Source organism: Pleurodeles waltl, chromosome 2_1 (genome assembly GCF_031143425.1).
Source record: "Pleurodeles waltl isolate 20211129_DDA chromosome 2_1, aPleWal1.hap1.20221129, whole genome shotgun sequence".
Taxonomy (NCBI): domain Eukaryota; kingdom Metazoa; phylum Chordata; class Amphibia; order Caudata; family Salamandridae; genus Pleurodeles; species Pleurodeles waltl.
This window is the reverse complement of record NC_090438.1, coordinates 339,529,562-339,673,740: the sequence shown is the minus strand read 5'-3', so window position 1 is coordinate 339,673,740 and position 144,179 is coordinate 339,529,562. Positions and strand designations below refer to the sequence as shown.

At 42.4% G+C, this 144,179-nt stretch overlaps 1 protein-coding gene across 2 annotated transcripts; it reads right to left on the bottom strand.

The window, feature by feature from the left end:
• Nucleotides 1-26,748: 26,748 nt before the first annotated feature.
• LPAR4 (lysophosphatidic acid receptor 4) lies at nucleotides 26,749-120,620 on the bottom strand. Of its 2 annotated transcripts, none has more exons than XM_069212567.1 (2): nucleotides 120,200-120,620; nucleotides 26,749-37,266 (listed from the first exon to the last, which is right to left on the bottom strand). In XM_069212567.1, exon 2 carries the CDS (start codon nucleotides 37,098-37,100, stop codon nucleotides 36,051-36,053), a length of 1,050 nt encoding a protein of 349 aa, XP_069068668.1. In that variant the 5' UTR covers nucleotides 37,101-37,266; nucleotides 120,200-120,620; the 3' UTR covers nucleotides 26,749-36,050. The 2 variants fall into 2 exon arrangements, with proteins under 2 accessions (XP_069068668.1, XP_069068669.1); XM_069212568.1 differs by lacking the exon at nucleotides 120,200-120,620 and adding an exon at nucleotides 118,961-119,113.
• Nucleotides 120,621-144,179: the final 23,559 nt, after the last annotated feature.

Here is a 144,179-nt window from a genome sequence, read left to right as displayed (position 1 = left end):
TTACACCACCCTCAAGAGTCACTGTATAAACCTGCCTACAGATCTTCCATTCCATCTCTGAAATGTAATGTGCAATAATCGCGATCACATATTACCTGTCTTGACATGTTTATAAAACCTATTTTTGACATTAGCTAAGTCACCTAAAGCAGTGCCCTGAAGCATGCCTAGTATTTAATGTACCAGGTGCCTGCAGTAAAAGATTTCTGATTTTAATTTTGTTTGCTACTTACATATTTAACGTGTATTACTCTAAGGTAAAGCCTGTCGGATTGTGCTATTGCTACCAAATGTAAAGCTAAGTCCTTTTTTTAGTCAACTATACTTTTCGTAGCAAGGAGGTTTGTGTGATTCTATACTTGGTTTTCACATTAGTTACTAACTCACAATCTGGATTTTAACTTGTTTGTTGAGAGGAGCGATGTACCACTGAGTATCTGGCCAATCACTGTGCATTTTATGTATAAAGAGGGGTGATTTGGCCTTCTCATATGGGACTACTAAGCATGAAAGTGCCCTTGCACCCTGTACAGCTCTACCTGCCCACTGTCTAAATGCCCCAAACCGGTGCACTTTACAGGGCAGCTATCTACCCTGACATTCACTGTTAATTGTCTTCTCATCCACCATTTAGCACTCCAGGATATGGAGTAGAAAAATGTTGATGAGTAGGCTGCACCATACTGCATTCCCTATACAGGAAACCCAGTTGCAAGAAGTGTCTGTTAAGAGACACAACATTTAAGGTAACCATAAGCCATAGGGTTGACTAGGTTCTGCGCCACGTCAGAGGAAGGTGTGGTATTACATAGTCAAGAAAAATCTGAAATATCTGCCCACTTATAGACTGAAATTTCTTGATTTTGTCTATGCATGTAAGCATAATAATGTTCCATTTACAAAGTATCCCTGTTGAGCCCTTCACTCTGAAGTCACAGCCCCATTCCATTTTAAACTCCTGCATTGAAACTGACAAGAGTGCTACAATCCTGTAATATAAGAAAGCCCCTGGAGTCATAGGCTTTATTTAAGGGCATGAAACCATTCTGGCATTCACACCAGGTCCATAGTATCATGGTGTCTTCTGTGAGGCCAGATGGTATGACTCCAAACCATCATGATTTTGGGTTTAGCAGTCTGTTCCCCTAAACACACAAGTGTTGAATGCACAGACTCCTCAATACAATGTATTATTAGTTGAGACTGAAACCCTTATTTGTCCTGCTATTATTTCGTCTGCGTACCGCCACCAAAATGGCTTCTTGAATGTTGGAGGAGCTTAAAGCTGTTTTTTTAAAAGCGGTATGGTCAGCCCAACATACTGTCTGTTCTGTGCAGGTAATGCACTGATTCCTCCAACTCAAAAAATAGCATCTTTACTGTGCAGTCGGTCCAGGAATGATTGTCAAGGATTTACTTAATATTTCAGCTATTGGTGCCCTCCCTGCACACTAAAAAGTCAATTTCTATATCATTCTGTAGTCCTCTAAGACCACTGCTAGGTGACTATCTAGTTAGTAGTGCTAGCTTAATTGACCTTGGTGAGTGCTGACCCTGGATTTGATTTCCCCTAGTGTAATGTTATCAAGGTTTAGCTTGAAACCCCATAAATGTAGTCATCTCTCGGAAAATTCTCCTCAACCCTTTCTCAATCTGATGACCCAAGTATTTGACAGACTTCTGACAGTATTGCAATTTTGCAGATGAGACCTTGTGGGAAGTCCCCCAGATGATTAAGTAGGACAATCAAATCATGTTTACACTCTTCCCTCATTCTGGAGGCAATCAAAAAGTCTTCAATGTACTGCACAAGAGTCGATTGGCAAGGTAATTCCAAGGACTCCAAATTCTTTTTCAAAATCTGGTTAAACAAGGACGGTGACTCCGTGTATCCTTGTGGAAGCCTACACCAGCTGTAGACTTTATCTAGGAATTTTAAACTGAAAAGAAACTGACTATCCCCATGAAGTGGTACTGAAAAGAAAGCCTGTGACAGATCGACTACTGTGAACCACTCTGCCTCACATGGAATCTGAAACAGTATCACTGCTGGATTGGGTACAATCGGACAACACTTAACCACCATGTCATTCACCCTTCGCAAATCCTGCACAATTCGCACTTTCCCACAGGGCTTTTTCAATCCCATTATCAGTGAATCCCAAACCTTCCCTTTCACTGTTCCCTGTAAATCTGTATGTAATTCCTTCAAAGTAAACATTGGAAAAATCTCAATCAAAGGGTACTCCTCAAATGCGTCATTAAGAACCATAGCTGATGCCTGCTGTTCCTCATCGTCACTATTTGTCTGAACTTCTATTCCTGCATCTGTACAATTTATGGAGCATTTGGTCTTGCACAATAAGTCTCTGCCTAACAAAGATACAGGACTTGAGTTGCATACCACAAATCTATGCAGTCCGGTATAATTTCCAATTTCAATCTGTACTGGTTCTGTAATAGGATTTGTTAATTTCCTATTCTCCACTCCCACAACCTGCACTGTCCTTCCAGAAAGAGGTAAATCTGGTACTTCTATACTCCTTACTGTAGAGCGTGTAGCTCCTGTGTCGACCAAGAATGACACTTTGGGGTTCATTCCGACCCTGGCGGTCATGGACCGCCAGGGCCGGGGACGGAGGAAGCACCGCCAACAGGCTGGCGGTGCTTCAGGGGCAATTCTGACCGCGGCGGTAAAGCCGCGGTCAGAAAAGGGAAACCAGCGGTTTCCCGCCGGTTTTCCCCTGCCCCAGGGAATCCTCCACAGCGGTGCTGCAAGCAGCGCCGCCATGGGGATTCCGACCCCCTTCCGGCCAGCCTGTTCCTGGCGGTTTACACCGCCAGGAAGAGGCTGGTGGGAACGGGTGTCGTGGGGCCCCTGGGGGCCCCTGCAGTGCCCATGCCACTGGCATGGGCACTGCAGGGGCCCCCTAACAGGGCCCCATTAAGATTTTCAGTGTCTGCAAAGCAGACACTGAAAATCGCGACGGGTGCCACTGCACCCGTCGCACACCAGCAACTCCACCGGCTCCATTCGGAGCCGGCTTCATCATTGCTGGGGCTTTCCCGCTGGGCGGGCGGGCGGCCTTTTGGCGGTCGCCCGCCCGCCCAGCGTGAAAGTCAAAATGACCGCCGCGGTCATTTGACCGTGGTACGGTCTTTTGGCGGTCTCCGCCCGGCGGGCAGTGCCCGCCGCCCGCCGGGGTCGGAATTACCCCGTTTATGTCCCATTAATTTTCCCTTCACAAATGGCCCTCTCTGATCTAACCTCCAGAGATGCAGCAAGTATGCAGGCTCCTTCATCCGAACTGTCACTCATCCATTCATTGTTTATTTCATCCTCACTGTGAAATGGGAATTGGTGTACAGTATTGTTACAATTATCTGATCTCTGACCATTGACCTGCTGAGTAAGCATAACTCATGGCTGCTCCATCGGGGCTTGAGGTATGTGCATTTGCTGTCTAGGTACCATGGAAATCTCCTGCTGTACCGGTGCTAAAGGAGTAAATTGTGCTTGTGGCACCTGCATCTGTTGAACTGGTAAAAGGTTTTGACCTCAGGTTTGAACATTCGAGACTTGGCTCCTCACTCTGGGGACTCTCACTGTTTGTACTGTACTGACATCACCATGCTGAATCATTCCTTCCTGCACCATTAACGGCCACTCCCGCTTCCAGTGTCCCACGTTTCCGCACAGGTGACATGGCAACATTCTTTTCATCCCCTGCATGTCATTCTGAACAACCACTGAATTCAGATCCGGAGCACACATCACTTCCATACATCGTCCTCAACCCCTTGCTTGAGGCTGAAACCTGATAACTCTCTGTTGCGGCGGCATCAGCGGCACTAAAGCTCCTTGCAATCCTGATTGTGCTACCTTAATTTGCATCACCATTGCCTTTTCCTTCAACTTCTTTTACTTTAATTCAATCTCATTACTACAATATTTGGCATACTGCAACACCTCATCGATTGGCTTTGCCTGCCAACAAATCAAATGATTCTTAATCATCTGTCCTACTTCAGGTCTCAACCCTTCAACAAATCTGAACACAAAATGCAACATGTCTTTTGGTTCGACTGCTTCTTTACCACTGTACTCCTTGAAAGCCTTTAGTAATCTTTCATAATAGGTATGTATTGACTCTTTGGTTTCCTGAACCGTTCTGTCAATTCTCTGCCAATCAATGTTTTTTGGGGAAATCCTAGTTTTGAAAAACTCAATCACCTTATAGTAATTTTTCATTACCTCAGGTGAGGATGTGCCTGTAATCTTATGCCTCTCAGGTTCACTTGTACGCCAGTCTACTGCTCTTTTACATTCGACCCATAAATCGACTGGCAACACTATCTGAAACAAGGTATTCAAGTCTTCCCACAAACATCTGGAAAGTTTCACGAACCTCTCTGTCTGTTGGTACCATTCAACGGGCTTTTCTCTCAATTTAGGATAATCATTGGTGAAGGACAATATATCACTTCGATGCCAAGGAACATGAACAAATTGCCCCCGTGGAATTTCCATCATTGGTAGCATTTTAACCGCTTCTCCTTTCTCTACTCCTTCTGTTTCCCCTTCTGAGTCTCGTTTCCGTTTATCTTTCCTTTTCGCCCATCTGCCTTCCCACTTCTCTAGTGCTCCCCGAATCTGCGCACTCTGCAGTAAGTCTCTTAGATGTACTTTCATTCCTGCCGATCTCATGTGTTTGAAATCTTTTGCCTCAAAATCTAATCTGTGGCTTTGTCTCAAATGTTTTGTTGCCTTAAGATGAATGTCATGTTTTTCTGCTACTTCTGCTAATTTCTGGTGTATTTTCCCCACCTCCTTTGTAATCCTTGGACACAAATACCTCAGCTCTTCTTCAGTATATGATTCTAACCTGTTCAATTCCATTGTTCCTTCGACCAATTAATTTGCCTCATTATTTAGTCCTACCCGATTCAGTTGCTCTTCCCCCCTTGAGGCACCTTGCAACGAGTTTAGATAATCCAGCCAACTAGTTAACTGCTGTGCTGTTAACCCTTGTAATGAAATGTTACTCGCATTAGTCGCTGGCAGCTGTTGCATCCCTGACCCTACGGTTTGTGGTGTCAAAAGTCTCATACTCTAATTTGCATCTGGTAATGCCACAAGAGGACTAAATCCCACAGGAGACTTAAGCTCACCCAGACAAGTACTTGATGATGTTGTCGACTGTACTAAGTCTCCCGTTCCTCGTCTTACCAGACTCTGTGACATCTCTGTTTGTCCCCCTGCTTCTGATTTCTTCTGAGCATATAAGGGTACCGCTGGACCAACAGTAATTGGTAGCGATATTGCGTCTGGAGCTACACTGGAACCTGCACTTTGTGTAAGTGGTACTCCCATTGCCTGATTCATAACTGGTGCGTGATCAATTGATGTCTCCGTTAACTGATTAGGTCTCAGCATAGTCTGTGTCTGTGCTGAAGGCAGTAACATTGGAGTTGAGTCAGTCTGAACTAGTATTGGTTGCAGATGCACCTGCTCCCTCAGCACCAAAATATTTGAAACAGTCTCAAGAGTGGGTACATATGGGTAAATTCCTGGTGCACAAGGTGTAGGCACCTGCACTTGAGCTTCCGCTCTGGTTCCTGCAACTGGTGTACTCTGTACTACCCCTTGTATCTGTCCTCCTTCTGTTTGTACAGCACCCACGGCTCCCTGGGAGGTCCAAGAAGTAGCAGGAGGGTCTGTAGCAATATTCCCTGGACTCCCTGCATAAGTCGTCATAGGTGGAGGTCTATCTCTCAGCAACTGCATAATGTAATCTTCTACATCAGAATCATCATCGTCTACATAAGACATTTTCCCTTTTCTTTTCTCCTCCCTCTCCCTCTCCTTGTTGTCGTCTCCCTTGTCTGAATCATCTCCTTCTGTGATTGCAGGGAACATCTTAATCTCCTTCATGGTTGCCATTCTCCATCTTTTTTGTTCCCAATCCCACCTAGCTTCGGCTAGTGATTTCTCTATCTTCTTTATCCTTCTATTGGTCTTTAGCTCATGCTGCTGTCTGGCCACTAGCTCCCAAACTGCTAAAGCCTCAAACTGTGCTGGTCTCGGTAACGGTCTCATGTCATACAATGATAATCGCAACTGGTCTAGAACCTTTAGATTAAACGTTCCATGCTCTGGAAATGCTAGGGTTCCTTTATTCTTTGTCAATGCGCTCCATTGCTTTAACCAAAGGCAAGAAGCTGTGCCTTTTTCTGTCATCACGAGATTTGCTGAACTATCCTCCGGGGGGGGTTGGTTCCCCCACTGAAGCCTCAATGTAAGATTCACCCTTCATTGCACTCCTAAAAGCCTTGAAAAACTTCATTTTGCCTGTTTTATGTATTACAATTCAATAAGTGAAATGACTTTTACTCCCAAGATTCCCTTCACCCGTTTGCTCCACCAATTGCGTCTCGCGGATGGCTGCCAATCCGGTCGCGGCTCTTCTCAGTAACCGACCTATCCCAGCGCGGCACACACTGATGTCACACTAATACACAGCAGCTGACAAAGTCTTGCGGCTTCGCCTCCTTCTGCTCAATTTCATTCAACTAATGCAATTATTGCGAGCGTCTTCATCAAATAATAACTAAAACAAATCCGATGGTTTACTACAGGAAGGGACACAATCGCTTCAGGGACCTTACATATTTTCACTAGAAGGAGCACTCTGGGACCCTGGCTATTCCTCTTTCTCAGTCCCCCAGGTCCGCAAGTAAAATTTGACCCGCAAATCTTACTCTCGACTGGCCTTTGAGTCTGTCCTGTTGCACATAGGACTCACTAAATTTCAGTTGAAGCTTCTTTTATTCAACGTATATTCATTCAGACTTGTTGACCATGCCCGATCAACCTACTAAACCAAGCAGATTACAACATATACCCAAGTGTCTCCTACACTTGTCAATATACTTCTGAGTCTTAGACCACGCAGGGTCCGTAAATCTCCAATAACCACGTTGACAATTTTTGAGCACAAAGCGCCACACACATGTGAAGTTCGACGACTTCCCTATTCGCACATCATTTAGGAGTGCGCACACTCCTACTACTCTACACTGGAGTACGCAAACTCCCTACCATTTACCTCACATACATCACAATTCACCTGCGATCTGCTTAAGCTTAGGAAAGTGCAATTCTACCACTCATACTATCTCAAATACGCCAGGAACATACCCAACCTTACTCACAGGATCCAGGATCTTGGAAAGTCATTTCTGGGCTTAAGGGAACATCATCTTTGCTACCATTGTCAGTTCAGAAAAACAAAATTCAAACCTCATGAAATCAAAACAACTCTATTAAAATTTAAACTACCACCATAACCTTTTACTCATTAGTTAACTAGTTCCCTAAGGAAACTAACCATCAAGCTGCTACCAAAAACTGCAAGCGCGCCTTGTCCTTAGTAAGTAAACTTACAAGGGGACGCGTATAGGTCGATTAATCTTTTGGATCGCATAGGGTATCCTAGTCAAGTATGGCCAGTAAAGAAAACTTCAACAATATTAATTTAATCAACTTAAAAACCATGAACTAATCTAATCAGAAAAACCACCATGACTCATATGAAAGTTAGTTCTGTTTATTCCCTATTAGTTACAACTCTAATCATAAACCTTTCTTAAGCATGTCATGATTTCCAAATCTTTATTAGCAACATAAGCAAGGAATTCTCGTTTATTAATATGCAATCAACGTTACACAAAGCGATAGCAATCCATGAGCATATCGAATGATTCAGCAATATAAGTCAGTCAGTCTAAGTCACCCTAAGTCACCCTTGTCAGCCTCTCCAAGTTAGCATCAGCATGTGGGTCTTCATGCTAAAACAATTTAGTCAAAATCATCAATTTGGAAAATCTATCTAGAAAAGAAAAACATTTGAAACAGTGCAGTTGGTACCTAGAAAGAAAAGCATTCATTAATCTGTCAGGTTATAGCTACCTATCCAAGATAGATCGTCAATGAGTTAGACTTTGTCCCCAGGTCATCAGTCTTCAATAAGACTCGGGCTCACAGGAAGCACGCCCAAGTTTCAGCACTTTGGACAGCGTCTCCTGACGTCATAAACTTTTGCTCCTCCGTTCTGACCCTCCATTCTTGTCATGACTTTTTATTAGGGCTTCTCAGTCCGTCCCACAATTTGCCCATTGGTCAACCCTATCAGGTGTTATGACTCTAACCTATAATTTTTGTTTACCACTTGTCTAAGTTATTTTGAGAGTCAAGTTCCATTAACATGATTGGTTCTTCTGTCGATGAGAACATCATCCGGTTCTTCAGGTAACAAAATTGTTGCTCCCAGCTCTTAGTCTGTAGCTACATTGTTCAAATCCTGGGAAATTACATTTAGCCTACTCTACACATAATTGTATCAATTTGATCGTCTCCTGTCCACTGGTGAGTTTGCATTTTTCTCTTACCACAACTCGTCATTGAACTCTGTACAGTTCAAGGTTCTTCTCTCCAGTTCCAGTCTGTGGCAGCTCATCGCGTCTCCATGTTAAGCAGGCAAGGCCCAGAGCTGACTAGGCCTTTGGCTAAACTAAGAATGTATGGCTTTACAAAGCTATTGGTGTCCTCCCTGCATATTAAAAAGTCAATTTGTAGTACCCTATGACCACTGCTAGGTGACGATCTACTTAGTAGTGCTAGCTTTATTGACCCTGGTTAGTCCTGACCTGGATTTGATTTCCCCTAGTGTAATGTTATCAGGGTTTAGCTTGAAACCCCATAAATGGAGTCATTGGACTGTGAATTGAGTCCCACATCATTCAGTTTTTGGGTAGGAGGTTGTTTGTCTTGCAATGGTATTCTTGTGGTAACATATGTTTCACCAAAAATTATGTTTTCTAGGGGCAGTGCGTGATTCATAAAGGACATGGTTATTGGGCTGGGCATGGCCAGAAGTGGTGACACCACGTGTTATCATGAACTAGAACCTCAACGGTCAGTGGAGGTTGGACATCTGTCAGGGGTGAGATCACCTACCACGACTGTGTGTGATAGTATGTATGCATCCTTCTATTGCTGGATAGTTATGTGTGTTTGCCCAGTTACTGTTTTAAAAAACTGTGTGCACATTTTGTGGTATCCAATGGAGGGCCCCGTGGAAAGCAGATGCAGTCGATTCTCTCCACAGGAGTCTTTGGGAAGGAAGTAGGACAGTAGGGCTATGATTGGTGGGGAGATACGTGGGGTGGGATAAAAGGGTAAGTATAAATATAGGTTTAGGGGAGGGATCGGCCTCTTCCTTGCTGACCCCTTCGTGCAGTAGGAGGTTTTGGCCACCCACCTGTCCTACAGTATATTGAATGAAGAAGGGGTATGGAGTGATGTGTGTGGTACAAGTGAGGGTTAAGGGTATGCCAGTTAGGGCAGGTTGCTATGAGGGGTCAGGACACAGTAGTTGGGAGAGGTTGGAGAGTCAGATGCAGGCCTGTCCACCCTTCCAGGGGGTAAAAGAAGTAGGTCAAGGATGGCAGTGTGAGGGATGCCTGAAGCAGGATGAGGACGAAAGGAAAAGGAGGATGTGTGGGGTTATGGAAGTGGAAGATATGTGAACGAAAGAAAAGTGATGGAAAAAGGAATGAAAAGAAGATTGGGGAAATGTTTCAGAGGATGGGTTTAAATTTTGAATCTTGATATGTTCATGTTAAAATGTTATGTGGCTAAATGGCAATCCTGTCGTAAATAAACGTCCTTTTACACTGACTGTGCCCTGAATAGACCATTGGCCATACCACCTAGCCTCTCTGTCCGCTACACCACAAGAATGCCGGTTTCTTAGACTCAAGCCAGCCAGGGTGACTGCAGCATCACTGAAAATCTACCTCAGCTACAAAAAATGTTAAAGTAGGAGGACTCTCGAAGATAAGCCATTTGAAAGCACAAATGAAGAACAGCACAGCTGCAGTGATTGTTGAGCTTAAATCCACCCCACTCCATTTTGGATTTTACAGTGTTTGCACATACATCTGACTTCTATAAAGGGATTTTCTTGGCTCCTTAGCTATTAAAATCAACAAATCCTAGCACTTGTACTTTAGGACAAGTGAGAATATTTATTCATTTTCTTTATTTATATGACGACTTTTGAAAGAATATTTTTCAATTTTATTTTCTGCTATAAATTGCGCACTGATAGAAACCACAATACTACCTCGAATCATATTTGATTAATTCTCCAATCGCATATGGACTCGGATTAAATAACACATGCAAGTTCCACTATTCAGATGTGCGATAATCAGAAAATATAAACTGAACAATTGTTACCAAGCATGTAATGCTAGAAAAACGCTGCTTTACTCACAACAGCAGATAACACACAATCATAATCATTAATTTTGGCATCATGCAATTCACTGCTAAAAATTGTGCCACATCAATTTACTGTTTGTGAGATCGCTAAAATCGCGTCAGTCCCGGCCTGGTTTGCACATATGACTGGCTATTTATCGACATTTATACTGACCGACTGGAACAAAAATGTATTTTCTCCAACACTCGGTCAGCCCAAATGTATTTTCAAACTCGCTCAGCACTGGGGAAAAATCAAGTACATTGTGCAGTATTGCATAGAAACAGTGCAAATTACATCTGATTCTAGTGGGGTCAGCAAAAGGGCAGTCAAAGAAATGTATTCGGAAGTTTAATCCATTAGCAATCCGCATTCATCTTATTGCAGTTTACAGTTCATCATCACCTATTGTACAAATATATTGGAAACTTTACATAATTGCCCAATATAAGATAGATACTGCAAAGGGAAAGGCAATTTTTAAGTTCTCCTTATAAATTCGATTTTGGGATGTGAAAGAAATCCCTTTTAACGGGCTTCCTGTTGACTGAGCATAGCTTTCTGATCATGTGAGTAAGGCTTTGTGAATCAACATTTCAGAAGCTCTCTAGTGAATTAGAACATCAAAGAATGAGTGGAGTGATCTCGTTTTAGCACTTAAAAACAGCTTTATCTTCTAAAACGTATATTTGAAGAGCGGAACTAAAGCCAGTCACCTAATTACTTTCTAAATGGACACACAGTGTGTATTTTACTCCTGCGAGCTGGTTGGTGATATGTGATTTAATCTCCAATTACATTGGAGTTTAAAATGAGCATTAGAAAAAAACAAAATCCCAGTTCAATTGTCTTTTAGATACATCTAAATTAGGACATAAATAAAGAAATCAGAAGCACCAACATAAACTGCTTTTATTGAAAAAGACAGACGTACACAATTTCATCTACCGGTTCAGAAGTGTACAGCATTTTTATTAACAGTACAAAACTAAGGGTTCCCGCACATTCTACTTAATCGAAAAAAATAGGTAACTTTATGTCGTTCATATCTTCAGTCGTTTACCTATATGAAAAAAATACAAAAAACAGTCCTTGATGTAACATTTAGGGAAACGAGAAGACTTTTCTTACGAGAAGACTTTTCTCACAAGATCTACTTATCACCACACAGTAGCTAACAACAGAAACTTCGTAAGCACGTAGAAGAACTTTGGACCAGATTTGCAAGAAAGTGGATCATTGGTCGCGATGCGCCACTTTTCTTGCGTTGCCCCTGCTCCACCTAACGATACCATGGCTGCACCGTATTTACAATAAGGCGCACCATGGAAGTCGTTTCCACAATGTGTCATATTTTATGATGCTGTTGCAGTGCTTTGCTTGATTAGCCACACACTAGGGAGGTGCATAGGTTGCTATGGGCCCCTCACTTTACCACCTGTCCAGATCAGGAGTTAAAAATAATGGAAAAAATATTGCAGTGAAATATTGGAGTTTTCACTGTGACATTTTTTGTGGCCTCCCTGTGTGGGAACGCCTTCCTTGCATACATTATGCCTGGCGCAGGCATAATGTGGCACACGGGGTTACTTTGTAAATATGGCCTGAGGAAATGGCCTCCTAAACGTCACATTAGCATATAAAAATTACGCTAGTATAGTACAAGGAGGGGCACGGGCCTTGTAAATCTGGCCCTTTGTGACGTAAACAAGTCTGCTAAACCCACTCACCGAGTCGAACACTATGTGGCACAGTGATGGCAAATGGAGTCCTTCGAATGTAATGAACTAGCTACTTCAAGGAAAGTTTATTGCTCCAGTGTTTCTTGATGGATTCACAAGATCGGTAAAGTAAGTTTGGGACATTTGAAGGTGATATGAATATATGACATTGAGAGGCAGATGGAGAGGAACAAAAATAATCACAATTTTAATTTTAAAAAGTGCTTTTAAATTAACTAGGGCCCAGAAGCAATGCATAAAGACACAGTAAGAGGAACAACAAGAACAACAGATTGAAGCTGGGTATTAAAAACACCCAGCCGAAGAAGTCCTTAGAATAGAAAAACTGGAGAAGGATGCAACGTATGACTACCTACCTGTGACCTATGATAGCCATTCGTCATCTTCTTTGTCCCTTTCTTCATTCAGTGAGTTGAACCAGAGCCCTGAAAAGGTACCTTGATAATTCTAAAATTACCACGTTTGAGTAGAGAATCATAATTCCATGGGGCGAGAATAAGGGATATAATATAGCCTTATATCCCAACATGGCAGGCTATACCAGCCATTAAAGGCCCACTCCAGCGTTAAAGGCCTGAGCCAAAGGCGAGAGTCTTTAAGAAGGGAGCGGCCCTTTAATGGCCAGTATAACCCAGCTGTGGTGGGCTAAAGGCTAGGGTTAAAATGCCCTTGGCCCGGCCTTTGTTTACAGCAACAGCTGTGAAAGGGAGCTATTGGAATATTGATGCTCCGGGCTTCTACCAGCCATTAGAAGCCCATAACACTCTATTGTCTTCAATGGAGCGCTCAACATTCCAATGCTCTAATCAATGTAAAAACTACCATGGCCTGAGTAGTACCGTATACTGACACATAATGAGACCATTATAATGTGGGCCTGTTTCCTTTTTCCCTATCTTAATAAATAAAGACCTTTCTAGGCCATAAAACTCCACTGGAAAATCATAAAAAATAGATATACTACATGAAAAATGCCGAACAGAAATAATATAATCAGGTCTAAAAGGGCTCAAGCATTTCCAAACAAGATAAGAATAGGACACTATCTTGGTGCCATATTCAAACTATTGCCCTCACCACTTTTAATCAGCATTAAGTCAAAGGTAGATGGAACTACCTGAATAGCTGCTCTGAAAATTTCAACAATTGATAGCTCCTGCACGTATTCCCCTAAGAAGTTATTTCCCAGTAGACTCCCCCTGGGTGAAGATGGGATTGCCAACCCTCCCAAAGCATGGGAAGTTCAAATCAACTGTCTCACACCTCTCTGTTGAAGAAAGATGGTGGCCCAAAATAAATGAAAAGCTAATTACATTAAAAAAAGACTCCCATCTGATGAAGGTGGATGCTAATAGCCTTGTGCATCTATGCTACGAATAGAAAACTGTCGAAATAAGATAAAAGAATGATTTGCTATTATAGGTTGAAACCAGAGGTTAACTGAAGGTTCAAAGTAAGGAGCAATAAGTCCAGGGAAATCCTTACATAAGTGGGAGCACAAAGAAGGATCTGAGATCAATGAGGAAACAACACTGCAGAAAAGAAATGCTGTGGTGGCCATATTATTTTTGAGTTAAAACCAGAAGCTACTATTCTGGAGTTGACCTGGCATTGAATCCCTAATTATACTTGAGCCAAGAAGGTAAATTGAGTGTAAGGATGGTGGATATTGGAGACCAGATGGGCTCATAACTAATAAAAACCGTTTCCTCTACTGTTGGCAACTGCTAGAATTGTGGAAACTGTGATATGTTTGGCTGAGTGCTATCAACTATTTAACTGTTAGAAAACATTTGCAGACTAGTGGCCTTGAAAGAAATGAAAATAAGAGCTCTAGAGGCTAATGACACATCTGTCCCCCTGGCAGAGGTTTGACATAGGAAGCCCAGACTTGATCCACATTGTTGAAAATATTTTGCTATTTTGGGAGGGTGTGGGGGTGTCAACAAAAGTCCAGTTACAAGGCAAAACTGTAATCAAGATAATCAGTCATGCATTGACCTGTACATGGGGATGAACATCAAAATGAGCAAGGACATTTTGGGCCAGATGTATCAATGCTTTTTGCATTCGCAAACGGGCATTTGCACCGTTTGCAAATGTAAAAAGCTAGTATAAAAAATAGTGATTCCTTTAAATTGCGACCCTGTTTAGAGAGTCCCAAATTGCGACTCTCTAAATAAGACTTGCAAATAAGGAATCCTTATTTGCAATTTCTAAAGCACATGTATGAAGCAATTCCTTAATGCAATTTGGGCATTAAGGAATCGCTATTACCACCAAGTTGAACTTGGTGGTAACCATGTGCAAATTTTAAAAATGCATTTTTAAAATTTACATGTAAAGCACACATGCCCTTTTGGCATGTGTTCACCTTACATGTTGTTAAACATTTTTTTGGGGTGCAGCAGAGGGGCCCTTGGGCCCCCAGCTCCCTGGACTTTGCATTTCCCAAAATTCCGAATTCCAGTGAGCAATTTGCAATTTGGGACATGAAAAATATTCGCAAATATGGGCCAACAGGCCCATAGATGCGAATGGGGGCTGTATCGCAATTTGTGATTCGGTAATAGCATTTGCGATTTTTAAAAAATCGCTATTACCGAATCGCAAATATGATACATTGCATACTGCGAATCAGAAATAGCGATTTCTTAAAAATTGCTATTTCCGATTCGCAAAAGGCCCTTTTCATACATCTGGCCCTTTATTCTGTCGATTGTCCTAAATATGTGACTAAGATTTGGCTTCACTCTGGCATACATTTTCTGCCTTTATTAAAACTGCTGATCCACGAGGCGAAGTTGAAATTCCAATGGTGCTTGCTTATCTGCTGTTCGTTTTTATATAGTTTGATGTCTTCCATGTCTCCACCGGCTCCTGAGATCATTGGCATGAAGTGATTTGAAGGTTGCATCCATCCTTGGTTACTTGTGTCTTCTGTTGTCACAATTAGTGGAAATAAGGAACGTCCCAGTTACCACTTGTCTATCATGCGGTTGGGACCTGTTAGGCTGATAGTAAAAGTTGACCAAAAATCACCTTTCTTACAGTAAGCGTCAGAGTTTATACATTCAAGTTCCCTGCTTGTGAAATATATTGTGAGGTTAGGAGGCTGGTTACAGGGAGTTGCCAAAGACCATACAATGCTCCCAACCCCATGGTGCCCGCCAAAGTCTGTGCACAGGGGTTCTGTGGTAAAATTGTACTGGCATGAGGCGTGGGCTAATGAACTTTGGATTTGTATAGCCAGTTCTGGGTGAAAGACTTGGATTCTGCTAGGCGTTGTGTTCACTGCCCCTTCCCTAATTGCCAAATGGGGGTAGCCTTTGTTTATTCTCAGGCAACCCTGGGCACAAAACTATGACTTTCAACCAGACTCTGTGCTCTGAACCTCCACCCAACATTTACTGGGCATGGTGGTTTGTCAAACCAAGCATCGCCTGGGCGCAGTGTCTGTCCTTCAGCGGTGCCTTGTTTTCTGAACACCTTTTGTTGGGCCCTCTGGGCAGGAGTGATGACTATGCTCCGCACTCAGCACCACCACAAAAAGAATTAATTGGACATAGCCTTCAACCATACTCGGTACCCTGTGGTAACAATACCTGACTTTAGGCTAACCCATTACTCATCAACCTTTCCACCAGAGCCCATTGCACTCACATTTCAACTACGACTAGAACATTATGGGGCAGATTTATGGAAAGTGGCGCTGCACTAAGTGCAGTGACACTTTCCCTGCGTCCCTTAGCACCCCCTACCGCCATGGTGCAGGGTATGGGGCAATAGCATAATTTTTTATGACACTATTGATGTACTCTGCAGGAGTAGTGCCAAAATATTGGCGCTACTCCTGCAGAGTACATAGGGCCTATTCTAAAGAATGGAAGCCCCCCTTTTAACGCCTGCTCTTGAGCAGACGTTAAAAGTGCCGTACAAAATGGTGCATAGATTTCCTCAACCCATTTTTCTGTCTCCCCTAACGGGGGAACGGCTCCTTTTCATAGATTATGCCTGGCGCAGGCATAATGTAGCACAAAGGGTTACAGAGTGGCGTAATGCATGCATTGCACCACCCTGTAAATAAGGCACGGGATTTTGACCTTGTTGGGTCACATTAACGTAAACAATAATGACGTTAATGTACCGCAAGGTGGCGCTAGGGCATTGTAAATATGCGCCTATGTTTTCAGAGTCTGGTCAAGAGGATCTCAGTGCAACCCCTGGGAGATGAAGGCATACCTAGAGGGAAACCATTGGCTACCATTTTGAATTTCTATAATGTGCTTAGAATTATTGTGAATAGTAGAGGTAAGTCAGCAGTCACTGAACATTTACTGATCATGATCAAATCAAAATGGCTCCTCTTCAAGGACAAACTCCATTTTAATTTAACCCAATCACTTTAAAATGATGGAAGTGCCTGAATTTTGCTTCATGGTTTGAAAAACAAAAAAAGTCACCTTCACTCAAAACAAGGCACCTGTGTCCAATTGTTGGCAAAGGTCCCACCATGCACTCAGATCCCAGTGTGTAGAGAAAAAGAATGTATACAACAGTTTCTTAGGTCAAGGGGTTTGGGCAGAGGACATAGGATGTAGTCGTGACATGACATGCGCTGTGGATTATAAAGCCAGACTGAGAGGTGTGGTGTTTGTCCATATGAAAGAGTCCATAGCCAGGCCTACGACACACAGTTAAAAGATATATGTAGTTGACTCTACGAAGGGAATGGACACAAAGGGTTCTGGCATCATGGGGTCTGGTTATTAGGCCAGGGCGAAATTTCAATTATGCCTGCATAATCTTGTGAACGTCATGTTACGCTTGTTAGGCAAAATCCTGAAAATGATGCCATCTCAAAATATTTTAAGGGTGGAGCATGGGAACACCACAAGCGACGACAGCGCAAAGGAGTGTTGTTTGCCACATTTGTGTTTTTTGCAATATATATTTTAGTGTAAAATCCATCCTTGCATCCAGCGTAAACCTGCGAATGCATTTCATGCTAAACTACAGTGCTAAATTCCATTTTAACTAATTTCTTGTAATGTTTGCAGCATTTTGCATAACTTTGTTACTGGATACAGTAACCCCTACTGGATATAAGGATGCCAATAGTGTACAGCAGTTATGCAACAGGTGCAACCTTTCCCTATCTGAAGGCACAAAACATATCCTTCAAATATGTCCTTTGCCAGAACCATTGCACAAACAGGCAGTTGAGCATTGCCTTCAGCAAAACCAAAAAGTGTATTGCCGCTTGTCCTGCCTTTGGGCCAGGCCTTGTTCAGGACTGCTCCCTCCAGAGTCAAATAGCCACACCCATTCAATATGCCCATCATAATCTGGGTGCAGGGCCTAACATTCAGCCATGTCCTACATGCAGTTCTACACCCCAAGAATCGTCTTAATATTAAACTCAGCTTTTCTGTATCTACAGTCAGGCTCTGCTCTCATGACCCACCCCTCTCAGCACACTCCACTCCTACTTCCCCACTTTGGCTGTGCTCAGCCAGCAGATGGTGGGAGGATGAAGCACCTTGTATTTGGTCAGGCCTTGTAATTTGTATTCCCATTCTTTGCCTTCAGCCTTTCAACACTGAAACATGAAAAATGTGTAAAAGTGTAATAATGTGTGGCTTCAGTGATGTCATTGTTGGTGTGCTATTTGATGAATGTGATGTCATTGATAAGGAGTCTTTTGCCACGTCTGAAATACTATTGTGAATATATTATCAGTGCTTTTTGAGTAGATACAGCTGAACAGCTCAGCTTAACATTTTAGAATTTGGATCTTATTCATAATGTCCTTTCTACTGTTTTTATATTTAACTTAACTTTTTAATTTCAGTTCATTTTTTTCTTTTCCTATAAAGGAGTGGCTTGGGGGGCTTTTTTGTGGGTGGGTGCTGGGGTGCGGGCGGGGGCTAGTGGGCATGGGGGGGCGGAGGGGCATATGAGAAAATCAATTTAAAAAGAAAAATTAAATCACTTGCCTGCTTTGCTCCCACTCTGAGAGGAATGCAGAGTGCACTCCCCTCAGCTCATCACCCCCAATGATCCACGGCCAGGAAACACCACTATATACCAGGGATGTTATCTGGGGGGGTCAGCCATTGTGGTAATAAGCCCCCCCAGGGTAAAGTTTTTTACAGTATCCATCCTACCATCAAATTCACCAGCAGCAATACTAAACAGAAGAGTCACCTCCATTTTCTGGATGTGTTACTCACCATTCATGAACAAAAAAGTATAACTGATCTGTACCACAAGCCTACAGATGCTCATTTGTTTCTAAACTATACTTCATGTCACCCGCGCCACACTAAACTCATAATCATCTACAGTCAAGCTCTCAGAATAAGACACATCTGCAGCAGTGAAGACACCAGTAAAGACCATCTACCGGAGCTTGTTACATTATTTAAAAAGTGAGGCTATCCTCTGCATATCATTCTGCTTCAAATTGACAAGTCTTTGCAGTTACCCAGGGAAGCACCAACAGAAGAAACAAAAATGACAGAATCCCGATTGTGGTTGACTATCATCAACCAGCTCTCAACTGCAAAATATAATGCAAACAACTTTTTCCTTGCTATCCACTTGTGAAAAATTGAAAAAGCTTTTTCCAAAACTGCCAGTCATTGCTTACTGCAAAGCTCCCAATTTGCGATCCCTTCTTGTGAGAGCTGAACTTAAGCAAGCTGTAACAAATGCAGGAATTTATTGCTGTGATTCTAAAAGGTACATTACATGTGAATACCCCTTACAAACATCAACAGTAACTAGCTCTGTTACAAGAAGGTCCTTTGGAATAAGACATCTTACATGTCGCTCAACATGCATTATATATGTGACTTAGAGCCAACACCAAAGCTGTAAGAAACAATATGTAGGCCAAACAGTGAATGACCTCCATACACGATTCAGGAACCACAAAACCTTGTGGGCCATTTACTATCAGATTTGAAAATTTTCCCTGTGGAACATGTCTTAATGGAAGAACTATTGGACATCAGAGAAAACTTCTGAATGTCACGGTTAAAATCACTGCATCCAGATGGACTGAACATCACTGACAATGCCCCTTGATTTCTGCATATCTGAAGAGTTCCCAAGACTGCATTGATTCCACATTCCAATTGGAATCTTCACTCATGATGCTTTTTGAAAATCCAACAGTGTCAGCTGTGCAGCCACTGAGCAAACCATATTGTACTACCTGTACTATGTATATATATAAATATATATATATATATAGTTATGTATATGTATGTATATATATATATATGTATAGATATGTATATAGATATGTATAGAGAGAGAGAGAGAGAGAGAGAGAGAGAGAGAGACTCTATAGAGGGGGAGTAATCAAATATATATACAGTATATATATATATATATATATATATATATATATATATATATATATAATAGAATTCTGGGTTCTTTGCTGGGATTCTTGCATTGAGTTACAGAATATGCTCCCGCTCGTTTTATCGTACATATATCATAGTAGAATTGTGAAAAAATCTAAGTCTGGAAGGTCACTGTTGGATGTTAGTATATGTGGGGTATTGCCATCATATGTTTGTGGAGGTTATCAATATAATGTTGTTTTTTGTTTCCTTTTTCCTTCTCTTATGTGTTTCCTTACTTCTTGATATTTCTACTACATAAACGTCTGTTTTGTATTTCTTTTACATTTAAACTATATATTTTCCCTCTGTGGTTGTTTTGTTACCCTTATATATCCATGCACATTTATGGAAGATTGGACAGACTGCTGTGAATTGACTAATTCTGAAATCTGAAATTCATCGCAAAAAGGAGGATATTATCTTCAGGAATTATGTTTTTCATGTAGAAGAGTACATATTATTATGTTGATTTGCTATTTATAATAGGAAATGTGAGTCTGCAGCAGTGCTTTTGAGTATGTGGGACTATATAATAAATATGATTGACAAAGCTGTGACAGCATTATGAATTAGCCCACTGAGACTGGATTTTCAGAAATATATAAGAGAAATATATATGGCAAATAACTTAATATGGTCCACTTGGGTGATATACAGTAGGTATTTTCATGAAATTTAAACTTGTGACAGTAACATTGAACAGTAAATTAAAAACAAGATTAGATAACAAACAGTGAGGATTAAAATGGATATAATTGGTGAAATTTTGTGAAAAGAGAGAAAAATATGCGCATATATATTGAAAAATAACATATTTCAAGATGGCCCCCACGTTTTCGTGTTTTTTGATGGTCCTTGGTGGTGATCTTTTGTTTATTTCATTAATTGAGTGTGGGTTTAAAATTGGCAAGCAATATTGAGAAAGAGTAACCTGTGAACAAGGCATAGGATGCAAAAATGCTTCAGGTTGTTTCTTGGTACCAACCTGTGACTATGGAGATTAAATAAAAAACACAGTGCTACACGCTGCTGAGTTTATGCAATTCTTCAAGTATTTGGAAGAGTTTCTGTGTATAATTATAATTACGGGAGCCTGACCCAGACACAAACCACTATTGTGCGAACTTTTCAGAATCAGAAAACAGAGTGAATTTATATATATATATATATATATATATATATATATATATATATATATATATATATATATATAAATACACACACAGGGGTTGCTTTACTCATTCCAGGTTGGCTTGGATGGTATTTGACCAGTCCAAAGCTGTAATACTGTACCTGGAGTGATAAATGGCTTTTGTCATTTTACAGCTCAGCGAGGATGACACTGTGTCAATCCTATGCTTAAAGATTTTGCTGTACAAATGCCAAAAGACTTTGGGGGTGATTCTGACCGCGGCGGTCGGCGGTCGCCGCCCGCCAAGCGGTTCCCGCCGAAAGACCGCTCCGCGGTCAAAAGACCGCGGCGGTCATTCTGGCTTTCCCGCGGGGCCGGCGGGCGACCGCCAGAAGACCGCCGGCCAGCCCAGCGGGAAAGCCCCGTCAACAAGGAAGCCGGCTCAGAATTGAGCCGGCGGAGTTGAAGGGGTGCGACGGGTGCAGTGGCACCCTTCGCGATTTTCACTGTCTGCACAGCAGACAGTGAAAATCGTTGTGGGGCCCTCTTACGGGGGCCCCTGCAATGCCCATGCCATTGGCATGGGCACTGCAGGGGCCCCCAGGGGCCCCTCGACACCCCATACCGCCATCCTGTTCCTGGTGGGCGAACCGCCAGGAACAGGATGGCGGTATGGGGTGTCAGAATCCCCATGGCGGCGCAGCAAGCTGCGCCGCCATGGCGGATTCCCATGGGCAGCGGAAAGTCGGAGGTACACCGCCGGCTTTCCGCTTCTGGCCGCGGCTGTACCGCCGCGGTCAGAATGCCCGGCGGAGCACCGCCAGCCTGTTGGCAGTGCTACCGCCAACCTCCGCCCTGGCGGTATTTACCGCCAGGGTCAGAATGACCCCCTTTGTCCCTATCTAGCTCGGCATGGATAGCACTGTGCTGATCCTAAGCTTAAAAACTTTGCTAGATAAGCAGATATTTGAGATATTTGAGGTGTTGCAGGGTCATCCTTACTGGAGCTGCTCTCCACCTAAATTTGGGAACTTCCCAGAGTTCTCTCTTGTTTTTTGCATAATTTATGTGTCACTCTAACCCTATATATATATTACCTAGTGGCAGTTGCCACTAGTTAGTTATGGTTAGGACCTAATTTCTATATAAAAAGCATTTCCTTACTTGGCTATATATTTGGCGCAGCTTGATGAATCTTCACAAAACTTTACAAAAAAAAGATTATCAGTCATGTCAGCTGCTGTCTGGAAAATTTTGGGGTGCTCTGTCAGGGAGGGAGGAGGTGGGGGGCAAGAAAAAGAGGGGTTCCCAAAACACTTTTTCCATATTCATTTTTCCATAGGGATTGTGATCATTGATAGCCCCAAAACTACTGGATGGAATTACACCAAATTTGACAGAAAGGTAGGTCCTGGTCCAGAAAGCGACCTTTTTATTGTTTTGCTGAAAAAATTTCAATAGTTTTTGAGATATTAAGGGGAAAACAAATATGTATGTATTGGGATGAGAAGGATTTGCAACCCCTCCCGATCTCATGCTGAGATCTGATTGACTGCAAAACTTCAACAAGGAAGCTGTTGAAGTGTTGTCAGCTATCTTGGGACTCAGCTTCAGCCCACTCCCAGAAAAATTTAAAAAATAAAGAAAAGGGGCAGGGAACGAACACCCTGACCCTTTTGCTCTGGTGCTGAAGTCCCAAAGGGACCCAAAGGGGCTAAAAAGCATTTTTCTAAATGTTTGCAGTGGAGTCACAAATCCGCTGTAAACATTTTTTTTAAAATGAAGTGTGAACACCAGCGCTTTGTTATTTTAGAGCCCCCGGGTGGGCCAAGTCCCGGGGACATTTGCAGAATAATGCGGGGGCCCTTCCCACTGCACCAGGGACCGCCACCTCCCTGGAGCTTATAAATACTATGTAGGGGGTCGCGAGCCCCCCGCGGAAGACCACCTCGTCGGGGCTATAAATAATATGTGGGTGGGGCAAGTTCCTCACGCCTGCCCGTGGACCACCACCGCCCCGGGGATCTTAATACTTATGTGGGGTGCATGCTCCCTGCTGCTCCAGGCACCACCTCCTCCCCAGGGCTATTAATAACTATAATGCAGGGCTGCGTGTCCCCCACTGCCCCGGAGATCACCCCCTCTCTGGGGCAACTAGTTACAAAAAGAAAGGGGGCCCCATTGGGACGCCCAAGCCCTCGTGTTCGCCACCTCCCTGTGGCCTCTAACGCATTGGAGGAGAGCTGCGTGGCCCCCCTCGTGGAGCCACAGATGGCCTTGGGAACTGCCAACCTGCCGGCTCCTGCTATGTCCTGATGTGCCCACCACCAGGACATAGCTGTTTGCTGTGTTTTGAAGCTGCGGAAAAGCCACAACAAACAGTGCGGTTTTTGAAAGCAGGACCTGTCAAACAGGTCCCGTTGTCAAAAAACAGACTTTTCGTCTGTTCCCTGCAAGCAGGGATGTGTGCAGAGAACAGAGATGACAGGTTTGCTTCAGCAACCACAGAGCTGATCCCTGAAGCAGCTCTATTGTTGCTGAAGTAATGGAACTGCAGGGGAAGCCTTAAGGTTGGTCCTCAGGTCCCAAATAGCCCATAAAAGGCTTGTTATAAAACACAATTAAATGTATAGTTAGGGACCGCTGAGGAGGCCTTGAGACTTCACCCATGGTCCCAGGTAGTCTGTAAAGGGCTTGTTATACAATAAAATAAAGAACATGCAGAGACCGCAAGGGAGCCTTAGAAGGATCCCCCGTGGTCCCATATAGCTCATGACGGACTAAACAATGGGCTAAACAAATGACCAAACAAAATTGAATAACTGAGTGTGAAAGTCACAAACCTTCACACTGAGCATTCAGGGTTTGAGTCCAGGTGGACTTGCTTTCCTATTTTTTTTTTCTTAAGTCAAAATGTTTAAGGCTTATGCTGAAATGTGATCTTACTCTTTTTAAATAACAAATACATTTTTATTTTTAATTTTGTGCAGAAATATTTCATTCTTAGTATATCATACATCAAAGCCTAAAAAACTTGCTATCTCTCTCCCTTTCACTTTCTCTCTCGTACAATCTATTTCTCCCACTCACAGACCCATCCAGAGCCTTGTGCACCCACTCACAGCCCCAGTCAGACCCTCACGTATCCACTCACAGCTCCACTCAGAGAGTTACGCCCCCATTCACAGACCCACTCAGACTCTCACACACCCATTCACAGACCCACTGACAGCCTCATGGACCCACTCACAAACCTGCGCACACACTGACGCACCCACTAAAACACTGATGTACGCACTCTCACAACCAGACAGACACTCTCACGGCCACTCTCACCCCAGATACATCCTCTCACATCTATTCTGACACCCAGAGAGGCTGCGTCCAACTTCCGCAACGCAAGGCCAAAGGGCTGTGCACAGCATGGGATTGGGTGGTAAGGGTGTCTAGCTGCAGGCCAGATCTTGCTGGGTAACCTCCACTCCCCATGGGCGAAGGTGGTGTATGGTGCAAGGTTGGGTGCTTATAAGAGGTTGGCCTCAAGGCCTGGCCGCAGGTTGTGCATGGTGGTGTTGAATAATGATGAAAGAATTCACTGAAAAATCAATGAGTACAGGGATGTTATAGTTAGGCTCACATTTCAAACATACGAAACTATAGAAATTCCTACCACCTAGCGTTTCCCCACTTGTCCTGATAAAAACGCAACCTCACTTGTGTGCCTGTGCCTACTTCCTGTGTCAGAAAAGGATCACCCCGGGGTCAACAGTAGCCCACATGTAAGAACTACCATTGACCACTGTGTGATCCATCGGGACACGTTGGGGAACGCTGGGTGGTAAGCAGTTTGTGGATCCCTGCATATTCCTTTAGTTAACGTCACAGAAATGGAAGGAAAAATAGTGCATTTATTCAATATTTTATCTTTGGAGGGCCTTCTGGAGAAAAAAACTTTGGGGAATCCTCACAAGCAATACCTCCCTGGACTCCCTTGATGTCTACTTTTCAGAAATGTCTGGGTTTGATAGGTTGATGTCTACTTTTCAGAAATGTCTGGGTTTAATAGGTTTCCCTAGATGTTTCCAGATCCCAGGACTAATTAGTGCACTCACCGTAGTTATCTTTATCGCCACGATAAGTTTAGGGACCTTCCCTGTCGCGTGCACTGGGCCTACCCACACAAGTGAGGTAACATTTTATCAGGGAGTCTGGGGAAATGCTGGATGGAAGTAAATTTGTGGCTCCCCTCAGATTACAGAACTTTCAACCACAGGATTGTGCGGAAAAAGTGTTTTTTTAGCCACATTTTGAGATTTGCAAACGATTCTGGGTGACAGAACATGGTGAGAGCCCCATAAGTCACCCCATTCTGGATTTCCCTAGTTTTTAAAAATGTACAGGATTGCTAGATTTCCCTAGGTGCCGGCTGAGCTAGAGCTCAAAATCCACAGTTAGGCTTTTTCAATGGGGAAATGTGATGTGTCCACATTGGGTTTTGGGTAGTTTCCTATTGAGGGCAGTAGGTCTACCCCCACAAGTGAGGTACCATTTTCATCGGAAGACTTGGGGGAACACAGAATAGCAGAACAAGCGATATTACCAATTGTCCTCTGCATTTTCACCTTCCATGTGTAAGACGGTGTGTGTAAGAAAGAAGACATTTTGAGAAAGGCCCTCTAATATACATGCTAGTAATGGGACCCCCAAATTCAGAGATGTGCAAATAACCACTGCTTCTAAACTCCATATCTTTTGCCTATTTTGGAATGTAGAGGTTTCCTTGATACCTATTTTTCACTCTTTATATTTTACCAAATTATTTGCTGTATACCCCTTACACAATGAAAACCCATTGATAGCTGCAGTTCTTTGTGAACCTAGAAGCCCTATTTATCTCCACAGCCAAAAGTATTCAGCAGGTTTGAAGGTATATTTCTGTTGAAAATATGCCATAGCTGGAAAAAGTTACAGATGAAAACTTTGACAGAAGTGGCCGTATTTTTCAACTCAATTTCAATTTTCTTTTAATTTCAACAGTTACTTTCTGTAGGAAAACCTTGAAGGATCTAGGCAAATGACCACTTGCTGAATTTAGAATTGTATCTACTTTTTAGAAATGTTTAGCTGTCCTGGATCCCTAATGGGTTTCACACTCATTTCTGTCACTAACTGGAAGGAGGGTGAAAGCACACAAAATTGTAGAAATGGAGTATGTTCCTGTAAAATGCCATAACTGTGTTGGAAAATTTGGTTTTCTGATTCAAGTCTGCCTGTTCCTGAAAGCTGGGAAGATGGTGATTTCAGTATCACAAACCCTTTGTTGATGCCATTTGCAGGGAAAAAAACAGATGATTTCTTCTGCAGCACTTTCCCCCCCCCAAAAAAACTAATTTTAGCTGCATTTTACCTAATTTCTTGGTCCCCACCATGGGATTCCATAAATCCTGGGTATCTTTAGAATCCCCACGATGTTTGGGAAACAGGGCGCAAATTTGGTTTGGATAGCTTATGTGGAAAAAAGTTATGGAGCCTTAAGTGCGAACTATCCCAAATAGCCAAAAAAGGGTTCAGCACAGGGGGGTGAAAGGCCCATCAGCTAAGGGGTTAAGTTTTAGTACTGAGAGAGTTCATGAGCAGAAATGTTTTGTCAAGAAGAAATGAATAAAAAATCGACTTAATGTGTCATATCCACAGGCCTGAACTTTAGCATTAACTGTACTAGAAAAATTACAGGTAATTCATAAACCTCTTGGCAATTTTGACTGCATTTAGTTTAATGTTGGAAAAACAGCCAACTGTTTCTCGTCAAATATAACTGTTATTAGAAAAGTAGAAACACTGGCAGGCAGTTCACACAGTAAAAGGCAGTCATTATACTCACATCATAGTAGGTTTGTGTCCCCGTATACTGGATGTTATCCAATCACTTACAGTGCTCTCTGCCTTTTTAATATTTGCTGGTGAAGGCTAGACAGTGGTCAGTGCTTCCTGTTTAAAATATTTATTATGCTAATTGCAAACCACAAGTTCTTCCAACCACGGTCACAATCGACTGAATTATTGCAAAATGATTATAGTTTACCCTATGAATGTTTAACTTTTACAAATAAAGACAACAATTAAGTGTTTAGTGGTGCTATTTATTAATGCAATATTAATATAAAAATAAAATTAAATCATTTTGCATACATAAAAAAGGCAGTAGTTTAGAAATTATTTTTTTATCTTCTGTTCCTCAGTTTCATAACTTAAGTTTGCCAGTAGCAATGGATTCATTGTATATATAGAACATATAAGAAGCCATAGGGAAGAAAACTGTATGCATTAAGATATAGAACATATAATAAGCCATAGGGAAGAAAACTGTATGCATTAGAACCCCAAAAGAATCAGTGTGTGATGCTGTGATGCTTATATTGTGCAATTCTGTACAAGGGCCCAGTCAACTGACAAAATCTGCTTTTGGAGGGTGACTTCCTCTATGGTTTTTACATGTTTTGCTTACAAAAGCCCTCATTTGGGCTCTGCATGTGCTTGAAGGACTTAACACACTTTAGTGCTCCACACAGGAGCCTTTCCAATGTGTAAGGAATTCAAGCTGTCTTTTGTGTCTTGTTGCATCATGTGAGCACTTGTGCAAAACTTTAGTAAACAAAGACCATAATGCTCTTGCAGCAATGTTTTGTAAGTCAAATAATGGAGGAATTTTGGGCCCGATTATAAGTTTGTCGGACGGAATATCCATCTGTCAAACTCCTGATGAGGGGGTTGCCACCATGCTGGCTACCTCCTCGCCGGCCCCATTAAGACTTTCCTTCTTGGCTGACCGGTGGAAATCAAGGTTTTCGCTGGTGAGCCCAGCAGGAAAGTGGCAGCACCATTGTCGATTAGGAGCTGGTGGGGAGGCACCAGCACCCTTGTAATGTGCACTGCCTGCACAGAGAAAAAAGTGCATATTACGAGTGAGCTGCGGAGGGGGACCCCTGCACTGTCCATGCCACAAGCTTGGGCGGTGGAGGGGCCCCCTGTGACCTCCTGCACCTGTTCTCTGCCAGCCTTTTCATGGTGGTGAAACCACCATGAAAAGGTTGGCAGAGAACTAGATGGTAATCAGCAGGCCAACACTGAGTTCAGCACTGCCCTGGCTGATTCCAACCTGCACCGCCATCATCCTGTTGGGATCTCCAAACTTGGCGGAGATGGCAGTAGTTTAGTGGGGCTGCCCACCAACCTCGTAATGTGGCAGTCGGACCACCACAACCGCAGCGGTCCAACCGCCAAATAGAGTGTGATGGTCTGAGGACCACCACACTCGTAATTAGGCCCTTTGTTTGGACATCTACCATGACATGGGTTTTAACAGTGGATGGGTTGGCCTAGTGTAGCGCTATGGTTCTTCCTCCCCCATTTAACCAATGTCAAAGGGAAGTATCCATACCTCCATCTGCTGCACAATGTTCTTTTTATTAGACTACTCATCAACTTTCTGCTTGTGAGTTGTCAATACAAGTTCTTACTTAGCACCAAAGAACACATGAAGACAGCCATCAATTGCCTGAAGGAACTTTGGCAGACCTATAACCTATTTGTCTCAGCTGACAAAGAAGCCAACCATAACCATTTCTTTGCTCTGTAGGTAGTGATTGCTACATACAATTTATAGAACTGTTTTCATCCAAAAGAAAGGCTTGCCTTTTTTCTGCATTTGCATAATGTTCCCTTTTTCCAAATAACCAAATTTTAGATTATTCATTAATTTTTACAAACCTTTTAATTTTTTAACTGCTTTGCATATTTAATGAAGTAGTAATTATCGTAAACTGAACCTGAAAAAATGTTTGTATCTTTGGCAAAAGTCAAACATTTCCTGGAAAATACAGAAGCATATTTTGGGGGAAATTTGCTCACCAAATAAATTCGGTTGAGGGCTAATGCCAGCAAAATATGTCAGTCTGTACTTTCTGTAGAAAGAGAAGATAAAAAAGGAAATTCTGCAAGCACGTGTCATCTACTGAGTTTCACAGACCATAACCCTTGCTTTAATGCCCTCTCCCACGCTTACATGGATGTCATACACGTTTATTTTACATTAAACTATCCCAACCCCAGCAAAAGGTGGCTGAAATATGTATGGTAGCCCATTCTTCTTGGAGAATGATCACTCCACTCCATTGGAGTATTAACAGTTAGGTAATGTTGTGCAAGTGATTAAGTGTCTGTCTTTAAAGTAGGTTTCATGAGGGGAGAACTTTGACTCAGACAAGGACTTAAAATAGGAATAGTTCCCAATGTTAATTGTAAATAGTGTTTCTAAGTCATGATCAGGGCTACTCTCCTTATAGTCTGTGTCAAAATCAAGCTTCTCCAAGTAGCTCATGAGCTACTAGTAGATCAGCAGCTTACTGTAAATAGCTCTCCTGTGAGTAGCCCTGCCTCCTGAACTGGAAGTTATTGTTAATTGAATTAATATATATATATAACAAATTGAAAAACCTGGATTCCAGATTCAAGATTATTACCCATTTACATGCATTTCAAATTGATAAAATGTTTTTTTACCTGACTCATCCAGTGGTAATCTTGCATTCGGTGGCCACTGGTACCCTATCTGACAAATTCCCTATTACAACTCTAATAATATTAGTAGTTCTGGATGATTTTCATTGAACAAAGATAGTTCTCATTATAGAAAAGGTTGGAGACCCATGGTCTAAATCTCCTGGACTTCTATCACAAGTGTATTTCTACAGTGCTAAGTCAGTAGGTGTGCTGCCTTCCAGCGAATGAATATAAGGACATACGAAAAATATCATAAGGCTTTTGCTTCCCTCTGTGTTCATTCTATTAAATGGGCACTAAATACAGTAATATAACGGGGCACTTCACAAATATTTGCAAATGAGATGGAAAATACCCATTTCTGCATCTTACTTCACAAAATGCAGGACTACAAACCATACAATGAACGACCTAAATGTGCATGCAGAGCACTGTACCTGTATTTTGCACAGAGTGATGTCCTTTTCAAAGTTTAGCACTATCAATTGTGTGAATGTCCTCTTAAAGGGCAATTCTTCTACCCTAATAAAGCCTGATTCCCTGAAATGCTACAATTATTCCCTTGCCATGTGCAACATTGTTCAGAAAAAATGGCACATTGTGCAAAGCATGGTTTTGGTGTTACTGCGGTAGGAGCAGCATTTGAACACAGAATGTTTTACGGTAACAAAGTGCAGCGTGGGTAAAATGTTTCGCCAACCAAATGCACTGGACGTTTTCACTGCAGAAGACACTTGCAAGGGCAGATGCCTGGTCTCATACGGTTCAGGGATGGCGCTGGGGATGAAACAAGACAGCTGATGGCAGCCCAGGTCAAAGAACTTCACTTTTTCCTTCTCTGCCAGTGCACTTAGCACTGACTGATGCCTGAAGCATTTTCCACAGCTGTTGAGCCCTTTAACATACTGAAGCAGCTGGAGCGAGCCGTGCATCTTATCACATTCTTTCATGCTCTGAAATCCAGTCTTTTATGACCCTGAAATCCAGCTTGTTGTAAGTCAGCTCTTGTACTGGTCTCACACTGACGTGAAACATAAACAACATGCAACAATTCGCACAACACAAACATTCACATTCAGCGCGGATTAAAGGACAGTAACGGTTTTGGTTCCTCATTATATTAGAGAAAACAATAATACACTCCTTGTGCTAGCTGGCGATTTAAAGTGCAGGATATAAGACCTTTTCATGCAGAACACAACTGTTTTTGAGAAGTCTATCGCAGACGACTGGTGCTGTGCAGAGGCTACATAATGTTATGTAAATATAAATCAGGAGAGGACTCACTAAAACCAGTGTAAGATGTCTCTCGTTCGCGATCTACACTAGAGATTTCCCCTTTTTGTTGACAGGACAGTCACTCACTGGAAGCTCCAGTGGCATGCTTCATACTTGAGTCCTCACCCAGATACAGGCAGCATCTGGGTGGGCTCAACCTTGAATCACAGGGGATCTCTTTTGTGAAGGGGAGAGTGGATTGCAAAATAAAATGACCCACAAGGACACTTGGCGGAACTATTTATGTTGGTGTCTTGTGGCAAGATTAAAAAACAAAAAAATAAGCCCTAGAAGTAATCAATAGGACACTGCCATTTGTAAAGGCTACATTTTCAGCCGTATTCTAGTGCCAAACAAGGTCAAATGACTTTCATCAGGACGTTGACCCTAAACTCCCAATAACAAGTTGTTGATTGTGCGATGATGATACCACTGCACACTTTTATGCTAAGGAGGTGGCTAGCATGTGCAAATGTCCTAAGAGGGCATGCAATTCACACAACCCCATATGAGGCACTTCCTCATATCAAGCGAACTGTGGGTTAAAAAAGAGAGAACAGTTTAGGACATCCTAATTTGTGTCTACAGCACTGCTAAATGCAAAACTGGCATTTCATATGATGTAACATTTGGGAGCACTACACACAGGAGCGTTTGCAAGCTGTAATGCCATGTTCATGGTTCTTTTGCTGAACCTTCTTTGTGTGCACATTCATGATTCAATGTACCTATTGTGCTTAAGCACAGTGTTAAATGGTAAGGAGGGGACTAATAATGCATCTTGTGACAGCATGATATACACCTTCACATCATGGCAAACAGTGCTCCGCTCTTGCGCGGTCTGCGACTGACAGTTTGTAGTTGCATGCAGGTCAATAATAACTTACAACCATGTTTACATACAGAATGCAGTAAACCAACTATCTGGAGTAATGATGATTACCATTAGGAATGATGGCAGGTAATTTAGCTGCTGTTTCTAATAATGGGAGCCTCTGTCGCCAACCCTTTCTTCTTGCTGGTCTTAACCACTCACTGATCCTTTTTGTCGATATGCATATGTTAGTAACTATTTGTCTCTCATTAGTGGTCACTTAGCTCCATCTCCTTATTTTCACTAGGAACAAATAGGTAAAATTAAGGGACAAAAAGAGGAATAACCTGGTTAGTCAAACCTGGAATTGCTGACTCCCCCAATAATTTCCCCTTTTTTAGTGGACCCTTATAAGAGACCAGTACCCATACCCATAACTCCAGGGGTGGGGAAATCCCAGAATATTTGGCCATTTGTTCTACATGCAGAGAGTTGATTTGTGGTCTCACTACTGTTCCCACGGTAAAGTACTGCAGTAATATTGCACCCACAAAGCTACTGTTCCTGCAGGGCTCCCCATGGATCAGGAGCCCTTTTGCCGCATCTTTTCAAGTTCTGCACCTTAGCATGGGAGACAACGCTCGGGTTCACCTTTTCCTCGTGTATACGTGCAAGATCATGCAGTTTTTTTACCCCATGATTGCATCAGGGTTGACCTAGTGAGTTTTAGCAGGTTACAACCAGCGATTGCAGCTATTACCACACAACTCCGATTAGGGTGCAATTGGGATTCCTGGAGGAGTTGTAATAAGTTGCTTGGACTTTAGTTTTAGACTTCTAGCGCCAGTGCCCTTGTTAGTATTATTTGTGATTCACACCATTGATATTCTGCATCCACCTTTTGTTCCCACACTTCCTAATTCACTAGCTAGCTCACGCACATGCCACATGTGCAGACTGCATTTGTCGTAATGTTTTTTCATGCTCCTGGAGAAGAGCCCAGATGCATTATAAAATACTGTTTTTGAATTCACACTGAAGGAATATTCATCAAACGCTACCAGGAATGTGAGGGCCATGACCTTAAAGTATAGCGTATCCCTCCCCTTTCTCCCCTCCACTGCCCTGGGTTCTAGCACTAGGCGGCCTTCCACCTCTGCCCTCCCGCAGTGACTCAGGGATTCCAGTTACACATTCTGTCACTTAAGCCTAAACCTTCAGCAGCTGGCTGCACCATTCATGAGGGAGCGAAGGCTTTGGTCGTGTTCTTTTTCATTTGAGATCAAGCAGATGTTGTTGCGAGTTATAGAGATTTTGTCAAATAATAGTGAATTTCCATCCCTACATTGTGTACCTAATAGCACATTCTATTGTAGGTCACTGGTCAAGGAGAATGTAATGGATGTTAAAGCGGTAGAGTCGTGAATATATTGTTGGCAATAACTATCAAGCACTAGAAGGCCGCAGTGGGCGTTGTCTACTGCAGTTCCCAAGTTCACACGCTTTCCATTAGGCGGCTGTCACGTCGTCTGGCTTGTTTGCGGTGAGACGAGGTACCTCGGCCCGTATTTATATTTTTTTTTAGCGCCGCATTTGCGCCGCTTTTTGACGAAAAACGGCGCACACCTACAAAATACAATGGCATTTTGCAAGTTTGCGCCGTTTTTGCGTCAAAAAACGACGCAAATGCGGCGCAAAAAAAGTATAAATACGGACCCTCGTCTTTAAATAACCAATTTTAAAAATGGTGCTGTCCATAAATATGTAAGGTACTAAATGTAAGGTAAGGCGATATGTAATGGACCCTTTAATAGGACAGACACTGGAATCAAATAGTCGCCAACCGCAATGCTGCTTATAGCTTCAATATTACTACCACAAAATAAAAATATACAACTATGCCTCATTTCTTTGGGAATTGGGTTACTGCATTCTGCCAGGTATATACATTAGTGGACAACAATGAATAAAGAAGAGATTAATAAACAAATCCAATGCCAGCTAAAACATTAGTAAATACAATTATACATTTAATGTGATTAACTTAAATCGGACTTTGTTATGTTTTCTGTGTGAATAAAATACTTCTTCTCAATTATTTTTGTTTGTATTGTTGTGCTGCATGTCTTTAACTTTCCATTCTATCTCTCTCCTTTTTGTTCTGTACTCCACATTTCAAGACCATTTATTTTCTTTGCACCTTTCACATGAGATGTTGCATCTCTTATGATGCTATATTTGTCAAAACGGATCTGTCGTGGCACAGAGCTCTATCCATCCCTTTGGTCCCTTGTATTTCTTGATAGCCTTTAGCTTTCACTTTTATTCCAATATTCCAATGTTACTTGGTTTCCATACTTTCCCTTCAACGTTTCTTTAACTTACTCAGCCGCACCATATGTCTCCATCTTGCCCTCTTAGGGATTTGCATCTTTCCCATTTCACATGTTTTGAATGGTCTTTCTATTTACCCTTCTCCTTCTTTTCTCCTGATGGCTCACTCCCTCCTACATCTCACACCTCCTCCCCATTCTACAATTCTCATGTAGAATTCCTTTCTTCTACATGTGCCTTCCAGATACGTTCTGGTTTCTCTAGCATAATCATACTGGCCTCTCTGATCTCATCACCCGTTATTTCTTCTTTCCTCGTTCCTCTTAAATGCTCTTCCTTGATCTTTGTTTCATGTTTATTCATGTATATCTTCCATAGAATACCAGACTGAAAATGGAGAAATTCATTGGAGCACTTTCTGTAGACCAATGTTTGCAATGTGTTTGCAATTGTAAATCTCTTTGACATAATGAAACGTTGCTATATTCTACACAACAAATCCAGTATACTATAGATTGAGAATTTGCTCTTTATATCGAGTCAGAGACTCCGACAGAAAAGATGGTTCTTATCTGCAATCAAATCTTACATTTTATTATGAAGAATCTGTGTTATTTGTAAACACGCTTCGCATGATAAACTTCCGGTTATTTCCATAACAAATGTGGATCCTAAAATCCCACTTTGTAATCAAGAAAAGAATAGCTCACTGGTCTGGGGTTAGAATCACAATGATAATACACTCTGATTTTCCTTGCTGATTGGAATCAGTTTTATGACTAAATAGAGGTCAAACCTGTTGTGTCTGCATTTTTTAAACAAGTAGAAAAATATGAGAAGGCGCAGTGCCATCTTCTCTTGCTTATAAAAAACCCAAGAGTTTCTCCTTTTCACTTATACAGCCCACATGGGGATTGCAATCTGACCTACTGTCTTTAAAGAAGAGACATTGTTGATACTAGCAATATTTTAACATCTCAAAGAATTGAAGTGGTTCTGACAAACTCAAGGGCCTACTCTACATTGTCCTAGACTTTCCAATAAACAATTGTTCACTTTATTAATGTTGTAATTCCTACTATGATTTCTTATTGTATCCAACCTAGTTGATTACCTTTAGATAAAGGCTGTTAGCCCAGTGACAATGGCTACCGGATGCTCTCTTGTGTTGCCCACCAAAAAGATCTACATGACCTTAAAAAAAAATGAAAATACGCACCACACAATCGAAAACTATATTGCATGTGCCCTACCTCTACAGTGCAAATGCTTATTGCTGGAATGATGCAAGATATGCAAAATTTATATGGATCACAATCAAAACTGAACAAATGGACACAATAATCAGCTTATCATGTCCCTTTCTACATAGACAGCTACATAGGCAATACTGTGTCTAGGAACATCAAACCCTAGTGATCTGAAGGGAAGAAAGGTGCATAAACCTCTGGAGTTTGTCTTCTCTGACATACAAAGAGTGGCACTGGTGTATGCACACATTACGAGACATTTAATAAAGTGTCAGTAAGGCTGCACTCGAAAAAATGTAGTTTTCTGTTCTTTGAAGCTTCGACTATTAATTTCGAGAAGTGAAAAATGTCAAAAGCAAGCCCTTAAAATAAAATATTACTGCACAAATTGGCAAATGTTGTGTATGGTGTCCTATAAATTAAACCATGTTTCGGGATAAGCTAAGATTTACCAGTGTTTCCTTCTATTTCCCAAAATCCTAGAAGCAGTATCAAATTGTTCCCTGTTGTTGGGAATATGTGAGTATGCATCTTACATATGCCACAGTGGAGCAAGGAACTTCTATACTTTCATCAAGAATCTGTTGTTTGTCAGAGGCTGAAACCATGTGTCGATTTCCAGTTATTACATTTAGTTGTAAATGATACATCATTTTATATTAACGGCTGACATGCATTCCCAGGTCCAATTTCCTTGATGCCTGTGTAATTGCTGTACGTTTTCCTTCCCGGACCAACTCATCTGCCTCAATTATGCCTTAATCTTAGAATGTATACACTCAACAACCCTAGGAATTGGAGAAAGGCTTCAGGCGTCACTGTTGTAGCTAGTAAACACAGAGAACATTATCATGAAACAAGCCAAGGTGAGCAGTGCTCTTCAACACAAGCAATTTAAAGTTAGCACACAAAGGGAACAAGTGTGATGATGGCAATACTGTGTCAACTATATCTTTTAAAGAATATAAACACAATTGAAAACCATACAGAAAGCGTGCCCCGTGTTGCAGTCAGACAGCAGATGTTTTACATTTGATGCATTACTCATGTCATGAACTGCTAAAAAGCATTCAATTAGCTTGCTTGTTCCCCATTGCTCAAAAGTGATATCATTGTTTACTTGCTAGATACACCCCCTTCTAGCCCGCAGCATTTAGAGAAAGAATGTAGTAGTCAAAGGACAGTGTTAGAAATTGGACTCTGCCATAAGTTCTCCCCCATTTGTGATGGTGTGCTCACTTAGCTCCTCCTGTATAGTTGGTATTATATTCTTGACTGTTAGGGGGGCATCGGTCTTGAAAAGAGAGTCAAGTTTTATCGGATTGTTCACCTTGAAAGACTTTTGAAACGTTTCTGAGGTGAAATAATAGACAAAAGGATCAAAACAGCAGTTCAGAGTTGCAATGCACAGGGTGATAGGGTATAGGGTCCTAGCAAATCGCTCCACTGAACAGTTAGCAATAGCCTGAGAGCGAACAAGCGCATACAAGAACAATACGGAGTTGTATGGCACAAAACACACAATAAATATGGCCACATGCACAATGATCATTTTCAACACTTTTTCCTTGTTGGTTCCAATCTGGCAGAGTGTGGCAGGTTTCCGCAGAGTTCGGAGAACCAATGAAGAACAAGTTAAGTTCAGTAGTAGAGGAATTAGAAAGCCAACTATCTCAATAAATATTGTGATCTTAGATAGGTATGTCTTCCAAATGGTCTTAGAAAAGCCTTCAAAGCAGGTTGTGCTTGTATCGGAAACATTTGTTGTGGAGAACAAAGCAGCTGAAATGCCACCACTCAGCACCAGCACCCAAACGCCTGCACAGACAATGGCTGAATTCTTTCGGGTCCTGATGGTGCGGGATCTGAAGGGATAGACAATCGCCAGGAAGCGATCAACGCTGATGCATGTGAGGAAGAGCATGCTGCCATAGATGTTCGTCAGGAATGCTGTGCCTGAAAATTTACAAAGCCCATCTCCAAAGGGCCAATGTCTGTTAAAGTTGTAGAAAATTTTGAAAGGTAGTGTGAAAACAAAGAGCAAATCCGATATGGCAAGATTGGTCATGAAAATTGCAGTTTCATTACGCATTTTCATCCGGCGGCAGAAGACGAACAGGGAGGCACAGTTTGTGATCAGACCCAGGATGAAGACCACACTGTACACAGCCCCGTAGAGGTTGTACTTGAAGGAATCATCGATGACACAGGATTCGTTGTTGCTGTGGTTTCCCATTCCAGGTCTGTGCTACAGGAGTGGGGCAGCGCATTTAAACCGGAGATCTGAAGTACCCAAAAGAGAACGGCTTGTGTGTTCTGGCTTTTACAAGGAACATGTTCCAGTGACGTAACGTGCAGCAGCATTGCCAGTTCTCCCGTTCTCCATAACAGATGTCTTTATCCTAATAGGAGGCAAAATAAACAGTCAGCTTGGCTAATAATTGTCCTCAGTACATCAACAAGCCGCACCCAGGGCCACTGGTATTATGCACTTGTGCAGATGATTCATTTTTCGTTTAATTATAAATTTGCCACATTTGCCATATAGTCCATCACCTGCTCCATAATCAGCAGATTTTTTAAAATAATTTGTTCCTAGCGCAAATGTTTCAAAAGTTTCTAAAAATGTAGCAACATGTGTGGCGGCGCAATGGAAGGTCCTATGGAAAGGTTGACTGGTCACCTTTTCATGGCTTATTCCTATATTAGGGTTTTAAATTGGTAATAGCACAATAGATCACCAGACAGTGTTAACAGGTGTAAAAATGACAAAATAATGAAGTAATACTAACAACAAATGATTTGCATTATGTCAAAAAAGTTATATTTTCTTGCCACAAAATTCAGTCTACCATGCTGCATATTTTGGCTGTCCATTGCCGCATAATTCCAGTGGTCCCAGTCACACCTCATTTCTTGTACAGTCCTTGCGCTTGCTTGTTAGGAAACAACAGAATATCAGACTTTGTAACTCAATTAGTGTATACTTAGGACAGGAGACAAAATTGTATGTGTAAGTAGATGGTACTACTGAAAATTGACACCAATAATATTGTGGCATAATAAGATTGATCACAGAATTTTGTTGGACAAAATATGGAAAGTTAATGCATATAGGGAATACAGTTTACTATTCCTAACTATACATGTCCATTCCCTGAAGTTATATGTACAGTGTAGGTGCATATATATTGAGTTAGGTTAAGAAAAGATAGACTTGCCAGTCGATATTTTATTTTCAATTTTCTGTTCGCCATATTTTGTCCTATTGATATTGTTGATTCGATATCTAGAGGTAATACCATGGAAGTATGTTTCAAAACATTTCTAAAATATCAGTAAGGCTGTAACCTTCAAACTTATTTGACCTGCAAATACTAAATTTGAATCCATTATCTGGTATTTAAGGTACCTACCCTGTCATGAGAAAATGGATATATGTACAAAGTCAAATGGGCCTAAACTTTGCATCGCAACAAATATTTTTGCTCTAAAAGTACAATTTCTATGCAGACAGACTTAGCCTTGAGACGTTTTTTATACATAACCTCCATCACCATAGTCAGGTGCAAAATCACGAGCATCTTGATGTGTTTCTATTTGCTTTATATTTCCAATGCGTGTAAACTGCACAGTGGCTCTCCCTGTAGCACCGGTGCTCTTTACAATCTAGGACCATGGCTGTGGGAGAATTACCTTTGGAAGGAGAAATGTGTATCTCTTTTGTGGCAGAACTTAAGCACGTGAAACTGATGCGGTCGGAAATATTGTCATTCCACTTCTGGCTAGTCATCACGTATGCCAGGCCTCTATAGTAAATAAACAGCAGTGGGAGCGTCTGCAGTAGCTCGCTGCATGGTGCACCCGCAGGAAGGGAAGCCGACAAGGCTCTTAACACACACACAGGCACCCACTCACTGCAGCAAATATCATGTGAAACGATTGATCTAAAGCAGCCGTCGCTTGAATAGATTAAGAAAATAGGATTTATTTTAATTGGTGAAGATAAAGAGGTGTTTTAGTTCACTGCAGTAGTCCCAGTTTTATCCCTCCAGGAAACATGAGAACTATTTGGCATATTTGAAACATTCGATGTTTGCCGCTTGAGCTGCTATTTTCCAGACCTAAAACACAGACGCATGACCTAGCCCGACCCCGGTCTATATTTATTTATGTACCTACATATTTTCTATTGCGAGAACTGCCTGGTTTTTACTCTCATGAATAAACAGCTGTACACGTTTATCACGAAAAGAGGTGTGCGCGCGCAAGGCGCAGAGGCCCGCATTTTTTAAATTTAATTACATTTTCTGAAACGCAACCACGTAATTGGAAATTTATCCGAATTAGGAAATGTACTCGATACCTCATAGTTCTGAAACAGACGTTTCTCGGCCGAATGAGACTGATGCATGCAGGAGTGCTCGTCACAGATTCCTGCGGCAGATCTTTGAGTAGCCCTACAGTCAGGGCTACTGGAATTTTGTGATTCGCTGCGCCTGTGGCTTTTTTTTTTGCATAATTATAGATTTGCCACATTTGCCACATAATCTATCTGTAGCATAATATGCAGTTTTAAAAAAAAATGTTTAGCTCAAAATGATCAAATCTTACTAAAAATACAGCAACGAGTTCGCAAGCAGTGGAAGGCCCTCCACAGGGGTTAACTAGTCATCTTTTATTTGCTTATTTCTGTATTTAGTTGTTAAACTGATCCTATTGATGTGAAATCGTTGCTCAGACAGTGTTACCATGTGTAAAAAACGCAAAATAATGAATCAGTACTATCAAAAAATGTGCTGCATCATGCTGTATAATTTGCCTACTCTTGCCGCATAATTTAATCAACACTGCTGCATAATTTGGTGTTCCCCAACCGCATAATTCCAGTGGCCCTGCCTAGAGCGTGGTTCGTAAACTGGGTCACAGAACTGTGCTGTAGAATCGAGTGGTTTATTAAGTTTTTCTGTTTTTCTCGCACACAATTCTTATCACACAGATATTGCTTAGAAACAAAACAGTTCATCATAAAATAAACCATTAAGGCGCACTGGGAATTATAGGGCTTGCCAAAGCCATGATTCTGTTTCCTTTTTCTGCTCTACAGCTGACATTCCACCAGGGTCGAAACATAAGTTATGTATTTTATTTCTCTTATGCAAACTATTAAAATTCTTGCTCTCTGTACACACATTCACATACTTTTGTGGGTCACAAAGTTCCGTAAAACTAATTTTTTAAGGCTGGCTGCGTTTTTTATTTTATTTCACCATAATACTTCGTCCAGTAAGTTCTAAAGTGGAAAATTTATAACAGACACACACGAATTTTAAGGCACAAATGCAAACCGCAGTAGCACACAAATAAACAGCACTTAACTTTCATGGGTGTGTGTCTGCATTAACACCTCATGGCATTGTAGTAGAAGAATTTCAGTATCTTTCATTAAACTTCGCAATCCTTATTTAGCAGTAAAATATTGTAAATCTTTCACTTGGGTAGTCTCATTGTTCATTTAAACAGGATGAGGCCCATTCAACAGCTGCATTTTGTAGTACGTTTTGTAATACTTACATAGTACTACTAAAGTAATACGAAATGCTATTCACAAACCTACAAGTGTAAATCTCTACCTCCACATATCCTATCTTTCCTACAAGGAGACCCTCACACGTTTTACTTCTATGTAGTAAACGTGGGAGAGACCATGGGGAGTCACTGGAAGAAGTACCATACTTAATACTAAATGGGAAGGGATTAGGAAGGAGTAAGGAGGTGGGTTATGGAGAGTTGTTTTAGGACGGGACATGACCCCGCTCACAAAAGAGAAAAAAATAAAAATGAAATATATTTATTATTTGATCATAAAATATGTTTAAAAAATGTATAAACTTAAAAATTATTGTAATATTAAATTGTAATAAAATATTATTTAACTACACATGATTAATTCTATAAATCACTTTTGATAATTATTGATGCACAATATTTTTTTCACTTTAGGTGGGCCTTGTTTTTTTATGTAAACTTTAGAAAAAATATTTTAGTTTAATGTATGTGTTTAAATTAATTAAAGATTTAATTCGAAATGATGTTGATAGTGTTGCGGCATTTGTTCTTAATTTCTACATTTAAAATAAATGTATAAAATGAAGTTACAATAATATGTAACATACAATTTTTTGTATTTAATTTGTGTCATGTTCAAAACACTATTTTACATTTCCCTATTCTTTACTACAGAGAGACTGCACAGTCAGGCAGGAGATCTCTGTATGGCAAAGTATAGGAAAAACTGAAAAACGTAATTAAACTTGAAAAAAGTTAGCAAACATAATTTAGGTTAAATATTAATTATAAATTGGTTGTACACATTTACTTCAAATGCAGAATAATAAAAAATGCTAGAGCACTATTAACTTAATTTTGAATCATATTTCATGTATTATGCATTAATAATTATTAAAAGTCATGTATACAATAACTAAAAGTAATTTAATTATATTTTCATTAAAAAGTAATATTTCATTCACATTAAATTAAAATGGTTCTTAATATTTTATATATAAATAAATGTTTTTATTTAGTGTTTTGAAACATTCAATTATATTCATTTAGATTTTTAACTATGTTAAATAGTGTGATTTAATTTAACAATATTTCCTATGGGAATTTACTTTAATTCATTACCTTTATTATTTTCTATGGGAGGATGTTGCAGTGCCAGCAGTTGGCCATGTTGCAGACTTACTGCTGTTTCTTTTTTGGCTTACTAGTGTAAGTTTTGCTCCACCACCTTTTCAGGGGTACTCTACACTTTTGAGTAACTTTACAGTTTGTGAATAGCCAAAAACAGTACAGTTACTCAAAAGTGTATGAGTAAATTACACATGCAAATTACACACAATTGTACGTTACTTTTCTAAATAACACCATTAAGATCCTAATTTATGGCGTTGACATCCATTATGCAGGCTCAGAGAATAGTATTGCTTTAATATTGCTATTTTTAAAGTGCCCAAGAAAACTAAGTTGTTTTGGAGCATGGGAAGGGGTGATAGCCATTTTAATGCCTCCCTGGGGTGTCTGCATCAAGGTCTAATCTCAATGTTTAAGTGCCCACTGAGCCTGCTCATTACTAAAAAGTATGGTGACAAACCATAAGCTATGCAGAGCATAGAGGCATTTTGCACTGATGACTTTTGGACTTTACAGGCAAGGCCATCATTTCAGTGGCATTTCCCACTACAAATAAAACAGAAAACCCACTGGCTGCACCATTAAGAAACTCATGAAAATTGGGCCACCATGGGTAGCCTTGGTGGGATTCCCAGAGATTGTCTTAGTCTTCCGTTCCCAATAATGGTGCAGAAGAAAGGGATATATGGTGATACTGTTTTACTACATTTACCAGACAAAGGAAATGGTCAGGTGACTATCTCCTTCTTTCTCACAGGATGTGGAAAGGGTAGTAGAAAACTAAACTTGTAATGAGCGTTAAGCCAGGAAAGAAGTGAAGGGATTTTTTAATGCAGAGATTACTGTAAGTGTAATTGTAATTGTATTTATATGGCACTTACTACCACTGATTAGGCGTGGAAGTGCTTTTCTGAGAAAGCACGCTACTTTGGAACTAAAAAAGATTGTGGTGGATTAGTATAGGGAAATATGAGTACAATATTAGTATAGGGAGGTATAATTTAAGTTGAGCAGAGGACATGTGAGTCAGTTGGATTGAATAGAATAATGGAGGGATAGAGGATGGAAGAATCCAGATGTATTAATTGGGAGATCATAGTAGTAGGATGAGGTTTGGGATGAGTAAAGGTGAGATGGAGGAGGGAAGAGTCTGTTGAAAGGGCTTAGGGAGATCATAGTAGTAAAAATGGGTTTTGGATGAGTCAAAGGAGAGATAAATGAGGGAGAATTTAGTAGGGTTGCTTGGGAGATCATAATAGAAAACTTAGGTTTGGGGTGAGCCAGGAGGGGTAAAGGAGGGGAGTGTCTAGGCTAGGAAGGGTTATTTTGGAGATCATAGTAATAGAATGGATTTGGAAAGAGTCAGACTGGAGATAGAAGACAGATTGATAGAGATATAGGGTGATGGTGACACAGAGTAAAGCTTCCAAGAGAGTAATGAGAGTAGCTTCTTTGTCATAAAATTAACCCTCTATAATAAAGGAACAATGTGGATGACCCCTATTTAAGAAACATATTTTTTAAGAACAAAACGTTGACTGCATTTTAAAAGTCAAAGCATATCCTGGAACTCGGGTGTCATGTGCATTGTGAACACACGTAGGAACGTTTATATTGATAAATTGGTGTGAACTGTTAAGGTTTAGATGACCATTTCTCAGACATGTTGACCTGATATCCATCTGTTGAAAAGAGGACCGTCAGGTCCTAACTTAGGAGAACAAGCTCAATACCACAGGATTGTTGTTCATTAATCTTTCAATGGAAAGTTGGTTACTCGCTGCTTAGGTTTCAAACATATGTCAGATAATCTGCAAGTTGGCAAGGGAAGGAATTGCTTTTATATATCAGACCTTTATGTAAGTTATCAGACTATTTAAAAAACATAACTCTCCATCAAAAGAGTGTCACACTGTTGTCACCCAAGGAGGTATGTTGTAAATGGAGGCACCCTCTTATGTATCCTGAGCCAAAAACGTTCAGGTGCTGTAATGGCCCAGGTTTGGGTGCAGTCTGTGTTGCTGGCACAATGCGTGTCCTAAGTAACATGTTCAGATATACACACACACACACGCATGAGAGCACATATGCACACACAAGGAATGTCTTGCACACTTAGCTCCTGAGCCAATTTTGAACTATGACTAAACCTCATACGACACGAGTGGGAGGTTGACACTATGTTAGCATAACCTAAATAGGAATTTGGATGATCCTATGTTGTGTTTTGTCACTGTGAGTTTGATTTTACAAACATGGATGTTGCTTAATAGCTGATCATCCAGGGTCATCATCAGGATTTCTATCAGTGTTTAAAGTTAATTGATTTGGGGTGAATGTTAAGATGGTAACCAGCTCAAGTGCGTGAGATGAACACGTGGCTTGTTAAATAGGAAAATATCAACAGTTCATAGGAGCAAGAACAATATGAAGAAGGTGACAACCTCTGAAGCATATAGGTGGTGTGTGGGTCAATGTGGTTGGTTGTTATTGTTATGAGAACGTTTTTCGACAATGTTGCTTTAGTTTGCTATGTAGTGCTAGGTGGCATGTATACTGAGGGGTACAGGATTTGGTTTATAAGGTATATAACAAAATAAATCAGCATTTTGCACACACGTAGAACATGACTTGTTGAATGGAAGGAGAACAGGACATCTCTAATGGAGTGTTCAATAAACAGGAGAGGATAAGCACTTGTCTTGTACTATTTATAAAGGTGGCTGTCTTGTTTCTGTCAATTTCGATATCTTTCAAGTATTCATTACCATAGAAGGAAGCAGCTCACTTGACAGCAGTATACTCGGTCACAGGAACACAGTGTAATTCCAACAGAAAGGAGAGCACGGAGGTAAGAACATAACGAATGCTCTTTTGAGGAATTGGAAATCATACTAATTGTGTGTGTATAACAATATGACTAAACACTGCAAGTTAAGTATACTTATACTGGCTACAGATATTTCATTCAAAGACGCAAGAACACCGCTAAAATGGAATAGACACACAAATGCTGATGAGGACATCTCACACAAAACACTTAGATAGAGAGAACATTGCATAAGGCTCTCTGCAAGCTGCAAGTTTAGCTTTTGATATGTGTTACATACAGTGTTCATATGTAAAAGAATAAGAGCCAGTGGCAAATGTTTTGCTTAGAAGCCCGTGGTCGACACTAATCGAATGTTAGGAGTGCCAAATGCCAAGGCTGTCTAGTTTTGATTCGGCCTCATGCCTCTTTCAGCAACCACCAGGCACTCCCTCCCCATTTAACTCACTCTTGCACATTATTGTTCATCTCTGTTTTCTCTTTATGCCACTGTTTTTCTGTCATCCTCCTCCTTATGTGTTTCTCTGTCTCTGCTATGGGTCCAAGTCTGTTGAGGCAAAATAAGTACCAGTCCCCAAAAAGGAGAGCCGCGGGCCCCACCTGCAACCCTGGTTCAAATTAGGCACTAATTACATACTTTATTATTGTGAGATACTCCTGGGTGTAATTGAAAAAAGCACACATGTTAATCTTGCATGGTATAGTTGTCAAATTGGTTATGAACAATTCGGTGAGTTTTCATGGCATTTAGAACAAACTAGAAATAGAGGACGCTTGCTCTTTTTCTATCCAATCAGTACAGAATGGTAGATAGGATTAGGAACTAGACTGGGTCTTTTTCCATGTGACACCAGAGGCCATATTATGTTCAATTTTTCTGGCTTTCAAGTAGCAGAGCCTTGAAGCAATGAGCAATGCTTGTTTCTCTATTTCTGAGCTATGATGCCTGAAAATAAAGTAGTAACTTCAGCTCAACCCTTGCAGGCCAAGGATTGGTGGAGGAATCAGCACACTGGCGGGTGACAGGTCCTAGCTTAATCATATCTGAGGCACGTGATCCCTGGTGAGCTCTTATAAAGCACTATTCTTTTCCTTCACTCAAACTTTGTAGGAGTGTGCCGCTTTGCCTGACCTTTTGTTTCTGGAGTTTCTGATGCATGATCTATTGCCAGGGACACTAAAAATATGTGATTGTGTGGCTACAGCTTTTTTCACATAATTATTGATTTGCCACATAATCCATCATCTGCTGGATAATCTGAAGATTTCAACAAAAATTGTTCTTACCTCAAGTGGTTCAAATGTTACTGAAAACACAGTGAGATGTTGCCTCGCATTGAAAGGTTCTTTGGAAAGTCTGACTGGGCATCTTTCGGTTGCTTATTGCTATATTTGGGTGCCAAACTGATACTAATGAGGTGCAACCAGTGCCCAGACAGTGTGACAAGCATTTGCAATACAATAGATCTTGCATTTGGGAGAGTTAGAGCTATTGGCATTGTAAATGACAAAGGCCCTCATTATGACATTGGCGGTAAATCCCGCTTACCCCCACGATGACGCCAACATACAGCTGCGATGGTGAATATCCGTTCTACATATCATGACACACACACACCAATCTGACAGAATACAGCCAGATACACAAATCCGCTACCCCAAAGATCAGTGCTAAAGTGGCGGTACCAACACCCATACCATTACGCCAACAAAACAATGCCCACCACATCATGACCCATGAATCAACACAGCGGACAATCAATGGCGATAAACCATTGGCGGTACACACCGCCATGCTCAGAATGGACACCCACAAACAAAACAACACTACATTGGGCAATATTAAAAACACACACCTGACACTTGTACACACACCACACCCACCCACCACAGCACCATAAAACACCCACCCACATTACCCACAAATCTTTACGAACAACAATTACTGCCAGGAGATTGACACAAACAGCACAGAGACAACTAGACACACACACCACATACACCCATACATCCCTCACCCTCCCTCCCATCACACACCTCACCACATTATTTAACACACTCTCACCAACACACACCACACTACACCCATGTCCCTACTAAGGCACCCCCGTTTCACTGATGAGGAGTTAAGGGTCATGGTGGAGGAAATAGTCGGGGTAGGGCCACAGCTGTTTGGAGCACAGGTACAGCAAATATCTATTGCCAGGAAGATAGAGCTATGGCGGAGAATCGTGGATAGGGTGAACGCCGTGGACAACATCCAAGAACAAGGGATGACATCAGGAAGAGGTGGAACAACCTACGGGGGAAGGTACGTTCCGTGGCAGCAAGGCACCAGCTCACCATACAGAGGACTGGCAGTGAACCCACACCTCCTCCCCAACAGCTCACAGCATGGGAGGAGCAAGTCTTAGCATTACTGCATCCTGAAGGACTCGCTGGAGTAGCCAGAGGGCTGGACACTGGTAAGTCAATATTTACTACTTATCACCCTCATACCTGCATGCCATCACACCCCTCACCCTCCCTCCCATCACTCCACTCCATCCCACACACTGCACCTACACATATGACTAACCCCAATGCCAAATCCTGCATTCCATACTAATGCATGGACAGCCCTCCCAGCCCTGCATGGACAGCAATCAGTAAAGCATGCACAGCATAGGGAGATTAACAATCACATAATACATCACCATACACAAACAAAGGTGGCAGGGCAACAGCAACGATAGAGGGGAAGCCAGGGATGCACAATACATCACAGACATGAAACATAACACATCACTTACATACCCACAGGTGCCCCAGCCAGTCCCAGCGGAGAAGAGGTGCCATGACTATCCAGTCCCCCAACAGAAGATACCCCCAGTGATGACAGTAACTCTGGATTTCAGGATCTGGACCAAAAACCTGGCCCATCAGGGACCACTGGACAGTCGGTCACCCAAGCCCACTCACAGTCCATCACAGAGCCTCCCCTATCAGGATACAACACAACAGCACCCACCCAGCGTACCCACACCTTTGTCCCCAGGACACATCAATCAGCAGTGTGCCATGTGTACAGGGACCCCAGTCCATACCTCATCCCCAAGACAATCAGGGACCTGCGGTCAGTGGCAGTGGGCACACCGTTCAGGAGACAGAGGCACAAGGCAACAGGGACACTGGGAGGACCGCTGTGCACCAAGGGAAGGACAGGCCCAGGGAACCGACTGTCCAGGAGGCACTCACTGAGATCCTGGGAGCCTACCAACAGTCCCAGGACACGATGGGCCAGATCCTTGAGAACGTGCAGGAGAACAGGCGGCTGCAGGAGGAACAGTATGAGGCCATCAACACCAGTTTGATCTCCATAGCAGGGGTGCTGGCAGACATGGCCAACATCATGAGGGAAGCAACAGCACACCAATGGGCCCCTACCACTAGCCAGTCCACTGACCAGTCCTTCACTTCTGCTGCAGCTAGTGGTCAGGAGGCCCTGCCACAGGACCTACAGGTCACAAGCACCCCTGCCCGTGCAGAAGGTGAACCACCCCGTAAATGTTCCCTGCAACCCAGACAGAAGCCAGAGACACTTGCCAAGACCACGGCCACGAAATTAGCCTCTCCTGATTGTCCCACACTGTCACTTTGAGCTGCCTTTACTCCCCTTCCTATGGCCCCTTGGACACTGGACCTGTGCTACAAACAGATTGGAACAATACCCTGGGCCTTCCTCCACCATCACCCCATTCCATTGCACTTTTCCCTCAATTTTATAGCACTACAATAAACACCCTTGAACACAACTTGACCACTAGTATTTTATGTGTTGAAAATGTGCATTTATGGAAACAGTCACATCTAGTGCAAATGATCTGGACACTGTGAGAGCATAGAAATGATGACCTGTAGCTGTCTGTAGTCATCACATCAGTACACAGTTGTTATCTCACCAACATCTGTAAAATGACAAGCCATAGGTGACAGTAAGTTGAGATGTAATGGAAGTTAATGCCATCATCAATAGTCAGAGGAATGGTCAGTTGCACTGTCTCACCTGTATGTCATTGGAAGTATTGACGTATAACTGATGTTCGGCTGTCCTCATCCTCACTGTCCACAGGGTCGACTGCTACCACAGTCTCCTCCTCCTGCAGAAAAGGTACATGCCGTCTGAAAGCCAGGTTGTGCAACATTCAGCATGCCACTACTATCTGGCAAACCTTCCCGGGTGAGTAGCGCAGGGCTCCACCTGTCAGATGGAGGCACCTGAACCTGGCCTTCCGGAGCCCGAAGGTCTTCTCGATTATCCTTCTGGTTCGGCCATGTGCCTCATTATAACATTCCTCAGCCCCTGTCCTGGCATTCCTCACAGGGGTCAGCAGCCACGATAGGTTTGGGTAGCCAGGGTCACCTGCAAGTATTGAGGGACAACATTTAGCCTCACCCAATGCTATGGGGATGACATCTGAAGGCATACACTAACATACAATGGGTGGGGACCATGGCTCACCTGTTAGCCACACCCTGTGACTCTGTAGTTGGGCCATCACATTTGGGATGCTGCTATTCCTCAGGAAAAAGGCGCACCATTTGCACATTCAGTGAGTGGAAACTCTTCTGATTCCTGAACACACATGTTCATTCTGGCAGGGGGGACGAAAACAATGTGTGTCCTGTCAATTGCTCCAACAATATTGGGGATTTGTCCCATTCCATAGAATCCGGCCTTCACAGTGGCCAAATCTTCCCCCTGGGGTAAAGCTGTGTAGCTGCACATGTATTTCACTAGGGCAGACAAAACTCTTGCCAGCACGATTGAGAACATTGGCTGTTACATTCCTGCTGCCAAGCCCACTGTAACTTGGAAAGAACCAATTGCCAGGAAATTGAGCACTGATAGCACTTGCACAAGAGGGGTGATCCCAGTGGGACCACGGATAGCAGATATCAGGTCAGGCTCCAATTGGGCACACAGCTCTGTGATTGTTGTAATGTCCAATCTATAGATGAGTATAATGTGCCAGTCCTCCAGTGTAGCCAAGTCCGCAATGGGGTCTGTACACGGGGTTTGTCTCCTCCTCCTATTCATCTGCAGCGGTAGGTATCAAATGGACACAAGAGTGAGTAGGCTGTCACAATTTGAACAATGGAACCACAACCTGCGTGTACATAGTGCATTTTTGTGATGGGACAGTGGGAATGGCAAGGGATGTGCTTATCTAGGCTGTGACGCAGTTAAAGTTGATATGATCGTTGTCCACCACCATGAAATGGCGACCACATGTCCTGAATGTAGGGACAGGTGAAAGTAAGGTAACACAGCCGATGTTGGGTGTCATGGCGGAAGGCAGTCTTGCACTGCTGTGCAATTCCTCATTGGATCATATAGGGCTCTATGGAGTACAGTGGCCAATGGGGATCAGCGCTTGTTTACTGACCTTCAACAGGAGAACACCTACACTGCATGTGTTGCTGTGAACTGTGTCTGGGATCTACCATGGCCCGTGTGACCGGGGAAAGGGCCCCTGCCTTCACTGCGGAGTAGTTGGAGCGATTGGTGGATGGGGTCCTACACCAGTACGGACTGCTGTATGGGCCTCCAGACCAATAGGTAAGTACACCTTGGACACAATGCATTTGGAAAGGATACATGGATATGTGTGTTGAAGCATCGTGTCATCGGGGGCGATGTCTTGTGGGGGTGTACATGGTGTGCGCTGGGGGATGTGTGTGCCAATAGATTTGGAAACAGGACTGGTGGGCCATTTGTGTGACAGGTTGGATTGTATGTGTAATGGTGTCCTCCTGTTTGCATTACCTCTGTAGGTCAGCGCCCATCAAAAGAAGTGATTATGGCGTGCCATCGCCAGGGGCGTATGGACCCTGGGGGTCTATGGCAGGCAGAACACCTACTGTTGGAAACGGTGGGAGGACCTGAGAAGCTGGGCATGGAAGACCGCAGAGGCTCAGCTGGGGATGGCCTCCCAACGAGGAAGGGGTGCATGTCAGAATCTGACCCCGCTCATTGTCTCCATACTGGAGGTGGCCGTCCCAGAGCTGGATAGGCACTTGAGGGCATCACAGCAGCCACAAGGGGGTAAGTACAGTGAGCATCACTGAAATAATTGGTAGGTGGCTTGGGATCCGGGTGGTGGGTGTGAGTTAATGGGTGCCCCTTAATGCCAGGTCAGACATTGCAGCGTGATCCAGCTCCAGGGTAATGGGAGAATGGCAAATGCAGGTAACCTAGCTTATTAGCATTCCATGTCAGTCAGGGATTTGTGGGTAACCAAAGGGATGCAGCTGGCGGTGTGTGGCACTCATCTTGCCGTGGCATCTAGCTAAATCACTGGCAGTGCAATGTATATTGCTCAATCCTGATCCATGTGTGTGACAGTGCTGTGTATGCCACCTGTGGTGTTGGTGCAGTAATTGACCCAGTGTTTCCTTTCTCTCTCTCCCCCCCCGTTTTTTTCTGTCATCCTGTCCATGTGTGCATTAGCATCATCTGGAGGAGGCACAGGGGCACCGGTGATAGAGGGAGCTGCATCCCACAGGACCCTGGAGGCAGAGTCCACTGACGTCGAGGGAACCAGTGGGTCGGAGGGCAAGGGGAGCACCACAGCGGAGACAGGAGGCAACAACACAGACTCAGATACCTCCTCCGATGGAAGCTCCCTGGTGTGGCGGACACCTCTGTGACCATCTCAGCTGCAGGTACAGCCACCAGCCCCCATACCAGCATCACCCTGCCAGTAGCCCCTCAATGAGTTGCCCATGCCCGCTCACCCAGGAGGGTGGGCATCTCCTTTGCCTCAGGCACCTCAGGCCCTGCCCCAGTGAGCCCTGATGCCCTGAGTGAGGAGGCTATTGACCTCCTGAGATCCATCTCTGTAGCGCAGTCAACCATTGTGAATGCCATCCAGGGGCTGGCATCCCAGATGCAGCAATGTAATGCATTCCTGGAGGGCATCCATGGTGGACTGGCAACCCAACAGAGATCGAGTCAGGCTCTGGCCTCCTCTCTGATGGCAGCCATTGTCCCAGTTCCTTCCATCCCCCTCCAACTACCACTTCCCAGTCCCAGTATCCTCAAACCAAACCCATCCCATGCACACATACAGACGAGCATGCACACAAGACAACATACAAGGGTGGCACAGTGAAACACAGGCACCACACTTCATCCCACAAGCACTCATGCAAACACCAGACAGTTGCAGACACAACCACATCCACTGCCTCCATTGTCTCCCCCTCCTCCTCCATCTCTCTCACAGTCACATCGACACTCACACCTGCATGCACTGCATCAACATCCATTACCAGCATCACCACAGCACACACACCTCACTAGCAGACACCTCCACAACATCCTTGCATGCATCCTCTGTGTCCTCTCCCACCCTGTCTGTCCCCCCTCCTAAAGGACACAAATGCAAGCACTCACACACCCAACAGCCATCCACCTCACATCAGCACACTGCCCATGCACCTGCACCCAGGTCCAGCAGACATACACCTCCAACAACCACTCCCTCAACCTTCACTGCCATCCCTCACCCTGCCCAACCATCCCTAAGAAGCTTTTCCTTGCCCAACTTGACCTCTTCCCTCCCCCGATCCTGCCCATAAGAGCAGGGTCCCAATGACCCAGCCCAGCACCTCAGCCAAACAGATTACGCAAACAGTGGTGGCACCACCTAGTCGTGGTGGTAAGTCAGTGAAGGATCCCACTCCACCAGCCAGGAAAGTTAAGGATCCCACACCTCCTGCCATGAAGGGGAAGAAGCCCTTGACTTCTGCCAAGAAGGCTAAGGAGCCCGCATATCCTGCCATGAAGAGGAAGAAGCCATCCACCCCTGCCAGGAAGGGTAAGGATCCAACACCTCCTGCAATGAAGGGGAAGAAGCCCTTGACTCCAGCGGAGGCTGTCAGGGTGACACCACCACCACCAGTGGTCACGGGGCCCTCACCGCCACCTGAGGAAGTGCAGCCTACTCGTCCTGCAGAGGCTGCTCAAGAGGCACCTTCACCTGCTGAAACAGTGCAGATCTCACCTCCTGCAGAGGCTGCTCAAGAGGCACCTTCACCTGCTGACACAGTGCAGCCCTCACCTCCAGATGACAAAGTGCAGCCCTCACCACCGGCAGAAGCCATGTAGGCCACACTCCAGGGACTGTTGTACAAGGGGCCCCCTCCAGAGGCAGTGGGAATGTTCCACACCTGAGATACTGTGACCCTGCACTCCCCAGCACAGAGAAATGGGCATGGAGCCCCCTCCAGAACCAGTGGGAAAGTCACCCACTCCAGAGACTTTGGCCTTGCACTCCCCAGCACAGAGAAATGGGCATGGAGCCCCCTCCAGAACCAGTGGGAAAGTCGTCTACTCCAGAGACTGTGGCCTTGCACTCCCCAGCACAGAGTAATGGGCATGGAGCCCCCTCCAGAACCAGTGGGAAAGTCACCTACTCCAGAGACTGTGGCCTTGCATTCCATAGCACAGAGAAATGGGCTTATTTCCATATTTTGCTGAGGTACCCCCCGGCCCCCACACTCTCCACTGAGGTGTCTGCCCACTTTTAAACTAATGCCCCTGCAGAGTTCTATCTAGATGAAGTAAGGACTCTAGTCGGGCCTTGGACTGTGCCCTGTGGCCGTGTGGGCTCTTAGTACTTTGGACTGGGCTTTAGCCCTTTGAGTACATTTGTACCCATCTGTTTTTCATACAATTGGTTCATTTGGTAGCTGTTCACAATCAATACATTCTCGTTACTGCATTCTTGTTGTCCTTGCATTCTTTATACCGTGTGTCGTGTGCCATTGTTTTTCATCTGCAGCTGGTTATGTGTATGGTGTGTGTGTTTCAGGTGTGTGTCATGCATGTGTGTGTCACTCTCATTCTCCTCCCTCCCTCCCTTGTGTGCTAGGCAGCTGTACTCATCATCGTGATCTTCGGTGTTAGTGTTCCAGGTGGAGCATGGCGTAGATGAGCATCGGGAAGACATGAAGTTCCGGTTCCATGGCGGCGTTGTTCTTCCCTGTATGTCTGATGGTGAGTCTTGGGTCTTCTGTGTTCTGTTTCAGCCAGCCTTTTGATGGCGTTGGTACCGCCCCGGAAATTGTGGCGGTTTTCTGGGTCATGATGTATTGGGCAGAACTTTTTCTTCTGCCTGGCTGTTGACAGCTACCCCCGTGGTGAGTGGTGCTAACACCCTGGCGGTTGGTGTGGTACATTGGCTGTCTATGGGAGTTTTCATAGCCATGGTCATAATTTGGCAGTAATTACCACCAGCCTGTTGGCAGTATTTCCACCACTTTATCACTCTCCACCAATGTCATAAAGAGGGCCAAAGTCTTTTACCTATATGTTTTGGTTTGGAGTTTATTGGATGTATTTGTTGTGTAGTGGACTTATGTAGGTTGTATTGGAATTGTTAGTTGTGGAATCATGTGGGGTGGAATTATGTGCTGTGAAGTGTATTTGTGTGGTGGAATTATGTGGCATGGTGAATAGATAGGGATGAGAGTTACACAAAATAGATAGAAAGGAAGATAAAGAGGGAAAGGTGATTTGTGCAGGAAGTGGTGAATGAACTTGAGACAGAGGAACAGAAAGAGTGTGTGAAAAAGAGAGAAAGAAGGGGAGAGCAGGCCACAGATGCACAAAGAGGGAGGACCTGTGTACAAAGAAGACACCCTAAGGGGAGGAGGAGAATGTGGACTTGAGGGACAGAATCTTTGAAAAGGCACGGAAAGGAAACTGTGCTTAGTATTTATGAGAAGGCAGTATATAAATGAGATAGGGAGTTTAAGGGAAGAATGAGGGGGGCAGTGGGATTGCGATATGAGGCGGTAGTGTCAGTGTGAGGGAGAGATGAAAGGGGCAGTGGGTGTGTGTGGGGAGAGTTAACAGGGTTGATGGAAGCACAAGGGAGAGATGTGTTAGATTGGAACTGTGTGTTATCAAATTGTGTGGTGTGGAATTGTGTGGTGGGGTTTGAAGTCGTGTAGTGGAAATATGTAGTATTTCAGTGACATACCTTTGAATGTTGTTTCCTTAAATGACTAATCAGCCATGCTCAAAATGGTGACCATGTGTTTGCTACTGCTACTTATTATTGTCCTTTCACTATTAACCAAATTCTCCCGTTGATAAGTGAATGACTTTTTAGGGTAAAGCTTTGCTCACTTTTTGGATGCATTTCCACTTACTTTTTGATAACCACTCCTAAGACATTCATCTAAAGAAGATTGAACAAGAGACCTATGTTGAGATCAGTGGCTTCAGGTGAACTTGAATGTGGATCAAGTGAAAATAAAGGAGTTTAAAGAACGAGTATTTCAATTCTAGTGATCCCATGTTTAAATCCTAGCTTGGCTATTTTAAAAGAAGTTGTGAGAGGATCTACTGTTCATCCACAGAAGCATATATCACCTGGCAATGTCCTTGAGTAATACCAAATAGTGCAACCATACTGCAAATTCCAAATGTATCATGAGTAGACTTTTTTGAAAACGGTTATTAAAAAACACCCACTTACACTGACGTAGTAGTTTTAAAAGCAAAGATGTGGCAGAAACAATTCACTTTTTTTAAAGCAGATAAAAAGCTGGCAACAGAGTTCGATCTTATTATAAAATCGTAATGCCACTAGAAAACGTAGTGTGCTTAGGGGTGTGTGGCTGGTGACTGTATAAGGAGCAATTTGAAGCAATAAGTTATTCAACGTTCAACAAAATTTAAGTGAGGGTATTTATACACCATTTTACAATTGTGATTCTGTAGTGAGTAAGAAAGTACTCACTACAGAAGTGATTGCCTGCTTTGGATATTTCGTTTCACGATTCAATGCTAACAAGTCCTGCTACTCAGTTTTTGTACAGCTTTTAAAGGTATGGCTGCCTATCACTCCACTATATGGCTGAGAAAAAAAAGCCACAAAAATAACAGAGCAGATTGCTTCCTGGTAAGAATGCGCAGGTTGCTAAGCCTTCAGTAGCTCAAGATGATTTTCAGTGATCACAAGTAGCTTTCACTACAATAGGGTTGGAGAACCCTGACATTTGCAAACAATTAATATCCATGATAGGCCAACATACTGATGCGGCACCTTGGGAGTTTACAAAGGCTTAAATGACGATATTCAATGTCTTTTTATATATCCATACAGAGCCAATGTGAAATAAAATGGAAAATGTTTGTCACTATGGCAACGTATTATGGGAGGAGTTTCGACCAAGACGTATACCTACCTATACAATATATATACATTGCAACTTTTTAAACATAAGGGCATTGTGCATTGGGTTAAACGTTTTGCTTATGTGTTTAGATGTTCCATTTCCCCCTGGGAGCACTGCACAATATTTGTCAAACAGATGTAGACCACAAGCTTGGATCGCTGATGTTTAAGTATCGCGTAGTGCTTTTAAATTGAAGGGCGGTGGGGGTTAGGTCCCTTTGCAGAAGGGATGACGTACACCGTACCTACGCCTCATTTAGCATTTCAAGAACTGTGCACACTGATAAGCTTGCTGTTTGCCGCAATTAAATGTTATGTAGAAAGAGGCGTTTACATACCCCAACTTAACACGCTCCTCCGCAATGTCTCTGTAGAGCTAAGGTGTGTTTTTTTTTAAGTACAAGCAGTGTGAACAACTACATATTCATGCTTTCCAATGACATTCATACCTTTTATCAGTGACGCTATTTTTCATATTTTAACTATAATTGGATTTGTTGTCGGATCTTTGCAGAACAAAATATTTGTACACATAAATGCATAATCATTTTAGGGTGCGCACCGCTGCTGGCACACGCACAAACAAGTGCGACAAGCAACTGGCCTAGTGCTTGACCATAAACAGAAATCACGGCAGTAGTTCTACTGAATGCACTCGACCCACTGTTATTATTTGTGTCAGTGCTTAATTTGTGCTTGTTGTTTCCGGTGCTGAGCACCGGCACTTATTTATGAGGGCCGGGGCTTATTCTTATGCCTCAAGAATTTGCTGTGAGCAATAGACTTGTGGAAAAGACTGAAGAAGGAAAAACGAAAACGCGTCATAAAGGGAGAAAGTAGAAAGCTGCAGGATGAGCTGAAGGGGGGGGGGGCGTAAATGGATTGAAGAGGCCGGAGATGGCTTCAGGATTACGCTGCCTCAGTATCCACTGCTGGCAGATTTAATTACAGCAGCCTCGTGCTTGAGAGGAGGGCTTTGAGCACCGGCACCTTTTTATTTACAAATTAAGCACTGATTTGTGTGCATCTGTAAAAACACACCACCATGCCAGAGGCCAGGTACTGATCGTTTAAAGTTAATCACTCAACATCGCCCCGTTAGAAAAGGTGGTTTTCTAATGGTGACCCTGCTGAAGCTTCACTTGCATCGGCTGCACAGAGCTCTGCTATTTAATTATGTGCTGACTGCCTCTTGTGGGGGGCAGGGGAGAGCACCGTGTGCTCTATCAGGAGACCTACTGCAGCTTCTTCTGAAGGGATATCGTGGGAACTCCCCTTTCCTCCTACACAATTAGCTGCTCAGATGGTCTCCCAACTCTGCCCATTGAGTGGCACAGTACATAATTGTTTCAGTACAGTATCGATAGTTGCCTTTTTATCACTCATCACATGTCATTGTTGAACACCTTCAGATGCGATCGATACTGCAGTCCAGTAATTAACAGACGTTCCCAAAAGCTACCATACACTTTGAATTTGGGTTTATTAGTAGCAAACAAACGCAGTACCAATAACCCTTCTTAGTACATAGCAGTCCCTTCCACACCACCACAGCATTTTGTGAATATCTTCGATTCTTTTTCACCCATTAAGTGTTATGAAGCACCACTTCCCACTCACATGACACTCTAAAGAAAAAAACATTGAAATAGATACTGTGACCCTAATCTCTTACTCAAATCCCATGTCATGAGTGTAATTACATCTCTGGTTTGTATTTGTTGACAAGGGAAAGAAAATACATCGAACTCACTAATGGAATCATCAAAAACAATTGTGGACACTTTGGGGGTTATTCTAACTTTGGAGGAGTGTTAATCCGTCCCAAAAGTGACGGTAAAGTGACGGATATACCACCAGCCATATTACGAGTTCCATAGGATATAATGGACTCGTAATACGGCTGGTGGTAAATCCGTCACTTTTCCGTCACTTTTGGGACGGATTAACACCTCCTCCAAAGTTAGAATAACCCCCTTTATGTATTTCTTGACATCAGGAAAAGCTACGCACAACACTAGTTCAGGTACACGCAATCAGACATCATGCCACAGCGCCATACACATTAGTAGGGTTGAAGCCTTTAGTGCACTTCATCGATGCTAGGATTTGACCTATAGTGACCCGTTCACTGTTTCAAAAGCTTTGGGCTGAACAGTGTCCCTTTCTTGGCTAGACAATTGGTTTAGACTGCTTTTTGTTCCATAAAACACTTGTATTTGAGCATAGATGTGACTGAGAGTCAATGGAACCAGTTATTGCTCTGCCCCAGGATTCAAGTGAGCCATGGTCCAGTTGCCATGGAAACGAGCAGAGTGTATAAGCTGACCTGAGTCCCATGGTTGTGTGCTTGTCCCCACCCCTAGACCTGCAGTAGTATAAAAAACAACAAGACTAACACAAGTCACTGGAAGGGGCTGATAGAGCAGATATATTAATTAAGAAATTTCTAATGGCTTATATGTGTTTATTAATAAGAAATATGCATAGAGAAATTGGTTTTAGAAAATAATGTGTGCATTTGAAAATGTGCCCTCGGAGAGGGGTCACCATATGTATTAAAAGATGCAAAATAATAGAAAAATGTCTAAGAAAATGCACTAATATGTCATAACGAAATGCATAACTTATATTAATTCGTATTTTTAAATTAGACGGACTAAAGGGCCTGTTTCACCGGGCCTCGCTTGATCATAACGTGGAGACTTCGAATGCCTTGCAAGGACCGGTAACTGGAAGTAGAGACTTTGAACTGCTCAGAGATCAGACGGCTTAGCTGGAATATTCTGCAATGTACCGATGGACAGGAGATGATGAAGACATTTTGATACAATTATGTGAAGTGTAGGCTACATGTACTTTCCCAGGACTTGAACAACAGAGGCACTGACTGAAGATATAGATGCAACAATTTTGTTACCTGAAGAGCCGGATGATGTTCTCATCGCAAGAAGGACCAATCAGTTTTATGGGATACAAGACATATGCAAAATGAAAGATTTGGTAAACAAAAACTATAGGTTAGAGTCGTAACTTCTGACAGACTTAACAATTAGCAATTAGTGGGATGGACTGAAGAGCCCTAATAAAAAGTCATGACAAGGGGTGAGGAACCAGAACTGCGAGAAGAAAGTTGATGATGTCAGGAGACGCTGTCCGAGGTGCTGACATTGGGCTTATGCTCTGTGAGCCTGATCTGTAGCTGACTATTGATGACCTGAGGACGAAGACTGACTTGTTGCTGATCCATCCTGGATAGGTAGCTATGAAAATGTGACCAACAATTTTGTGCCTTTTCTTCTAGGTACCACCTGCGCTGTTTTGTAGAATTTCTTTCTTTTAGGTAGATTTGTCCAAATTAATGTTTTCACTAAATTGTTTTCACATGAAGACCCACATGCTGATGCCAATCTTGGTTAGGTAGGCTGACAGGGAAGATGTTGACGGTGACAAATGACTGACAAAATAATTTGCTGAATTGCATCATTAATGCTGATATACATTGACTTATGATTTGCATTGTTGCTCATGTTTTCCTTGGAGAAAATGTTTTCTTTTGAGGAACTAATAAAGATTGATTGATAAAGATATAATTAACCTTTGATTAGAATTGTAATCAATAGAGAATAAAAGTTGTTAACCTTTTCCATGAGTGATAGTTATTTCTGATTAGGGTGGTTTTCTTGTGGTTACTTAAGATGTTTTATCTTGTTCTATTGATATTGATTATTGATTCAGTAGTCAATGCATGATTAAGATACTCCATGCAATTCAAAAGATTCGTCGACCTATACGCTTCCCCTTGTAAGTTTACTTACTAAGGACCAGGCACGCCAGCAGTTTTTGGTAGCAGTTTGATGGTTAGTTTCCTTGGAGGGATGGTTATGTGGTGACTACTGGTTATGGTGGTAGTTTAAGTTAGGGTTAGTTATTCGTATTTTATGTGGTTCGAATTTTGTTTTTCTGAAATGGCAATTGTAGCAAGGATGATGCCCCCTTAAGCCCAGAAATGACTTTCCCAGATCCCGGATCCTGCTAGTAAAGTTGTATCTGTTCTCGGCGGGTTTTGTGAAAGTGCAAAAGTGGTAAGTTGCGCTTGCACAGGCCTAAGCAAACTGCAGGTGGATTGTGAGGTATGTGAGGTATAGTAGGGAGTCTGAGTAGTTTGATTGCGGTCAGTAGGGGTGTGCGTACTCTGTAGTATGAGAGTAGGAAAGTCGTTGAACTTCACATGTGTGTGGTGCTTTGTGCTAAAAAATTATCCATGCGGTTGTTGGTGATATACGGACCCTGCGTGGTCTAAGACTCCGGAGTAAATTGTTGTAATCTGTCTGGTTTAGTAGGCTGACCGGGCGTGGTCAACAAGTAGGTGTGTGTGATAATTGGGTAAAAGGGATTTTGTCTGAGATTTGGCGAGTTCTATGTGCACCAGGACAGACCCATTGATCAGTTGAGGGTAAAATTTGTGGGTCGAATTTTGCTTGCAAATGTGGGAGGCTGAGAAAGAGGAATAGCTATATGAGCCAAGAGAGCCATTTGTGAAAATCCGTAAGGTCTCTGAAGCGATTGTGTCTCTTCCTGTAGTAAACCAGCAGGTTTGTTTTAGTTATTGGGTTTTGGTAAGTGCTCGCATTAATTTGTATTAGTTGTGTGAATCGAGTCAAGGAGGACGGGCCGCAAGACTTTGTCAGCCGCTATGTGTGAGTGTGATATCAGAAAGTGCTGCGCTGGGATTGCCTGGTTAGTGAGAAGAGCAGCGAGCGGATTGGCAGCCATCTGTAAGAGGCAATTGGTTGAGTAAGCGGGTAAAGGGAATCTTGGAAGTAAAAGTCATTTAATTATTGAATCAAAGGTAAATTACACAGGCAAAATGAAGTTTTTCAAGGCATTTATGAGTGCGATGAAGGGTGATACTTATATTAAAGCAACAGTGGGGGAGCCGACCCCGCCGGAGAATACTCTGGCATATATTGTGATGGAGGAGCGAGGTGTAGCCCCGTGTTTATGGTTAAAGCAATGGTGTAAGTTAACAAAAAAACAGGGGTCTTTAGCGTTTCCGGAGCATGGAACGCTTAATTTGAGAATTTTGGATCAACTGCAAATTTCATTGTATGATATGAAGCCATTCCCGAGACCAGCTCAGTTTGAAGCCTTAGCTGTTTGGGAGCTAGTGGCCAGACAGCAACAAGAGATGAAGTTCAAGAGGAGGATGAAGGAAGTAGAAAAATCATTAGCTGAAGCTAGATGGGTCTGGGAACAAAAAAGATGGAGAGCAGTGACATTACAGGATGTCAAATTGTTTCCTGCAATTACGGAGGGAGATGAGGCAGAGAAGGAAGATAGTGCTAAAGAGGATGAGAGTAGGGAAAGAAAGAAAAAGAGAAAGTCTTATGTGGATGATGATGATTCTGATGTTGAGGATCTCATTACGCAGCTGTTAAGAGATCGACCTCCACCTTTAATTACCTATTTGGGAGGTCCAAGCACTAGCGCTACTGCCCCTACAGCTGCTCCGGCACAAGCCCAGGTAGCCGAAGGGAGCTGTACAGTCAAAAGGCGGGCAAATAACAGGGGTAATACAGAGTACACCTAATGCAGGAACTACTACTGTAGTTCAAGAGCAGATGCATCCACCTTCGGTGCAGAGAATCTATCCAGATGTGCCAGATCTTGAGACAGTCTCGAACATAATGGTGCCAAGGGAGTAGGTGCTTCCAAGCCAATGCTTATTCAGACAGATCCAACACCAATGTTATTGCCTTCAGCTCAAGCACAGGGTCTACTGAAGTTTACACCACTGACAGGAACGCAGTCAGATATCACACAAGTTATGAATCAGGCAATTGGGGTAACAGTCCCGCAAGGGGCAGGTGTTAGGGCAGCTCCAGATGCAATATGGCTACCGATTACTGTTGGTCCAGCTGTACCCTTATTTGCACAGAAGAAGTCAGATGCAGGGGAGCAGAATGAAATGTCACAGAGTCTCGTAAGGAGGGGAGTGAGTGATCCTGTGCAGTTAATGTCGTCTGCAGGACAAACTTTTAATGAATCTACACATTTAATGGATCTTAGTCTTCTTGTAGCACTTCCAGATGCAGTAAATGGCCCGAATGCGTGTCAGAGTTTCAGACTTCTGACACCGCAAGCTTCAGGTGCAGTGGTGCAACAGCGACCAGTGCCACATGCAAGTAACATTTCATTACAGGGATTGTCAGCTCAGCAATTAAGTGAGTGGTGAGACAGTCTAAACACTCCTCAGAATGCATGAAAGGGCAAGGATCAGATAAATCATGTAAGGTTGAATATAGAAGCCACCGAATTAGTCGAGGGAACAATGGGTGTGAACCGATTAGAATCTTACACAGAAGAAGAGCTGAGGTACGTATGCCCTAAGATCCCAAGAGAAGTAAGTAAAATACATCAGAAGCTGGCAGAGTTAGCAGAAAAACATGACATTGACATTGAGGAAACAAAACATTTGAAACACAGCTACAGATTAGATTTTGAGGCAAAGGATTTCGAAAACATGAGATCAGCAGGAATGAAAGGACACTTGAGAGAGCTGCTGCAGAGTGCACAGATTTGGAGAGCATTAGAGAAGTGGGAAAGTAGATGGACAAAGAAAAAAGATAAATGAAAACGGGATCCACAAGAAGGGTCCGAAGGTGTTGACAAGGGGGAATCAGTCAAGATGCTTCCAATGAGAGAAATTCCAGGAGGGCAGTTTGTTCATGTTCCATGGCACAGGGGTGATATATTGTCATTTACAAATGATTATCCAAAATTGAGAGAGAAGTCAGTTGAGTGGTATCAACAGACAGAGAGATTTGTGAAGCTTTCCAAATGTTTGTGGGAAGACTTGAACACGCTATTGGAAATAGTGGTGCCGGCAGACTTGTAGGTTGAGTGTAAGAGAGCAGTAGACTGGGCAACAAGTGAACCGGAAAGGGATAAAGTAACAGGTGCACCTTCACCTGAGGTAATGAAAAAATATTATAAGGTGATTGAGTTTCTAAACACCAGGATTCCTCCCAAAAATATTGATTGGCAGCGGATTGATAGAATGGTCCAAGAGTCTAAAGAGTCAATACATACCTACTATGAAAGATTGTTGAAAGCATTCAAGGAATACAGTGGTAAGGAAACAATTGAGCTGAAAGATATGTTGCATTTTGTCTTCTGGTTTGTCCAAGGTCTGAGACCAGAGGTAGGGCAGATGATTAAGAGTCATTTAATTTGCTGGCAAGCAAAGCTGATTGATGAGGTGTTGTAATATGCGAAATACTGTAGTGACAACATTGAATTGAAACAGAAAAAGTTGAAAGAGAAAGCGATGGTGATGTAAATAAAGGCAGATCAAACAGGAGTGCAGGGAGCTATAGTACCCCCTATGCTGCTGCAACAGAGAGCTGTTATGTTCCAACCTCAAGTGAGGGGTAGAGGGCGTGGAATGGAAATGATGCGTGGTCCGGACTTAGGGACTGTGGTTGTTCAGAATTACATGCAATTAATGAAAAAGAAGTTACTGTGTCATTTGTGTGGAAATGTGGGACACTAGAAGCGGGAGTCTCCGTTGATGGCGCAGGATGGTATGGTTCAGCAAGGGGACGTCAGTACATTTCAAACTGTGAAAGTCCCAAGAAAGTAAGGATTTATTCCTAATGCTCAGAATCGAGGACAGAATGTCCTACGGGTGCAGCAAATGCAGATGCCGCATGCACAATTTGCTCCATTACAACCAGTTCAGCAGCAGGTCCCCATGGTACCTAGACAGCAGATGCAAATACCTCAAGCTCTGATGGAGCAGCACCAGGTGATGCTTACTCAGCAGGTCACAAGTCAAAGACAAGACAGTAATAATAACACAGTGCACCAGTTTCCATTTTACAGTGAGGATGAAATAAACGAAGAATGGATGAATGACGGTTCGGATGAAGGAGCCTGTATGCTTGCCGCTTCCCTAGAAGTAGATCAGAGAGGGCCTTTTGTGAAGGGGAAAGTGATGGGTTACAAAGTTTCATTCTTGGTGGATACACGAGCTACGCATTTTACAGTAAGAAGCATAGAAGTCCCAAATCTACCTCTTTCAGGCAGGACAGTTCAAGTTGTGGGTGTGGAGAATAGACAGTTGACCAATCCAATCACGGAACCAGTGCAGGTTGAAATTGGAAATTACCAAGGATTGCATAGATTTGTCGTGTGCGATTGAAGTCTCATATCACAATTGGGAAGAGACTTACTGTGTAAAACAAAATGTTACATCAACTGTTCAGACACAGGGATAGAAGTCCAGACAAATAGTGATGATAAAGAAGAGCAGGCAACTGAAATGATGGTTAACAATGCCTATGAAGAATACCCATTGATTTAATTTTTCCCAATGTTCACTGTGAAAGAATTGCATGCAGATTTACAGGGAACTGTGAAGGAAGAGGTCTGGGATCTGAAAGGAAAGGAAGTAGGTCTGATTAAGGGGGTGGAAGCGATTAAAATCACTTTGAAGGCAAATGCAGTGTTCCCGCAGCTTCCACAGTATAACATGGAACAGGATGTCTTGATGAAAGTGGCCCAAATAATCGGAGACTTTTTAAAACAAGGAGTTTTGAAAGAAGTGCTGGGCAGCCCATGTAATTCACCGATAATGGGTTTGAAAAAGCCATGTAGGAAAGTACGAGTTGTACAGGACTTGCGAAAAGTGAATGACATGGTGGTTAAATGGTGTCCGATAGTGCCCAATCCAGCAATGATACTGTTTCAAATCCCTTGCGATGCGAGTGGTTCACAGTGGTAGATCTGTCACAAGCTTTCTTTTCTGTGCCTCTTCATGAGGATAGTCAGTTTCTTTTTAGTTTCAAATTCCTGGATAGAGTCTACAGCTGGTGTAGGCTTCCACAAGGGTATACAGAGTCACCATCACTGTTTAATCAGATCCTGAAAAAGAACCTAGAGTTGTTGGAATTGCCATGCCAATCGACTCTTGTGTAGTACATTGATGACTTACTAATCGCATCCAGAACAAGGGACGAGTGTAAACATGACTTGATTGCCCTGTTGAATAATTTGGGAGAGTTTGGACATAAAGTCTCACCTGTGAAATTGCAGTATTGCCAAAAGTCAGGGAAATATTTGGGACACCAGATTGAGAAAGGATTAAGGAGAATTTCCAGGGAGACGACTACTATGATTCTGCAGAGAAGTCCCCGACTTCACAGAGAGATGTCAGAATGTTTCTGGGAATGGTGGGGTACTGTAGACAGTGGATTCCAAATTTTGCTGAAATTGCCAAACCTTTACAGCAATTGACACGTAAGGAAGTTGCAGATTCCATTACCCTAGATGAGGACCAGATGAAAGCATTCACTGAATTGAGAGAGAGTTTGTGCAGAGCTCCAGCGTTGGGAATGCCTGATTACACAAAGCCTTTCACATTGTTTTTTCATGAATGTGATGCTTGTTCTTTGTCTGTCTTGACACAGGTCCATGAAGGTGCTTATCACCCAGTATCTGATTTTTCAGCTACCTTGGACCCAGTTGCAGTGGCTTTACCATGTTGTCTGCACACAGTAGCTGCAGTTGGTCAAAGTCATTCCCAATATGAAGGGGTAGTCATGGGATACCCTTTGACGGCAATGGTACCACACTCTGTTTAGATTTTAGTGACAAGGAAGAAAACACAATATTTGACGGGAGCAAGACTGTCAAGGTATGAGACAAGCATATTGGGTGCTCCAAATGTAACATTAAAAAGATGTACGGTGCTGAACCCAACAACATTCCTTCCAAGTGACACTATTGAAATTGAAAAGGAGGAAGATATTGAGCATGATTGTCTTGAGGTAACTGAGCTGTGTACAAAACCGAGGCCTGACATTAGAGACATGCTTTTAGAAGAAAATTACCAAATTATCTTTGTTGATGGTTCATGTCTCAGAGATGGAACAGACACACTGAGACCAGGATATGCTGTGTGCACAATTACAGGCACATTAGAAGCTTCATGGCTTCCAGGTGTGTATTCTGCACAAGTGGCAGAGCTAGTAGCTCTCACTAGGGCTTGCTATGTCTCTGCAAGGTTAAGAGTCACAATCTACACCGATAGTCAATATGTGTTAGAAATGGGGTCTTTGGTTGGCAATCAGGTTACCCCCTGTCCAAGCAAGGACCCTCACTCTAGTCAGGGTAAGTCACACACAATCAAAATTATCCTGTGCCCACCCTCTGGTAGCTTGGCACTGAGCAGTCAGGCTTAACTTAGAAGGCAATGTGTAAAGTATTTGTGCAATAAATCATACAATAACACAATATAGCACAACAAAAATACACCACACAATATTTAGAAAAATATATAATATTTATCTGGATATTTGTAGTTCAAAAGGATAAAAGATGCAATAAGAGATTGTAAAGATATCACTGTAAAGTGATATAAAGTGTCTTAAGTCTTTAAAAAGTAAACAAAGTCTCTTTCAAGCACAAAGTACCTGGTTTGGAGTGAAAAATCTCTGCTGCAAAGGGCCGCAGAGGAGGAGATGGATGGAAAATGGTGTTTGCGTCTGTTTCGCCCCTTCACACACGGACTTTCGTCATTATTTTTCACGAGGGGAAGACGTTGCGTCGATTTCCAGTGCGCAGACAGGTCTCCTCTGTGGGTCGCGGGGTTTTCAGATGCCCCGGGGTCTGTGCGTGGAATCCTGGGATTGTAGTCCGGCTGCGCGTCGTTCCGGTGGGCTGTGCGTGGAATTTTCTCCCTCACGGCAGGCGCTGCGTCGATTTCCTCTCTGGAATTCGGGTGGCGTTGTCCAGGCAGGCCGCGCGTCGAAGTTTCCGGTCGCACCACAGGCATTGTGTCGATCTTTTCCTCGCGGGGTCAAGCGGCGTCTTTCCGGTTCAGCGTGCAGTGAATTTTTCACAGCGGAACAAGCTGTGCGTCTAATTTTTTGCTGCACAAGGAGTCCAGTTGAAAGAGAGAAGTCTTTTTGGCCCTGAGACTTCAGGGAACAGGAGGCAAGCTCTATCCAAGTCCTTGGAGAGCACTTCTGCAGCAGGGCAAGAGTTCAGCAAGGCAGCAGGGCAACAGCAAGGCAGCAGTCCTCTGTAGAAAGCAGTCAGGTGAGTCCTTTAGGCAGCCAGGCAGTTTTTGCTTGTCAGGGTGCAGGTTCTGGTTCAGGTTTCTTCTCCAGCAAGTGTCTGAGGTGGTAGGGCAGAGGCCCTGTTTTATACCCAAATGTGCCTTTGAAGTGGGGGAGACTTCAAAGAGTGGCTTAGAAGTGCACCAGGTCCCCTTTCAGTTCAATCCTGTCTGCCAGGGTCCCAGTAGGGGGTGTGGCAGTCCATGGTGTCAGAGCAGGCCCTCCACCCTCCCAGCCCAGGAAGACCCATTCAAAATGCAGATGTATGCAAGTGAGGCTGAGTACCCTGTGTTTGGGGTGTGTTTGAGGGAATGCACAAGGAGCTGTCAACTAAACCCAGCCAGACGTGGATTGTAAGGCACAGAAAGATTTAAGTGCAAAGAAATGCTCACTTTCTAAAAGTGGCATTTCTAGAATAGTAATATTAAATCCAACTTCACCAGTCAGCAGGATTCTGTATTACCATTCTGGCCATACTAAATATGACCTTCCTACTCCTTTCAGATCAGCAGCTACCACTTCAATAATGTATGAGGGTACCCCCAATGTTAGCCTAAGAAAGGAGCAGGCCTCATAGTAGTGTAAAAACGAATTTAGGAGTTTTACTCTACCAGGACATGTAAACTACACAGGTACATGTCCTGCCTTTTACCCACACAGCACCCTGCTCTAGGGGTTACCTAGGGTACACATTAGAGGTGACTTATATGTAGAGAAAGGGGAGGTTTAGGCTTGGCAAGTACTTTTTACATGTCAAGTCGAAGTGGCAGTGAAACTGCACACACAGGCCTTGCAATGGCAGGCCTGAGACAAGGTAAAGGGGCTACTTAAGTGGGTGGCACAACCAGTGCTGCAGGCCCACTAGTAGCATTTAATCTACAGGCCCTGGCACATACAGTGCACATTACTCAGGACTTATAAGTAAATTAAATAGCCAATCATGGATAAACCAATCAACAGTACAATTTACACAGAGAGCATATGCACTTTAACACTGGTTAGCAGTTGTAAATTGCCCAGAGTTCAAAAGCCAAAAACAACAGGTCAGAAAAATAGGAGGAAGGAGGCAAAAAGTTTGGGGATGACCCTGTAAAAAGTGCCAGGTCCAACAATATGGATTTGGAATTATTCATGATTTTGGCCAGTTGTGGTCGCAGCGAGGTTTCATGACCTCTAGTGGAACACCAGTGAGAAATGGTGACCGCATAAAAGAGTTGTTGTACGCAATTCAGTTATCTAGAGAAACTGCTGTGGTAAAATGTAATGCACATCAAAAGACACAGGATTACATTTCATTGGGAAATGGATATGCAGATCAAGTCGCAAGGTTTTGAGCACTGAACTGTATATCATTTAAAGGCAAGTGGGAACTAATGCGTGAAGAAGAAAATAATTGTGCAAGTTTTGCTTTGAAAATAATTGACACACTAGAGGAATTGAAAATATTGCAGGAAAATGCAGACAAGGAAAAGAAAAAGCTTTGGGTAAAACTTAAATTCATTCAAAGACCAGATGAGATTTCGGTTTCTGAGGAGGGCCAGATAGTACTGCCAAACAGTTTGTTGACTCAGATGGCCTGTTACTATCATGGCCAAGCACATATTGGAAGAGATGCCATGGTTAGATTGTTCAAGGTTGATTGGTTTAATCCAAACTTCAGACAAGCAGCAGACGCAGTATGTTATCGGTGTGTAATCTGTCAGCAACTAAATGTGAGAAAAGGGACAGTGGTGAATTTGAGCTACATTGCAAAAGCAGGAGGACCATTCAGAAAAATGCAGTTAGATTTCATTGAGATGCCTGCATGTGGTGGGTTGAAGTACATGCTGGATTGAAGCATACCCCACACGCAGAAATGATAGTCTCACAGTTGCAAAGCTGTTGCTTAGAGAGTTCGGATATCCAATCTCTTTAGAATCAGATAGGGGAACACACTTCAATAACGAAGTGATCAAACTCTTATGTGCAGCATTAAACATTGAGCAGAAGTTGCATTGCAGTTATCGCCCAGAAGCATTAGGACTTGTAGAGCAAATGAATGGTACACTGAAATCAAGAATTGCCAAAATGTGTGCCGCCACAAATCTGAAATGGCCGGATGCATTACCTTTGATGTTGATGTCAATGTGAAATATACCTGACTGAAAGACAGGACTGTCACCCCATGGTATTCTCATGGGCAGAGCAATGAGGTTACCAGAGATTCCAGCAAATGCTCTTGTCAATATTACAGATAATACAGTGTTGAACTACTGCAAAGGTCTGGCTGATGTGGTTCGACCTTTCTCTCAGCAGGTGCAGGCTGTTACCCTGCCACCCATCCATGACCCAGGACACAATCTGAGAGCTGGAGAATGGGTCGTCATCAAAAAGCATGTTTGAAAGATTTGCCTAGAGCTACGTTGGAAGGGCCCATACCAGGTGGTACTGAAAACTACGAGAGACGTGAAGTGTGTGGGACTACCAAACTGGATACATGGGAGCCATACCAAGAGAGTGGTGAGTCCGCAAGATCATGAAGAAGTGTTGTTGAGAGCACCAACAGCAGCGAAACAAGTGGCTTTCCCTGAGCCGGAACCGGAGCAAGCTGAGCCTGAAATTGACCCAGAGCTGGTGGAAGATGGGTCAATCACACCTTAAGAGACGAAAGTGCAGAAATACAAGAGGGTGAGCAAGAATCTAACTCAACAGAGACACCTGGAGAACCAAGCACAGGAAGGGTTCTCCCAGAAGTAGACAGTACTGAAGCACAACCAGAGCAAGTACCAGATTAAGAGAGGGGAAGATTTGAGACGGATCAAAGCCAAAGTGGTCCAACTCCTCCTGAACCCGTTGCAGGTCCATCAAGAGAAAACACCATAGAAAGGGGAAAAGAGAAGACTCCAATTTTGAAGAGAATATTGACAGAGGGATCAAGGAAAGGAGAAAATTGGCCTGAATCACAAATTGGAAAGAAGAAGGAATTGGTCATAAATGAGCCAATAGAGGAAGAAGTAGACACTACAAGACAAACTAAGTGCAGGAGAATTAGGTGGAGAACAGAGGTTAAAAAGAAAAAGAGTAGCAAGTCTAAGATACGCAGGTCCTGAGTGGGCATATGCAGCAACAAGTGAATGGCAAAATGAGTTCCTGTCCCTTTGCTTTGACAGAGAAGTTCCGAATCAGTACTTTGACGCAACCTGAAGGGAATCAATGGGCTAAGTTGTTGAGCTAATTTGAAGAAGAATTTAAAAAGAGACTTTTGAAATAAACCCGGAAAAGACATTGATAACCTAATATGACATTTGAAAACCTGGATGTGACAAGCTTCTAACCGATTTTGACAAGGAGAAAAGGGTTCTTGTGTGTGAAATTGAACTGTGAGAAAGAAGCATTTTTGATTTTCCAATTTTGATTTTTCCTGTAAAACTTAACTAGGAGTTATTTCTACTTTCTGATTCTTTACAGATCATGGCTGAATTAAATAATCACATTAAAAATATTAGATATTGCAAGTATCTGAGTGTTAGAATGGCAATCATATGTGGAATAATGTTTATAGTAATGATTGTGGGTATGTCTATTCATGAGATGAAAGAAGCTGCAATCTCTCCTGTCCTTGAGACTACTACGCTAACAGCTTTAAAGAGGTTCAAGCTAGATGAAAAATATTTGCAAGATTATACGAATGCACGAGGAGAGCTTTCCTCTAATGTTTTCTAACGGTTGTTGAATGAGTATGTGGAGACAATGGATGCAAGGAATTGCCTTGTGTGTACGCAAATCCGTTCCTCTGTGGAAGAAGGGGTTGAGTACCATAGTATACCTCTGACGTACGGCATAACTTGTAGTTTGCTATTAACCAGATTCTATAACCAAGAGTATATTCAGTATTTCTATTGTAATCATGATTTAGTATTTTCTTTTGTACCCATTATTAGATATTTGAGTAAAGTAGCTAAGGAGCATGATATAGTATTAGTTAGGGGATTCTTTGAACCAACACTAACATTTGGAACTGCTTATGCTCACCGTAACAATCTAACCTGCTTATTAACTCCATTAGAAACGAGCTTTATAGGGCATACTGATGAGAGAAGGAGGGCACTGAAGGAGAAATTAGGGAAAGGGCTGGAGAAAAGGACTTATAAAAATGACTATGCTTACACTGCTTTTAAAACACAAGTAAGATTAGCCTTAGATGCATTACACGTAGGGAAACTTTGTATATATAAGCCGCACACTGATACTTTATTTGTGGGAATGAGTGAATGTAGGCATGTGTTTTTGTTTCAGAGTAATTGGACTTTTATGCTGAATGGTCAGGACCCTGTGATTCCTGGAATTTACTATATTTGTAGACTTAATGCTTATTACCATCTTCCTAGAGGATGGTATGGGATGTGCTATTTAGGGATAGTTTTCCCTAAAATTCATCAGATAGATGATCTAAAGAAAATACCGAAAGTGACTGAATTACATCATGAGCGACAGAGGAGGGAAACCTCTTCTGGAATTGTGGGCAATATTTTTGGTGCAGTAATTCTTTCCGTAGGGGTTATTTTGAATGCAAACAAGATACAAAAATTGTCTACTATTATGGATAATATGCTGACAAACTTTACAGGGGCAATACTCCTGTTAAATACTGAATTGGCTGCGGATAGAGCTATGACGCTCCAAAATAGGCTTGCTTCAGACATAATTTTGGCGAAATACGGTGGAGTCTGTAAAATGATTAAGGCCAGGCACTGTTGTTCATATATTCCAGAGAATGATAAAGAGATAAGAGACTTACTTACTAAGCTAACTAATTCCAGCAAGCATTTGAAAGAATTGAAGGAACCAGGGGTTTGAGAGAAGGTTGGAAAGGGATTTCCCCCTGTGGGAAATTGGTTTAGTCAAATTTAGAATGGGGTATTATGGAAAATTGTCCAGGGGATATTAATTGTGATTGTTTCCATATTAGGATTATGGGGTATATGCAAAGTATGGCAAATGATAAAATTAAGGAAAACTAAAAATGATCAGAGGAGGGAAGAACCACCTAGTAGACACATTTATAGGGAAAACTCAAGAAGAAGGTAAAATACATCTGAGACAAATGTGTAAAGTGTTGACAAGAAAGGTGTGATGACAAATTTAGTCATCAGAGGAGGGACTGATGGCGTAGATATATTAATTAAGAAATTTCTAATGACTTATGTGTGTTTATTAATAAGAAATATGCATAGAGAAATTGATTTTAGAAAATAACATGTGTATTTGAAAATGTGCCCTCGGAGAGTGGTCACCATGTGTATTAACAGATGCAAAATATGAGAAAAATGTATAAGAAAATGCACTAATATACCATAACGAAATGTATAACTTATGTTTTAAATTAATTCATATTCTTAAATTAGCCGGACTAAAGGGCCTGGTTTCACTGGGCCTCGCTTGCTCTTAACGTGGAGACTTTGAATGCCTTGCAAGGCAGAGTTCAGACGGCTTAGCTGAAACATTCTGCAATGTACAGACGGACAGGAGATGATGAAGACAATTTGATACAATTATGTGTAGTGTAGGCTAAATGTACTTTCCCAGGACTTGAACAATAGAGGAACTGACTGAAGAGATAGATGCAACAATTTAGTTACCTGAAGAGCTGGATGATCAGTTTTATGGGACATAAGACATATGCAAAATTTAAGATTTGGTAAACAAAAACTATAGGTTAGAGTCATAACTTCTGACAGACTGACCAATTAGCAATTATTGGGATGGACTGAAGGACCCTAATAAAAAGTCATGACAAGGGGTGAGGAACCAGAACTGTGAGAAGAAAGTTGATGATGTCAGAAGATGCTGTCCGAGGTGCTGACATTGGGCTTATACTCTGTGAGCCTGATCCGTAGTTGACTATTGATGACCTGAGAATGAAGACTGACTTGTTGCTGATCCATCCTGGATAGGTAGCTATGAAAATGTGACTAACAGTTTTGTGCCTTTTCTTCTAGGTACCAACTACGCTGTTTTATAGAATTTCTCTCTTTTAGGTAGATTTTTCCAAATTAATTCACTAAATTGTTTTTGCATGAAGATCCACATGCTAATGCTAATCTTGGTTAGGTAGGCTGACAGGGGAGATGTTGACAGTGACAAATGACTGACAAATTAATTTGCTGAATTGCATCATTAATGCTGATATACATTGACTTATGATTTGCATTGTTGCTCATGTTTTCCTTGGAGAAAATGTTTTCTTTTGATGAACTAATAACGATTGATTGATAAAGATACAATTAACATTTGATTAGAATTGTAATCAATAGGGAATAAAAGTGTAACCTTTTCCATGAGTGATGGTTATTTCTGGATAGGGTGGTTTTCTCGTGGTTACTTAAGGTGTTTTATCTTGTTCTATTGATGTTGATTATTGATTCAGTAGTCACTGCATGATTAGGATACTCCTTGCGATTCAAAAGATTAATCAACCTATACGTGTCCCCTTGTAAGTTTACTTACTAAGGACCAGGCATGCTAGCAGGGCCAGGGGCACTAAACTGACTTTTGCATTATAAAGCTCTCTGCAGGCCAATGTTAGTTCACCACAATAAAGCTTGTAAACTTTACTTTAAAACTGGATAAATCTATATTTTTGACAAATACTGAGGTGCTTGCTATCCTATCCCAACACATTTACATAATTCTCATCCCCAGGTGATTGTAATTGGCAGCAGGACAAAATAATATTTTAGGAGCAGAAAGGCCAATAAATAATGGCTAAATATGTAACAGAGTGCTAGATACTCAAATCCCGGTTTGCAAAACCCTTTTTTAAACAAGCACTACCAAAACTAATAGGAGTGCCCTGGCAAGCCTACTTTTTATTTATTTATTTAATTATTTTTTTCCTAAAAAATATGCAATAGTACTAATATTATCTCCCTCATAACCCGTTCTAGACTCTTCTCTCTTTCATTGCTCCTTTGACCCATCCAATATCTCATATTACTACTATGATCTCCCAAATTAGCACTTTCCAGACTCTTTCCTCATCTGTCTCTCCTTTGACTAATCCCAAACCTCCTTTTACTTCTATTATATCCCTAATAGCCCTGTCTTAACTCTTCCGTCCTCTAGCCATCCTTTGACTCATCCTAAATCTCATTTTACTACTATGATCTCCAAAATAACACTTTCTAGATTCTTCCGTCCTCTAGCTCTCCTTTAGCCTATGAAATCCAACCAACAGGCTCACATACCCACAGCTTGAATTAACAATTTATATTTCCCTATACTAATCCACCACTAATCCATATGCGTTCCAGAGTAGAGTGCCACTCACCAAAAGCACTTGAGTGCCTGGTCAGGGGTAGTAAGCGCTATATAAATATAATTACAAAAGACATTGGAAGTTAAAATGAGTAAAAAGCAAAAAAGCTGCCTTCTAAAAGTGGCATGACCTATCTCAATAATACTTTAAGAAAAACACATGAAGTAAAAGTAAAAGGTCTGTTACTCCACCACTGAAGTGGACTACATTTTAGGTAAGGGTGTAAGAGCTAAATATCATTTATCATAGTGAAGAGAGACAATTGTTAAATTGGGCTCACCATTGCCTCACCCTGTAGATGTGGTGGGTGGAAGTAAATTGTGAATGTCACTTGATCCATGGATGGATGTATAATGCATGTCTTATTATTACCAACTAAAGTTGTCTCTAGACAGGACCTAAAAAATCACAACTACGCTCTTGGAGATTTCCTTTTTTGGGTTTCCTAAAAAATCCCAGGACATACTTCTGTATAACTGCAACAGGAGATTTTCAGATGTACCCTTCTTCCTCATCTGTACTCTTTATAATCAGTCAGGCTATTTGACAAGTAAGAAGTTAATCTACAAAATGATGGCGCTTATGCATTAATACTTTTCTTTTCTACAGGGAAATTATGTTTCTTCGTGCAGAAAGAATGTCCAATGAAATAAGGGCATATTCTTTTACAATTTCTGCCATCAAAATAAAGTTGCTTTAAACTTTTTTTGAGTTTATTTTCTAAGTAGAATTTGCATTTTAAAACCTTAAGGAATACCAAAAAACTTCCTCTGAGTTGAACAGTGAGAAACATTTTTCATGGTTTTCCTTTGATAGTAAACCGTAGAATGTACTGTTGGATATTTCACCTCAGTAAGTGCCCATTTCAATCCTAAGATCAGGGTAACTGAAATTTCACACTGTGAAGTTTAGAATTTTGTGTAATTATGTTGGTTAGATGTGGGAGTGCGAAAAGCTTGCAAAGCTGGCCTTTAGCAAGGACATTGAAACACACTTATTGTCATGAAGCCGACTTCTTGGATGTAAATATGCATACTGTATTCTTATAGCCCAAACCTAGCCAAACATCAGCAGGGCATTTTTAGTTTTTTCCTTGCAAGTCCTGCCATTACAGTTGCGGATTGCAATGGCACGTTTTGCAAATCGTGGCCTCAGCAATAGATTTAACATTGTGTGATCTGGTCACAGCACCTAACCTCCTTATACCTAAATGTGTGTAAATGTATTTGTGTAATCCCCAGTTGATGTGCATAATCATCACCCAGACCCTTATCTAATGTACAGTGCTCTGTTACTTCGCAGCTAAGTGTCTGCTATATGAATGCCAATACATACTAGTAGAAGCCTACCTGTGTGACCTGAGACAAAAGGTGGTAGTGACTAGTTAACTTTGGTGATGCAGGTTATTCATGTGCTACCACAATATCATTCTTGCATCTTCTTATTTTTCTATCTTCATCAGTAACAAGGCAGAGAGGTTTGAAGAGCTGACATGCATCTTCTCGGATGGAATTAAAATAATACATTGGAAATTACCCCTTTAGAAGCCTAGTTCATTTGTTCATGGACTGTGAAAAGCTGATAATGGTTGGATGATATAGGAGAAAGAAGTTAAGTGTCATCAAAAGATCTAAGAATTAACACATTCATTACCTTTTTCAATAATAAACTTGTCCAGGTACATGTGTGGAAAAAAAGAGAAACCATTGATTATTGAAAGGAGTCTAATGGCATCCAAAAGAAACTGCTGAGAAACTGGAAATATTTAATTAACCTGGGAATTGGCTTAAGGTCAAATTGTAAACTTAGCTCAGGTTGACATTCTTTATTTTTTAGTGGTGAGGGTGGGCATCTGGAACTTTATGAAGATTACTAACTCTTTAGTGTTTTAAATTCAGCCTCTGCCTTTTAATGCCAATTTGATTTGTGAAATCGCCTTACTACTTTAAAAGTGAGTTTCTCCTGGATTATGCAAAGTTGCTCTTCTTGTAGTTCTAGGCCACCGGTCTCCAAAGGGTAGCTCAGGGTTACTGGTGTTGTGTAGCTATTTTAGTATAGCTCCATACACGTTATTTTAGCAAACTAGGCCTGCCGCTGTGCACTTGAACCTAGATATATTTTATTCAGCTTAGTTTATTATTTTAGCAATAGCCACATTTGCGATGTTGTTTTATTTCTCTCTATCTAGCTGTTCTGTGCCTAGGCCAGCACTGCGTTCCTAAACAAGACATTTCTTTCATTCTGTGCTTTTCTCAAGGCTGTAGTAAGATAAGGTGCCGGTAAACGTGGTAACGCTTTGTTTCTAGTGTTCTTAGAAACAAAAACATAATTACGTAGGGACATTTTCTCAGAACATCAGGTGTTTTATTATAAAAACACTTCTCTGTCCCATACACGATAGAGGGAGATTCCAGCCAGATGACCACGACTGTATGCTGATTGCTGAACGCTTCGCTACAGCTGCTTATGTAGACTACAGGCCTCTTGCTCATGTATGAGGGATGATGTATTCCCAGGGGAACCTGAAGGGCAGAAATAGAGCTTAACATGCTGTGCTCTAACATAGCCTAGGGAGGAATTATTTTAATGATTTTAGTGCCAATATGGTAGCGTTATTTTTATGCTTTACTCTCCTTGTCACGAGTTTAATCCTGTCATACTTTATCGTCCTGGTCATTGCAGTACATGCCTTATTATATAAGATGCAGTTGCTTCATTAAAACCTTATTGAAACATATACTGCCTCTGATTGTCCTTGTATATGTGAGACTAATGTAACTGATAGAAACGGATGCAATCTGAGTGACCACGAATTGCCTGAGGAGTCAATTGTGTCATGCGTTCAGCTGCCCAATCATCCCTGCTCTTGAGTAGAGATCAGGCACTGCTGGTTAGCCGGAGCAAAACATGGATTAGGCCGACAGGTGTCACCTGTAGTGGGTTCAGACTCAGTCCCCCACAGTGCAAGTGATTCTCCCATCCAAATCCAGTAGTGTCATTAGATTAGTGAGAGCCTATGCAACACTGGAAGCTCACCACTATCCTGGAACAGCTTCCAGTAGTGCAGCCCTGGCAGTACTTAATTCAGGGATTCTACTCTATTCAAAATAAAGAAGGAGATTGTGAAGTTGTCTTGAAGAAATGACATGACGAAAAAAAGTAATTGATTCTGCTGTCCAAATACCGCCAACGTTTAGTCAGGCTCAAATTTTTGGGGACTCCTGAGTATCTCTGTCTCACTACATACAAAGGCACCTCAGTACCATATACGGAGATGTCCGTGGTACTGAGAATTTTCCTCCTCAGCTAAGTAGGGAGTACCTAACTAACGCTATAGGTTGTTCAAGCTTCAACCATTAAAAGGATAATCCCTATTTGGTGTGGTTATCTCTGAACAAATGAACCATTCATCATGGCAAATCTTCAACAGGTAGCAATCGCAGTCAATATGCAACCACCCCTTACTGCACATTTACTGGCACATGGCCTAATGGCGGGGGGGGTCCAGTTACATTTGTATTAGTACAGTTTGTAATGTAAACATTGAATATAAACCCAGCATGTGCTGCTCCGGTGCAACCACATGCAGTAATGCCAGGCATTAATCCTACGACTGTACATTCGATCATGGGTAAAGTACCCACCAAAGAAGAAGAAATTTCATTTTGGTTAGGTCAAAAAATAACCGCACTGGAAGCAGTATTTCCGCATACAGGACCTCAGGATAAGCAAAGAATATTAACTATGTGCTTGCCATTTGGGATGGTTCCCACTATAGATAACTGCAATACTGGGGGCACAGTTTTTGCCACACTCTAAACTACCACACACAGTACACTGACACTTGCCAATTTACCGGAAGTGTTGAAACAAATTCAAGATGAATACAGGGCTGCTCCGGCCCTGGACTTTGGGATGCAACTAATGGGCAATTTTGCCACAATATCCTCAATTATATTAAATAACCTTACATGGGAAGGAGTTGCACTAGCTGTGTGCGTGCGGCTCCGGGATGTTCCTCCACAGGATCAAAAACGTGAGCTGCCAAAGATTATCGGGGGACCTACTCTGGCACTGGTCGAGATAGTCCGGGGGCCAGACCCACAAAACTACAGCTTCAGGGGAAATCGAATAAAGATTCTACCAAGCAAGCTCCTGAGGGTACTAAGAAACGCTGGGATAAAAAACAACCAACACCTAAAAAAGAAAGGGAAGAATCTCCGCATAGGAAGACCCCACAGAATAGTATAATCTCAGAAATAGAGATAATATAAAAATGGCTGACAGATATCAATGTACTGATACATGTCAAGCTCATTCCTTACAGGACTCACCGGAAAAACACAGTGAGAGAGGTGGGCGGTTAGAGCGAAGAACTGAGTAAGTGAAACTGAGACAGGAATCACAACACTCAAAAGAAGTTTCTGTTAAAAAAGAAGAGAAACTTCCCCAACAAAAACCCCAATTTAAAAAGAAAAAAGTGGCAGCAGTTTCAGTTCGCCATGCCACTCAAGAAAAGAGCTCTATTGAAGAACAAGAAGTGGGCATTAGCGCTATTAGACAGTGTGGCAAAGGTCACAATAGTTTGCCGGAATCTTCTAGAGCATCTGGAGGTGAAAGCAATGGATAATTTCCTACAGGTAGAAACTGCGGATATGCGAGTCTCCACGCCTGATAGGGAGTACAAAGTAACTTTTACAGTTAGAAGGATACATTGAGAGCACAATCAGCGCAATCTTTTGGGACAGCGTCGTAAATATATATCATATTTTACTGGCCGAAAGGGATTGGCCACCTGACATTGTCCGTACTTGCACATATGGGGAAGATGTTATCAAACCTTCTTTCTCACCCCTTGTTCCCGATGAGCTCGTAAATTCCTGTGCCATTGATTGGGCATTGGTGAAGGCACCCACGTTATATGGCAGTCATGTAGCGTGGGATAAAGATCCCTCTATCATGTATTTCCTATTCAAAATCAACCGCAACCACAACCCCAGTATTTAATAAAACGTATGATGCTAAAGCACCCGTGAGGGAAATCCCCACACAACTGGAGTATCAGGGCGTAATCGAACCCTGTATCTCAACAATGAATAATGCCTTATTCCCAGTAGCTAACCCGGACCATTCGTACAGAATAGTCTTAGACTACAAACATTTAAATATTCATACACGTACATATGCTATACAAAACTCACATAGCACAGCATTTATGAACAACATAGTGCGAAAAAAATACAAAACAACACTGGACATTTCCAATGGTTTCTTCTGCCAAAATATAGCGCCTAAGAGAAGGAACCTAACAAGTTTCAGTGCGCTAGGTTCCCAGAAAAATTCTGTTGTTTACCCCAGGGGTACAAGAACAGTCCAGGACTGTTTGCTGCTTGTGTGGCTTCAATATTGCACGACACTGACCCTGAGGCATTGTCCTATGTAGATGATGTCTATCTCACAGATGAGGAATCACTGCAACATTTAAGACGGGTAGCCCACATTGTTCTGGGATTTGCCGAGTTCGACTACAAATTCAATTTAAAAAAAACAAAAATAGCCTTTCTTAGCATCCTGTTTCTGGGATACAAGCTATCAAGAGAAGGAAAGAGCCTAGCACCACAATTCTTGGAAAAATGCACGCAGTTACAACCTCCAAATTCATTTTAAAAACTCCAATCCCTATTGGGTTTCCTAAATTTTGGCAGAACTTGCATTCCAGATTACGCATTATGTATAAAACCCTTATATTACTTAATATGTCCTGACTTTTCCAGTCTGGACAGTCGACCACACATGCATTCTCATAGCTTTGCAAACAGACATGCTGCAAGCACAACACTTACACACAAGGGACAACAAAAAAAAATCTGGTTATCAGAGTAATTGCTAGTGCCATTGGCTTCACCTATGTAACTTTCAATGAGGGTGAGACAGTCCTGAATGCATATAAATCACATTTGTATTCAGCAGCAGAACAACGCTTTGCTCCCACTGAGAAAAGTCTCACTGCTGTTCAGATGCCATCATTAAAGAAAGACCACTAGCCCAGGGGAAACACATTTTTGTCGTAAATTCATTTCCAGCCCTTAAGGCTGTTACCAAAGCCAGTGTTCCAAACCCTAAAACATTATATCCATGTTGGATTCAATGGGCAATGTCTTTGACAGCCACTGATGTAGCCTACATTTTTGAACCAAAGTTACAAACTCAAGAATTTCTCCAGTATGAACTAGAATACCCAGTACCAGCAAATACATTGCCTATTGATCAGTATCAAAGAGTCATGTACACCGATGGCTTGGCACAACCTGCAATTGGCACAAAACATCAATACTCCACTGCTTGCGCAGTCATAAGTGGCTACATGGAGGATAATACATTTTGTCCCCAGCATACATTCATGCAAACCCTAGGGGATTGCATAGCACAATTAGCAGAGCTAAATGCTCTGGTGATGGCACTGGAACACACGGATTCTGCACAGCTAACACTGATTGTCTGTAATTTGTATTACTGTGTCCAGTTCTTCAATGCTGGCACCAGAATGGGTTCAGAGATTTTAAAGGCAACACTATTAAACACAGACTTCTGTGGGGGAAAGTAGCGGTTCTGAAGGAAACGCTACTAAACGTCCATGTTGTACATGCACTTGGACACCAGCACGTTGGAATACTCATTGCTGGAAACACACTGGCTGATGAAGCAGCCAAATCCGCAGTAGCTACGGCTGCTGTTGCTGCAGTAACTCGTTCTGGAACGAAACCGGATGATGACACATGGGCCACGACTGAAGGCACACCCTATCCAAAAGCATTTCCTGCTAAGTATTCCTACTGAATGGGAGGCTTCTGTGATGCCGAAGTAAAAATACCAGGCATGGGAGTTTGAGTATTTCCTAATGAAGACAAGAGACCAGAATTGAATAAAGCAGCGCATGAGGGAGTAGCTTCTGCCCATGCTGGTGTGGCAGCTACAATATCATTATTGCAGGCATGTTATTGGTGGCCAGGTCTATACAAAGAGACTAAACAGTATGTCCTTTGTTGTAACATCTGCCAACAAATTAAGGGCGCCACTGTCAAACGCCCACCGCAGACAGCCCTCCTATTTTCAAACAAACCATTACAATGTGTGTACTTGGACCATTGTGGTCCCCTAACACCGGACAGTGCATACAAATACATCTTAATGCCTGTTGACTCTTGATCCAGATTTCTGTGGGTGTGCTCACAACACTCGGCTGACGCTCAGACTGTTATTAAAGATTTGCAAGTCTTTATCGGCACTTATGCAGTTGCGGCTTTCCACTTGGACCAGGGCCCTGCCTTTGTCTCAAGGGCATTCAGGGACGCCTTGGCTTTCTTAGGAGTCGAACTCCATTACTCGTCTCCATTTCATCCGTAGGGAAATAGTGTTGTGGAGTGACAAAACTGTGATTTAAAGCACTCCTTAATAGCCAGTGTATTAGGTTTGGGATGTAGTTGGCTTAATCACCTTGGAGTCCAGAGAGCACTTAATAATCTGTCTAGAAGGTCCCTGGGGGGGTCGTACTTCATACTAGTGCCTGTTTGGAACTCAAATGTTTGTTCCAGATCTTGATGGTCCTGGCGTGGAGGCAGCAGAAACACCTTTCGATATAAATGAATGTGTCACTGTCTTGCAGGAATTTCAACAGTTCCATGATGACAATGTTTCAGCCAGTGCTGCCTCCGCAGGAATTAAGGATGTATCAATAATACCTACCGGCTGGGTTCCTAAAGGTGGGGATCTAGTACGTGAAAAGGTTGCTGTGAAAAAGGAGTTCGGTCCTTCTTATCGTGCACCGGACCCAGTCTTGGAAATACACGGTACCAGAACTGTCATTCTACCACCGTTGGCTGGTGCTAAAGAAAATCGCTTTGTATCTATCGACAATGTCAAGTTACCCCATGTAGCTGACCCTGCACAGCAGACCAAGAGGTGCAGCCAGTAGTTCCTTAATCCCTCTCACCACCAGTCAGTAGTAGTAATCCCTTTAAAAGTTTTGAGCAGCAACGCTGACACCTCTCCGAGCTTGGGGAGGGTGGAAAATGATTTTGCATTAGTTCCACTAACATCTGTTATAACAAACGATATAGAAACTACTGATCGATCTGACACAACTTCAACACAGACGGATGGCGTCATATACTGTGAACCACCACGGGAGACCCCTATCCAGTTCTCCTCCTACAAATACGGCTCCAGTTTTTTTACTGAACTGCTTCTAGATACTTTGCTAACATCAACAACACTTTCTCGGACTCATTTGCCTCTTCTACATCTGAACTGCCAAAAACACTTAAGCTAATAAACTGGCTTAAAACAAATTACTTTATTTTCCCATGGAACTATCTGTGGCTTTCCTTGTCTGCATTAGCTTTCCTACTTTGGATTGGCTTTGTCATAATATTATTTCTATTAATACATGGTCATTTTCTTCCTGAAAGATCAACAGTTGAACTGGTGGATGAGGTACTAAAACCCAATTTTTCTTCTCACAAGGTCCGCAAAGACTTGTCTTTTGTGAACATTTGCACTATACCAATTCCTGATTGGATTGTGTGGGATAAAGTCATTTTTTTTATATATACGGCCCCACGGAGGTCATTCAAATACCATATGTGTTTAAAATTTCAATGAATGATGTAATAATACCCAAGTTGTTTCTTATGACTGGGATGTGAAAACAGTTGATTCTATGATGACTGAATTGCAGTATTTTATTGTATTTGAAAGTTTTGATGTTTATCAATCTAAAGAGAATTATGGTGATATGCTTTGCTATAATTATTAGGGACACCATTTCATTAGTACCGCAAAGGCTATTTTTAATTACACACAATGGGAACAATGCCCAACTTCACCACAAGGGAGTTCTAAAACCTATTCTGAAAAGTTCGCATATTGTTCTGGGCACAATGTTAAAAATGCTTAGTCATGTTATTTTAAATTGCCATTGATTGAAAATGTACATATATTATTGACAGATACGAAATTCAATTATTCTGACTCCCTTGTTTCCCGGTTGGCTATAGAAGTATATGAATATTGGTTCAAGTCGATTGACTTACGAAACTGGCAAATATGGGAGAAGGAAGCTTTATTTAGAGCATGCCTGATACCTGTTCAGATGATACTTTTAAATGAAACTGTGCAACAGCCAAGTTGTTTAGGCCTAGCAAAGATTAAGGAATTTAATGCGCCCAGTGTTCCTGCCCCTGCAAAATAAAAAAAAAGGCAAATCTCTATAAATGCAACTGAAGATCAGCTCGATGAATAGGTACAGAATGGCACGTTTAATTCTTCACTGTCACGTCCTGGGGGTGATTATTGTGGCCAATATGTACCAATGGGTGTCATAAATGTTTTATAAACTCGACGGGGTTTTAGAACAGGTAGGCTGGACCCTCACTATGCGTTGAACATGCAGCTATAGAAACAAAAAACAGCATATGGAAACTATGCCAGCAATGGTTGAAGAGTTGCTCACCAGATGCTGTTAAAGAACACTTCTGTCTCCGGTCAAATAACACTGACTTACAGGACTTCCTGTTAGACTGCAGGAAACAACGCAGAAAGCGCTTCTTATACGCAGTCTATAATGAAATTTGGAAGCTTTCTCAACAAGAAGCTGCTGCCCGGTTAAGGCAAATAGATCAGGAAAACTTACAGAAGGCATTAGCTGTTGTAGGTAATAGGATTAATGCCCTGTCCAACTGGATATACACCTTAAACAACATTGTTTCTTCTGCAATACACATAATACAAAGTGGCTTGTCTTCCCTACACCATGGACAGAATCAACTAAGGTCCATTATGCAGTTGGGTTGAACACTTCAAACATTGAAGGCAGGTCGCGTTACCTGGCAAAACGTTAGAGCAAGGGATATATTTTCTACCTTTAATTTAACGTGACAACAACAACTAATGGCTAAGAAAGAAGTGACTTATGTCATGTTAAATATCGAAAAGTTAGAAAAGTTGCCTTTTAATGTGGCTGAAATACCATCTGTTGAGTGGTTAATACACAGGGTCATTAATCTGCCTATTTCAACACTTCAATTCATGTCCTGCTTACAACACATTCCAGTAGGCTGATATGAAAGGCTAGGAGATATTTATATCTATGAGGTGTGGGAGCTGCCCTTCTCGTACTGATGTCCCAGTGGCATGAAAGAGGTCTTTCTTAGCGGTAGTGAAAGCAAAACTTCTGTCAGCCATTCTCAAAGTTTTGTAAACAGTTGTCCTGGCAACGAACTTGGCATGTTATCTGAAGGGTGTTCCAGTCCCCTTGATTAGACCTGGACTGAAAGCGCTCCCACAAGCGCAGCTGTGTCGTGAACGCATGATGCAGTATTTTGGAGCAACACTCCTGGAGCAATTGGAGTGTGACTGGTCTCTGTCATTCAGACTGGTTTTGCATTGTGTGCAGCCTGTGTTTCGGTGTCTCTGGTGCTCGTTCAAACATGCACTGAAAGTTTGTCTTTCTATGCAGCGCTTGCTTTCATTGCATGCTGATCTGTTGATGTTCTTGCTGAGGGCTTCTTACCAGACATGCACGTTGAGGGTGCGTTTGCTACGGGAAGCTGCTTATGAGTTGCCATTCATGAAGGATGCAGCTCTAAACTCATTGTTGGGCACACCACAGAATGCTGCTGCCTTGGCTAGGGCTCGGGCTTTGGAACACAAATGCTTCTTGGTTTTCCTTAGCGATGAACTTCCTACTTTATCACCTGCCGAAGTGCAAGATTTCTTGTTTTCAATTATCCCGGATTCGATTGGCAACTTCCAAAATGACTCTGACTCATGAAATTCATCTTTTTTACGCCACAGCTACCATTTTAAATTGTCCTTTTTACATATGCTTCTGTGTCTTTTTAACATGTCATTATTGACATTCTTATATATATATACATATGTATATATTTATATATATATATATGTATATATATATATATACATATATATATATATATATGATTGAGTTTTAGTAGCTTTTATACATAATTAGGGTTTGAACCACCTTTGAACCGGCAAGAGTAAGGTGTTGTGTAGCCATTTTAGTTAAAGCTCCATACATGTTATTTTAGCAAACTAGGCCTGCCGCTGTGCACTATAACCTAAATATATTTTATTCTGCCTTGTTTATTATTTTAACAATAGCCACATTTGTGGTCTTGTTTTAGTTCTCTCTATCTAGTTGTTCTTTGCCTAGGCCAGCACTGCATTCCTAAACAAGACATTCCTTTCACTCTGTGCTTTTCTCAAGGCTGCAGTGCGATACGCTGCCAGTAAATCTGGTAACGCTTTGTCTCTAGTGTTCATAGAAACATACATGTCCTTACGTAGGGACATTTTCTCAGAACATCAGCTGTTTCATTATAAAAACTCTTCAATGTCCCATACACTTTAGAGGGAGAATCCAGCCTGAGGACCACGACTGAATGCTGATTCCTGAAGGTTTTGCTACAGCTCCATATGTAGACTACAGGCCTCTTGCTCAAGTATGAGGGATGATATCTTCCAGGGGATCCTGAAGGGCAGAAATAGAGCTTAAAATGCTGTGCTCTATCATAGGCTAGGGAGGAATTATTCTAATGATTTTAGTGACAATATGGTAGCGTTATTTTTATGTTTCACTCTCCTTGTCACAATTTTAATCCTGTCGTGCTTTATTGTCCTCGTTATTGCAGTACATGCTTTATTATCTAAGATGCAGTTGTTTCATTAAAACATAATTGAAACATATACTGCCACTGACTGTCCTTGTACATGTGAGACTAATGTAACTGAGAGAAACGGATGCGATCTGAGTGACCACGATTTCCCTGAGGAGTCAATTATGTCATGTGCTTGGCTGCCCAACCATTCCTGCTCTTGAGTAGAGATGAGGCACTGCTAGTTAGCCGGAGCAAAACCCGGATTAGGCCGACAGGTGACACCTGTAGTGGGTTCAGACCAGTAGTCTCATTAGATTATTGAGAGCCTATGCAACACCGGTAGCTCACCACTATTCCGGAAGTAGCTTCCAGTAGTGCAGCCCAGGCAGTACTTAATTCAGGGATTCTACTCTAGTCAGAATAAAGAAGGACCCTGTGAAGTTGTCTTGATGAAATGACACGGCGACAAAAGGTAATTATTCTCTTGTTTAAAATAAAGCTTTAATCTATTAGATGCCCCATCCACAGCCTTCAACCGTCTCTTCTGGAATCTCTTGACCAGCTGCATCAACACATTCCAAGTGTTGGTGCACTTAACTTGATACATAACAGACCTCATTAGCTTTCCAAGCCACTACAATAGGAGGCAACTATTCAGTGGCTTTTACAGGCAACTTGTCCAATTCCTTCTGTACTCATCTTTTACCGCTATTGGCAGTCTTCTTACTCTGGATGAAACAGGTCTTGCTGCCTTTTCTATGATGCACATAGTTCTTGAGGCATCCTAACTGTTCCTTGAATGCATCTGGATATTTGTCAACAAAGTTCAGCTGTGCTTTGTCCACTTGTTTAATCTATACTTCAGGCAAAGCATTAGGATCCAAGAAAACACCCTATCCTTTTTAGTGTACTTAAAATGTGATCGCCTTCCACAGCCACATAAACCTTTCCTTAATAGAGATGAACTTTAGACACAAAATATTCTAGCATTTCCCTCCATACCCTCCAGGTTTCACATTCCTTTGTCTGAGACTGACATGACCTTCAAGTAAGTTTTTGTAAACACTTTTTTGAAAGTATTGTAAGTTTAGAACAGGAATTAAACATCATCAACATTTCAGTACCCCCAGTGGTAACCCAACCTTCTGGATTTCCTCCACCCTTTCCTGTAACCTTCAGTATTATTTCATAACAACCTGCTTCCTGTATTTCCTGTACATTTTTCTCTGCCACAAATCCATGCCTACATTTTGCAAAATGTCCCTTTCTCCCTTTGTGCATGTCCACTCCTTCTCCTGTAACAGGGTTGTTGATAGGTGGGCCAGTCACTGCGTGAATACTACTCCTCTCAGAGGCCTGTTGACAATAATGTACCTAACAGTTTAGAACTCCCAAATTCCACTACTTTCTTTTCCAAGAATGACACCACCTAATGATGTCTGTGAGCATTAGTGTTGCAGCACGATTATGCTACGCTTCCCAAAACATCAAAGGGCATTAAATAACACGCCCCTGCTGACGTCGACACATCACACCTATTTACAGAGCTAGAGCATGGGGGTTCCCTTGATCCTCCTGCAGTTTGCACCGATCACGAGACTGCCTTGTAAGTAAATGCATTCCTGTGAGCCTTACACATCTCACTCTATCATGAGCCTACCTTACAGCCTTCCAAAGTCTCACAAAAGTCACTGACACCACCGGGAACCACTGACCAAAAGGCAGCATGTGCCGCTCATGCACTGACTGCCAGAAACCACTTTCAAATGAGCCAGCATGTGCTGCTCATGTGCTGACCACAGACACCGGCTCAAAAAACAACCCTCAATCTTGAACAGCCCCTGAACGAATCTGGTTCTGCAAAAATGGCACCCAAGATCCTGCAGGCAGGTGGACTCCTTTTCCACAGGTCTGTTGACATGAACCAGAGCACTAAGCGCAGCTCAGTGCATGTTGGGGCACCACACAGCTGCATCAAGGATCCCATCCCAATTGTCGCCAAATGTGAAGTTGTCTTGAAGGAATGACATGGCTGGACAAATTAATTATTCTTTCTTTTAAAAAAGAGCTTTAACCCATTAGATGCCTCATCCACAGTCTTCAATCGTTTCTTCTGGGATCTCTTCACCAACTGTATGAACACATCCCACATGTTACATCACTGGTCAAGAGATCACGAGACACCAAAGACCCTTTGCAAAACAATTATAGGATTTCCTTTAAGTGGATTAACTCAAATTGGGAACTGCATGGTTGATAGAAAACCATGTAGAAAGTGATGTGTTGAGGTATGTAAACAAACAGATTGAAAATCCCAAACATATTTAAACTGCTCTTTGAATGATAGTTTATAGCAAGTTGTGGAGATTTATAGCTTTCTGTGTTTCCTTTCTGCCAGTGAGCAATTACTGCTACAACTGTAATGTCATTAGCACATGGAGGCATTTTATTATGATAACGGTTTTCCTGACACTGCTATTAATAACCGAGTCTTATGCATCAGGTACAACATCAAACTCTAAATATCATTCAGCCAAAATATTGTATGCAGCACATAGTCTACCACAATATCATTAAGGTAAATATGTAAAGGTAAAATAGTTGTATTTATGTTTTAACTCTACATCAATTTTTCTTGAAGATATGTATCTTCTAGCTATGTGGAATTTTAAATTGTTAATCTATACTCACCTATGTATAGACGTGTTTGATATGGTATTAGTCAATATGCTAGATATGATATTTTGCCATCACTCAATATTGTGGCATACCTATGAGTGGACACTATTAGTAATTCTGCAAGTTGTGGCTCTATTCTGATTGTTTCTGATGTGGTCACGACTGTAACAACTGTCAAAGTCATTACTAGACTATTTTTATTGAGCAGAAGTAGCTCTCATTATGGAAAAGGGTGGAGACCCCGGTTCTAGGATAAGCTATGGGTTGGGTAGGTCTCAACCAAAGGTTGGGAGCTGCAGACCATTTTAATGCATTGGGTTATTTTTTTGTTATATAACTTGACTGTGCTGTTATTATACATTTAATCACTCGTTGTCTTTACCCTAGCTATGTTCGCTTGGATCTTTGATCTTTTTTTATCTTGCTATTTCTGTTTGAAGTCTATTTTTGCATGAACCGTTGTATCATCTGATTATTACTTCTAAAAAAATGAGCCAGTGTCAGTGTTAAGGCCCTGCTCAATGCAGGGCTGGCTGGCAGAAACACTGTTTCCGCCCGCCAGCCCTGCGATGAACTCCTGATAGGCCTAACGGTGTTCTGGCCTCACAGGTGGCTAATGGCGGGCGAGTTTGGCGGGATGCCTCCACTGCCCGCCAAACTCATAGTGAGGGCCTAAATCTTTAAACCTTTCCTGAAGCTGTAATATTCTAAATAGAAAAGAAAGGAATAGAAGGTGAATAACTTAATGAAGGCCTTCTAAATGTATGACAGTCTGGAAGTAGTAACAAAGGTGTTTACTAATGAACAGAGCAGTAGCTGAATGCCATTTGGGGTGGAGCAATCTGCTGGAAAATGGAGCAGTATGATAAAAGGTTCTATCGCAATTAACATTCTTTTGGTGTCTTAAACATCAATGCTATTAAAAACAATCTAAACATTCTATACTCATTACAAGCAGCAAAGCAATCAAGATTGCATGGAATACAGTGTAGCATGCTTAAAAACAGGATTTCCCATTGGAAATATTTTGTTGTTTCCTTACTACCACCACAAGAAGTGCATAACTGCGGGGCATCTATGTGCTGCTTTAACTGGAGTCTAAATATATATTTGTCATACGCTGACTTTCCTACAATGCCTCAAGATGCAGATGCATTGGCCAATTGCTGCCCACACAGTTCACTTCTCAGTAACAGTGAGCAAGTAAAAAGCAGACTGTGTATCCCGAATGCTATTTGTCCAGAAAAAGGCACAGATTTACTATTCTTAATAGCAGACAGCACTACCTTGTATGAATGACAAATAGAGCAAGCATGAGATTTAGTAAGTCACCTGCAGATGACATCATCAGTGGCGCTCGCACTAAGTAAAGATTTTCTGCATCACACTGTGGCACAAATGAGACTCTGCCCTGTTTAGTATAGGATTTTTCTGGAGCTACACCTCCAGTACAAATTCCTAGGTGTAGGCAACAGCACATGGATGTGACATATAAGATGTGTGCTTGAGGGTAAAACACACATTACACATAGTTATTTCAGGATCTGTGCCACTTGAGCCCTTGCTTTGTATCTACTATTAGGCTTTGTGGAAAAGCCAGATCACACGGTTTTAATACATCTGATGTTACACCAAAACCTAAGTTTTTCTTGCTGGTCCGTTCCAGATGTACCCCCTTGTATACATAAGCAGAGGGGTGGTGATGGTGTAAAGGGATTTGGGGCAGCATGTTGGTCAATTTTCAATGTAAGATAGCTTTTTTGCATGAACTTTGGCCTGTCACTGCTGTTTGTTGCACTTTGTATCGATTCGTGATGTTTTGCGTTGCATGAGAGGCAGCATAATCCCTAAATCTGGCCTGAGAACTATTAGCTATCTGCCTCTCATATTTTAAAGTGGGTACAGAATAAACACACACAGCAAGTTTTCAGGTGGAGGTGGAGTCGCATTGACACAGTCAATGGGGTGCCGAAATCACAATAACATCAACCAGGTGGTGGGTAATTAATCTTATTTACAATTTATGCTCTACTCTATTCAGGATGGGTAGGTAACGCTTCCACAGATCAACTCAGTATCAAAATGTTGAAGACTAATTGTTTCCGCTTTTTTATTTGACCTTTCAAAATATCTTGTGTTTGCCAATGCAATATAATATTCGCAGTAACTCACACACTCAGAGTAGTAGAATGTTATTACACACCAATTGATAGTATGGGTATCATTGTGGGTGAATTTAACAATGACTGGATTTCCTTACAACATCCTTACTTGCAAAAGAAGGGTATTGATATTAAGCCACACTGTACTCCATGGCACAATTAGTTTAAGGGGCACAAATTTGTTATATTTGGCCTTAATTTAGCTCTTACAAAAGCCAAAGATGAATTATATCTCAATAAAGGCTTTGAGACATGGTTTCTTCAACAAACTTTCATATCATATAAAGCTGCCAAAGCAGTTTGACTTCTCTGGTTTCCAAGAAAGCACGTGACAAATTGTCTCTTAGTTTGTTATTTTAATGGAGCATATTCAGACAGAATTGGCTATGTCAAAGTTTACACTATTGGACTAATTGGATTAATATGCTTCAAGCTCTAGGCAGCTTCAGTACTTTCTAGTACAAACCTTGCTTCAACTTTTTCATTGATTGTCCTTAATACGTTTCACTAAATTCATGGTTAAGCACATTTCTCTGCTCTAAGAAAAAATTGAAACTATAGTTTGGGCTGCTGTGGGTACAACAGCCAATAACATCTTCAGAGAAACTTTTAATGTGATATTATCAAGCAGGGCTGGGTGTTATTTTTCTTTTTGTCTGTGGTGTGCAGGTTCAAATTAACAGCATGAATCTCCATATTTTGTCAGGTCAGCAATCAGTTACAGTACCTGTAAGCTTTAATCATCATTATAATTTTATTCGATTAACGAGAGTATCCATAAAAGTATAATAAAAATACGATCAATCACAAAATAAAATATTATGTACAAATCTAAAAGTGCATCATATCCATGTAAAATAAACAAAGCTTTAAAACACATACACCATGCTAACACATAACAGAATTTTAAAATAATCCCATCCAAATTAATCACTATTCATAAAGTGATGCGCACAGACTGCTGCACACAAAAATAACCCCACCCGAGTGACTACCTGTAGGAAAGAACCCCTTTTGGCATGGTTGCTCCCCCCACACTTTTTGTCTGGTAATGATGCTGTCTTGACTGAGAGTGCGCTGGGATCCTGCTAACTAGGCCCCAGCACCAGTGTTCTTTCCCAGAGCTGTACCATTGTTTCCACAATTGGCACATCCCTGGCACAAAGTCCCTTATAAAAGGCACCCATTGTAGCAAGGGTCCTGTGGCCAGGGAAGGTCCCCAAGCGCTACAGCATGGATTATGCTACCTTGTGGGACCCTCTTCAAGCCTGTGCACACTGCCCTTGCAGCTTGTGTGGGCTGATGGGGAGAAAAAGACAAAGTCGACATGGTACATCTCTCAGGGTGTCTTGCCCACAAACCACTGCCTGTGGCATAGGTAAGTCACCCCTCTGGCAGGCCTTACAGCCTTAAGGCAGGGTGCACTATACCACAGGTGAGGGCATAGTAGCATGAGCAATATGCCCTACAGTGCCTAAGTCAATTCTTAGACATTGCAAGTGCAGTGAGTATATGGGCTGGGAGTTCGTCATTAAGAACTCCACAGCCCCATAATGGCTTCACTGAAGTCTCGGAAGTCTGGTATCAAACTTCTCAGCACAATAAACCCACAATGATGCCACTGTTGGATTTATTGCAAAATGCATCAGAGGGCATCTCTTCCCTGTATTTCAGCCAAACTTCTAGTGTAGGACTGACCGGTCTGTACCAGCCAGCCACTTTCAGATGAGTTTCCAACCGCATGGAGTGAGAGCCTTTGTGCTCTCAGTGGCCAGAAACAAAACCTGTACTGTGTGGAGGTGCTTCACACCTCCACCCAGCAGAAACTGTAACACCTGGTGGTGAGCCTCAAAGGCTCAGGCCTCTTCTTAGAGTGCTCCAGGGCACTCCAGCTAGTGGAGATGCTGGCCCCCAGGCAAAGGCATACTCTTGGCAGCAAGTCCGGCTGGAAAATTAGGGAATACAAGGTGGAATGACTACTTCAGCTGGGACCACTCCTAAGGTGTCTAAAGCTGAAGTGACCCCCTCCTTGCAAAATCCTCTATCTTGGATTGGAGGATAGGGACCCATAGGATTAGGTCTGTATTCCCCTCACAAAAGGGAGCGGACAATGGAAGGGGGTAGTCACCCTCAGGGACAGTAGCCATTGGCTACTGCCCTCTGACCCCTCTGACCCCTGTAACACCCCTAAATCCAGGATTTAAGGGCCCCCCTGAACCTAGCTTTTCAGATTCCTGTCGACCTCAAGAAGGCAAGAAGAAGAAAGAATAAGGACTGCTAAGCTGACCCCCAGCAGAGAAGACTAAAGACACCAACTGATTTAGTCCCAGCACTAATGGCTTGTCTCCGGCTTCTGAAGCCCTGCTACAAAAAGGCAACGCATCCTGCAGGACCAGCGACCTCTTAAAAGCCTCAAGAGGACTGCTTGCACACTGCAGGACCAAGATCCACTGTGGACAGTGGCCCTGACCAGAAAGAAACTCCAGCAAAGGACTCCAGAACCACCCTGGATCCACAAGTTCTGCTCACTCTGCACCCAAAACCCATGGCCCGTGTCCAGGTGGCCCACCTGACTAGAGCTGGCCCCCAGGTGATTCTAACCTAGTATACACTAGGCCTGCAGCCTAAATCCGGAGGACCCCCCTGATTGTGAGAGAAACAGACGAAGGTGTCTGATGCCCAAAGGTACCCCTGCACCCGCAGCCTCCTGGCCTTGGGGAATCTGACCACCAGTCCAGCGACATCCAGCAGGTGGTCCTCCTCCTTGTAAAGCCTTTGATTTTCTGGAACTCACAGCCTGGACCTAGCCTGTAGCAGCTTTGTGACACCGGGGTCTTCCTATTGGAAAGCATTGGAAGCCTGATGCTGTGTTTGCACTCTGCACCCAGCAGCCCCTGTGCTGGTGAGAGTGTGCGTTTGGTGCTGACCTGTGCCCCCCCACCAGGTGCTCACCGAAAACCCCCAAGGTCTGCCCTGCGAAGACGCAAGTACTTACCTGCAAGCAGGCCTGATTCCGAGTGCCCCCTTTTCACCACAGGCCTCTATTTTAAATCCTGCATCATTTTTTACCTTTGCACCCGACCGGCCTCGTGTTGCTTGCAGTGGGTGTTTGAGGTTCACTTGACCCCCAACCTGTGGGCATCCTAACCCCTGGAGACTGGAACTGTAAGTCTTGTACTTACCTCAAAACTGTACTAACTTTTCTTCCCCTCTTGAACTGTTTACAAAAATTGCAGTGTCAACTTTTAAAACAGATATTTTCTATTTTCTTGAAAACCATTTAACTTGCCAAATTGAAACAAAGTAGTATTGATACATATGTTAGAGACTTACTTACAAATGCACTTACCTGCAAACTGAATCTTGTGGTTCTAGAAATCCAGTAACAAACTATATTTTTGCTATATAAAAGCAATTGGCCTGGAGTTAGTTATTGAGTGTGTGCTTTATTTATTGCCTGTGTGTGAACAACAAATGCTTTGCACTACCCTCTGATGAGCCTAACTGCTCAAACAGACTGCCACAAAAGAGAGCATTAGTATTATCTACTTTAGCCTCTGTTAAGCCTCTGGGGAACCCCTGGACTCTGTGCGCACTATATCTCATGTTGATATAGTATATACAGGGCCAGCTTCCTACACTACCACTTCTCCATTAAGTTGAAAAAGTGTATCTAGTGCAACGCTGAAGTTTTTAATGCCCCAGCTCTTTACAAGGCGGATCAAAAAAGCCTGGTACTATTTACAGACAAATAAGTGTATTGTTGTTTCCTGGACCTCCTGTCACAGGGACAAGTTATAGAGTCGAGGCCGACTTAAAACTAGCAAAAATCTTATCAGACCAGCCCTATAGCGAACCAACAAGCTCTGCTCCCATTGGCCCATAGGTCTACTGATGTACCCCGCAGACCAGGTGGCTATTGTGAGATTCACATAGGAGTCCACACTTGGCTTTTTTCCTTTCTATAAACAATCTTTCAGATTCCACCAAATTAAACAGATTTGACTGCAACTGTTTTTATTTATAGTGAGATTACCCTCAGGATCGGAAAACACCTGTTCAAGACCCACCTTAGACAGGCTTGACCTAACACTAGCCAGCCAGGTAATCTTAAGACTCTTTTCACAACCCAGGCAGTCCTTAATAATATCTCTAGTGAGATCTGCACCCCTATTTTTCCATACCTTTTCTCTTCTATCTGAATCGCATTTCGCACTTCTGGATACCCAACACCACGCACCATAGACTGCTGAAGATATACACTGGGATCTATAACTTGCTATCTGGGGGATAAGTGTGCCCACACCCCTAGGCTGAGGCAAACTTAACAGGGTATTAATAGGCTTCATTAGTTTCCCCCTTTACTGAGTAATGTGTGGGAACTAGGAGCCAGAGCCGGCAAAGGTTATTCCTAAATAGGAAAGGTACGGGTACATTTCAGGCTATCATTGCCTATAGTCACGCTGGACAGTCAATATCTATTCAGGCCACAAACCATGGTGTAGGGCTTGCAAAAATTTGTCAGTAAATCTAAATCGGCCATAAATGTAACGAAACCAGAAAGTAGGAGACGGAATGCTCTGGGCATCTATGCCATTAAAACAGCATCATCTGCATACAATAATGATGGCAATAGGGAACCATCAATACATGGAACATCAGGGGTTAAATTACTCAAAAAAGGATGTAATTTATTAATATATAAAATAAATAAAAGTGGGGCTAAGATGCATCATTGCCTTACACCTCGAAAACCCCCTATATCTGAAGTGAACTCCCCGTTTGCATTTATTCTAACCCTGGCCTTCATGTCCGTTTGCAGATAGGCCAAAAATTGCCCCACTGCGACATCGAGCCCGCACTTAAGAAGATTTGACCACAGTTTTGACCAAATAACAGAGTCAAATGCTGACATCAGATCCAAGAAAGCCAAATACAAGGGAGATCGTTTGGCTATTGTATACTTACCTATTACCAGAGACAAACTTAAACATTGCTCCCTAGTCCCCACATGGCTCCTGAAGCCATACTGGCAGAAATAAAGGCTAGACTTCTCCTTCACCAAGTCTCTTATCCTATTAAACAAAACTCTGCACAAGAGTTTGACCATTGTATTGATTAAAGAGATGGGCCTACAGCAACTTGGCTGTGACAATTTACCCTTTTTAAAAATGGGGACTATGATGGAGGTGTTCCATGAACCTGGCAGTAGACTGTGAGCCAAACCATTAAAAACATTCACCTGCAAGGGTGTCACAAATTTAGGAATAGGGTTTATCAAATCTATTGGGACTCCGTCTGACCTAGAGTCTTATCTCCAACACTTTGAGTTATGGCCTTCATTACCTCTTCTAAGGAGACCTCAATTCCCCTCAAATCAGGCCTTAAAATAAAATTGCTTGAGGCAGGGGGTGCTGCATAAATGTTGGGAAAATGATTCTCTCATGCCTCGCTGGAAACATGAGAACTAATCAAAGACCCTGCTTGATTCAGGTGCTCCAAGTCCCTCACTCTCTCCCAAAACAACTTACTGTTCTTGTTAGCTACCAATAAGTAAGGCCAAGGAGTCCCATTGGGACTGGAGCATTACCGACATTCTTCTGGTGGTTTCCTATTTATGAGCCTTACACCAGAATGCTAACTCTATGGGGTCTCTCATTACGGCAGCCAGTGCTTTCCGCAATAAGCAGTTGGCAACCGTACACTCATGATCAAACCATCCTGTGTTGGAACTAATTGAGCGGGACGCCATAACTTTGCCCTAATACTCTCACAAAGATCTGCAACCGTCTTTATGATCTGCCTGCCAATCATATTCTCAGATAAGCAGACCACAATTAGTCCAAAGTTCTCTGCCAATATGCCATGGAAGAGACAATTAGGTTCCACCACTCACCATACTAATCGCAACTCGTCGGTAGATGGCTGAATACTTCTGGCGCCATACTCAAATCTAAGAGTGGGCCTAGGAGACAGGGTAAAAGCTGCCAGTAGCGGATTATGGTCCCCAAAATCAGAAGGGACTACCCTCCCATAGACCAAAAAATCCATAAGATTGGATGATATAAAAAATAATCTATAATGGAATGACCCCTGAAGGGTGAATGCAAAGGAGTAGCATGCCGAGCCACAGGCATGATATTATTAAAATCAAAGGAGTCCAATTTAGTCCCCTCAAGTCTGAATCAAACCGAGTGTCTACAAGATTAAGACTAGCAGTCAGTGATCTGCTAGTTGGTTTATGATTAATGCAAAGCTTGGTGTTAAAATCCCCGGCTAAGCAAAATCCTGCCCAGGTCCCTTTAACGTCAATTCTACTTTGCAGGCAAGTAATAAGATACAAAAAAACTGGAGAAGGTGGTGTTCTTTGTATTACTGAAATCATTGTTATGAAAATGAATTAGATACAAGGTAGTTTCAGGAAACTTGGGTAGCGTGGTACTTGCCTGTTGATGGGATTGAATGCTCTGCATCCCGGCTATCTCTCCTCGGTCTGGGCGAGCCTTGGGTGGGATGCCAATATGGGTGAACCTCTCGGCTGGGGGTCATATTATAGCCATCAAATTCAACAGTAGGAATTTTCAGGTAGTGAGTTATAAGAGGGGTGTTACCTTGTATCTAATTAATTTTTATAACAATGATTTTAGTAAATCAAAGATTACCAACTTCTCCAGTCTGCAAGCTTTCATTTCACAGCAGTCCACAAATCACAGTGAAAGGTATCAATCTGTGTCAGTTTGCATTTTGGGCAGTTCAGGATATTTGGATTACAAATCTGCTGGTGTCTCCAGTTCACCTGAGGGGTGGATGAACTTTTACCCTGATTTGGCTTCACAGGTAGCAGTGGCGTAGTCAGTGTGTCATTGGTCCTAGTGCAAGGAAGGAAATGGACCCCCTGGCTACAGCCAGGGTGCCCCTTTCATTCCTTGTACTAGGGCTAATGCAGCAGTAATCAGGATTCAGCACGCCCTCAGTCCTTTGGGCCCTGGTGCCATTGCACCTGCTGCACCAATAAAAGCAACAGCCATGACAGGTAGACTCGAAAAAGGTGATTTTTTTCCACAAGATGCTTTTGCACATTCAGTAGATAGCTTTTAAAATATGCCAGTTATTTTCATCAAATAAACTTTATTCGACTAGTGAACAAGCCATAAAAGCACAGCATTTATTTACCATACATTCAAAAATTAGCAGCAAAGTCCATAAGCAATCAATTGAATATGAAAATGTTACAACAAATAACCATCCATAGAAACCCTCCCTAAAAACTGCAAGAATATATATTAAATACAATTAAAATGTTAATCCTCACGGCTATTTCTTAGTCTCAAAGCGGCTTTTAAAAAACTAACCACATTCAAAATGATATCTACAGGAAGCATTTGAAGATACTCAAGGGCTGGGCAGACTTAATTAAAGTTCACTCGCTTAAAAATAGGTAAAATAAAAGTTTTCCTAGGAACCACGTAAAAACTGCTAAACATTATAAAGCGCATGGGTCCAAGTTGTTGCAACTGCAAGGCCCCAGCCTGTGGCTCCTCGAACAGCCCGCGGAACAGCAAGCAGAAAATGAAGCAAGTCCAATCTAAACCTGGTAAGTAAAAAATGATCATACGTACTGAGACCCACTGTGAGGTAGAGCACCATATTGGGACAGGTTCTCAACAGAAAGTGTTTAACTGGCCAGCCTTCACTATACGCTTGGGCGCAACAAATACCTCACTGCTGCCTAGAGTATGAAAAGTATCCTTGATGTACTTGATCCAAGGAATGGGGTGAGCGTGGTCAAGGGAGAGACAATCCTTTAAAACATTTCTATTTAGCTTAGCCTCTGGTCTAACCCAGACCTCTAACCAGAGGGAAAGGGGGCGAAACACTATAACATCTCAAATATAACCCCCTCCCAGTACTTCATGTACTGTGAAAATGGGGGCACACAGAGATACACATAAAAGATGCTCAAAAAAGCATTTTCCACTATTTGGAACTCAGACTGCTTGGCGTAACCCCAAACCTCACTCCTGGAAACACACTTGGCTCTATACTCTTGTAGCAGGGCCTTCGCCGGTTTTCTACCCAAGTGTGCAGCAAAACTAGAAACCGCTGCACATGCAAAATCCTCTCTTTTCTGATTGACCAAAAGGCACCAATTCGAAAGTGAATCAACCATTATTCCTAAACAGGAGAATCTACTTGCTTTAGGCAAAGCACTGTCGCCAATGTAAAACAAATTCGTTATAGTAGAGCACAGGCCAACCACCATGACAAATGACTTCTTGACATTTACCACGAGAGTGGTCTTCTATAAAAGTGACAAATACATTCAACAAGGAATGCAACACCTTTGCAGTCCTCACCATAATATTGGCATCATTGGCATACAAAAGCACTGGTAAACGTTGTTGCCCCATCTGTGGACAATCCACATTGGAGGAAATTAAAACTTGTTCTAAATGGTTCACATATAATTTTTTTTAAAAAGGAGGCCAAAATGCAGCCCTGCCTCACAACCCTACGAATACTAAAATCTTGTGTGCATTGAAGATCTTTAGTGTAACGCACTGTGGCCCTGGTGTTCAAATGCAGGTCCCTGAGAAACAAAACAATATCTTGCTCCACCCCCATAAATAACAAAATATGCCATGGTTTATCTCTTGATATCCAGTCAAATGCTCAGGTAAGATCCATGAATGCATGGCTCCCTGTCGAACAATTGTGTTTTCACCCAAAACCATATTCAATTTTAAACACTAGTCGAGAGTGGAGCACCCCGCTCGAAAGCCACAATGAACATCAGCTAAAATATTGTGCTCCTCAGCCCAGGTCTCTAGTCTATTCGATACAACTTGTCCCAAGACTTTCACCACTGAGTCAAGAAGGAAGATGGGTGAATATTATTGTGGTTGTCTCCGGCCTTCTTAAATACCAGGACGATAACTGAGAAAGCCCAGGACTGAGGAGGCCCCACAACAACTGCTGCATTGGTAACTGACAAAAGGACAGAATACCAACCCTCATGATCATCAATGTACAAATACGAGGGAATGCCATTAGGGCCAGGGTCCTTGTTTTTAGATAAACACAGTATCACCTCTTTAACTTCATCCAAGGTAAAGAACAACTTCGGCTTCCCCTTAACCAGATTAAGCTCACTATGATCAGTGCTTACGACTATGTCAAAGGCCTCTTCAAAATGGGACACTCAACTGACCTCGGTTAAATGGGAACTCAGAGATCCTGTTGGCTCTGGAGCTAAAAAAAGGACTATTAATTACACTCCAGAATTTGGCACTATTATTCAGCATTCTTGCCCCTAAGAGGGACTCCCAAGCAGTATCCCTGAGGCATCGCTTACACCTCCCCAATTCATGTTTATAATGCTTATGACAAGTTTTAACAAAGTCCAAGTAAGGCACGTTTCAGGTTCTTGAAGGCTAAAGAACATCCCTTGTCAAACCATTTAGGGAATTCAGTTTTAATCTCCCTCCCCTCCAACACCAATAGAGAGGATACAGTAGTGGCAATCCCTGTGAAAGCCCCTAGAATTCCACCAGAAATCTCGACATGAGAGATTGACAAATACTAAGTTCCATTTCACAACAAGAGTAGAGGGTCCTAAGAAAACTATCATGAACAACCTGGGACCACCTAAGTCTTCTCCCATTATTAAATGCTCTTATAGCACCCAAGACCTTCAGGCCCAGATCTAACATCAGTAGAAGCCACCCTAGGGATAAAGTCACCAGACTGTGGTCACTAAAGGGACTCAACAAAATATCCACCTTAGTTACACAGGAGTACAGAGCAGCGGAAACAAAAATGAAGTTGATAAAAGATTTGCACCCCCTATGTTCACAGGAACATAGGAAAAATAATACTGTTTTTCCAAGCAACAAGCTGTCGAGTGAAAACACTAGGTTAAACTCACTCAATATCCCATGTAAAGCAGAACATTGAGGAGTGTTCCAAATGCAATCCAAAAGGAGCTAAACAACAGTGTGAACCTGTCAACCTCTCGCCAGGGTCTCGCTAGGGTCATCCCTGCCCAATGAGATGTGCTCCGGACCATTTAGATCTGCTAAGTTTCCTCAAAAAGGAGCCCAAAAATTGGATATGACATACCTCTATAGCAAGAGCCTTGGCATTATAGAAATTTAGCAGCGCCACCCTTGTAGAGACCTGCATAGAGAAAGATATGCCTATAAGGTGGAGGATCCTGAAGGGTAGAAGATAAGCCACACTGCAAATCCAACATGATGTAAATTACCACAATCTTTGACAACCCTGCCAGTGAGGTGTTAGCTCAAACTGTGGGTTAAAAACTGCAACAATTAGGCTAAAAAGTGATGGGCTTGGACTAAAAATATGACATCAAAGGGACAATCTTGGCATCTGGAACATGATTGTCTTGTATATTACAATACCAGGCAAATCATCCCTCACTATGGAAAACATGTTTGAAGCTCCAGTTGGCAAATACAGATGGTCATTAATCTACTCTGATTTGGAAGGCTGAAAGGAATTTCCTTATAATTAAATGTATCGTGGTGACTGGCAAAGTAATTACCCAAGCAAATCGTCTTGTACATAGGTCTAGAATATTGTGAAATGATTTCCTTAAATACCTGTCATGCTGTGATTCACTATAATGTGGCCAGTATATTGTGTGTTTGATTTCTCTGTTAAAAAAAAGTCTTGGGCACAGGTATCCGAGCATCGATGATTAAAAAAGATTAGACAAAAACACCATTAATTTTTTGGGTGACAGTTCCTGTAGATCCTCTAGGAATCTTTTGGGTTAGATTTGCATTAAAAGTTCTAGTAAACATATTAAAAAGACAGTACAGTATTTAATAAGATGTTGGTCTGCACACCATTGAGCTTTTAGACTGGTGCGAGAGGTACAATGATGAGGCTTATGAAAGACTGCCTCTCTCTAATGCACATGCACTTACGTTAAAACTATATTTACCCAGTGAATCTACTCAGCAATCCAGCACAACTAGCAATGTGGGGAATCCTGACTGGTTCACTAAATCTTCTGATAAGCATGAATACCCTGTGCAGATGAGTGTGGAACAAATAGAGAGGTCTCTACATTTATAATGTGGCTTAGTAGGAATATGTACTAACTCCCAGGCACCTCTGTCTTTATTTGACCAGTTCCCTCAATGCACTGAGATCTGGCTTTCTTTTTCACCTAGATCTGGAGCAGGGGTGCAGATTAAGGCTCTTTTACACACAAGAAAACATTTCTCTGCCAAATTTTACTCCAGCAACAATCCAGTGCTCAATGGATTTGTAGGCAGAGTGCTGTGAAAAATAACAAAGACAAAAAAAGTTAGTTTTGGGTACAAAACTGAAGGACTCTGCCGAGGGGCGCGCTGTTTGCACCAGGGGTGGAGAGGGACTCCAACCCCCATTGTAACTTGCGGTGGAGGAGGCTGCTGCTGTCAGCTGAGCGCCTAGGGGAGACTCAAGAGGGATGCTCTTCCCTGTGGCACAGGATGCATGCAGGACACGCCTGGGTGTGTAGCTGGGCAAAGACAAGGCCAAGAGTGGGCCTGTCTGTGCCCTTCCGCAGGCGGATGAGGCTGGCCTTTTTAACTCGGATTGGCTTACAACTTTCAGGCCGGTCCAGTGGTTCAGGAAGCAGCATGACTCTGTGGTCAGTCCTGATTTGATCTGAATCTCATTTTGTTATATACGTTATCTGCCTGTTTTTCCACTCTGTCCTTGGACAGTGCCTTTTTGGATTATCAGGACACGTTTTTGCTAGTTTGTGACCATAGGTAAGAGAAAGGCTCTGTCAAATGGGGGGAGTAGGAGAAAATCACCAATTAAAACTTGTTTGAGCCTTTTGAATTATATCATAGGTGCAATGAGGGCAAAAGAAAAGTAAATTTCAAATGTAGAAGAATCTGTATCTGTGTGCAAGGGAGGGGCAGCGGAAAACCTCATAGAGTCGGAGGAACCTCAGCTCTCTAACTCTACCACTGGCCGAGTGCCAAGCCCCTTGTGAATGCTTGCAAATGGATGTGTACAAGACGCATCGGACTGTTTAACTATGTGTGACTCCGATATGCAACCTCCCCCCAAGTGTCCAAGGAGCCCAGCAGTTTGCCCCCCTTTTGGTAATCGTGAGTCACAGGTTACCTTGAGTTCAGATGCTAATCCAACTACTGCTAAATCAAAGCATAAAAAAGTACCTCTGAAATCCTCTAGTAAGGTTTCTTCAGAGGACATTAATTCTGTAATCATGGCTGTACACGCTTTGGACTCCACCATAAGGTCTGAAATGATGGTTTTGAGTGTGAAAGTGGATCAGGTTGAAAGCTCTGTTTTTGCATGCTTAGAGTTTTTAAAGGGGATGCATGCCACAGTTCAGCATTCTGACGCCCGGAATACTGTTGATTTAGCAGGAGGAATCTCTTTACCTCAACCAGTTGTTACCATAACCTGAGGGGATGACAATAATCCAGGTTCATCTGTTAATCCTCCCCAAAATGCGGCATTAGCACTCAGGATAGTGTTACGTCTTTACATAAGGGAGTTAAGACTATTAGTAGTAGACTTGCCACCCCTTCGATCTTCCCGTTGTGGTAAACAGTCCTTCCATAAGTAAGAACGTACCATCTCCTGTGGACCATCTGGATTTTCCACCAAAGGTGACACCCTAAGTAGTAGTACTAGCTAATGTACCTACTCTTGAACCAAGTGGTCAAGAGTCTTGGGACTCACTCAGAAAAACGTCTCTGCATTGGGTAAGGAAATATACTGGTTTATCATTTGCTCGGTTTTCAGATATTAAGGTGGTTAGGAGAGTTAAGTGGGTGGGTCAAGGGAGTAAAGCCATGGGGGGGGGGCTGTGTCGTGCTGTTTTTTAAAACCCCACGATTAATTTAAATGATTTTGAATTGGGTAAGTGCACCAAGGGTATCAGATAACCATATCATGGCGCTCCCCTCGGTTTTTTTTTCCAACCTTCCATGTTGCAGGGATTCTCAGGTGTAAAGGAAGCTTTGATTCCTGACTTTCCATCGAGTTTTGTGTATGCCATTCGCACAATGAATAGGTTTAGTGGTTTGGCCCCAATAGATGGTGTTGACTGACTGCATACCACCCCTGTGTTGGGATCCTTGGATACTCAGATCCTTGTTAAGGGGGTTGTTTGTAATTGGCGTGCTAATCTTCAATCATGTAGTCTGCAATTGCCTTCACCTTTGAACAGTGTAGCATTGAAATCACCGAATAACTATTACGTTCCCGATGACCACACGAGTACTGGGAGGACTAAGGTAGTTTTTTGGACATAGCTTGTTTAAAAAGTAAATTGAGGACTGCTGAATGTTGTGAGTTTATTGCAGGATTATTATGTGTTTTCAAGAGACCTGGCAAGTGGAACCTACTCATCTAAATGGCTATAAAATGTTTGACACCTCAGCCATTCCATCTTCTTATGGGAGAGCAAAAGGGGGTTTATGTAACTACGTGTCAATGTATACCGCTTTTGTCGAGGTGTGTTTGGCTGTGTCAAGTGTATGCTTTCTAATTATTACTGTTAAATTATCTACCAATCTTCTTTTAGCTGATTGGATGCCGGTAATCCAAGAGTATTTGTAATGTTATTATTTTGAAATGCGTGATTTCAGAAATTTACTAATAAACAGTGTCATGGAAAAATAGCGACATGACACAAAAAGATAAGTAAACAAGGTATCGCTTACAGTAGCGATTTGAAACAGCTTAGTGCGTGTGGTGCGCTAAATGTAACATTGTGTGCTACAAATTAAAAGTATATTTCGTATTTTTACTTTGTTGTAATTTAAGTTACTAATTTTGGGGGGCATTTTCACTACTACAAGATGCTAATACATTTTACGGTGAGTTGCTATTGGACACTCCTTTTTTTATTATTTATAAGACAGGAGTTTAACTTCTAATACTATTCATGCATTACAACAGTTTTATGCAGCAGGGTTACAATAACCAGGGATTGAGGTGGCCGTCATAACGTTATAAAATGAACGTTTGTAATTGACGCTGTTAATCCAACACTTTTTTTTTACATTGAAGAGGCTTTGTCAATGATGTTTGCTCTAGGATGTAAGTTGTGAACATGTTCTCAGAGCCACTGTTTCTTAGTCATTTATAAAGTTATTGTCTCCATAAAATACAATAATAACATTCCTATTTTCTTTACTCTTTGTCTCTCCCTCAATTTCTTTCTCTATTTTTCATTTTTCTTAACTTCCTCCAAATCTCCACCCTCTCTCTCACTCTATTTATCTCTCTTTCATTTCCTTGCTCTAGCTCTCTTTTTTCTTACTCTTTCATCCTTTATATTGTTCTTTCTCTATCTTTAGCTTTCTATCTATAACTTTCTATTTATCATTCAGGCTTTTTTTCTTCTCTCTAACTCTCTCCTTCCACTCTCTTTATCACTATCTCTCTCTACTCTCTCTCTTACTCCTCTCTCTCTCTTCATCGTTATCTCATGCTTTCACTTTCTTTCCCACATTCTAAATCTTTTAAAATATAAATTCTTTACTTTTTTTTCTATCTCTCACCATTTCAATCTTTCCCTCCGCTCTCTCTTTATATTTCAAGAACTCATCTAATTCTCTCTCTCCTACTTTCTCTCTATCTCTATAGACCTCTCTCTCGCTTTTGCTCTCTTTCTCTCTCTCTCTTTATCTATTCTCTATCTCTATCTCTCTTCCTCTCTTTAGCTTTGTCTCTTTCCATTTCTTTCACTCACTCTCTATCTCCCTCCTTTCTATCACTCTTTCGCTCTCATTCTCTCTCTCATTATCTTTCGTTCTATCTCTTTCTCTATTTTGCTCTCTTTTTCTCACTCTCTTCTTCTATCTCTTTCTCTCTCTTTCTATCTTCTCCCTTCCCTGTATCTATCGCTCACCACTATCGCCCTCCTTTCTCCTTCTATTCCTCTTTCTTCATATCTCTTTTCTCTCTCTCTTTCTCCTCTTGTTCTATTTTCTCCCTATATTGCTCTTTCTCTCTATATTTATTCTTTCCATATCGCCTTCTCCTTCTTTCTTTCTTTCTTTCTTTCTTTCTTTCTTTCTTTCTTTCTTTCTTTCTTTCTTTCATTCTTTTTCTTTCTTTCTTTCCTCCTTTCTTTCTTTCTTTCTTTCTTTCTTTCTTTCTTTCTTTCTTTCTTTCTTTCTCTTTCAAACCCTCTCTATCTCCCTTTTACACCTTTTTAAAGTCTCTCTCTCTCTTTCTCTATCTCCTTCTCTCTATTTCTGAATCTCTCTCCCTCTTCTCCCTCTTTATTACTCCTCTCAATCTCTTTTACTCTACTTTCCTCTCTCACTCTCTCTTTAGTCCTTCTCTCTATTCCTCTCTCTATTTCACTCTGTTTTGCTTTCTTTATTCCTCTCGTTCATTCTTTCTTTTTCTCTCTCTCTTTACCTATTCATCTATATCACTATCTCAATCTCGTTCTCTCACTATCTTTCTTTTTCAGTATTTCTCTCCTTCTCATTCTTTCTTGCTCTCTTTCTCTTTTTCTTTCTATCTCTTTATTTCTCTCTTTTTCTCTCTTTGTCTCTCTCCCCCTCGTCTCTCACTATCTGTCTCTTCTAACTCTTTCTCTCTCTCTATGCTCTATCTTCTTTGCTTCCTCTCTCTCTTATATTCTCTCCCTCATCTCTCTCCTTCTCTATCACTCTTTCTCTTTCTTTCTTTCTTTCCTTTCCTTTTCTTTATTTCTTTCTTTCTTTCTTTCTGTTTTTGTCTCTCTCTCTCTTTATTTCTCTGTATCTACCTCCTCACTCTCTCTATTTCTTCTTTCTGTTTTTCTATATCGCTTTCACTATATCTGCCTCTCTCACTCACTATTTCTTTTTTTCTCTTTCTCTATTTTTCACTCTATATTTTTCTCTCATCTCTTTTTTCTATCTCTCTCTTTTTCTGTTTCTTTTCTATCTTTCTCTTTCTCTTTGTTTTTATCTCTCGCCTCTGTTTATCTTTCTCATTCTCTCTGTAAAGAAAGCTTATACTGCTGTTATACTACATTTGCTGTGTGTGCTGTCTCTATTGCCCTTCTTGCTATTACTCTTTCTTTCTCATTCTCATTCTTTCCCTCTTTCTCTCTTTCTTTCTGTATCTCCTCTATTTCTCTCTCTATTTTTATTTCTACTGAAGGTTTTTAAACAGCTTGCATAAGTGTATATATTTTAATAATCTACTCTTATTACAATTGTAAGTACAATTCAAGATAACATAACACCCTTCTTACACTATAACTTTAAAACACTCTTAATTTCAGGGAACCTTCTAGTTTGTTTCTCTCCGCTCTCCTCCATAGCTGTATTCTGTCATTTAAAATATATATATTTTAGCCAGCCATCAACTCTAATAATAGAGTGGTTAAAGGGGAATTCTATTTTCAGTAGCATAAAAGTTTAAAATTAGAATGCAAAATAGCAACATTATCATATTTTGCTGAAGATAGAAAAGATGCTTAAATTATATGCAAAGCCACTGGAATTATATAGCAGGAAAGGACAACATTAAACACAAAGGAGATCAATTTATATGGAAAAAAGTCAACTTAACCAATACAATACCAATAGCTCAAACTCTTACAAATGCGAGACCTATTGCATTACAACTGCTTGTTTAATACAGTTGCATGTTATATTATGTTTTTAATTTTGTTGTGTTTTATTATTTTTGGTATTATAAGTTATTATTATTTTAAGGTTAAGTGTGTGTAACTTTTTGTATGCTTTCTTTTTAATTTTGATGTGATAATATAGTTATTTCAATTTATTTATTTATTGGTGGGTAGCTGAGTTTGTGGTGGAATTTGGAGGTAGTTTTTATTATATATTTTCTACTCATTTATGAATAGTTTATTATAATGTTTGAGTTGTTATTTTTTATTATTAATTATGTAAACTATTTTATTTTTCAATTATTTAAGAGATAATTTTTAATTAATTGGTAAGTCGTTGTTGTAATTAAAACTTGCCTTTTTAGATTATTGATTTTGTAAATTACCGAATTGTGGTTAATGATTTCTCACTTGATTATTTTTGTGTTACTTTTCTATATATTAATTCATTGCATTATTAGTTTGAAAAATATTAGGTACTTTTTTTTCAATTTTCTTATGTGGTGTTGGGTTTTGTGGCGGTAAGATCAAACGTTTTTTTAAAATATATATATATACACATAGTTTGATGCTTTTAATTGATAAACATTATTTAATGTTTTATTAATAATCTTAAATGTTAATGTGGAAATTGTAACTTGTAATAACTTTTATAAATTGTATAATGTTAAAGATATAGAATTTATACATTTTAAAAAATATATCTTTAAACTATATTTTATATTGACTGTTTATGTATGCATACTTTTATTTTAAGAGTGGAAATAGTAAATATACGCTATGCAAAGTTCAACATGCCCCCTACTTTTACTTACGCTGGAGTGGGAATAGTAAATCTAGCGCCTCCAAAGTCCAGCACTATCGCTACTTTTGCACAAGTTGGAAAGGGAATAGTAAATATAGCCCCTCTGAAGTCCAACACTTCACATACTGTTGACTGTATTTCGAATGGGATTAGTAAATCTGTCCAACACTTTCCCTGTGTTGCTTAGATTGGAATTGGAGTAGTAAATATGACTCCTTCAAATTGCAACACTTTCTGTACTGTAGCTCAGGTTGGGGTAGAAACAGTAAATCTGACCCCTTTAAATTCGAACAATATTCCTGCTGTTGCTCAGTTCGAAGTTGAAACAGCAAATCTGGTCCCCCCAAGGTCGTCCACTTTCACTTTGTTGCTCAAGTTAGAGTGGAATTAGTAAATCTTCTTAGTAAAAATGGATTTCTGAATTAAATAATCTGAAAGTTTATCATATGCTTTATGCTCACTTAAATCTGAATATTATATGAAAGGCTTTTTTCAGATGAATATTACAGACGAGGCAGCAGTCGACCTTTTCTAGGTGTATCTCAACAATACCGAAGCAAACATCTCAATGACACCAAATATTGTGGGCAATGTCGAAGAACAAAATTTCGAAAGGAAACTAGACTGCTTATATTTAACGCCACATATATATACCTTGATACTTGACTCTCTCTCTCTCTCTCTCTCTCTCTCTCTCTATATATATATATATATATATATATATTTTTATTTTTTTTCTTAGCCTAGTGTCGGTTGCCAACTATCTAGTTTCTATAGAAAAAGCATTTTTTGTTCTGTTAATAACTTTGGTGATGTTTGATGAATATTCACAAAAAGTTCCAAGAAAATACGACACTCACTTCAACTTCTGTCTGGAAAGGTTCAGGCCAATCTATCAAGCAGCGGCATAGAAAAAGGAGGCTCCCAAAACATGTTTTCCCCATTCATTTTTCCATAGGAGATTTGAACAGGGATCGCGCCAAAACCACTCAGCAGAATTATGCCAAATTGAGCAGAAAGGTAGCTCTAGGTCCAGAAAGAGTCTTTTTTGGTATCTGGCATAAATCTGTTCAGTAGTTTTTTGAGGAGAGCCGACAAACGTGCCCGCGTGAGCCCTAGGGAGATGCTCCTGCATTCTAGTAGTAGAACCAACAAGGGAGACCCATTGATCTGTGTGACCACTTGTAGGAAAGTACCATCTTGCCTGGCATGTTACCCCCATTTTTCACTGTATATATGTTGTTTTAGTTGTATGTGTCACTGGGACCCTGGTAACCCAGGGCCCCAGTGCTCATAAGTGTGCCTGAATGTGTTACCTGTGTAGTGACTAACTGTCTCACTGAGGCTCTGCTAATCAGAACCTCAGTGGGTATGCTCTCTCATTTCTTTCCAAATTGTCACTAACAGGCTAGTGACCAATTTTACCAATTTACATTGGCTTACTGGAACACCCTTATAATTCCCTAGTATATGGTACTGAGGTACCCAGGGTATTGGGGTTCCAGGAGATCCCTATGGGCTGCAGCATTTCTTTTGCCACCCATAGGGAGCTCTGACAATTCTTACACAGGCCTGCCACTGCAGCCTGAGTGAAATAACGTCCACGTTATTTCACAGCCATTTTACACTGCACTTAAGTAACTTATAAGTCACCTATATGTCTAACCTTTACCTGGTAAAGGTTAGGTGCAAAGTTACTTAGTGTGAGGGCACCCTGGCACTAGCCAAGGTGCCCCCACATTGTTCAGGGCCAATTCCCCGGACTTTGTGAGTGCAGGGACACCATTACACGTGTGCACTACATATAGGTCACTACCTATATGTAGCTTCACAATGGTAACTCCGAATATGGCCATGTAACATGTCTATGATCATGGAATTGCCCCCTCTATACCATCCTGGCATAGTTGGCACAATCCCATGATCCCAGTGGTCTGTAGCACAGACCCTGGTACTGCCAAACTGCCCTTCCTGGGGTTTCACTGCAGCTGCTGCTGCTGCCAACCCCTCAGACATGCAGCTGCCCTCCTGGGGTCCAGCCAGGCCTGGCCCAGGATGGCAGAACAAAGGACTTCCTCTGAGAGAGGGTGTTACACCCTCTCCCTTTGGAAAATGGTGTGGAGGCAGGGGAGGAGTAGCCTCTGGAAATGCTTTCTTGGGCACAGATGTGCCTAATTCTGCATAAGCCAGTCTACACCGGTTCAGGGGACCCCTTAGCCCTGCTCTGGCGTGAAACTGGACAAAGGAAAGGGGAGTGACCACTCCCCTGACCTGCACCTCCCCTGGGAGGTGTCCAGAGCTCCTCCAGTGTGCTCCAGACCTCTGCCATCTTGGAAACAGAGGTGCTGCTGGCACACTGGACTGCTCTGAGTGGCCAGTGCCACCAGGTGACGTCAGAGACTCCTTCTGATAGGCTCCTTCAGGTGTTGCTAGCCTATCCTCTCTCCTAGGTAGCCAAACCCTCTTTTCTGGCTATTTAGGGTCTCTGTCTCTGGGGAAACTTTAGATAACGAATGCAAGAGCTCATCCAAGTTCCTCTGCATCTCTCTCTTCACCTTCTGCCAAGGAATCGACTGCTGACCGCGCTGGAAGCCTGCAAACCTGCAACATAGTAGCAAAGACGACTACTGCAACTCTGTAACGCTGATCCTGCCGCCTTCTCGACTGTTTTCCTGGTGGTGCATGCTGTGGGGGTAGTCTGCCTCCTCTCTGCACTAGAAGCTCCGAAGAAATCTCCCGTGGGTCGACGGAATCTTCCCCCTGCAACCGCAGGCACCAAAAAGCTGCATTACCGGTCCCTTGGGTCTCCTCTCAGCACGACGAGCGAGGTCCCTCGAATCCAGCAACTCTGTCCAAGTGGCCCACACAGTCCAGTGACTCTTCAGTCCAAGTTTGGTGGAGGTAAGTCCTTGCCTCACCTCACTAGACTGCATTGCTGGGAACCGCGACTTTTGCAGCTACTCCGGCCTCCGTGCACTTCCGGCGGAAATCCTTTGTGCACAGTCCAGCCTGGGTCCATGGCACTCTAACCTGCATTGCACGACCTCCTAATTTGTTCTCCGGCAACGTGGGACTTCTTTGTGCGACTTCGGGTGAGCACCGTTTCACACATCTTCGTAGTGCCTGTTTCTGGCACTTCTCCGGGTGCTACCTGCTGCTAAGAGGGCTCTTTGTCTTGCTTGACGTCCCCTCTACCTCCTGGTCCAATTTGCGACCTCCTGGTCCCTCCTGGGCCACAGCAGCGTCCAAAAATGCTAACCGCATGATTTGCAGCTAGCAAGGCTTGTTGGCGTTCTTTCGGCGGGAAAACACTTCTGCACGACTCTACAAGGCGAGAGGGATCCGTCCTCCAAAGGGAAAGTCTCTAGCCCTTTGCGTTCCTGCAGAAACCGCAGCTTCTTCTGTCCAATAGAAGCTTCTTTGCACCCGCAGCTGGCATTTCCTGGACATCTGCCCATCTCCGACTTGCTTGTGACTTTTGGACTTGGTCCCCTTGTTCCACAGGTACCCCAGATTGGAAATCCAGCGTTGTTGCATTGTTGGTTTGTGTCTTTCCTGCCTTATTCCCCTATCACGACTTCTTTGTCCTTTGGGGAACTTTAGTGCACTTTGCACTCACTTTTCAGGGTCTTGGGGAGGGTTATTTTTCTAACTCTCACTATTTTCTAATAGTCCCAGCGACCCTCTACAAGGTCACATAGGTTTGGGGTCCATTCGTGGTTCGCATTCCACTTTTGGAGTATATGGTTTGTGTTGCCCCTATCCCTATGTGTCCCCATTGCATCCTATTGTAATGATACATTGTTTGCACTGTTTTCTAAGACTATACTGCATATTTTTGGTATTGTGTACATATATCTTGTGTATATTTCCTATCCTCTCACTGAGGGTAAACTCTAAGATACTTTGGCATATTGTCATAAAAATAAAGTACCATTATTTTTAGTATAACTGTGTATTGTGTTTTCTTATGATATTGTGCATATGACACTAAGTGGTACTGTAGTAGCTTCACACGTCTCCTAGTTCAGCCTAAGCTGCTCTGCTAAGCTACCATTATCTATCAGCCTAAGCTGCTAGACACCCTATACACTAATAAGGGATAACTGGGCCTGGTGCAAGGTGCCCCTTGGTACTCACTACAAGCCAGTCCAGCCTCCTACACCACTTTCAACCCAGCGTCCAATATGATCAAAAAAATAATAAACGAGCTCCCAGCCTCGCACCGATTGGCTGTGCCCACCATAAGTACCAGGCCAGCCCTCCAGTCAGTACCAGAGCGGCCTGGCTCCGGCATGTAGGTACCCCCCATGGTATTCCCTTTGGAGTGGTAAGTCTGGGCCTCCTTGGCCCCTTGGATCTCTCTCTCTGTGACCTGCTGTTCCTCTCTCTTGTAGCTTTCAGTTCCTTCTTGTCCTGGCTTCCCCTTTTTGTTCCTCTTTGCCCTCTTCTTCCCCTCTCCCCACCCTTTTTCATCTTATGTCTTCTTCTCTCTCTTTTCTTTTCTCAAGCTTTGTCTCCTCTTCTTTCTTTACTTTTCTCAAGCTTGGTCTTCTTCTCTTTTGTCCCCCTCCGTTCTTCCCCTCTTTCCTTTCTCTCTCTCTTCCCCTTTTCTCCCCTGGCTCTCTCCTACTTTTCTATTTTTTCTTCACTTCTTCTCTTTCTTGCCTTTTTCCGAGTTTTCTCTTTCTCTTGTCTCTGCTTTTGGTCTCTTGCTCTTCTGTTTTTCTGTCCCACTCCCTTTGCTTTCTTTTTCCCTCGGTGTTTTGTTTGTCTTCGTTCTATTTCTTTTTTCTTCTCCTTACGTTAAACCCTCAATCTCCTCAGAGTGTGACTACAAGGGAAACCCCCCCCCGGCACTAGCCAGACCAGAGGCAAATCGCCCCCAACTCCGGGGTAAGTCACGATTGCATGTGTGTGTGTGTGTGCCTTTTTTCCATACACTATCACCTATTGCTGTGTTGTGTGCAGTGGTTTGCCACTTTTTCACCCTTAATAATCTGTGGTTTATCTATTAGCTATTATAGACCTACCACACCGTGAACTACTTGTTCAGGTAGGCCATACATTATTCACTTTGAGCACCTCACTTACTGCGTGTGCTCCGACCCTGACGAATGCCCCTGACCTACCAGCACTTTGTGAGGGCAGAAACATGTTGGTCATACATATTTCTTTTTAGACTCCAAGAGACATTATCCTCTAATGAGCCTCTCCCCACCTGTTCTTGGCCTTACCAGCATGCACCCCCATTAAAACTAGCAGTAGTAACTGGTGACATGCTTGGTAATTTTATTTTCACCCCTTCTGGATCTCTGTAATTATCCAGTCAGTCTCATTTCAGCACTCCCTCTGGTTCTTTTAACCAAGAGGTTGGGTCCGCCCAAGTAGTATCATCTTACTTGGGTGGGGATGGTGGTCAAATGATGAAGCAAGACACTATTATGTGTGTGAGACCACCTAGTCCGTAAGGGAACTCCCCCCTCCCCCTGTAGGGCAACATAGCACCCCCTTGCTTGGACATTTTCCAACCATGCCTTCCCCGCTTTAGAACCTAAAGCGACATAACTGACACCGCCTACTGAGGGAATACTGACCCAGTCCTACCCTCAGTTCCTACTACCCCACACCTTTAGTGATTATATAGATTTCTCTTGGGAGGTGGTGTGGGTTAGCAACACTCCCAGTGCTCTCCTTTTGTGTATTATCACTTAGTGCACTCTCCCATCCTCCCCTCCACGTCCCTGTGGCCCAGCCCCGCCCTCCCTGCACCTGCTGGCTGAGCCAGCAGATGAAAAATGGTGAAAAATAAAACAATAGCAAGCTATTGTTTTATTTTTAATTTACTGGCTCAGCCAGGGGGGTGATCCTGCCCCTGAAGAGTGGGTTCAAACAGAGACTCACCCTAGTGGGGCAAAGGGAGGGAACAAAAGGTCTCAGCACTCACACCTGTCTTATGAGCACTCCCATCCTCTCACCTGCCAGCTTCCCAACTTCAGCCGTCTTGCTGCTGTTTGCTAGAGACAGTGCCTGAAGTTATGATGCACATTTCTGAACAACAGTGCTCTGACCTGTCTACCTGTTGGCAGTTTCACAGTAGAGAGCTGAGTGCAACACAAGGCACTTACATGCAGGAGCTTCCAGCATACACCCTTCATCCATTGATCTGTTGTAGTGTCATTCACATTTGGCTTCTGTCCTCTACAGCATACAGCCTGTGTCACCAGGTCACCCACTTCAACCATCGGCTTACCTTACTGTGAGTAACAGCATGCCGTTCTTTCACTATGTGCACATAGGCACGCACTATGAGTACTTCATTTCAGTGTCATGAACTAGTTGTGTAATGTGTGCTTTTACATTAAAATATTTTGGCTTTTAGACTATGCTTGTTTTACATAGGATAAAGTCCAACAGCTGCCAGGCCCCCTATGTGCTGCTCATGTGTAACATATCTTCATTCAAAAACACACTCAAACAAAAAACATATTGGCAAAGACATAAGGTCAGCAGCCAATTCAGAAATACTAGTATTGACAACACATGTTAAAATATCATATCCCACTAGAACTGCGGTTTCCTTGATGACTCAAATGACCACCAAGATGATTAACCCATGGGTACATGCAAGAAATATTTAGCAAAGATTCAGCATAAAGCGAGTAACATAGACTTCAAATATAGTTGAATTTGTCATCAGTTGCTCAAGGAGAGCAGCAGACCCTGTTTCTCTACTTGAATATTGCAGCTATGGGGTAAGGCACATTTCTCAACTCTATTGGTCTTGGTAGCTCACATCAAAGATTTTTGCCATCTTAGGTCAATGTACATTTTTAGTATCAATGTGTCTAACGATGAGCTTGTAGTGGTAATATGACACCACTTGCTGGTGGTAGTTTAGGCATCCACCCACATTCTTTTCCCGAAAAATACTCTGTCCTGTGTCTCACACCATCCGTCCTTCTCACAGGTAAGCTCCGGAACTCTTTATCATTGTGTGTCTTAAACACATGATGCTCAGAATTTCCCTTGTAACCCTCCACCTGCCTTTCTCTGTCTCAGATACCGTGCTCTTTCACACTTTTCATTTCTTCTCCAATGTCTATCCGTCCTCTGATACCCTGCTTTTCAGTTCTTCTCACTTCCCTCAAACTCACACACACACATACACACACACTACTGTTGCTCACAGTAATATGACTATTGCATCTCATACATTCTTTTATCACATCTTCTACTCTGACCTTCTTCTCAAAGATCCTCTTATATGTCCCACACACTCCTGTCATCCTGTTCACCCATCCTCCCCTGTTAAATGAAAGTACTCCTAATATACACACACATATTACTTCCCCCATTTAAAATCCTCCTTTCTCTTGCAAACCCCATTTACTTGCCCTTCTCACACACTTATCGCCCTCGCACTGTGCCTTGCTCATATACCCTTCCTTCTTGCCTCATGTGTCTCTTTTATGCTCTAAATTTTACACAGATACAGTAATTCAAGGGCGTCTATGTCTTTATGCTCCAAATCACAGTGCAAATGCTGAATGCTCATTTTTTAAAACTACGCAAACCCGTGTTCCACAGTTAGGCAATATCGACTTACAGACACTGCTTTGAGGTTAAAAAAAAGTGCAGAATTGTGGAGTTATAAAAATTTCACAATGGTTTCAGGATGAAAATGGATATTTAGTAGTAAAAATGGAGCAATGGGAAGGTTTTTGACAATTTACAAATTTACAAGTTGGAAAGGGAATAGTAAATATAGCCCCTCTGAAGTCCAACACTTCACATACTGTTGACTGTGTTTCAAATGGGATTAGTAAATCTGTCCAACACTTTCCCTGTGTTGCTTAAATTGGATTTGGAGTAGTAAATCTGACTCCTTCAAATTGCAACCCTTTCTGTACTGTAGCTCAGGTTGGGGTAGAAACAGTAAATCTGACCCCTTTAAATTCGAACAATATTCCTGCTGTTGCTGAGTTCGAAGTTGAAACATCAAATCTGGTCCCTCCAAGGTCCTGCACTTTCACTTTGTTGCTCAAGTTACAGTGGGATTAGTACATCTTCTTAGTAAAAATGGATTTCTGAATTAAATAATCTGAAGGTTTATCATATGCCTTATGCTCACTTAAATCTGAGGGTCATGGGCAAAGGTGACTTTTCTTAATTCTGAAGTGAGGTTAGTAGGATGAACTTTAAACAGGTAAAGAGCACTCTCAAACAAGAATCAACTAGATTCAACCCTTAAGCATGTGTGGCTTACATACCCAGAACCACTTTGGAGTTGTGCCAATATTCAGCAGGAGTGCACTTATGTCATAGACCATTGGCAATTGTAAAATAACTGTTCCTGTGTTTGAAGAAACAGACAAAACATCCCATGATTTCTACCTATATGTCGAAGCAAACTGTTTCAAAGCTCTCTATGCAGCAAGCACACCACACGTTCCACAATGTGTTGATGGTCCAATAAATATGAAGAATCCGGGCACAATAAATCCAACGTTTTCAATTTTTTTTAATTTCTCAGTTAAGCTTTTCTTCCCAAAGTCAGAGGAATGGTGTTAAAAGTACTATGAAGCACATTAACATATGAAATCGATGACAAATATTTTACGAATAATATTCTTAGTTTGAACATATTGCAATAAATATTTGGAGACAGTGCATGTGTCAGAGTTTGTACATGGGGTCAGAAGATAATTGCGTCATTATGAGGGCCACACCATATTGTTTCATCTTAATGCCACAGTAAATACACCTCCTATCTGCACTAGGTCAAAGAGGACTTCCAGGCAGGAGCCAGAGGCCCTGAGTGAAGTGGAGACTTTGTTCCTGCAGTATCATTTTAACAAGCATTTACAATGCAACTGGTCTCGCATTTGCTCGAGTTAGAGCTATTAGCTTTGTAAACTTCTAACCGGACTTTTCTTGCCTCATAAACCTAAAGAAAAAAAACGAGTGTGATTGTGCTATGTAAAACCCAGTGTGATCACCCTACATGGAAACTAAAAAGATTAAGTAGTGCAGAAAACAGGCTGAAAATACAGTGCCTCAAATGTTTTCAGTAGTTGGTTGGTGCGCTTGAGGAGGGCTAAGCACTGGAAAAGGCATGACGTATGCATGCCTTTCACTAATGAAAGCAAGCGGATTCTAAAAGGCAAGCCCACAAACCAATTAAAGTGACACGCGTGACATGGGCGTGGTTAAAAGACCAAAGAGAGATTACAACAGGGATGGAGCACTTGTGCACTCAACCCTAAAAAGCTAGATTGGGGCCACAGTATACCTAAAGCCAGGGCCACTGAGAGTCCTCCCTTTGTTGCCATTTTTCTATGGTGAATCCCTTCCAAACACTAACCCTAAATAAGATGCAACTGATCAGTATATTGCATAATTGTTGCTCTTGAGTTTTTGTACTAAAGCTTCGGGGGGAGTTACAGGCATTGGTGCAGCAAACAACCCCAAGATGAGTAGAAAAGACAACACCTCGGAAGTCACTACAGTAGGGTCACAGGATCAAAGCAATTGAGCCAGCAACATAATTTAATTTCCAATGAAAATGGTGTGGTCTTGTTTATTTCAAGTGAAATGTTAAAATCTAGAAGTAAGGTAGTCTGGCTATGGTATAGTAAAACTGTTGTGCCCACATCACACATCAACGTATACGTAATAGAAGCCATGGAATGTAGAGCTGCCTGTTTGTTTGATGATTGTTTGGGTCTGCTGCAACGCACATCACACAGACCCCTGAAAAATGACTATGGATGTCCCTTGAGTGATCAGTGAATGTGACCATTTCCCTGACATTGATACAAGATGGAGACATTTGCATATCCGCAACTTTGTTCCAATGTTCGCTAAGAACTGGCCCATAGTTTTCTCGACCCCCGTACATCTTTTAAGTTACGCGATCGAAAAGGCAAAATGAGTAGATTTGCTGGCAGTGAGTAACCCCTTCTACAATATCCTGGGCTAACCCTTCTTAACAATGTCAGCAGCAAAAAATTATAACGCCGACAAAACTATTTAAAAGTCAAGAAGCAGAAGAAAAAGCCACAGACCAGACCGCTTTCTGCTGCCTACCTCCCCACACTGGCCTCTTCACAACACTTGGATGCAGGAGCCTCCACCCCAGCTGGTGGTTTGCCCTCAGCACAGAATGGGCATTCGCAGCGGGGTAGGTACATCTTACTGCGTAATGCTCATAAAAATTAAATATGTGGAGCTGCTTTGTATTTGGGTCGCAAACAAGCCTCGTCCGTTAACGACTATGGGCCCGAGTCAGCCCATCTTGTTTGGATATTGTTTTGCTGTTGTTTCTTTCAAGCTAGAGCTGAGTCATTTCCATGTGCACGGCTTGAATTCATCATCTTCCCGACCCTTCCCCTGGGTACTCTTGTTTTTCACTCTGAAGAATAGAGTGAAACACACACTGCATTTCTTCTACAAGTTACATGCTGTGGAATCACAGGGATGGCGGGGGCTGAGGGGCGGCATTTCCTGCTTCTGTCTCCTCCAGAAACCAAAACCACCAGCCATAACCAAGGCGGGAAGAGGAGACGGGCATGCCCAAAGAATGAACTTTGGACCTTGAACTTTCTGACGCTGGATTCTTTCAAGCCACTCCTTTCTTGCGCAGAAAAATGAATACTAACAACAAAATCTGGCTGTACTGTTATGCTCCGTCCATCACCCGTACCCTCAGCAAATGGCACGTTCTACTCCTTATGAGTCGTCAGTCTCTGCATAGAGGCGTCTTAAAAAAGACAACACCAATACATATATTAACTGCTGAAAATTAGTGCGGCTCTAAACAGTGCTTTACATAAACAGACTACGTGTGTATAACAGCTTTTTAACAGAAACACCCACCCCCGTGTGAGATTATATTTTTCATTGCTCATAAAGAGTGTAACTTGCCTCGGTGCCCTCGCTGTGCACTTTCTAGGGGGTCTCGGGCGCCCAGCTGCTCCTCTTGTCAGTTAAATTGGCTTTGGTTCTCTGAGAGTTGCTTTCTCGTCCGGCTGGCTTGGGAAGTCTACCCCTCATCTTCCCCCACTACACTAGCTCGGATCTTCGTCTCTAATGGCATTTCCTGTCGGAGTAAAGGGGGTCGGGCTGGTTCCTTGCACTTGTGCAGGCCGTGTCTCCTACTTAGCACAGTGTGACAATGGAACCCCCACCCCGCCCGCCCCCACACATTTCCTGACCACTGTGTTGGCCCCAGAAGAACGTCACATCTGGGCCCACGTGGGGTTAGAGGTGTCGGCTATAGACGGACGAACAATGCAAAAAAAAAACGCACACACGCGCGTATGAAACTACTGTCCAACAAGAAGAGGTGCATTTCAGCCTATGCCATATCATTAAGTAATGTGCCTATTAAATAGTTCTGTAATGTCATTTTCAAGTAGGCCTTCTGTTTTGGGGAGGGGGGAATTGTATCAGCATGGGGGGTTGGTCAATCCTGTCTCAAGGCTCTGATAGCAAACAGTGGAGGTACACAAGAATACCGAACTGAAAGGCACCCCGCCGCCCAGTTCCCACCCGCAGCCTCCTGGCTGTCACCATTTCTATGCACACTAAATGTGCACACTGTTCCCGGCTGTGCGCCTCTCTCACCACAGCGCCCTCCCGTCTCCTGGTTATCACCTACATATATACACTCTCTGTCGCCTATCTCCGCACTAAGCGGTACAAACAGAACGGTTTATTCTCTGGCATGTGCCCTATGCAGTGACTACTACACATATGGTTTTAATACAGCTTTCACCGGAAAACGGCATTTGAGGCAAAAAAGCTAAAACAACATATTACCATACCCAGGAGGAAAAAAATAAACGCATCTGCTCAAAAGATTATTGACGTATGTTGTTCAACACACACCCTGCCCCATTGACAGATTACGGGTAGCAAAGGATACCTTCTCTTCTCAAACGTTGTTTTCATGACAGTTCCACAAACGAAAACAGATATTAACAGATATTAATACAAACTACACAGCCGACCGAAGGACCAATTGATCCGACCTGAGAAAATGCTCCGCACAAGCAGTACAAAAACAAACGTTTATTATTTATTTTCAAAGACAAGTTGTTAAAAAAAACACGTGAAAAGATGAGATGTTAATACTCAAACGAAAACCAGCAGGAAACTCACCCCATCAGATCCTGGATAAACTGCACGCCTGACTCGGACAGACAGTTATCTGGTCTCTCCAAAGTGTGGCTCATTTGATGCTTCTGTAAATATCCGCAGATGTGTCCAAGTTTGCATCAACCAGGGAGCAAAATCGAAGGGCTTCGGCATTTTCCAGGGTTTGGTGAATCCTTGGAATCTGAAGGAAATTCCTGATAACTCTGCCTATTCCCTTTGTTAAACTCCAGAGTATTGTGCCGCAGCCGGCGTGCCCGCAGGAAATAGAACACACAAGAAAGAGGCTGATGTCTGTGCAGGATCTCAGGGCCTGGGGAACACTTGGGGGTCTCGAAGCTGAGGCCTTTCATTGGACGAGGGGCTATTATTAGCTGCCTCCATCCCGCCCCTCCTTTGCGCGGCTCTTTTCTACGAGAAACCAATCAGTGTGCCGATGAAGTTTTCTTTGCAGAGCCCTGCCAAGGAAAGGGCAGCTTTCGCATTCAAGAATCAACAGCTTAAGAACAGCTTGCCAATGAAGGACGCCATTTCCTGGCCAATTAGCTGGCAGAGACAGTCTGGGCGAGGGGAGTGGAAGCCCCTGAAAGAACCGAAGACAAGGGGGTAGCAAAACAAACTATATACACGTAGGACTTATGTCAGTCTTCGCTACAGTCCGTTAGAACTTAATTTCAAGGACAAAGGTAGCGCTTTAAGTGAACACGTTTATAGTAACGTTTGAGGCGCTGCAAATACAACAATATGTTTTGAGGGACCAGTTTGTGAGCAGATTACAGAAAAACAATTATGTTGAGATAAGAGTTGAACACCTAATTGAGACAGCGTTAGGCAGAACACTGTACAATTGTTTTTAAAGACGCGCACATTACCAGTTTGAGGCAGAGGAAGATAATAAAACGAGTTTAAAAGAATCATACTTTTTGGGAAAAATGCCGAACCGTTGGAGATATTGCCAAATCTCTGTCCTCCATATGAAAGAGTGTTTTCAGATGAATATTACAGAGGAGGCAGCAGTCGACCTTTTCTAGGAGTATATCAACAATACCGAAGCAAACATCTCAATGACACCAAATATTGTGGGCATTGTCGAAGGACAACATTCGGAAAGGAAACTAGATTGTCTATATTTAACTCTACATATATGTACCTTGATACTTGAAAATCTCTCTCTCTCTCTCTCTCGCTATATATATATATATATATATATATATATATATATATATATATATATATATATATATATAAATAAAATATATATTTAGCCTTGTGACGGTTGCCAACTATCTAGTTAGGACCTGGGTTTTATAGAAAAAGCATTTTTTCTTTTGCTAATATCTTTGGTGTTGTTTGATGAATATTCACAAAAAGTTCCAAGAAAATAGACACTCACTTCAACTTCTGTCTGGAAAGTTTCAGGCCGATCTATCAAGCAGCGGCATAGAAAAAGGAGGGGCCCAAAACACTTTTTCCCCATTCATTTTTTCCATAGAAGATTTGAACAGGGATCGCGCCAAATCCACTCAACAAAATTATGCTAAATTTAGCAGAAAGGTAGCTCTAGGTCCAGAAAGAGCCTTTTTTGGTATCTGGCATAAATACGTTCAGTATTTTTTGAGAAACTAAAGGAAATAAAAATTAGTGTATACAGGGAGGCAAAGGATTCACAAATCTTCCCGATCTCATGTTGAGATCTGATTGGCTGCCAACATTTCAACAAGAAAGTGTTGGCAGCCATGTTGGGACTCGGCTTCAGCTGAGTCCCAGAAAAAGGTGTAAAGAAAACCAAAAGGGGCCATGGTAGAATCACCATAACCCTTTTGGTCTGATGCTGCATCCCAGAGCATAAAAGCATTTAAAAAAAAAAAAAAATCACCACGATTTGTGGCAGAGCTGGTGAACATTTAAAAAATAAAAAAAAGCAGGCTTCATTGATCTCAAGCCCCCCAGGTCCAAGGAAAATTGTTAATTTTAATGCAGGGAGCAGCCTGGCCCTGCCGTGCAGCCCTGGGGACTACCACCTTTCCGGGGCTAAAAACATTATGTGTGTGGATGGCCACCTGGACCCCCACAGCCCTGGGGACCCCCACCTCCCTGGGTCTTAGATGCAATTTAACACCGGGGTGTGGCCTCCCACAGCCCCATGGACTGGCACCTCCCAGGACTATTATTAAATTTTATGCGGGTGGGGCACGTGGCCCCCCTGCAGCTCGGGGGACCACCACCTCCACAAGGCAGCAATTATAAACAGTGTGGGGGGCGGCCCACCCAGCCCCCTGCAGCCCCAGGGACTGCCACCTCCCCGGAGCTAAAAATATTATGTTTGGAGGGCCACCCCGACCCCAATAGCCCAGGAGACCACTACCTTCCCCGGGGCTTAAATGCAATTTAATGCAGGGGGACACATGGCCCCCACAGCCCCGTGGCCCTCCACCTCCCGGGGCTATTGTTAAATTCGATGCGGGGGCCATGTGCCCCCCCTGCAGCCCTGAGGACCACCACCTCGCCGGGGCAGCAATTATAAACAGTGTGGGGGTCACCCATTGTTTTTTGGAACATTTTGTGAAGATTCATCAAACGGCACCAACATTATTAGCAAAACAAAAAACACTTTTCCTGTAGAAACTAGGTCCTGAGTATAACTAACTAGTGGTGACCACCACTAGGTAATATATATATATATATATATATATATATATATATATATATGGTGTATACTGTTCCAAAAATAGCCAACCAGAGGATCAGGAGTAGCTAGAGCGTGGAACCCTCATGAATCTCAATGGATGACTAGCTTCATCATCGGGAACGCTCTTCACCAGGCTGGTGCTGTAATGCCTGGTGGGTTCCACGCTCTAGCTACTCCTGGTCCTCTGGTTGGCTATTTTTGGAACAGTGTACACCTTATATTATTACTGTTTTGGGAGACCGTACACTGGACCAGTAATCTCCCAGTCCCTCCCCCCCTTTTTGGATTTTTTGATATATATATATATATATATATATATATATATATATATATATATATATTGAAGGTGCATAGACGTGGAGTTAGCAACAGTAAATCTATTCTTCCTTTATATACACTTACCTTTTGATATATTATCTCTTGATATTCTTCTCACAATATTAGTGTATATTGTATCACAATATTTCTAACATTCATAGTCTATAGTGCAATGCTTTACTTTAATAAAATATATAATGAAACATATATTTGTACTTTTTCATCAGACATACATTCACATTCCAACACTCCCTTATTTGCTTGTAGATTTCACTCAGTTTAAAGGATGGAATGCTCTTGGTGTATTTGCTTGTGCTATTGAAAAATTTCCCCTGTACTCCCTGACTGAACCTATTGTGCGAGCTCCCTGAACATCTTCCAAAGCAATGCAAAGGGTGAACATGTACAGACACTTCCAGTTAAGCATGGCCTGACAAGAGTGGCAGTGGCAGCTGCCACATATGTCAGGGAGGGGGTGGGGGGTGTCAGGGGATGACGGGGGAAACAATATAAAAATAAATAAAATTAAAACACTTACCTTGCGTCACCCGTCTCCCGCCGCCGTCTACTGCCGCCTCATTCCTCTTGTGGTGTCCCAGCGAGGCGCTGCTTACATGCTAAACATAGCATGTAAGCAGCATCAGGATGGATCTGTGTGGCAGTCACTGACGCTCAGACACAAGCCTGGGGTCTGTGCTATTTCTCCAGCCCGGCTGTGCATACAGTCTGGTTGGAGAAACTAAGTGCGTATTTGTGTTTGGCCAGCCTCTGAAGGCCAGCCAAATACACATGTGCACTTAGTGCACTCTCCCATCCCCCCACCTCCCTGTAGCTATGCCCGCCCCTCCCTGCACCTGCTGGCTGAGCCAGCAGATTAAAAATGATGCAAAATGACAAACAAAAAAAAAATAGCAAGCTATTGTTTTATTTTTAATCTGCTGGCTCAGCCAGGGGGGCGATGCCGCCCCTGAAGAGTGGGTTCAAACAGAGACTCATCCTAGTGGGAAATAGGGAGGGACGAAAAGGTCTCAGCACTCACACCTGTCTTATGAGCACTCCCATCTACTCACCTGCCAGCCTCCCAAATTCAGCCACCTGCTGCTGTTTGCTAGAGACACTGCCTGAAGTTATTGCTGAACAACAGTGCTCTGACCAGTCTACCTGTTGGCAGTTTCACAGTGGAGAGCTGAGTGCAACACAAGGCACTTACATGTAGGAACTTCCACCATACTCCCTTCATCCATTGATCTGCTGTAGTGTCATTCACATTTGGCTTCCGTCCTCTACAGTATACAGCCTGTGTCACCAGGTCACCCACTTCAGCCATCGGTTTACCTTACAGTAACAGCGTGCCGTTCTTTCATTATGTGCACATAGGTACGCACTATAAGTACTTCATTTCAGTGTCATGAACTAATCGTGTAATGTGTGCTTTTACATTAAAATATTTTGGCTTTTAGGCTATGCTTGTTTTCCATAGGGAAAAGTCCAACAGCTGCCAGGCCCACTCCTATGTGCTGCTCATGTGTTACATGTCTTCATTCAAAAAACACTCAAACAAAAAACATTTTGGCAAAGACATAAGGTCAGCAGCCAATGCAGAAATACTAGTATTGACAACACATGTTAAAATATCATATCCCATTAGAATTGCTGTTTCTTTGATGATTCAAATGACCACCAAGATGATTAACCCATGGGTACATGCAAGAAATATTTAGCAAAGATTCAGCATAAAGCGAGTAACAAAGACTTCAAATATAGTTGAATTTGTCTTCAGTTGCTCAAGGAGAGCAGCAGACCCAGTTTCTCTTTTATGTCGACCTTTTTCTCTACTTGAATATTGCAGCTATGGGGTAAGGCACATTTCTCACCTATATTGGTCTTGGTAGCTCACATCAAGGACTTTTGCCATCTTAGTTCAATGTACATTTTTAGTATCAATTTGTCTAACGATGAGCACTCATCTACTGCTTGTAGTGGTAATATGACACCTCCTGCTGGTGGTAGTTTAGGCATCCACCCAGCCTTCTTTTCCCCCAAAATACTCTGTCCTGTGTCTCACACCATCCTTCCTTCTCACAGGTAAGCTCTGGAACTCTTTATCATTTTGTGTCTTAAACACAACGATGCTTAGAATTTCCCTTGTAACCCTCCACCTCCCTTTCTCTATCTCAGATACCGTCGTCTTTCACACTTTTCATTTCTTCTCCAATGTCTATCCATCATCTGATACCCTGCTTTTCAGTTCTTTTCACTTCCCTCAAACTCACACACACACACACACACACACACACTACTGTTGCTCACAGTAATATGACTATTGCATCTCATACATTCTTTTATCACATCTGCTACTCTGACCTTCTTCTTAAAGATCCTCTTAGATGTCCCACACACTCCTGTCATCCTGTTCTCCCATCCTCCCCTGTTAAATGAAAGTACTCCTAATATACACACACATATTACTTCCCCCATTTAAAATCCTCCTTTCTCTCGCAAACCCCATTTACTTGCCCTTCTCACACACTTATCTCCCTCGCACTGTGCCTTGCTCATATACCCTTCCTTCTTGCCTCATGTTTCTCTTTTATGCTCTCTATTTTACACAGATACAGTCATTCAAGGGTGTCTATGTCTTTATGCTCCAAATCACACTGCAAATGCTGAATGCTCATTTTTTAAAACTACGCAAACCCGTGTTCCACAGTTGGGCAATATCGACTTACAGACACTGCTTTGAGTTAAAAAAAAAAAGTGCAGAATTGTGGAATTAAAATAATTTCACAATGGTTTCAGGATGAAAATGGATATTTGGTAGTAAAAATGGAGCAATGGGAAGGTTTTTGACAATTTACAAATTGCAGGCGTTTGAGGTTATTCTTTGATTTTCCACAAATTGTGAGGTAATCAGAAGCCATTCTTAATTGAAGAAGCCTAGCCACAACCTAAGTAACTATGGGTCTGATGTATCAATTTTCCCAATAGCGATTACCTAATTGTGATTTTTTGCAAATAGCAATTAGGTAATTGCTATTAGAATGTATGAAACTCCAGGAGCTTCATTTAATGATTCCCAACAGCTCGCAAATCGACCTACCTCATTATTGTTCATGAGGTAGGTCGCAATTTGCGACCCATTGTGAATGACTACAACCACAGTGATGGTGGCCTGCTGGGCTCAGCAGACCACCATGTCTGTGATTGCTTTTAAATAAAGCAATCATTTTTTTTTTTTTAAATGCAGCCTGTTTTCCTTAAAGGAAAACGGGATGCGTTTAAAAAAGAAAAATGAAAAGTTTTCTTTTCATTTTTTAAGAGCAGGCAGTGGTTCGTGAGACCACTGCCTGCTCTTAAAAAATGTTTTCGCCTGTATTCGCAAAGGGGAAGGGGTCAATTGGGGACCCCTTCCTGTTTGCTAATGGGTTACCACCTACTTGAAGTAAGTTTCAAAATGCAAATGTTTTGCAACCGCATTTGGGTCACAAATTATTCCTACATACCGCTGCGATTCTGTATTAGGAAGAGACGCCCTTGACATGCCCCTTCCTAATACCGAATAGGTATGTAGTCACAATTCCAATTTGCGATTCGGTAACAAGTTACTGAATCGCAAATTGGAATTAATACATACCAAAATGCATTTTTGCAATTGCAAATGACCCATTGGGGCGTTTGCGATCGCAAAAATGCATGATACATCTGGCCATATGATCTTGGCAATACTTAAGTGCCAGCCTTTTCAAAAGCATTTTTAATACACATTCAAAAGGCCCTGTGGAATCAAAGTTTAAGCGCTGCACCTGTTTAAAATGTTGAGGGCTGCCACTGATTTAGGATGAATAATTCACACCCTAATCAAGGTCACCAAGTTGAAGCACAGCTGATAAGTGCCCGGTGCTTAATTTGTGTGGTGTGTTCCGGTGCTCAGCACTGACGCTTATTTGTAAACACTGGCACATATTTATGAGATACTGCCACATCGTGGCAGTGTTTATGTATTTTTATGCAATGTTAGTAAGTGAAGCAATAAATCTAATTAATATATGCTAAAAATATAAAGTTTGAACCTAAACCTGCTCACTGGTTGTAGTGAATCAATGAGTAATACCTTGGGCCCTAGCAATTATTTTTTGTTTTACAAATTAAGCACTGCTAAAGTGCCCCATGTAATGAATGGGTCCTTCAGCCAATTATAGGGGCTGATTTAAGAGCCCCTAGTGTCTCCTTGTGCCACTTTAGCGTAATTTCTTTTTTACGCTAAAGTGGCCCAATGAGGCCAAAATCGCAGTGCCAACTTTACAAAGTGGTTCAATGCATGCATTGTGCCACTTTGTAACCCTTTGGGCTATATTATGCCAGGGCCAGGCATAATGTAAGCAAAGGGGACATTCCCCCATTAGAGGGGCTGAAAAAATGGTGCAAAGAAATCTAAAAGATTTATTTGCATCATTTATTTCTGTACTTTTAACACCTGCTCAGAGCAGGCGTTAAAAGGAGGCATGCCATTGATTTCAATGGGCCTCAATGGGCTATGAAAGATTAGCGTCACATTTTTTTATGCTAATCTTGCAAAGGCAAACTAGCATCATCATTTTTTACGCTAGTTCTCCTAACTATTGCCATGGTGCGCCATATCTTAGATACGGTGCACACATGGTGGCATCAGGGGGGTGCTAATGGGTGCAAGAAACGCAGTGCTGCACTGGGTGCACCGGCACTTTTCTTAAATCAGGGCCATCATTTTTAAACCAAGAACATTTTAAGTCCTGAAGGTTGCTGGATAAGCTTTGTAATAACTTAAAAGAGCTCAGCATACAAAACTATGTTAGCTAAAAAGCCATTACTACATGGAGATGTACCTCATGGCATCGAGCTACTTGACCGCTATGTAGAATTGTAGAAAATCCAGTTTATGCAGATGTTTTGTATTGGTGATGGAGTTGTCTACTGTTTGAGGTAGCGCCAACCACAAAACAATCCCCTCAGTCACAAATGCATTTACATACCTGCTAAACATTGCACAAGACGTTAGTGTTTTTCTTATGGTTGCCACGAAGCAATAACAAAATCATGCAGTTTCCTGCAACCAGACTATATTTAAGCTCAGTGAAAAAAAACACAATGTCAAGGCGTATTTGCTTGGCTGAGGCACGCCTCGAAGCTTCCTCTGCTGATTTGACACCAGTTATGTATCACACCTTTGTAGTGTGGCAAAAAAAATGATAACGCTAAGCTCTTTTAGAATCCTCATTGTCCTACCTACTAACATAAATTCTACTTAGGCACCATTATGAGACAGCCGTAAATCAGCTTGGTATTTCATCCCCTTCATTTACCAACATTGGGGACACCTGTAATTTCGAGTAGAGGGGCACTTACCTCTGACTACAAGTGGGGTACTGAAGACCCTTAAAAATGAGGATTTACAAGAATCAGGCAGACTGGAGTTCCATGGTTAGTCATTAGTTCCCCTAGACGAAACACATCAAATCCACAATATATCCTTGGTTACGGGGGCACTCTTACTGAGTCTGCAGTTCTGCATATGTGAGGTGTGCTTAATTCCAAGGGATCTTGAATAGATACCTTATGGGGCATGGTATATGTTTGGAATTGCATAAGAACATGACATTGGTGGGTAGCATAGACCAGTGGGTTGAAGAGGCTTGTGAGAGGAACATTAAGTGAACTGACAGCATGCATTTAAATAATTCCTCTTTCAAGTCAAGAGTCCTGTTGCATGGACAAGGATATTTCAGTAGACAGTCTTGGAAGTTGTGAATATTATAAACACTAAGAGGAGATGTTGAACACAAAATTCCCTAAAGGTGGTTAAGGTGGTTAAGGTGGCGTGCCACAAAGGCAGAAGTGGCTGATGTTTCAGTGATGCCACTCACAATATAATGTAACTGATTCTTGAGATGGGAGAGCGGACTTTTTGAAAAGGCGAGGATGTGAAATATCTGAGATTGAATTCTGTTACTATGAATGTAAAAGGACATGGCTAATTGACATGTAAAGAGACGGAAGTCTGTGTGTAAATGTAGATATCATGACACAAAATGTTTACATGAGTTATAAAGTTGAGCACATAGGTCTTTGAGAACGTGGGTAGCACTCTACAGGACTAATGGGGGTCATTCTGACGCCAGGGTTGGCGGGAGCACCGCCAACAAGCTGGCAGTGCCCCGCAGGGCATTCTGACCGCGGCGGTTCAGCCGCGGTCAGAAAGGGAAAACCGGCGGTCTCCCGCCGGTTTTCCGCTGCCCTGTAGAATCCTCCATGGCGGCGCAGCTCGCTGCGCCGCCATGGGGATTCTGACACCCTATACCAGGATGGTGGTATGGGGTGTCGTGGGGCCCCTGGGGGCCCCTGCAGTGCCCATGCAAATGGCATGGGCACTGCAGGGGCCCCCGTAAGACGGCCCCACTTTGTATTTCAGTGTCTGCTTTGCAGACACTGAAATACGCGACGGGTGCCACTGAGCCGGCGTCCTAGTGGGAAGGCTGTTTTGCACTGGGCTGGCGGGCGGCCTTTTGGCGGTCGCCCGCCAGCCCAGTGCAAAACCTAAAATACCCTCAGCGGTCTATTGACCGCGGAGCGGTATTTTGGAGGGGGGAACTCTGGCGGGCGGCTTCTGCCGCCCGCCAGGGTGAGAATCACCCCCTAAATATTTAGAAATACAGACAGAATAAAAGTCACCTGTAATGATACACTTTTCTTAGAATTAAGGGCTTGATGTGGGTTTTGGTAAAGTGGAAACAGAAATAGAGGAGCATCTTCACGCTATTGAGTAGTCAAAGATGGTTCCAGGGGCTAAGTGAGAGAAAAAGAAAAAGTGTTTCATTTCACTACAGTGATCCAGAGATTACAGATTCAGGGATTGGGGCAAATGAGAGCAAGTACACAAAATGGTGTGGGAATAGTTTTATGGGCAGTGGCGAAGGGGATAATCTATGTCTTGACTGAGTTGCTGTTTATGTGCTATAGCAGATCAGCACTTTTAAATTGAAACTGAGATTGAGTGAGGGAAGGCAAAGAAGCACATATTTTGTTGGTATTCCAAAATAGATAATTGCAGAATCTAGGTGATGTGATAATTTGACAGAGAGGTGATATATTCAGAGAAAATCAGGAGATTGAAGACAGAGGTGAAGAACCCTCTCCCCCTTTGCTAGGGGAAGAACAACTTACCTTTAGTGCCTGACAAGCGGGAGCAGCCCTGATCACATTATCTCAACTAGCAATGCTGCTCAACAGGAAGAGCCTGTGCTACTGGATGCTGCTGCATCCATCACAAGCAGCCCGACCTTGCCATACAGGATCTAGACTAGGAATTGATCAAAGAGAGGGCACTCTCTGTACTGCTGTCACACCGCTGGAGTGGGTAAGACTGACACTGGCCCTTTTGGGTGTGGGGGGATTCACTGCTAAAGGTGCTACAGCACCATAGACACGTTTGACTGGATCATGAAAAGTTAAAATGGAACTATTGAGTACGGCCTAATAGTTTGCATTACCTGATGTGGCCACCAGTGAATGGGGAATAAACGTGAACATGTTATGCGAAGGAGGGTTGGACAGGGATTTACCTGACTACTACTAAAGCCCTGACTTTAAAGAGGAAATATGGTGTTTCATCTGAATGTCATATTCATTTGCATGTGTAGAGTTACAACTAAAATACTACCTTTTCTTAAAAAAGCATGTTTTTGGCTGGTCATTGGTTTATTGTCTGTACTATATGCACTTTGAGTTATGAGTCATGTCAACTTTCCTGTATCTACATCCCCTCTCGAGGGAGCCTTGACTCCTGCTTGACCACAACTACCACTGAGAGTCAAGTGCAGAAGAGGTACCTGGCCCAGTTGAGCAGGATTCATAGCAGGTCGGGACATCAGGAGTAAAAGTCCTCAACCACCACAGGTTGCGCCCAGTAACTTCTGAATTCCCCTTAGCCCTCAGAAAGGAGTTTTGACATCACAGTTTTGTGCGATGGCAGGGAATCTGTGCCAACACTGTGCAATTTGCAAAATACAGAATGTAGGCAAAAAGGCTGTGATGGCCATGAGCCATATTGGGAAGTCTGATGGTCCTTTGAAGCATCTGCACATTGACGTTGTGGAGATGCCCTAAAGTAACGAGCTGCAGTATATCCTCATGATTATATGTCTAGCCTCTCATTGGGTGGAGGCATACTCCATGAGGAGATCTGTCAGTCTGATAGTTGCCAATCTACTATTGCAGGAGTTGATCTCACATTTTGGGATGCCAGTTCATCTTGAATAAGATCAAGGAAGTCACTTTAAGAACAAAGTGAAGCAGTTGCTATGTACAATGTTAGGGATAGGTGAAAGATTCCATTGTATGTACAGAGCAGTAGCTTCAGGACTATAAAAGCTAAATTTGCCAAAACGTGTGTGCCTCCTTCCTTCAAATGGCCTGACAGTACTGATGAGCATTCGAAGCACACAATGCAAGCGAATAAGACTATCTTGTCATGAGATGTTGATGGGGAAAGCTACGAGAAATCCTTCTGTTCCAGATACTCCTCTTATGAATATTACAGATGATCTAGTTCTCGAATACTGCAAGGGATTGGCTGATATGGCACGTGCTATCTCTCATCAGATCGATGCCCCTACTCCAGCTGTGTGAGGCATTGCATGTCATGACCTGAGCCCCAGCAATTGGGTTTACATGAAGAAACACGTTTGCAAGTTGTGCTTGCAGGAGTGTTGGAGAGGCCCATACCAGGTGATCCTGATCAGCAACATACCTGTGAAGTGTGCTGGACTGCCGAAATGGATACATACCTCCTACACCAAGAAGCTGGGATGAGCAGTGGAAGAAGCGGAGTCCTCATCCAATACCTCCTCGAGTCTGCCTAGATTTGAGATTTTGTGAGGCATCCAAAGAGGGAGAGGGGAACCAATCCAAGAATTCTCAGCCCCCACAGCAGAATCTCAACAGCAGCAAGGGCACAACTGACACTCCGGACTCACGACTGAAACCACACATCCTCAAAGACAGCAAGAACTCATGAAGAACTGAATCAAATTGGCCTGTATCAGTTGCACCTGAACCAGAGAGTGATGCTGACAAAGAAAGTTCCACCTCTGAAAGTGAATCAGCTTCATCTGAACCAGAAATCATGAGTACATCTAAGAATCGGACATTGACAGGAGAAGGTTGGTCAAAGACTAAGACTAGACAAAATTCACTGTTGACAGCTAGTAGAAGACCAGAAACAATAAGAGAAGTTAGGAGTTCTAGGACCAAGAACATGCAGAATGACAAAATACTGGTGACAGAGAGAGAAAGATAAATCACAAATATTCAAAGCCTGATTGGACGTTCGTTGCTAGAATTGGAATTGAGTTTGACGAATGTCTTACTGACACTGATGAACCTCCTTGAGTCAAGGATAAACAAAATAAGTTTGACTTACGCAAACTGCATAATTCGAAAAGGACGAATAGCTAGGTAGGGTAATGGTCAGAGGAGTACAGAGTCTTAGGGCTCTAGTAGATGCATTGTAAAAAACACTATAGAATTCGAGTTAGAGTAGTCATGACAGAGTAGTTGTAGAAAGACCAATTTCCTCATTCAAAAATAACAGTCTTATTCTCTATATCTCGTTTAAGGTGCAGCATTGTTGGAAAAATGTGCTTGTAAGTTTCAGTAGTTGCCATCTCTCTACCTGTAGTTGGGTGGAAGTTAGATGTCCACCTTTTGAAGTGCGATATTTCTTATATGTTAACGAATCAAACTGATAGACCTGTTGTTAGTAAGAAAACGCATGAAGATAGAATCTCACATGTCCCTCATTACAAAGGTGTTTGTAGTTATAATGTTTACTTCCAGATGTTCACTAAGTCTGCTAAGATTATGGAGTTAGAGGACTCTTTTGTATGCTCCTATCATCCAGCCTCTGCAGCTGAGGGTGCTGCATACTTTAATTTGCCATTATCCTACCCCTTCTGCTGCAGTATCTTTCTAAATATATCCGCAGCAGTCCTCTATGAAATTCTTTTATACTGATTATGAAAGCACTTTTGAAAATGTGCAGATTGTGAAGGGATCTATTATGTATTTGTGGTCTACTAAACATGTTTACTTTATCTCTAAGGCTTTTAAACAAAACAAAGGCATCAGTGTGAGTAAACTATGTAATTCATTACCTCAGTAACTAACACAAGGACTAGTAACCAAAGCATGCATTATTTTACTTGCAAGATTAGTAGGGATGAGGGCATTTTTGTAGATGAATCAAACAAAGGAATAAGGCTAGATGAAGAGAAGGAAAGTTAACATGGAACACATTAGGGAAAAGGATAAGGAATATCTAGACAATCCACCCTCAAGTTTGAGTGTCAATTTTGCCAAGAAGGGAACCTTATGCAAGATAAGAAGAAAATAAGGAAATGGGACTGTTGAGGTAGTAGGTTGAACCTAAAGTGAGCATAGGTATTTAGTTAGAGGAAGAGATTTCAGTGAAATAGAGGTAAGTATTGACGGTATGGACTACATCTGTGGTAAATCAGCTTACTTTCAGTTGTTGCTCAATCAGGTAGGTAGTTGTTCTGCAGCTTTAGTCTTTCCAAGAGTCTATCACACTAATGAGATAGATCCAAAGCTTGATTGTGATATGAATATACAGCTTTAGCAGATACTCAGCAATATTTTTGGAGCACTAATAACCTCAATGAGAGTAGCTTTAAATGATGTTAAGATTAGAAAATGGTCAACCTTAGTGACTAGGCTAGCTACAATTACTGCAGGTGCCCTAAATGTTATTAATAAAGAATTGCTTGCTATGAGGGTCATGATAATACAAAATAGGTTTGCTTTAGACATGCTTCTTGCTAAGAATTAGTCTTGACTCTTCTTTTGGCCATGCTAAATGGCATTGCATGTGTGCTTTTCTTCCTATAACTTTGCAAATGAACTTCACCAAACACTGGATTAAAATGTGGGACCCAGAAGCTGTCAGGAATGAGAGAAGGGAAGAGAAAGAGAGTTGATGTAGAAATTGGAGGGATGCAGAGAGAACTACATGATACCATGAGGGAATTGGAAAGATTTGAAGAGAAAAATCTAGAATGGTGACAATTGTAATAAAGATGTTATGATTTAGAAATCATGAGAGGGGTGGGGTGGTGGGGTCTCTTGTCTTGAATTGTAATGTTTAATGTATGAGAAAGCAAGCTTATGATAACTTAAGCCATTTCATGCTTTCTTTGATGTGATGTTGTAATGTACCATGTGATTGCTATCACCGTTGTTTTCCTTGCTGTAATAAAGGACTGTGAGCTTTCCACTGAAAGACTGAGACTTTTCCAGTCACACTGATAAAGGACAACCTAGCTGTCCCTTTGCGATATACATACTATGTATAAGGCATATCACCTGAATAGACTCTGGGAATATCTGAATCTAATGTAGAATTATGAGAGAATCTTCAAGTGTGTTCTGTAGTAAAATGTTTCTTCTTGCTTGCTCCCAATCTTGTATAGTGAATGTATGAAATTCTTTTTCTAATGTCCTATAAAAGGACCTGCTTTTTCTCAGTCAGAGAGCTCACCTATTCCCTTTACTAGAAGGTGAATCTATGCTGGATTTTTTGTAGACGCTTACTGAACTCTTCTTATATTTTATGGTTTATAGGCATCCATGTTTGATTTATTGATATATGCCTATATATTTCTGTATTTGGATTCTGTGAATAAACTCCTAAACTTTAGCCCTTGTTTGTCATTTTGATTGATAATGTTTACAGCTTCAGTGTAATGTATGTGACGTAATAAAGTAGAGACAGGTCAATCGGGGGGCACCAAAGTCCAGGTAGGCACTAAACCGCTTCCAGTCCGATTAGTTGAAGCGCATTTGGAAAACAAAAGAAAGAAAGGGTTGCACACGGAAAAAAAACATTTCAGTTGCTGGTTGACCAGGAAAAGTCAAAAGTCCTCAAGTCACTGCGTGAGCCTTCTTCTTCCAACGCACAATATGTTCTGAGTAGGTAATAGGTGAGGTGTCAGATGTAGCCTGTGTACTAACCAGTGATTGGAGAAATTCTACAATCTATCCTTTGTTGACACAATCCCCCTGCCTCCGTTTGTAGTATTTCTTCTTTTTCCTACTTTGCCTTACTTTAAATTAGCCAGGAGCCCCATGTTACATGACTGCAGAACCTAGCTGCACCAGTAAAACCTATCTTCGTCTTCTTAGCCACTCCCCTATTGAGATGAACTCTCCTCCAATCTAAAAGGGGCAAACCAGGTTCACTACCCTACTGTGGCTAGAGCCAGACTGTATGGGATGTCCCGGGGAAGGAACAGAAAAAGTCCTTCATGGCATATCCATGTCAAATAGGTAGTGCTATGCTGCCACTTTTTCTGACAACTCTTCCCATCCACTTGCAGGTTGCTAATTCGTACAAAATGGTCAGTAGGTATCAACCATTTGCTCTTCTTAGACTCAGAGACAGGCTATTGTCCTCTGAGCCGAAGATGTTAACTCTCCCAGCCACAAATGTGTTTTTCAGCTCTGGGGAGAAGGGGGAAAGGATGGGTATCAGAACACATTTAAAATTTGTTCTTGAGTGGGCAGTGTGCAGTACATCTTCATAAAGTTGTCTTTACACTAAAGTTATCAATGTCTGATTTCAAGCTTAAATCAGATTTTGAAAATTAAGCAGGAAATAACTTCAAGGCATTTTTCCCACAGCAGACATAGGAAATAGTTACTCAAATGTATGTGTCTTCAGAGAAAATTCTAGCAATGCCTACACAATAAAATAACATTTGGGTTTTATTTCACTGTGGTGTATATTAACCCCAGTATACAGTGCACAAGTTTTTATTTAATAGCATCCTGCCCTGTGGACATACAAGTCATATTGTAAGGTTGACTTATTAATATACATAAATAGGGTGTTCTTACATGGCAAAGAAAAATTTCCATACCATGTGTCAGCACAGTGCATCTAAACTGCAGCCCAGTAAGACTACAGTGGAACTCATTTTAGCCACAAATATTTGCCATACATATTTAGTGCAAATACACACTGCACCCCATATATGAAGTATCGCATTCACATCAAAGATGGTTTTTCAGTGCCATCTATAATAGTCTTGCAGAGCAGCTAACAGTGGCAGCCAATGCAAATCTCAAGAGGAGGGGTGGACGGCGGTTGGATGGGTAAAGGGGTTGGGGGAGGCGGAAATAAAAAAATTAATAAAACAAAACAAATATCTTTCCCATGCTGGCTGCCTCGCTCCTGTTCCCTCTTGATGGTGTTGGTGTCCCAGCAGTCCTTAGGACACCAGCACAGGCTCCCCATTCAATTCTTGCACTGTTGTCATGCTAAACCTAGCGTGACAGCGGCACTAGGATTGGTCTGTGCGGCTTGGTCTACCACTCAGACACTGCATGGGAGTCTGTGCAGTTTCTCTAACCCGGCTGTCTAACACAGCCGGTTTGTAAAAACCTAAGTGCGCATGTGTGTTTGGGTGGCCTAAGATGGTTGGCCAAACATACATGCGCACTTAAGTGCACTCCACTCCCCCTCTCCTCTCCACTCTCCCATGCCCCAGCCTGCCCCTCCCTGCACATGCTGTCGGCTGAGCCAGCAGCTGAAAAATAAAACTATAGTAAACTATTGTTTTATTTTTCAGCTTCTGGCATAGCCAGGGGGGCGACGCTCCTTCGCCATTCTCAATTAACATAACAGCTGCTAACGCAGAAATTCTAATTAAATTACTAATGAATATTCATGTACCCTGAGTGTAGTAATTGTAATAATCTGGAGGAAAATAATGCACGCATTTGAAGGTGTGACCACGTGAATAGCCGCCAATGTTTACAATTTGTACTTATTAATGGCTTATTATTATGAAATGATGAGTTTATGTTTGAATAATGTAGTAATACATCATATTAAGGGTTGTGTATTAGGTATGAGCTTTGATAATTGTAGGCCTTAATTTAGTGGTGGTCTTGGCCTAGCTGTACGTCCTTATGTCGAGCTGCATTTCTTAGGCGTTTAATAAAATGTCTGCTTGGAGAATTAAATTGTGATTTTCCACTGTGCTGACCTAATGTGCTCATAGCTAAAAGTCTTTCTCATTAGAACTGCTTGCTAAAAAATACTGTTCTTACTCCTGAAACATTGTAAATGTAATGTGTGTAAGACTGACTTTCCAAGGAGAGTACAATGAACACACTGACTGGAGTGTAAGCTGCAACAAATTTGTTACCTGACAAGCCGGTTGACAAGAACAGTACGGAAGGAGCCAGTCATCGACATGTGAACTGTGTACTAGTAGAAATGTAGATTTGAAGTTTTAGTTTTATTGGACAAAGTGTGAACATGCGATCCCTTGACCAATGGGGACTTGGGAGATAATTTTAGGAAATCTAACTTAGTCAGACTGCACTGAGAAGAAGACACCTTTTGCCATTTTGTCAGTGCATTTGCCCATTTTCCGTCTTGAGAAGAGGCATCATTAACTTTACTGCTTAAAAAAACAGACTTTGCCTTTTCTGAACTCTGATGCTGAATCCTGATGCCTTGCTGACCAGACTGATGACCTGGTGATGAAGACAGTCACAGCTTTCTGATCCAAAATGAGTATAGGTATATTGACTATGATATTGTTTGCTATGTTTATTTGATTTTCTATCTGGGTACCAGCCAAGCTATTTTGATAGAGCCACAGATAGATGCTTTTTCCAAATTTGTGTTGACTAAATTGTTTAGCATGTAGCCCAAAATGTTAATTCTTATCTGGTGTTAGGTAGGATCCTCACTAATGAAAATCAGTACGTGAAGTAGCATTTGATGTTTTTTCTTTGCTGAATTTAAATATATCTGATAACGTTTGTGCAGTTATTCTTGCTATTAATTTGCACTGTAACCTTAGAATGTATAGTGACTCACGCCTTGATTAGATTGCGTTTCTTTCATCATTTTGGTCAGCCAGTGATGTTTCTGTATTTTGTATCAATTGATTTTGAGATTATCTTATGTGACATTAGCAAAGTTAATATAGGGAAATAAAATTCTAACTTTTACACAAAGGTGGGGTTATTCATAACTGCAAGGTAATGGTACGTGACAATTACTGGCTCCTATTGATTACTAATGTTATTGATTGTCATTGATTATTGATCTGCACATGCTGGATATATGGTGGGAACATCTTAAGCGCAGTCAAAGGGTTCATCGGCCTATTCGCGTCCCCTTGTAAATTTACTCATTAAAGTTAGATGCGCCAAACAGAGAAGAGTGGCACATGGCTGCCTGACAGCTCTTCCATGTCATTGTGATCCTTCTTATGCACCCCATCTGCCCCATTCCACCTTCACTTGGCTGTGATCCTCTGCATCACTAAGGGCCAGATGTACGAAGCATTTTTCTAGTCGCAAAGGGGCCGATTCTCAGACTCGACCCCTTTGCGACTAGAAAAATGCGCTTTCGGATGTACAAAGCCCAAACTGCGATTCAGTAACTTGTTACTGAATTGCAGTTTGGATTTTGGGATTCAGTGTTAGGAAGGAGCGTGTCAAGGGCGTCCCTTCCTAATATCGAATCTAAATGGTATGTATGATTGTTTTGTGACTGTGAATGCGATCACAAAACAATTGCAGTTAGCACCAATTTCAAATTGGTGCTAACCCATTCACAAAAGGGAAGGGGTCCCCATGAGACCCCTTCCCCTTTGTGAATGGCAGCAAAAACATTTTTTCAGAGCAAGCAGTGGTCCCACGAACCACTGCCTGCTCTGAAAAAATGAAAAGAAAACTTTTCATATATTTTTTTTTTTATGCATTCTGTTTTCCTTTAAGAGCTGCATTTAAAAAAAAAATACTGCTTTATTTAAAAGCAGTCAGAGGCATGGTGGTATGCTAACACCAGCAGGACACCATTGCTGTGAGCTCCGCCATTCCCAATGGGGTCGCAAATTGCGGCCCACCTCATGAATATTCATAAGGTAGGTCACTTGCGACCCCATTGCGAATCACAGACAGTGTAATTGACACTGTTGTACATCCGGTTTTGCGACTTGCAAATTGCGAGTCGCTAAGACTCGCAGTTTGCGAGTAGCAAAACCGGATCTTTGTACATGTGGCCCTAAGTGCCTCTATTCCTCTCCAAACCTTCTACTCCCTTCCTCTTCATTTTATTGAGATTATCGAGTCTCGCTGCATAAAAAGCGTTCTTCAGACTGCATCCTTCTTTAGGGCAAAGAGCTGCATTTTTAAGTGTGGAAGCCCAGCGATGCGGAATGAGTGTGCTTTTGCTTCTCATCTCTGCGCAGCAGTTAGTTGTCTGGCCGTCCATTATAGGACAAGGCTGGACAGAATTATGGCTTGCTGGCCAGTAGTGGCATACTATAGGAAACCTATCTGCAGTGCTCCCAACGGGCAAACAACGACAACCCCAGTAATTATGAAGTGTTAGCTGAAGGATTCTCTCCACGTGTTCGATTAATTACGTTACCCGTGGGGAAAGTAATTCTGTTCCAATCAACCTTCGACAGCTGCGTTCTTCCTAAATTAGCAGCACAAAGCAGGGGCAAGGTTCTTCATACTGCCGAGAAAAAAGGTTTTTTGTTGTTGTTAGGTCAGTGAAAGTGGATCTATACTGCTGAGACTGTATTACTGTATGAATTATGTGGTGACTTCATTTTAATTTGTCACTGTGAATGGACACATTTTTCATAGAAACAGACGTGTGTCGGATATATTTGAACGTGGATGTGGAAAACGTTTCAGCATTATTCTAATTTGTTGTGTTGTACAAAATATTACTTCAATCAATCTAGCACTATCATTGCTTTAAATGGAAATATAGAAGTGCAGGTACTCACAATTTAAAGTACCTGTTTGCTGATGTGAACTGCCGATACTCTCCCATTAAATGTATTGCAGCAGTGCTGAGAAGTGCAAGTACTCTCCCTTTCAAATTAAATAAGTGCAGGTGCTGAGTTCCGGAGTGTACCTGCCCATTTAAAACACGGATCATTACCCAAAACTCTAGATTAAATGCATTCGATCTCAAGAGCACATGCTTTAACCGATCCAACAAGGAAAATACATGTTTCTTATCTACCACCTACTTACCGCTGACGTTGAGTTCCAGGGTGTAGGAAGTTGGCTCTGTATGTGCTATTTCAAAGTAAGGAATAGCATGCACAGAGTCCAAGGGTTCCCCTTAGAGGTAAAATAGTGGTAAAAAGAGATAATACTAATGCTCTATTTTGTGGTAGTGTGGTCGAGCAGTAGGCTTATCCAAGGAGTAGTGTTAAGCATTTGTTGTACATACACATAGACAATAAATGAGGTACACACACTCAGAGACAAATCCAGCCAATAGGTTTTGTTATAGAAAAATATCTTTTCTTAGTTTATTTTAAGAACCACAGGTTCAAATTTAACATGTAATATCTTGTTTGAAAGGTATTGCAGGTAAGTACATTAGGAACTTTGAATCATTTCAATTGCATGTATACTTTTCAAGTTATTCACAACTAGCTACTTTAAAAGTGGACACAGTGCAATTTTCACAGTTCCTGGGGGAGGTAAGTTTTTGTTAGTTTTACCAGGTAAGTAAGACACTTACAGGGTTCAGTTCTTGGTCTAAGGTAGCCCACCGTTGGGGGTTCAGAGCAACCCCAAAGTCACCACACCAGCAGCTCAGGGCCAGTCAGGTGCAGAGTTCAAAGTGGTGCCCAAAACGCATAGGCTAGAGTGGAGAGAAGGGGGTGCCCAGGTTCCGGTCTGCTTGCAGGTAAGTACCCGCGTCTTCGGAAGGCAGACCAAGGGGGTTTTGTAGGGCACCGGGGGGGACACAAGTCCACACAGAAATTTCACCCTCAGCAGAGCGGGGGCGGCCGGGTGCAGGGTAGAAACAAGCGTCGGGTTTTCAATGTTAGTCTATGAGAGATCAAGGGATCTCTTCAGTGCTGCAGGCAGGCAAGGGGGGGCTTCCTCGGGGAAACCTCCACTTGGGCAAGGGAGAGGGACTCCTGGGGGTCACTTCTCCAGTGAAAGTCCGGTCCTTCAGGTCCTGGGGGCTGCGGGTGCAGGGTCTTTTCCAGGCGTCGGGACTTAGGTTTCAGAGAGTCGCGGTCAGGGGAAGCCTCGGGATTCCCTCTGCAGGCGGCGCTGTGGGGGCTCAGGGGGGACAGGTTTTGGTACTCACAGTCGTAGAGTAGTCCGGGGGTCCTCCCTGAGGTGTTGGTTCTCCACCAGCCGAGTCGGGGTCGCCGGATGCAGTGTTGCAAGTCTCACGCTTCTTGCGGGGAGATTGCAGGGTCTTTAAAGCTGCTCCTTGAAACAAAGTTGCAGTCTTTTTGGAGCAGGTCCGCTGTCCTCGGGAGTTTCTTGTCTTTTTCGAAGCAGGGCAGTCCTCAGAGGAGTCAGAGGTCGCTGGTCCCTTGGAAGGTGTCGCTGGAGCAGAGTTCTTTGGAAGGCAGGACACAGGCCGGTGAGTTTCTGGAGCCAAGGCAGTTGTCGTCTTCGGGTCTTCCTCTGCAGGGGTTTTCAGCTAGGCAGTCCTTCTTCTTGTAGTTGCAGGAATCTAATTTTCTAGGGTTCAGGGTAGCCCTTAAATACTAAATTTAAGGGCGTGTTTAGGTCTGGGGGGTTAGTAGCCAATGGCTACTAGCCCTGAGGGTGGGTACACCCTCTTTGTGCCTCCTCCCAAGGGGAGGGGGTCACAATCCTAACCCTATTGGGGGAATCCTCCATCTGCAAGATGGAGGATTTCTAAAAGTTAGAGTCACTTCAGCTCAGGACACCTTAGGGGCTGTCCTGACTGGCCAGTGACTCCTCCTTGTTGCTTTCTTTGTTCCCTCCAGCCTTGCCGCCAAAAGTGGGGCCGTGGCCGGAGGGGGCGGGCAACTCCACTAAGCTGGAGTGCCCTGCTGGGCTGTGACAAAGGGGTGAGCCTTTGAGGCTCACCGCCAGGTGTCACAGCTCCTGCCTGGGGGAGGTGTTAGCATCTCCACCCAGTGCAGGCTTTGTTACTGGCCTCAGAGTGACAAAGGCACTCTCCCCATGGGGCCAGCAACATGTCTCTAGTGTGGCAGGCTGCTGGAACTAGTCAGCCTACACAGACAGTCGGTTAAGTTTCAGGGGGCACCTCTAAGGTGCCCTCTGTGGTGTATTTTACAATAAAATGTACACTGGCATCAGTGTGCATTTATTGTGCTGAGAAGTTTGATACCAAACTTCCCAGTTTTCAGTGTAGCCATTATGGTGCTGTGGAGTTCGTGTTTGACAGACTCCCAGACCATATGCTCTTATGGCTACCCTGCACTTACAATGTCTAAGGTTTTGTTTAGACACTGTAGGGGTACCATGCTCATGCACTGGTACCCTCACCTATGGTATAGTGCACCCTGCCTTAGGGCTGTAAGGCCTGCTAGAGGGGTGACTGACCTATACTTGCATAGGCAGTGAGAGGCTGGCATGGCACCCTGAGGGGAGTGCCATGTCGACTTACTCGTTTTGTTCTCACTAGCACACACAAGCTGGCAAGCAGTGTGTCTGTGCTGAGTGAGAGGTCTCCAGGGTGGCATAAGACATGCTGCAGCCCTTAGAGACCTTCCTTGGCATCAGGGCCCTTGGTACTAGAAGTACCAGTTACAAGGGACTTATCTGGATGCCAGGGTCTGCCAATTGTGGATACAAAAGTACAGGTTAGGGAAAGAACACTGGTGCTGGGGCCTGGTTAGCAGGCCTCAGCACACTTTCAATTGTAAACATAGCATCAGCAAAGGCAAAAAGTCAGGGGGCAACCATGCCAAGGAGGCATTTCCTTACACAACCCCCCCCCAAACGAAAGAGGATGAGACTAACCTTTCCCAAGAGAGTCTTCATTTTCTAAGTGGAAGAACCTGGAAAGGCCATCTGCATTGGCATGGGCAGTCCCAGGTCTGTGTTCCACTATAAAGTCCATTCCCTGTAGGGAGATGGACCACCTCAACAGTTTAGGATTTTCACCTTTCATTTGCATCAGCCATTTGAGAGGTCTGTGGTCAGTTTGAACTAGGAAGTGAGTCCCAAAGAGGTATGGTCTCAGCTTCTTCAGGGACCAAACCACAGCAAAGGCCTCCCTCTCAATGGCACTCCAACGCTGCTCCCTGGGGAGTAACCTCCTGCTAATGAAAGCAACAGGCTGGTCAAGGCCATCATCATTTGTTTGGGACAAAACTGCCCCTATCCCATGTTCAGAGGCATCTGTCTGCACAATGAACTGCTTAGAATAATCTGGAGCTTTTAGAACTGGTGCTGAGCACATTGCTTGTTTCAGGGTGTCAAAGGCCTGTTGGCATTCCACAGTCCAGTTCACTTTCTTGGGCATTTTCTTGGAGGTGAGTTCAGTGAGGGCTGTCACAATGGATCCATATCCCTTCACAAACCCCCTGTAATACCCAGTCAAGCCAAGGAATGCCCTGACTTGAGTCTGGGTTTTTGGAGCTACCCAGTCCAGAATAGTCTGGATCTTGGGTTGGAGTGGCTGAACTTGGCCTCCACCTACAAGGTGGCCCAAGTAAACCACAGTTCCCTGCCCTATCTGGCATTTGGATGCCTTGATAGAGAGGCCTGCAGATTGCAGAGCCTTCAAAACCTTCTTCAGGTGGACCAGGTGATCCTGCCAGGTGGAGCTAAAGACAGCAATATCATCAAGATAAGCTGTGCTAAAGGACTCCAAGCCAGCAAGGACTTGATTCACCAACCTTTGGAAGGTGGCAGGGGCATTCTTTAAACCAAAGGGCATAACAGTAAACTGATAATGCCCATCAGGTGTGGAGAATGCTGTTTTCTCTTTTGCTCCAGGTGCCATTTTTATTTGCCAGTACCCTGCTGTCAAGTCAAAGGTACTTAAGAATTTGGCAGCACCTAATTTGTCTATGAGCTCATCAGCTCTAGGAATTGGATGAGCATCTGTCTTGGTGACAG

Bases quoted from the DNA above. Each gene is read 5' to 3' on its own strand.
- LPAR4 (XM_069212567.1), bottom strand. From the start codon at position 37,100: ATGGGAAACCACAGCAACAACGAATCCTGTGTCATCGATGATTCCTTC.